At 38.1% G+C, this 132477-nt stretch overlaps 4 protein-coding genes across 6 annotated transcripts in view; 1 reads left to right on the top strand and 3 right to left on the bottom strand.

Annotated features, from left to right (window-relative positions):
• Positions 1-4555: 4555 nt before the first annotated feature.
• LOC145479766 (transmembrane protease serine 9-like) lies at positions 4556-33752 on the bottom strand. The gene is made up of 23 exons (XM_081458212.1): positions 33677-33752; positions 32790-32878; positions 32211-32305; positions 31753-31994; positions 31185-31292; positions 30141-30383; positions 29923-29979; positions 27942-28073; positions 27037-27278; positions 26482-26590; positions 21130-21204; positions 20008-20142; positions 18519-18760; positions 16658-16745; positions 16256-16300; positions 14186-14260; positions 13065-13199; positions 11628-11869; positions 10624-10711; positions 10172-10216; positions 9160-9352; positions 7856-8005; positions 4556-5757 (listed from the first exon to the last, which is right to left on the bottom strand). Exons 1-23 carry the CDS (start codon positions 33717-33719, stop codon positions 5364-5366), a joined length of 3267 nt encoding a protein of 1088 aa, XP_081314338.1. The 5' UTR covers positions 33720-33752; the 3' UTR covers positions 4556-5363.
• Positions 33753-35555: 1803 nt separating this feature from the next.
• Positions 35556-67197, bottom strand: LOC145479752 (uncharacterized). 3 transcript variants are annotated; one of them, XM_081458196.1, is made up of 15 exons: positions 64263-64604; positions 64109-64144; positions 61353-61478; positions 60722-60751; positions 54198-54323; positions 53629-53658; positions 50341-50466; positions 50022-50048; positions 49259-49384; positions 46261-46380; positions 44945-44977; positions 39537-39641; positions 39199-39219; positions 38557-38676; positions 35556-36014 (listed from the first exon to the last, which is right to left on the bottom strand). In XM_081458196.1, exons 1-15 carry the CDS (start codon positions 64351-64353, stop codon positions 35998-36000), a joined length of 1134 nt encoding a protein of 377 aa, XP_081314322.1. In that variant the 5' UTR covers positions 64354-64604; the 3' UTR covers positions 35556-35997. The 3 variants fall into 3 exon arrangements, with proteins under 3 accessions (XP_081314322.1, XP_081314323.1, XP_081314321.1); XM_081458197.1 differs by lacking the exons at positions 44945-44977; positions 64263-64604 and adding exons at positions 45561-45593; positions 67093-67197 and having other exon boundaries at positions 35557-36014; XM_081458195.1 differs by lacking the exon at positions 44945-44977 and adding an exon at positions 45561-45593 and having other exon boundaries at positions 35557-36014.
• Positions 67198-69365: 2168 nt separating this feature from the next.
• LOC145474020 (collagen alpha-6(VI) chain-like) lies at positions 69366-81856 on the bottom strand. Its single transcript, XM_081455101.1, has 10 exons — positions 81428-81856; positions 80338-80500; positions 77733-77780; positions 77399-77431; positions 76095-76130; positions 75762-75794; positions 74855-74887; positions 73587-74150; positions 72526-72555; positions 69366-71699 (listed from the first exon to the last, which is right to left on the bottom strand). The coding sequence occupies exons 1-10, from the start codon at positions 81854-81856 to the stop codon at positions 71563-71565; spliced, it is 1506 nt and encodes a 501-aa protein (XP_081311227.1). The 3' UTR covers positions 69366-71562.
• Positions 81857-122795: 40939 nt separating this feature from the next.
• Positions 122796-132477, top strand: part of LOC145474035 (uncharacterized) — a 10652-nt gene continuing 970 nt past the window's right edge. The window contains exons 1-3 of the mRNA XM_081455103.1: positions 122796-123746; positions 124241-124273; positions 125209-125316. Coding sequence (XP_081311229.1) covers positions 123296-123746; positions 124241-124273; positions 125209-125316 — 592 coding nt within the window. The 5' untranslated portion in view covers positions 122796-123295. The remainder of the gene's footprint in view (positions 123747-124240; positions 124274-125208; positions 125317-132477) is intronic.

Raw genomic sequence — 132477 nt, forward strand, 5'->3', positions numbered from 1 at the left:
AAACTTTAGGTAAGAAACAAATTTGAGATTCTACTCTTAAATAGACAGTGTTTGCTGGTAAAAAATAATACAAGTGAATATATGAAAGATCATTATTTGAAATGCGGGGAAAGATATGAAGAAATGATTGATCATCACAGTTATGTGCACAACCTTAGCAGCTGTGAGACTCAAGTCATGTCTTCATATCTTTCTCCGCAACTATATTAACTTTCATACATTCAACTGACCTCTGTTATTCGAAAGGTGGATAATGCTATCCACCGGATAAATCACTATCCAGCGGATAGCGTGGTTTGTTTTGTTCACACTTATCCACTGGATAGCGATTTATCAGGTGGATAGCGTTATCCAGACTTCGAACAACTGGGGCCTGAATCTTATCCATGTATGGGTATATTACGAACTTTCACGTTACCAGTTCCCGGTTGGCTTGATAGCTTAGTTGGTAGAGCACTGCAGTGGTATCTAAGAGGTCATGGGTTCGAAACCCGTTCAAGCCTAAATTTGTCCAGGCTTTAGTTTCACAGCAGAGCTGATTAAGCTGTGTATATAACTGCGACGATCAATCATAAAGGGAATTGAAGCCATAAACTTCATTTTTTCAGCCGGAAAAAAAACCTGATTTTCCCATGGCAACCGTGTTATGACAGCCATGTTTTTTAACGGATTAGGAATTTCATTTTTCCCAATGAAAAAAATATATTTCTGAGGTAACTGTCACTTAGCTTTCGTTATCAGGTTTGATTATTTTTGGACCAGTTTTGGTGGTTTTCGGATGTGTTGATAGATTTATAATGGTAATAGGACTGAGTGGAGTCCAGTTCGGTCTGTAATCATACGAGTGATTAAAGAGTTTAAGCATAAGGTTTACGGCGGACGGCAAACGGCAAAGATTACCTCTGATTTTTTATTCTACTCTTGTAATCCTTAAATTAATCACACAAAAATATAAAAAAATGTCTTCTACTATTCACCGCAAATACAAAGATTCTCACTCTACTGTACAGATAGCTGAAGACAGACGGCAAAAGTTTCATTTTTGCCATTTGCCGTTTGACGCGTTACGTCATGGTCTGAATAAGGTTCCCATATGGAAAGGACGTGGGTGCTCCTCGGACATTTTTAAAAGAACCCCTAAGATGTACCAAGATCCTGTTTTGTGGGCGCTGTGGAGCTCTTGAGGCTGAACACCCTGAGATGTACCAAAACCGATTTTTAATTCCTAAAAGGTACGACGACCACCTCCGTCCTTTTCATATGGGAGTTTCCCCCCCCCCCACCCCCCCACTCGGCGAATAAGGTTTACGCGGCAGACATTAAAGGATGACATTCAGTGCCCCATAAATAGAACTCAGTTTGTAATCTAGTTAGACTGTGAGCAGTCCCTTTCTTTTCCTAGCCTGAGAGAAGGGCATAATATCAACTGACTTCCGCGCGCGGAGGATTTAAGAGGCTGTCTCTGTAAAAACCGACCACTGATTTTAATTCGAAAATTCGATTTGTTCAGTTCCCAATCTTCCCGTGAGTATCACATCGTTGATTCCCGTTATACTCACGGGAAGATTGAAAACTAAAACGCCTGTGGTAAACACAAAAATGGCCGTGGCATTTATCAATCCTTCCTTGGCTCCCCGGATCACCGTTTACTGTTCATACATGTATGTGTGCCGAGGGTTGTCTAAAAGAGTCCTTCTACAAACCTTTCAAGAGGACTCTACATGATTAAACCGGCTTCGAGGAAAACAATGGTCAGTAATACAAAAATCGAACTATGTGATCGTCACGCTCCACACAGATGAAGAACGTATAAACGTACTTTATATACAAGCCTACAGCTGGAAGGAAGAGCTGGCAGTTTTAATGCTACCTACAGGTTTCAAGGATCGCTACAAACGACCAAAACTTTAATCTTGAAGCCAGGTAAGAGATTTACCTGAATTTATCGGAGCACTTTACGAAGGCGAGTGTGTTAGTTACTCGCTGGAATATTTTCAAAATTTCCTGAACTTTAAGCGGTCGTTAGTTTTGAAAACCTAGTGGGCAGACACAATTTTATTATTATTTTAAATCAAGCTGGGACATTTATACTTTCTATTCATGTAGTTCAGCAGTTTCAAACAGGTGCCACATTTTTAAAACGTGTCTTCAAAGTAGAGCTATTTTTGCGTTTGGTTCAAAACTCGATTTAACGGGTAGAAAATCTTCTTTTGACCGTTGAAGGAACAACATTGAATTATAATTGCAACATGGCTAAACAGACTGCTATGATATATCTATAGTTGAAAACAAAGAATTGGGACTTTTGAGCGAATATCAATTTTTTTAGAGCGCCGGCAATATGTGCTATTTTTCCAGTTTCGGCCGGCATGCAACTTGTGTCGAGAAGACCGAACTTCAATCAATCCTAGAAAACTTCAATTAGAACTTTTAATCAAATAAAACTCATTTTAATGATTGACTAGGTCAGGGCTTCGAAATCCCAGCTTATGAGAAAAATCGAATTTTCGAAGTAAAATCAGTGGTCGGTTTTCACAGAGACAGCCTCTTAAGGAGCAAAAACCGACTACGCGTAGTCTATAATCGAGTCAATGAGTTTTGCAAGGAGGAAAGGTTTTCTTATTTGCATGATGGCAGTGCGACTGTTGTAGTCGTCGGAAATGACAGGGTAAGCCTGTTGTAACAAGGGAAAATTTAGGACAAAAGAACTCGAAAAGGGGCGTAACTTAAGCTGCGTTCATACTTGGTGTTTGAGCGCTAGTTCCCGGTCACCGGCAGAAAATAGTGTTGCATTCAGATACTGGAACTCCAAGTACCCAAGTACCATACAGTGCCTGAGTACAAGGTCGAGACCGTGTACTCAGGCAGGGACACAGTGCCCTAATACTGGTGTAAGTGTAAAAGCTGGAGAAAAGGTGTGTTGACAATAGTGTCCAGCGAGAATTGTACTAGAGTAACGTGCTCGGGCACTAAGTGGCATCTTAACCTTAGAAATAATGGTCTTGAAGCTAAAGGAGTGCTAGGTGATAGGCTAATGGTAAAATTGTTGTGTTTCTCAATTTTTTGTTACCTTATAATAGGCTGTTTCTCTTACTTCAATTAGTTCTGCTTAAAATGTAACAATCAAACATCCACGTGATATATAACAATGACGAATTTTAGCATAAGACCGTATTTCTGTAAATTGTTTAATTCGTGTTTAATTGTTTATTCGTTCTTGATAGAAAAAGCAGATTTTCCGTTAGTCCCAAGCTGGTTTCTCTAATTTATTTACAAAATTCAAAATCTCGCTTAAACATAAATGCTAATTCAAAACTTCAAATTTGCATGCGCAGAGACTCAAATGTTTTACTTACTGGGAGGTGACAGGAAAAAATGCAACGATCAGCGTAAAAATTTTCAAAAAAGTGAAATATTTGTTTACAGATAGAATTTTTATGTCCTTACCCGAGAAGAATTGTTCATCAATTAATTAATTTGACTTCAATCAATTCAGGACAGGGTGAGTGGTCGGGGGCAATTCTTTGTACCCCTATAGAACGCATTGCTGATCACGTGGGGACGCGGAGTTATGTGTCATTCTTCAGTGTAAAAGAACGTGGAAAATTTTACGCACCTCCGCCCCTCGCCTTGTCCTCATGTTCTTCTATTTGGCCTTTTTTGTGCCCTCACCCTTACTGGGTTGAGTATTTTTATGTAGCCAATGTGGTTAAAGTATTTTTTATAAACTTATTTTGTATACTATTTAATATGTGATTCTGTTTATTACAATAAATGCGGCTATGGGCTCTTCCCATAGCCATTTTGACCCACATGGTATCTGCGTTTCATAACCCAGTAAACGGAGCTCAGCCAATACAGTACCCCAGGTTTTTAGTAATATAAACGAGGGAAAGACAAAGATGAATACCTTAAAAAAGCGCTTGGTTACCACTACATTTTATGTTATAAAATGGAAGTGGCAAGCCTACTAGTATTCAACACGTGATTAGTTTCTGGTTGTGAGGAAAAGCTATTTAGACTGTATTTTAGCTGAGCCAGAAGAAGGCTTTCAGAGACGCTAAAAGCGCTGTTGCGACGATTTTGTCATTAAAAACATTCCAAAAATTACTTTTATGTTACCTTTTACCAGGTAGCTTTAAGATGTTTAGGATTTGTTTGCATTTCCTTACGTAAAGCCGAATTCTAAGGAAATTTGTAAAGAAATATCCTTTCCTTCCTTTTTCAGAAAAAAACGCTTATGTCTGCATTTTTGTTGAGATTCAAGGCTAATTATCTCGAAAAAATGCTTGCTACCCCTATTTGTCTTTGTGGAGTCCAGTAGCCCTTACAAAGATCTACTTTTCTGGATGGTCCTAATCTGGCACAAAAACCTTTGTATTTAGTAGGTCAACTGTTACATGATGATTTCAAGTGACTTTGAATTTATTATTTACTTCAGTGTATTATTAAAACTCGCATTTTTGATATTATTTGGCCTTGTATATTGATAAAAATGATAATCAAATGACTTTTTCAGGGAATATTATTTATTTGCGCCCTGGCAGTGTCATTTGCTCGGGCCGCAAAAGACACTACATGAGCTCAAATAAACAATAGTCCCTCAAAAAGTAATTTATTCCTTTATTAACTGGAAATACATCCCCGATTTCGCAAGAAGAATTAAGAATTAAAACTACTACACTGGTTGGTCTGGCGCCGTGTTCTGAGTAGCCAGTTGAAAGGTGAACGATTAAGGTTGTGAAAGAACCAAAAGAACAACCACCATAATAGAACTTCATCACAAAACACTTGTCAATGATGCCGGTTGTACGGGACGTCAATTCTTGAACCACTGTTTGGTCAAATTGCTTAGTTAACCTTGCAAATATAGTAACCCGACTAACTTTGCCTGCCATAAGACCGATGCAGGTGGGCACGTACATTTACGAAAAATGCCAGTGGCAATTTAAATTTTGAGGGAACTTTCTCTTTTTTTTTAACCAACTTAATAAATGTAGAAATATCAGCACCACCACCAACCACCAACACTTACTTTGACGTGACTAGTTTAGAAGTGTAACGTAAACTATCCGAAGATTCGATTCTCCTTTTATCTCAAGGACATTTCTCTCCTTTCTATACTGTTCTCAATTCTGAAGTAAGGCTAATTCTCTAAACGGACTTTTTCAGTATTAAGCAAAATATGTTAGTGACCACAGCTACGAGGAGAATGAAAAACCACAATTGTCACATAATTATCTTTTCAATGCCTTTATTAATTATCCCCACAAATTTCCACTATTTTCTTCAACATCTTCAAGAAGAAAAAATTAAGATTTAACTCGATTATCACTAAAAAAACCATGGCCGGTAGGGTTTGGTTAGTTCTTAGACATTTCGCCAACGATCCAGCTCAACAGGTATTTTACTTTGGCGTAGACACCAAACTTCCCAGGAGAAGCACATCCATAGCCCCAGCTGGTGGCGCCATGAAGATAATACCTCCCACCAGTCTCACACACCATCGGTCCTCCACTATCCCCCTGACAGGAGTCAATTCCACCCTGGTCCAGGCCCGCGCAGATCATGGAGTCATGGATCTTTTTCGGGTAGGCTTTATCACATCGGGCGCGACTGACCACTGGAACTTGAACCTGTTGAAGAATGTTTGGAGTGGCTCCACCGGAAGCAAGTCTGCCCCAACCCGTGATCCAGCACTTGGTACCGTCTGTTGGTGCGGGGACGGAATGAGGAAGACATACCAGATTTACGTACCTGAGAACAAACGAAAAAAGACAAACCAGATTGAGGCGTCTAACAAACGGGAAAGAAAACGTAGCAGAGTCGCAGAGACAGGTGGCACTTCTTGTCTAAGCTGAAAGGAAAACTGAGGAAATAATGACGGCTTTATTTACTACAAACTCCAGGAAATAATATTTGTCATAAATTTAATGTTAAAAAGCTTGGAAAATTCACTAGAGTAGAATCCCTTCAGTAAAGTAGAGCAAGTCTAATCTACATGTAAGGAAAACCTAAATTAAGTTCTGTTCTTCTTATAACAGCGTCGCCCCGGTGAACATTGATTCTGCCGTCACACCTGTGTTAAACTAAAGTAACTCGATCGTTACTATTAACCCATGAATGCTCGTGTGTGTGCGTGACTAATTTATGTCTGCCATCGCTAAAAACGTGAAGATAAAATAGACGTACATGACGGAAGACGTTAATAATAATGATAATAATATACAGGCTCTTAATAAAAAAAAGCATTATCTTTATATATATATATTTTGCTTTTGTTGTTTTCTATTTGTTTTGGTTTTGTTTTTTGCTGTTATTGCTGCTATTTCTATTCTTTGTTTCTAGTGTATTTCAAAAATTTAAATTCATCTGTTGACGTGCTTTTTAAGGTGTAATTCTATAATGTAATTATACATAAAAATTCAAATGTTCAATCGCCGAACATTTGCAACTGGAGATGACATAGAAATGTTCAGACACGTTTTGTAAATTGAGAAATGTTGTCTCATTTTCTAAACTTGCATCTTGGAATTATATCACGCACTCTGTAAAGAGCCCCTTAAACCTGGTACCAGTTTTCTCGCGCGGGTAGTAGATCATCGTAGTGCGTCACGCGTGAGTAACACGCACGATAGAGGTGCGAGATTTAAAACCCGAAAGACCAAAACAAATATGGCGGCGCGCGGCTTTTTTCGCGCAAGGTTACTTTTGTGCTGTTGGAGACGAAATTCGCATATAAAGGAGGCTTTACCTGCTAGAACAACTTAAGTCAACTCTGTGTTTTTAAGAAAAATTGTTTCGGGAATTCAATGTTTCCCAAATTTCAAAGGCAACTCGATCGATCGTGACAGCCACCGGGAGCGTATAAAGGACTCGCAAAACATAGCAAATCTACCCAGAATTTGTGTAAAAATCCTACAAAGAAAGCCCAGGAGGTTGTCTTAAACGACAACTACAACTGTAAATGATGTTTTAGCAGCAAACAAAACAGAACGCCCGTTCGGAGCCCGCTCGCCCGCGCGGGCACACGAAGCAGTCAGCGGTAGTCAAAACGGCTCATGAGCAACTGCTGATCTTATAAAGTCTGGATTTTTGAATGCGTGTCTACGCGCGTGGGAATAACGGAACTCGCGAAGGCTTTTACATGAAAACAAGCCCGGTGACCCCTTCTTTTTATTGTTTTAATATAATATTATCATTGAGAAGAAACGTCAGAAAAAACTAAAATATCCTACGGAAGGAAATTTGTACTTTGTGCAAATTGCCGTTTTACCAAGTTTACAAGAAATCGGCTCCGTAAAATTATTTTAAAATTGTTGTGCATTTTCATTTTCAGATGCCAAAAGTTATTGACTGAAAAAAACTCGGGGTCACTGGGTTACTTTTTGAGTTATTAGTGACATAAGCGAAAAATCAGGTCTGGAAAATCCTTTTGGAATGTTGCCATGGTAACTGCTGACGACAAAATAACAACTCTTTTAGTTCAAGTATAAATTATGTAATCCAAACCTACAAAAATATTACAGTGGCCCTGGTCTGTCTTTTTGCTCTATTCTCACAAAGTTATGAGCCGTCAAAAACCTGAAAACTGGTGCGAGCCACCTTAAACGTAAAGGTGTTGTAGCTCAACTAGAATTATTGGTTTTATAATAAGCAATTACTTTTAATGCGTATTTTTACTCTTGAGCATTAGGAGTCAGGTGCAATGAAAGCTCTGCCCCTTTCTCCGCCTACTTTTTTGTTCCATTATTTTGTATAAGTAAACATTAGTAAGAGGCAGTCAAATAAACGTAAAGTTACATATAAATAAGCAAATATCGTAACAACGAGAAGTTCAAAGTGAAATACTAACCTGTTTAATTGAGCTTTTTTTTCCAGTTTGAGTACTGCAATATCGTGACTGTACGTTGTCGGTTTGTGATACGATGGATGAGTTATAACTTTGCTTACTTTGATGTCCTGCACATTTCCATCAGTGTTAGTACGATAGTGGGCGCCAAGTCTTAAAGTTAACGATCAGTTGCTTAATTAAATTAGTGGTCGATCCATAGATTGACTGACTGACTTAATTAATCAATCAATCAATCAATAAATGATGGATGATTGATTCATTTAAAATTCATTCATTTACACACCCAATAATTCATATTTTTTATTCATTCATTTGTTGGTGCTTAAATTACCTTATATACGAATTAGTCTCACACTAGTTCTAATCACATCAGGCAATTTATTGCGGTAACACTGGCCAATTAGAAGGAAAGTAGTATATTTCATCAGCATCTTACATTATACTATCTTGCCAGTCGTGAACTATGCACGCTAAATTTGCTTCTGTTCCAAAAGGGAAACTACAATTTAAGACGGATGCCGCCCAAATTTCGAGCAATAAGTGCAAAAATTATTTACTAACAATCTGCTTACAGCATGGTAACTTTTTGAATACTATTTAAAACATCCCACCTTGATTCATTTCTCTAGGTGACCCCGCGATTAAATCCCAAAGCATTCTCGAGAAAGCTAATGTCAAACGTCGTAAAAATGTTTAATGCGTGCGTTATTGTGTTTTTAACTAACGGGAAACGTCCATTTTAATGGAAATATGGATAACTTCAAGTTCAATTTTCTCTCGCGGGGTAAGCTTGAAAGTCTTCTTACCTTTATTCAAAATATTACCATGCTATGTGTTTTGTTTTTTTTTCGTAACTTTATTTTCGCCATTATTGCTCGAATGTTCTGCGGAAATCATCTTAAATATCTGCAGTAAGATGCCTAGTTTCCATAGAAACAGCAGAGTGAGACCATGTTACGACTGACGACTCATAGAAAGGAAACCTACAGTAAATCACGGCTTTGATATGATATCGAAAAAAAATATTAGTTGTTTTTGGACTTTATGAAACTTCCAGAATACAGCCCTCTCATTTTTTCGTATAGGTTATTTTGAATCCAAAAAGCAGTACCAATTTAATTCGTCTATGCCAACTATATTTCTTGGTTCTATATAACTACTCTCGTAATTCTCACCCACAACGGAAAAAGTTGGGTTGTATGATAAATAACTTGCCATACATTTTGCTCGACAGAAGTATCTCCTACTTCCGTTTGTAAGATATTATTAATTCCAGTGTTTCTTTTTGGCATGTAGTAGTTTACCTTATGATTATAGAGCTGGGTTGTTTTCCTCTGACACAGTGAGTGGCTGTGACCACCCACTGATTTGACACCAAGGAACCTCCGCAGTAAGGAAAACCGGAAGTGGTACGTAACTGAACTTGCCACGGCCAGTCACCACGCTTAGCGTCGACACCACCGACAATCCTGGTAGGTGGGCGGATGCCGCAAGAACCTTCAAGAAAAAGTAGACGATAGCATTTTGTTTAAATTACGGTACGAAAATCTTAAAGAGCATTGGTTTGCAATCTAGACGATTCACCTTCGGATGTGGATTGTTTGCATTGCAATCTAAAGTTGGTTTGGCCACAAATGAAACGGGGAATCTTATTTCCGATCAGAAATATCTTGGTTAAAAGAAACGCTGACTTTAATTTAAAAACGGTTGTGTAATTATTGGAAGCATAATGCATGGTTCAACTGGTGGCTGCCTTTTGATACAACAGCCAATCGCGAACTCCTATCCATGAATCCTCAGCAATGCCGCTAACGAGAAAATGCTAAATTGTAAAGGCAATAAAAATTTCATTCTGTCCCTCAGTTAACATTTAAACTTAATTAGCTATGCTCCGCTCTTTCAAATATCCTGGACTTGGAGTGATTTCTTTCGAATAAATGAGAACTTCATTCAGCAAGTTTCCGCCGTGTTTACTTGCCGAGATGGCATAGATGGCTAGCTTAGTAACCATGCTCTAGCGGGGTGAATGTCACACGTCATATGATGAGCTTATCGACCAATCAGAATGTCCAATTCTTATATTCACCTCTGAAAATTATACTAATGTTTATTGTTTATAATTTAAAGAGGGGCAGGATAAACATTTTAACAAAATGAATCGCAAACAAATAACAGGTCAGAAGGAATACTTTCTCAAGTAATTCTGTGAAGTGCCAATGAGCATATTTATTCATAGCAGTTAATGCCTATTCCCTGAAGCGGACTTACATCAGTTCTTACGAAAGATATGATGACTGTGCTAAAAGAAATTCCTACCTGGTGGGGGTGGGGAACCGGGTGTTGTTGGAGGTGGCGGAGTTACTGCAAAATAACAAGAGGCAGAAGCAACTTAGAGGATTGGAAAAAGCTGTTTATTTATTTATTCTTTATTTATTTATTTATCTATTTATCTATTTATTTATTCTTTCTTTATTTCTTTATTTATTCTTTATTTGTTTTATTTATTTATTTATTTATTTATCTATGTATTTATTCTTTATTTATTTGTTTCATTTATTTACTTATTTATTCTCTGTTACCCGTTTATGTTCTGATTGCAGTTCCTAGGCCTTCTTTGTGTCGTTTTTTTTCTGTTTGTTGGCATGCTGTTGCTAATTTTGAGGTTACATGTGCGCTAGCTTGTTAACAATTATCAATTGGAAAACGATAAGAACCTGAATAATTTCGTGAGATACGAAACATAGAAATTTAACTTGTTACAGACTTACTTGATAAACATCTTCCTGGGGTTAACAGGAAATCGTCTATTGCTATGTCACCCTTCCAACTTGTTCCCGTTATTCCCTCAAATGTAACCTACAATGACGATTAAAAAAAATAACATATTAATCAACGTATGAAAATGATCGACTTACGAACAGACTTAATCATATGAAAATACAGCATATCAATGTAATCAGTCTTCACGATAAGTATCATAAAATAGTCTTCCTCCATAAAAAAAAAATATATATATATTTAAAAGTCAGCCGATAAAAGCATTTGCCAAAGCCGAAGGCTGAGGAAAACAATTGATCTGCGGGACACTGACAAATCACGACATTTGACTCTATTTTGTGATAATCGAGTTCAATAATTGTTTTATCATTCGATCACCAAGTTTGTTTTTATATTTACATCACTCTCTGAAAGCTCAAGGAAGCAATCTGCCATTTTTCATACAATTACATGCAAGCATGAGCAGAATACTATTTGCAGCAAAACGCATTCAGACGGTATCACGCATGAACAGATCATTATAGGCAGGAAGCTATTTACAGGTCACGCGATGGGCTCCCAGCCAATAAAAACTGAAGGAAGAAATAAATAATACTTCACATTAGCATTTGTTACATTAATGGATCTAAATCAGCCGAATGAAGGTTAACCTGCAGCCACACGTTCAACTCTACACGGAAACCAGGTTTATTTCGTCACGATCGCGCGTTGATCCATATCCTTACTCAAAAAGCAGTCTAACAGAAACCTATTTGCGACTGCAGTTGTATTTCCCTAAGTCAGGAAGACTTTCAACAATTGGTGAAAGAGGTTTACTTAAGACTCTTTGAAAGCGCTTGTTTTCTTATTATAATACGTTGAACTTACTCGTGTCAATGTTTTGGAGAGTTACAAATCCAGTAACTGTGAAGTCATCTACTGGGACTCTCTACATACTATATTACAACAATTTTATACGAGGCAACTTTAAAGTGGCCCCGAAAACTTCTCTTACCGTGAACATTCCCGATAAATTTACATCTTTTTTCGCTTCATGCCAAATTTTGCCTTGGTCTCCGCTTTTACTGAACACGTTTACTCCATTTACTTCCACGTTTAATGTCCCCATGGTTGAACCATACATGTGATAAAAGAACTGAAGACACATGTTCCCGCTGAATTGCAGCTTGGGGCTATTTAGTTTTGCATTGTCACCTTGCTGTCGAGGACTCGATGTTTCCGTGTACATGAAGTATCCTGTAATGATAGAGAGATAACAAAAAAAAAATGTCTCCGTGACTTCTGTTAAAACTACTCCACGTTTTTGGCTTTTGGCATTTATTCATGTTATCGTTAATTCTGGTTTTTGTCCTTTGCAACCAAGTGAAAGGAGGAGGTACCCTTTGTACCTTACTTTCAACATAATATGGCACTGATGACTTAATTGAAAAAAATTTCCTAGATTTTTGAAAGGGCACTAACCTTGGCGTCCGCAAACCAACTGAGAGTGACTTCATACCTTCTGAAAACTCAACGTTTTGGATACGCCATTGAGGGCGTTCTAATATTTTACATGTATAGTATAACAGCAGTAGATTCGTAAATAAATTAAAGAGTAAGTCTACTGGAACGAGTTCCAAACATTTTATCCAAACAGGAAATTACACCAGAAATCCGAAATTTGGACGAATGAATAACCATGAACTAAACTTTGTTAAACCGAAAAGTTCCTAAAATTAGTACACAATGTCTAAGTAGAGATAAATGTTCAAAGTAAACAGTATTACTCAAGGCCCTAGTCTGAGAGTATCTCTTTTCTTTGGCTGGTTGGGCTGGTTAGGTCTTTTCGTGTTCTACAGCTTGGAAAAACACCTTTTTGGTTGGTTCACTTGAAAAGTTTCATTTTTAATGCTCTTAATGATTGTATCTATTCGGCCGATCTCAGAAGAAACTACTTTGACTGCATCATGCGTAAATTCACGCCTGATAGCTTTAAAATTGACAGAATATTTTAATTTCCTTTTATAACTTAGTAGCTTAGTATCCTATGTTGTAACGTTTGAACTTCCTGTAATTAATGAGGATGTAATTTAGTTTCATGTATAGGGCCACGTGGGAAACTACAGTCTTGGCTGTAATTATGCACCCTATTGAAATAGTGTCATCAACGGTTCAAACGAAAACAAACCAATTGTTTAAACGGTTAATCGGCTTGGATATTCCCAATGAGACACGTTTTGAACCAAACCATCTGAAAACAGTTTATCCCAACAGAATTGGGCCAAAAATTAATGTAACCATTAACGGAAATGGTCAAGAAAATGTTCTCTTAGAACACTTCAGCCAAATAAACCAAAACCGGCCGACTCTGAAGCGGTTGATGGCAAATGAAACAAGTGGTACGTTATGGAAGTAGACGAAAGAGACGCAATAAAAGACAAATTTTGCATACCAGTTCCGGTGGTGTGGTCAGCGGATGGTCCCGTATCATAAGACGGAGTGCCTCCTTTATTTCGAGTCCAATCAAACTTGTCATTTTTGTCCTGAAGAAATCCGCACATGGATTTATCAAAGTTGCAACCAAAGGCTAAGCAATTACAAGAAAAATTGAAAAAAAAAAATAATTAGAATAAATCAATAAAAGCGCAAAGCCGCCAATTGACGGGTCGTGAAAGTTTCATTGAACGACGAAAAATTGAAAATAATGATAATTACAACATAATTACACGCATTTTTTCTTCGCAACACAATTATTGGTACTTACACGGTTATATTACATTAAAATGTATAATGTCACTGTATAAGCCCATGTGTAAAATTGCTTTTTCATACACATTGGCTAAAATATATCATAATATGTTTTTAGAGGGCATTTTTAACGTTATGTGTTAATTCATGGCTAACGTAAAACAGATTTCTCAAAATTAAATTATTTAAGGTCAGTTCGAGTTAAATAACCCATGACATGTGCTGTGTTAAAAAACAGACAGACAGTCAAAAACAAAAGAAATAAATAAATAACCTATGTCACGTGCCATGTTTCCGGCCTGTCGGGTCGCCGCGAGATCAAGACATGTACAAGTTTATCTGATTCACCAGTGCCGACATGTACCTGTCCCGTGTAAATACTTTGTTTCCTCTAGCATATCTCCTCAGATTTCTAAGTTAAATACTTCTGCTAACGGCCAATTTAATGCAAATTCCCCATTATATAACGATTCAAAGATCGTGAAATATTAATGCGCGAAACAGCCTATATATTACGCCCTATTTCACTGTAGTTACAGTCGATCCATTTATTTTAACGTTACAGTGCTAGCCTACTCATTCGAATGATATTTTTCCACTAGATCTCCGAAGACTCTCTAAGTGAAATACGCCAGTTGAAAGCTAGCTGAATGCAGAATACGCAGTAAGCAGCGATTTAGAGGCCACGATGCACTAAATAGCCCAAAAAAACCATGCCGTATTTCATGATACGCAACTCAGGATAGCGTCCTTTAATATTAATATTCCAGAAATTTACCCGTTAAATTCTTGACTAAGTAGTTAACCAATCAGGTGTTTCCTTACCTACTGGTGGAGCTGTAGTCGTTGGTGCTGGTGGTGTAGGTGCGGCTGTCGTGGCAGGTGGAGCAACAGTTGAACCTAAAGTGGTTGTGAATATTAATTAGAAAACACCCTGTAAGAAGGAACACACTGCAAGTTGTAATTCCATAACTTGATTAAAACGCAGAACCAGCACGAGCTGTTGACGTAATGATTATGCGAGCAAAGAGAATTTACAATAGTTTTCTTTTGTCGACGCGGAATTTTCTAAAAGAAATAAAAAACATGTTCTCCGTGTCTGTACTGAGTTATAGAAACACTCGTGAAAATTTGGGAGAACTCGAAGAAAAAGCTGCACTTACAAACACTCGCCTGTCGGCTCGCGTTCCCACAGCACTTCTCGTTCTCCCAAAATTCCACTTAGCTCGTGTCTCTATAACTCGACGGAAACACGAAACATGTTTCAATGTAATTTCTAGGTCAGAGGATTTCCAATGAGAAACTCTTTTTTCAATTTTTCGTCATTTTTATGTGGTGGTTAGTGGCTTTAGCCAGGTACCATTATGTCATCGGGAGCGTTAGTAAGATAGTCTGTAACTTTTCGGAAGCTTAACAATCTCACGAAGTGAGACCGAAAACACCTTGAGATTTAATAATCGATTTTCGCTTTTAAAACTCGCGTTTAAATGAAAATAACTGCTTTTTACAGCTTAGAATTGTTATCCCTTCATTGAATATCACATTTGGAGTAAACTAATTTCGAGTTTACCGTCGAGTGTAACAGAAACATGGCACTACGAATCTCTACGATCTCTCACCGGTGACCGCTACGAAATGAAAACGTATGACACTCGCTTTCCCACGCGCTTCGACATGACGTGAGATTGTCGTTAGGAAATGCTAGTAAGTGGCCGCAATGTTTTCTCAGTTTTCTATCTATCAGTTTTTCTTATATAACTCGGTAACTCTTTAGTGTAGTTATTGACTGTCCAGTACTGAACCACATGACCTCTCAGAGGGCTTTTGTTATCTAATGATTTGTAAGTTATCTGCAGATTGGAAAGTAACTGATATGTTTTATGCATTTCTTATTGCATAGGTTTATTTTCATAGTTTATTTTTTTCCTAAGGTCACCCTTCTGCATATGTTCAGGAAACTTACGTCATTATTAGCGATGACTTAAATTTCCTCGATAAAAAAAGTGTTATTAATTAGCTCTTATAACCGAGCAGGAGGTCTGTATCGGAGAATCTTGACCGAGGTCGTGAGTACAGACTGAACGCAGTGAGGTCTGTACACACGACCGAGGTGCACTCCTATATCCATGATCCGTGAATCCTATCCATGAATCCTCAGCAATGCCACTAACGAGAAAATGCCAAATTGTCAAGGCAATAAAATTTCATTCTAACCCTCAGTTAATATTTAAACTAAACTCGCTATGCTGGCTAGCATCTAATTTATGATATCTATTTTTTTCCCTAACAGTTCATGCTTGTAACTCGTTTCAATTTTTTAAACTCTTTTTATATAACTATTTCAACTACTAGACATTAGTTTTTTTTTAACTCTATTTTTATAACTATTTTAAACTATTAGACATTTTATATTTTTAGAAATTGTATTTAGCAGGGCCCCTCTGGATACCAGCCACTGTGCTGAATGGGCCACCCTGCATAAATACAGTTTTACCTACCTACCTAGAGTATTCCAATAGCGGATACAACATATTGGAAGATCTTCGAAACCTCTAAGCGGTCTATCCATTCCATGTGGTTTAGGACTCGACCGCAAAGAGGTCTCGTATCCTACTTTGAGTTTGCTGATTCCTTGTTAGATTCCCTTCACAGCAAACAGAGCAATCCCAAAGAATATTGTTTGTTAATATGCTATATAATTTAAAGAGGGGCAGGATAAACATTTTAACAAAATGAATCGCAAACAAATAACAGGTCAGAAGGAATACTCCCTCAAGTAATTCTGTGAAGTGCAAATGAGCATATTTATTCATAGCAGTTAATGCCTATTCCCTGAAGCGGACTTACATCAGTTCTTACGAAAGATATGATGACTGTGCTAAAAGAAATACCTACTTGGTGGGGGTGGGGAACCGGGTGTGGTTGGAGGTGGCGGACTTACTGCAAAATAACAAGAAGCAGAAGCAACTTAGAGGACACGGAAAAAGCTCTTTATTCATTTATTTATTTATTTATTCATCCATCCATCCATCCATCCATCCATTCATTTATTCATTTATTTATTCATTCTTTATTTATTTGTTTCTTTTATTTATTTATTTTCTGTTATCCGTTTATGTTGTGATTGCAGTTCTTAGGTCTTCCTTGTGTCGTTTTTTCCTGTATGCTGGCATGCTGTTGCTAATTTTGAGGTTATATGTGCGCTAGCTTGTTAACAATTATCAATTGGAATACTATAAGAACTCGAATAATGTCGTGAGATAAGAAACATAGAAATTTAACTTGTTATGGACTTACTTGATGAACATCTTCCTGGGGTTAACAGGAAATCGTCTATTGCTATGTCACCCTGCCAACTTGTTCCCCTTATCCCTTCAAATGTGACCTACAATGACGATAAAAAAATTATAACATATTAATCAACGTACGAAAATGATCGACTTACGTACAGACTTAATCATATGAAAATACGGCATATCAATGTAATCAGTCTTCACGATAAGTATCATAAAATAGTCTTCCCTCATAAACAAACAAAAAAACTATTTTAAAGTCAGCTGGTAAAGGCATTTGCCAAAGCTGAAGGCTGAGGGAAACAATTGCTGGTTTTCAGTGTCACGCAATTCAAAATAGATCAAACTAAAAATCAAAACCGATCAATAGATAAAGTCTAGAATCTGGAAATTGAAAGAAGGTAAATATGCAAAGACTCTCGCCAAAATTCTGGTCAGAGCAATTTTTCTTATGCGAGATATGCGGAGAAATTTTTTACCCAAATTTATAGAGATTTGTATGGAGACGCCATGCTGGTGCCCATCCGTATGGGCACCAACATGGCGGCCGGAAACCAACAGAAACATCTGTCACTGAGTTTTGCTACAAAAGCGTCAATTTATCCCTCGAGGAACTCTAAAACATTAAAATAATACTTTTTCTAAGACATGAACTGTTCAGACAGCCAAGTTCCCAGAAATAAGTCACTTTTTTAACCATCATGACAGCTATCTAGGCCGTCATGTAAATGCCGCGTGACGCAAAAGCTTAGAAATTCAAGCGTAGTGTATCACAAAACCAAGAACCCATTCGGAGCGAAAATTTGTATGAATATTAGTTTTCAGCTGCTCTTATATATCATTTAAGTAAAATCTCAGGAAGATCAATGGTTTTGTAGTTCGAATTTTAATGACGTCATGTGAAAACCAGCTATTGATCTGCGGGACACTGACAATCACGATATTTTGACTCTATTTTGCGATAATCGGGTTCAATAATTGTTTTATCATTCGATCACCAAGTTTGCTTTTATATTTACATCACTCTCTGAAAGCTCAAGGAAGCAATCTGTCATTTTTCATACAATTACATGCAAGTATCACGCATGAGCAGATCATTATAGGTAGGAAGTTATTTGCAGGTCACGCGATGGGCTCTCAGCCAATGAAAAGGAAGAAATAAATAATACTTCACATTAGCATCTGTTACATTAATGGATCTAAATCAGCCGAATGAAGGTTAACCTGCAGCCATACATTCAACTCTACACGGCAACCAGGTTTATTTCGTCACGATCGCGCGTTGATCCATGTCATGTCAAATTATCATATAATCGTAACAAGTAAAGCTTTTTGAAGCGATCGGGTCTGTTGACTGCTTGTGCAGTTGATGGACGGTTCAGTCCCACTGGGTATTCGCAACTGCAAGAAATTATGGTTAAATTTGCATTTGTAAGTTCATAGAGAATCCACATGGGATCTCTAGTGTGACAAAATTAATTTATGCCAGTAAGTAAGTATATGCCTTAAAACAAAAGCCATTCTTGGGCACTCTGAAGTCATCTACTGTGACCTGCTACATACTCTATTACAACAATTTTATACGAAGCAACTTTGAAGGAGCTCAGTCACGGTGTTTTGTCCTTTTTTTTTGGCCACGTACAAACTCTCCTTTAAATTGAAGGAAACCTGAAAATAATAGTTTACTACGATAGAAAAACATCAAAGAGATAATAATAATAAACCATAAAGGAACAAGGATGGTCAAAGATGGCGAAGATTGACACGGATTGTAAACGACGAATTTGAAAAATTTAGGCTAAACTTTTCAAAATATGCAAACCGTGACTGAACTCCTTTAAAGTGGCCCGGAAAAAGTCTCTTACCGTGTACATTCCCGATAAATTTACATCTTTTTTCACTTCATGCCAAATGTTGCCTTGGTCTCCACTTTTACTGAACACGTTTACTCCATTTACTTCCACATTAAATGTCCCCACGGCTGAACCATACATGTGATAAAAGAACTGAAGACACATGCTCCCGCTGAATTGCAGCTTGGGGCTATTTAGTTTTGCATTGTCACCTTGCCGTCGAGGACTTGATGTTTCCGTGTACATGTAGTATCCTGTAAAGATTGGAAGATAACAAAAAAAATGTTTTCGTGACTTCTGTTAAAACTGCTCTATGTTTTTGGCTTTTGGCATTTATTCATGTTATCGTTAATTCTGGTTTTTGTCGTCTGCGACCAAGTGAAAGGACGAGGTACTCTTTGTTCCTTACTTTCAACATAATATGGCACTCTGTGCTTAATTGAATAAAATTTTCTTGTTTTTTGAAAAAGCACTAACTTTGGCGTCACGCAACCGAGTGTGAGTTCGTACATTCTGAAAACTTAACGTTTTGGATATCCTATTGAGGACGCTCTAATTTTTTACCTGTAAATTTAACAGTGGTAGATTCGCAAATAAATTAAAGAGTAAGTCTACTGCAACGAGTTCCAAACATTTTATCGAAGCAGAAAATTACACCAGGAATCCGAAATTTGGACGAATGAATAACCATGAACTAAACTTTGTCAAACCGAAAAGTTCCTAAAATTAGTACACAGTGTCTAAGCATAGATAAATATTCAAAGTAAACAGTATTACTCAAGGCCCTATAGTCTGAGAGGATCTCTTTTCTTTGGTTGGTTGGGCTGGTTAGCTTTTTTCGTGTCCTACAGCTTGGAAAAACACCTTTTTGGTTGGTTTACTTGAAAAGTTTATTTTTTAATGCTCTTAATGATTGTATCTATTCGGCCGATCTCAGAAGAAACTACTTTAACTACATCATGCGTAAATTCACTCCTGATAGCTTTAAAATTGACAGAATATTTCAATTTCCTAATGGACTGTGGTTTCATTTTTATAACTTAGCATCCTGAGAAACTTAGTTCCTATTATTGTAACATTCTAGTAGCTTAGTATCCTATGTTGTAATGTTTAAACTTCCTGTAATTAGTCAGGATGTAATTAGGTTCATGTATAGGGCCATAAGAGAAACTACAGTCTTGGCTGTAATTATGCACCCTATTGAAATAATGTCATCAACGTTTCAAACGAAAACAAACCAGATGTTTAAACGGTTAATCGGCTTGGATATTCCCGATGAGACACGTTTTGAACCAACCATCTGAAAACAGTTTATCCCAACAGAATTAGGACAAAACGTTATGTAACCATTAGCGGAAATGGTCAAGAAAATGTTCTCTTAGGACTCTTCAGCCAAATAAACCAAAACCGGCCGCCTCTGAAACGGTTGATCACAAATGAAACAAGTGGAACGTTATGGAAGGAGACGAGGGAAACGCAATAAAGGACAAATTTTGCATACCATTTCCGTTGGTGTGGTCAGTGGATGGTCCCGTACCAGTAGACGGAGTGCCTCCTTTATTTCGAGTCCAATCAAACTTGTCATTTTTGTCCTGAAGAAATCCGCACATGGATGTATCAAAGTTGCAACCAAAGGCTAAGCAATTACGAGAAAAATTTTAAAAAAATAATAATTAGAATAAATCAATAAAAGCGCAAAGCCGCAAATTGATGGGTCGTGAAAGTTTTACTGAACGACGAAAAATTAAAAAGAATGATAATTATAACACAATGACACGCATTTTTTCTTCACAACACAATTATTGGTACTTACACGGTTATATTACATTAAAATATATAATGTCACTGTATAAACCCATGTGTAAAATTGCTTTTTCATACACATTGGCTAAAATATATCATAATATCATAATATGTCTTTAGAGGGGATTTTTAACGTTATGTGTTAATTCATGGCTAACGTAAAACAGATTCCTCAAAATTAAATTATTTGAGGTCAGTTCGAGTTAAATAACCTATGACATGTGCTGTGTTAAAAAACAGATAGACAGTCAAAAACAAAAGAAGGAAAGAAATAACCCATGTCACGTGCTATGTTTCCGGCCTGTCGGGTCGCCGCGAGATCAAGACATGTACAAGTTTATCTGATTCACCAGTGACGACATGTACTTGTCTCGTGTAAATACTTTTTTTTCCTCTAGCATATCTCCTCAGATTTCTAAGTTAAATACTTCTACTAACGGCCAATTTAATGCAAATTCCCCATTATATAACGATTCAAAGATCGTGAAGCGGGAAATAGCCTATATATTACGCCCTATTTCACTGTAGTTACAGTCGATCCATTTATTTTAACGTTACAGTGTTAGCCTACTCATTCGAATGATATTTTTCCACTAGATCTCCGAAGACTCTCTAAGTGAAATACGCCAGTTGAAAGCTAGCTGAATGCAGAATACGCAGTAAGCAGCGATTTAGAGGCCACGATGCACTAAATAGCCCAAAAAAACCATGCCGTATTTCATGATACGCAACTCAGGATAGCGTCCTTTAATACTAATATTCCAGAAATTTACCCGTTAAATTCTTGACTAAGTAGTTAACCAATCAGGTGTTTCCTTACCTACTGGTGGTGCTGTAGTCGTTGGTGCTGGTGGTGTAGGTGCGGCTGTCGTGGCAGGTGGAGCAACAGTTGAACCTAAAATTGTTGTGAATATTAATTAGAAAACACCTTGTAAGAAGGAACACACTGCAAGTTGTAATTCCATAACTCGATTAAAACGCAGAACCAGCACGAGCTGTTCACGAAATGATTACGCGAGCAAAGAGAATTTAAAATAATTTTCTTTTTTCGACGCGGAATTTTCTAAAAGAAATAAAAAAGATATTCTCCGTGTTTCCCATGAGTCACAGAAACACTCGTGAAAGTTTGGGAGGACTCGAAGAAAAAGCTGCATTTGCAAACACTCGCCTGTCGGCTCGTGGTCTCACAGCACTTCTCGCTCTCCCAAAATTCCACTCAGCTCGTGTCTCTATAACTCGACGGGAACACGAAACATGTTTCAATGTAATTTCTAGGTCAGAGGATTTCCAATGAGAAACTCGTTTTCTCAATTTTTCGTCATTTTTATGTTGTGGTTAGTTGCTTTTGCCAGTCACCATTATGTCATCGGTAAGATAGTCTGTAACTTTTCGGAAGATTACCAATCTCACGAAGTGAGACCGAAAACACCTTGAGATTTAATAATCGATTTTCGCTTTTAAAACTCGCGTTTAAATAAAAATAACTGCTTTTTACAGCTTAGAATTGTTATCCCTTCATTGAATATCGCATTTCGAGTAAAATAACTACGAGTTCACCGTCGAGTTTAACAGAAACATGGCGAATCTCTACGATATCTCACCGCTTACCGCTACGAAATCAAAACTTATGACACTCCTTTTCTCACGCGCTTCGACATGACTTGAGATCGTTAGGATATGTTAGGAAGTGGCGCAATGTTTTCTCAGTTTTCTCTCTTTTTTTACCATATAACTCGGCAACTCTTTAGAGTAGTTATTGACTGTCCAGTACTGAGCCACATGACCTCTCAGAGGGCTTTTGTTATCTAATGATTTGTAAGTTATCTGGAGATTGGAAAGTAACCGATATGTTTTATGCATTTGTTATTGCATAGGTTTATTTTCATAGTTTATTCTTTTTCTATGGTTACCCTTCTACATATATTAAGGAGACTTACGTCATTATTAGCGATGACTTAGATCTCCTCGATAAAAACAAGTATTATTATGTATAAATATTTATATATAATAACACTTGTTTTTATCGAGGAAATCTAAGTCACCGCGAACAATGACGTAAGTATCATTATTCTATTTATATATATACATACATACATACATACATACATACATACATACATACATATATATATATATATATATATATATATATATATATATATAAAACGGTTATTTGAATATTTGATACTCCGCTCTCATCCGCCTTCGAATCGTCCGTCCTGGTTGATCCAAAGATGCTACGTCTTAATTCCATAGTCAGCATAGCTGCTTTTGTTTGGAACAAGCTCTCCAGATATCAGCACCATTGTACTTTCCTTAAACGTTGTTTGGATCGTAACGTTATTCCTGTTGGCTTTAATTTTCGCTTTCATTTGGCTTTGAACATTGATGATGTTAGTCTTAACACGTTTTGTAAACACTCACTTCAACGCACATCGAGGGACATTTGCAAGGCGGTTTTACGTGCTTCCCACGAGAAGGTTAACCTCCTTCAACAGGAGCTCAGACTTCACAGAGAACAGTTGTTTTCGAAAGTTAACCATGGCACAGCCCTTTTCCTATGGAACGGTCTCAAGAGTGAAAACGCCTCTCTACTTCACACCCTGAAAGAACGAGAAAAGCGCAAGTGGCTCAAGACTATTCCTCTTGATCCTGGATTGGATTCACCCATCGCCACTGACAATCCATCTACAGTCAGACGCATTCGACGGTACAATAAAGGTGCTAGGATTTCTAGGAAGCGCCAGCGTTTTCGTCAAAGGCGCAGATTGCCAAACCACGTCAATACAGAGCATCTACACCAGCTAGACCCCGTTAACCTTTCTAGTCTGCCTATTGGAGCAGATCAGGTTAACTTGCTCCGGAAGGGACCTTCCTTTTGCCCCACGCCCAAAGATATCAACTGGCAGAGCGTGTATGACGATTTGGAGATCTTTGAAGCCCGATTACGGACGGCAGCTTTCTTTATGGATACCAATCCTGATGACGACCTTCCAACCCCTAGCCATCTACCTCGTGTTCCGAAAGAAAAGAAATGGAGACCTCCTACGTCCAGGTACCCTGAACTTGAACTTTTTTTAGCTAATGTAAGGCGTGATCTTATCAATCCTGAGAACATTAAGCAACCTAGAGATAATCTTTCACGAAAAGAACGTGTTGCCCTTAAGGAACTTAGAAACTCTAATGTAGTGATTCGGATACAGGACAAAGGTTCCCGTTTTGTTTTAATTGATGATAAAGAGTACCAAGAAAAAATGCTTGGTCAGCTCAACAATCAGCTGCACTACAAATCTTTGCAATCAGATCCTACCTCGAAGCATTTAGCGTTAGTAAGTAGTTGGTGTTCCAAATGGCTTGGAAAGGGTGAGATTTCCCCCGAAATAGCTAAGTGGGTTTTAAATAAGGAAGCGAAACCAGGAGTTGCCTTTGGGAACATTAAAACGCACAAAACGGGCAACCCGTTAAGACTCATTACCTCTTGTTGTGGTACGGCAATTGAGAACTTGTCGGCCTTTACCGAATTCTATTTGCAACCACTTGCTCGTAAATTACCATCATTTATTAAGGACACCACGGATTTGCTTAACAAAATAGGAGATCTTAACACGAGTGGCCCTTTTCCAACTGGCACCTTACTGGTTTCGTGGGATGTGGTTTCAATGTTCCCCAACATCGATAACAAACTTGGTCTTACTGCAGTTAGGAAAGCTTTGAATGCTAGGGAAAACAAAATTCCGTCTACATCTTGCATATTAGAAGCCGTAAAAATCTATTTGAAAAGCAACCATTCTGTTTTTAAGGAGAATTTCTTTCTTCAGATTCATGGCACGGCCATGGGTCCAAAAAATGCATGTAGTTATGCCGATCTAACCATGGGTGAAATTGATCTTAAAGCTACGTTTTCCGGTCCGATAAAGCCGTCCTTGTGGTGGCGTTATCGTGACGATGTCTTTGATCTTTGGCAGCAAGGCCTTCCTGCCTTACATCAATTTACTGATTACATTAATTCTCTATACCCTACTATTAAATTCGAGTTAGTTTTTTCTGAACGTGAGCTTCACGTACTTGATCTTACTTTACATCTTGTGGATGGGTTTATTAGAACTGATGTTTATTCTAAACCTACAGATAGTCATTTATATCTTCCACCTTCTAGCTGCCATCCCAAGCATGTCTTCAAGGCTATTCCTTTTGGAGTAGCGACTAGATTGAAGAGAAATTGCTCTGAAGAAACTTTCCTTGCCGAGAGAACAGTTGAGTACAAGGGTTATCTTGTTAATCAGGGTTATCCCTCCAAATTAGTTGACGATCAATTCTCCAAAGCCTCCACCATTTCTAGGAATGATTTACTACGGCAACGCGGAAAACAATCGAAGAAATTATTTCCATTTGTTCTCACATTTAATCCTAATTTGCCTAATGTGAGTAGCATAATTAGAAAGCATTTGTTGATTTTGCAATCCAACCCCAAATTGAAAGAACTTTTCCCTCAAGGCTCTATCATACCATCTTTTCGTAGAACAAAAAACCTGAAAGAATTATTAGCACCATCTCGTTTTAAAACCGCCGATGAGGGACAAACAATTCAGCCAAACAATGGCTGCTTTAAATGTGAAAGAAATAGATGCGATCTCTGTCGAAATTTCTTTGTTGAATCTAAATCATTTCTAAGTTTTAAAACGGGCAGAAAATACACCATTCATTCAAGGCTTTCTTGTGATTCTAAAAACGTGATCTATTTAGTTTCCTGCAAGAAATGTCGTTTACAGTACATAGGATCAACTACCACCGATTTTCGGGTTAGGTTTCGTAACCGCAAGTCTGCTATGCTCACAAACAAAACCACTTGTGAGGTAGCAGTACATTTCAATAAAATTCCACACTCCTTGGATGATTTTGAATTCCAATGCATTGATCAGGTGCAGGCCCCTAATGACTCAGACGAGATCGATAGGTTTTTAATTACGAAAGAGGCTTATTGGAGTGCTCAACTGTTCTCTTTGGCTCCCCATGGCTTAAATAAAAGAAAAGAATTTCACTCCAAAAACAGAATTTGTTATAATTAACTTTCTCTTGTGTAAATCTGCGTTCGCGCCATAAGGCAGTTCAAAGGCCCTTCCTTGGATTTTGTCAGCTTTTTGGGTGTTAGGTATGCTCAAAGGCCCTGCCTGGGATCTTATTACAGCTTATTGTTTAAGGGCCCCTCCAGGGATTTTGTTGTTTGTCAACCCTTTAATGCTCCAAAGGCCTCGATTTGGGATTTTGTTATTAACCCTGTCCAGCGTAAACGTAGGTTTCTTTTTTTTTTCAAATGCTTATCTTTGCAAACTATTTTTCCCGTTATATTTACCGCATTGCAAGAGTCCGTTTTATCTATTTTAACTCTTTTAGTTTTTAGGTTGAATTTAACCTAGTTCTGCAATTATCACGCTCTATAATGTAATTTATGCACAGTATTGTATTCTTTTCGTTTGGTCTATTAATTATCACCCTGTATGACGCAATTTATAGTACAGCATTGTATTTCTCGTTTTGCATTTTCTTCCTGTATTGTATTAATCACGATGTATTAATAGCACAATATTGTATTTTTCATTTCGTTACGTAATCTCCCACACTGTAACCGTATTTAAACTTAGTTTTCGTCCTTTTTCTCTTGTAACTGATGAAGGTCTAAGACCGAAACGTTTTTCTATTAAATTTTTAACTTTTTAACTTTTTTTACCGTCAGAAGTTGTCCGTCCTTGCTTTATCAAACGTTTATATATATATATATATATATATATATATATATATATATTTATTTATTTATTTATTTATTTATATACATATATAAATATATATATATATATTTTTTTTTTTTTGAGGGGGGCATATTTTAATGAGTTAACGAGCTATATTAAACACCATGAGAATAATAATAATGAGTTTATTGGCCGTGATTGGACGTGTAAAACCAAACTAAAATAGCACAGAATGAATAGAATATCAGAATGTTTTTCCACCTTTAAATTTCTGTCAGTTGATGGACTATAACAGCTAATCTCTTTCCAGACTCGATACTGGCTAGTTTATAATACTTTGTCAACTTCAAGTTGACAACTAGGTTTATTGTAATGTTCGGTTCATTTTGTCACTTATGTAATGGATAATGGAAGTTTCAAAAACTTACCACATCCTCCTCCTCCTCCGCCTCCACCGCCGCCACATTCCTTCAGCACCACATTGTCTATAGCAGCATCGCCAGTGTAACTGCTTCCTCTTATTCCTTCGAATTTCAACTGAAAAACAAACAAACAAACAAACAAACAAAAATAAAACACAATAAATATGAGACTATGGAGCTCACAGTAAAAATATATCCTTAAGGAGCTCCACAAAGACTGTCAATTAATCAATAAGCACTAAGTTCTTATAATAATCACACTGTATTATGTTACGGTGTGAAAACACTAACTTTCAAAATAAAATTTTCAATGTCCATTTGTCGAGCTCTACTTGGTAATCTTATGATAAGAGAACTTGTCCTCTGCATGTTATGTAATGCAAATAAGAAAATGATCTCTCTCTCTCTCTCTCTCTTCTCTCTCTCTCTCTCTCTCTCTCTCTCTCTCTCTCTCTCTCTCTCTCTCTCCCTCTCTCTCTCTCTATTTGATGTTTTTAACTCTTTAGAAAAAGCTATAACTGTCATTGATAATGCTCAACCACATTTCAGTTGTTTCATTACCTCACTGGCTCCAGGTTCGGTTATTTCAACCTTTGCTTGTTTCCACTGATTTCCTTGGTTACCTGTCTTCGTAAATATCTGCTTTTGCCCAACGTACACGTTAAGTGTCCCCATCGTTGCACCGTACATATGATAGTAGAAAGACAAACACTTTTTAGAGCTGAATGACAAACCACCTTTAACAAGCAATGCATTGTCTCCTTTTGCCCTCGGAGAAGAAGTTTCGATGTACGCGTATTTTCCTGTCAGAAATAATGGTTATCGCATTTTCAGAAATAAACGTATTGTAGTTAGAATTTTTCAGATTGGGAACTCGTCAATCGAACTTTTAATTGACATGTATGTAGCTTTACAGAACTCATATTAATATTAGTCGAGCTTTCGTCATAAGTTGACTAAATTTAAACCCTGAATTTTGTTGAGGCTTCCTCCATAGCAACTGTTTAAATTTCAGACGCAAGTGCGTTGGCCTAATTTTAATTTTCCACTATATTCAAAAATTAAATGATTTTATTCACCCGTTCGAGGCATAAGAATTGTTATTTAAGCTAAACGAAACGCAATAAAGCTCAATTTTCTCCATTCTGCAGAAAAAGTTGAAATTTTTAAGAAGTATAGAGCAATTTGAAAAAGGTTTGTTTTCCCGTTAAAGCACAGGTTTTCTGACTGAAAACAAGTTAATTCTATTGTGTTAGGATGTGCTTAAATGTACATCCTGAGCATGTAGTTTTGGGGCCTTGGCTCATGGACTAAAGGACATTAATTTGCTAACACTCTGGCTGCCTAAGTTTAAGCCGACTTTCAATCTCAGGAGCTAGAAATTAATGATTTTAAAATAGTCTTAATATATTTTTATTTTTTTCTTAGCATAGCACTACGTGAGCCCTATATATACCTATATATACCTGATCCAGAGACATCCTTTGTTGGTCCAGTTTGAAAAGATGGTGTCGATCCTGATTTAAAAGTCCAGTCAAACTTGTCGTTCAATGATTGAACGAATCCGCACTGATCGCTATCGAAGTCGCATCCAAATACTGTTAGAAAGAAAGGTCAAGATAGTGACAATTAAATTAAATATGCTTTACTTTATAGAATGAAAACTAGCGAAATTAATAACGAGCAACGTTTCACCGTCGTAATGACAACATTATCAATTCAAAATGTCAAGTGCTATTTTATTTGTGAATAAGAAGATAAAATAATACAACTTGAAAAATCCGGTAAAGTATTTATGAATGTAATTGCGTTGATGGAGGTCTCGGCGCATCTAGCTGACATAACCCGCACCACGCAGGTCAAATATAGCTATAAACAACGCATTGCTGGGTCACAATTGGTGGTTTTGGCTCGATCGTGCAGTTTAACTTCATGTTGGATTTTAATTGCATTCATGGATACTTAACGCATTTTTCAAGTTATATTTATATAACCTTATCCACAAATATCATCGTGCTGTCACGAGGACGGCGTAACGTTGTTCGACATTAATTTCGCAACTTTTCATTCTAAAATGTTTGTTTTAGCAGGAATGATCGGGGAGATATTGCTAGACCAGAAAAACACTCATGCATAAGCACAATGTAATCGACCTATTTTGGTACTATTAGACTGTTAGAGACAATGACTAATTCAGTTTCTAACCCGACTCAAGCAAAGTAACTGTGCTAGCATTTGATTAGTTCCTTAAATGAGTTATTAGTGAACACACGTGCGTAATTGATAAATGAGATGTTACTGTCACGCCAGTAAAATATAGTCAATGGAGTGCTACGTACGTTATCAATGAGCCGTCCATGACGGCATCACTTTCTATAGAGCTATTGAGCAGTTGTGTTCCAAAGGTCAGCAAACTCTAAGCTTTATTGTAGCTAAACCTAAAACATTGTAGCTTTGTTACCTTCAGAGCGTTATAAGTAACGAACCATGGCATTGGAGCAAAGTATTAAAGCACTATTCATGTTTAGGATTTTACACGTGCTAGGGTAAGCTTTTCGGTAGTACAGTCTTTTCTACTGGCTTACCAGCAGACGAACGTCTCCATATAAAAACTCGGACAACTGTTCAGAGTCCATTTTGAATTCGTCTCAGCAACGTAGCTATATATCACTTCTTGTAATTGCTTGTATTTGATTAATAGCTCTGGTTCAATTGCAAGTCGCCACAGTTTACTTACATTCACTAGGAACAACGACATTAATTAATCACTTCAATCCTCATCCACTGATGCATTAACAGTCTTGAGATGGCTGAATCTCGAAGAACGTAGGAAATGTCATCGATGTATATATGCATACAAGTGTACTAATGGCCAACTTAATCAATCCTTGGACATTGTAAGAAAGAGTGATATGCACTCCTACAATACTCGCAATAAAGATACTATAAAGCTCCCCAAAATCCAATACAATTGGGGAAAACAACGTTCACGGTACCACTGTTTCAAAGACTTTAATGAGTTAGAGAGAACTGTAAGAAACTCAGCAAGTTTGCCAATTTTTAAGAAGTGTCTTTTTTCTGCTTTTTATAATTAATTATTTTTTTGATTTTTTATTATTATTTTTTTATTTTATTTTTTTTTAATCTCTGTAGTGTATATGTTGTAAATATTTATTTATTTCGGTTTTAGCTCTAATTTATAGGTTTTAACTGTATCATTATATAGTATATATCTAGTATTAGGACCTCTATGTAAACCACTTTTAGTGATGGAGCTTCCTAATAAAAGATTGTTTCTACTACTAATACAAGATCAATTTGGAAACATTTTTGGAGGTTATTTACACTGTTGCAACTGGTTAACAATTCACCAGGCCAGTGACGGGCCAATTAGCAGTTAATACTGTTAAGTTTGATCGTATTTAAGATTGTATTTATTTCCCCTACCAATCTTCCCAGGAGTGGTAGGCACGGGAGGGGTCGCGGGTGGCGGCGGCGAACCTCCTGTAAAGAAGAACGATAAAGTCAGTTTTGTTCTTTCTTCTTTTTCAACTAAACGACAAATATGCAAGCATGAATCATGGCTTTCAACCCATAAAAATGGAACTGAAATGCCAAAACAGAATAGTGATAAAACATGTAATTAATTGAAACCGGTTGCAAACCTGTTGCTCCTACTCCTGTGTGCAGTTTGATCCAAGCCCGAAACCTCGTCACTCGCGCAAACACGGAAAACAGCTGTTTAGCATTGCAAGACCTAGAGCCCCAACTGACGGCACCGTGCAGGGTGTATGTCTTCCCGTCTGAATTCAGGCACACATACGGACCTCCACTGTCACCATGGCAACCACTTAAAATGGTATTCTCAACGCCGGCGCACAACATTTTTGAGGTCAGACTGATTGAAACTAAGAGAAAATGACAATATAATTCTAGATATATGCAGCATAATGTTTTAGCAGCTGAACTGAGGTAACTTAAGCACCTATCGGATGGCTTATCATGTAATTCGTGTGGAATCGCAAAGTATTTTTCCGAGCGATGATTACAATAGACTAATTTTGATATATTTAAATTCAGCCTATCACAATAGACCTCAGCACAAGGCTGTGGGGAATAATCCCCACAAACTCTGTAGTTATTCTTCGGAGCCTCGTACTGAGGTCTATTGTTTTAGGCTAAATTTTAATACAGTGTATATCGAGATTGGTCGATCTATTTCGTGCGCACTATTTGTTGACCACCGAATAAGATACTTATTATTCAACTGCTATGTCATTTCCTAGTATTTCGTCTTATAGTTTGGAAAAACGTCCTTCATCATCCGAAAATCGAATCGATCTTATGAGGCGCAAGCGAGTGACGAAAACAAAATAAACTTAAATAATAATAAATATCTTAATTGACCACTCCCCCAATAGGGCTCGTCAGGGCCAATGAAACCAAATGATGTTACAAATAATGCAAATGAACATAACATAACATTGTTAAATATCCCAGCTGGCGGGAGGCAGACTAGTTGGCTATTTACAGAAGTGACCGAGGTGTTGACCTAGGGTCTACCGAGAAACAACTGCAGCTTAGTGGTCAGAGCGAGACACGCTCAGCCACGTTGCCTCCTCATTAACTTCAATAACATCAACTCCTACGATGATAAAGCATTCTAAACTATCACTTGTAAAACGTGCACGAAGTCTTTGTGGCTTTACCTCCAGATGCTTGTATTTTCTGTTTGCACTTTGAGTTGTCTATGGGAGGCATCATGGCCTGCTGTAAAATGTGATATGAACTTCCCGGATGTTTAATCTTTCCCCAACCTAATGAAAAAAAGAACAAAACAAAAAAAACAAAAAACAAAAAAAAAACAGTATTTGGTCATTCTGAGAGTTAAAGAATTCAAGGGAAAATATTTATTTTATTTTATATTTTTCATGCATCAATAAAGTGTTACTGTACTATGGTATCTAATTACACATTGTAATGAAATCGTATTTACGTTTTAACTAAACTTAGGTAAGAAAGATAAATACCCTTATAGAAAATTCATTTTTCGCGAGCTAATTTTAAGTGGAACAAAAAAGCAAGTCTTAGCCGGATAGGGCTGTTTTGGCAACGACTTCAGCAGCAGCAACGGTCGTGCGAAACACTTTGAAAAGCATTCTAATGAAGAAATAAAAGAAAAAGGTGGTTTTTGTGGTTATTGTCGGCGAATAACATTAATTAATTTATCTGCTATGGTGATTGTAAATTAAAGACCTTCGTCGATCCACGCCCTACCTGTGATGTAACATTTCGATCCTGTAGGAATATCGGTGTCATGAGAAGGTACGCAGACTGGATTCACTCGCTGAGAGAGTTTCACTGGTTGAGCGAGCTCAATCAGGGCGATGTCATTGTTGAGTCGGGGATTATTGTATTGGTCGTGAGAAATGATTTTTTTGGCTCCCACTTCTTCTTCTGTTCCCTCATTTGTGCTACGATTGTGATCGCCAACGACAATTTTATAGTTAGCAGGATTTCTGGAAAGGGAAATAGAAAGTTAGATGGTACGGCAAATGGTACTGAAAATGTCTTTTAGTTGTCCTGAATTCATGTGATTATCTATTTTAACACGTCTCAAATAACCCCTAGCCCTCCCCAAACCACTGAATGCACCCAACTCTAGCCTTCGTAGTCCTACAAGACATGTATTTCTAGTGCATATATTTTACCACGTATTTCACTCAAAGACTTACGAGCTATCTGAGACACAGTGGGCTGCGGTTACTACCCAGTTAGCACTAATCAACGATCCTCCACAAATAAAATGTCCATAGCGTTTCAGTGCTATCTGTTTAAAAAAAAAGAAGAAATATACAAATATACACAGCGTGCCAAATTCGAAATTGTTTACTACATTTACATAAAAAATACTTATCAATAACCTGTATGTGATGCCTATAGATATGAAGCAATCGTGCACGGGCGTGAGACATATTGGCTTACAGTGGCATATCAGTTTCCATCAAGACTATAGCCTCCTCCGCAGCCCTTATTAGGGTCGTCACGCAACGCTTCTCCCCCACTAACAGGGAGATGATCGGTGACCTTTAAATCTCAAATTTCATTTGTGAAGTAAGGAGGGCAAGATACGATAGGGCAATGTGTACGCTGTGGAATAATTCTTTAACAGCGCTGCCTGAAGGAAAGAGGAGCGTCGAGACAAACGGACAATCTTTAGATAGGACCGAAGCAAGGCTACAGTCAAAGCGCGAGACGACGCGCGAGAGAACGCGTGTAATAAGCTGTTGCGCCAGCTGCACTGTTATTCGTACCTGCCATGGCCAAGCCCCTGGTTTAGCATCCTGACCTCCAATGACACGTGACTGCGTGATGGGCGTACTGCCACAAGGCAGTTGTTGCCCTGTGGTGAAATAAAAAAAAAATTCAATAAAATTGAAAAAGGTTCGAGTTATCGGGACTTGAGAACAAATGACCGGAAATGAGGAAAAAACGGTGTTTTTTTTTTCTTTTTTTTTTTGTTTTCATGCAGTGTACATTTTAATCAAATTTAATTACAGAATAGAGAAGTCGAGTGAAAATAAAACAAAGCATCTCTAAATTACTGTATAAATCGGAACGTAACGTATTGTGAAAATATATGACAAAGGAAAGCAGCAGGGATAAGTCCAGGAACTATGTTGGGCTTCTGGTACAAAGCTACCAGTACCAGTACCACTGGTACAAAGCTCATGCTCATGGTTCGAGTTACCGAGAATAAAATTATACAGAAAATGACTGGAAGGGATACACTGAAAACGGCTTTGAGTTAGCGGTAGGTTTGAGTTATCGAGGGTTCAAGTTACCAAGGATAAAATTACAGTAAACGTATGACGGAAACCCAGGGGAAACCGATTTTGGTTCGAGTGAGCGCGAGGTTCGAGTTAGCGAGGGTTCGAGTTATCGGGAGTCTACTGTATCTGAAGATGATAAAATCTTAAGAAAAAGAAAATGTTATACCTTTTAGTTTTTGCTTGGGATAAGAACAAGTGAAAGAAAATATCGATTGTCCATCTGTTAATCAAGGAGTCGGTTTTCATGGCAAAAAAACCTTTTTGTAAAGTTCTTATGAACGTCGCGCAATTTCACATTCACTTAATCACGATAGACAACCAACAGCATTAGAGACATGAAAGGCTAGTAAAATTTGACTTCTTCTTACCTGTTACAGCACTTGCTAGTAGCAGCAACACCAATACTATCATCTTGAGACGACCAAAGATGAATGCAACAATCAACTGCGCTAGGGCTATATTTATACTTAAAACGTAAAGTAACACTTGGCCTACGAAGACATTAAACTGTCTTCTCTGAAATTAACAAATTGAACCTTGCTGAAACAATTGTGCAAATATTTTTCTTTGTAATGGATGTTCAAAAACGAAAGCTACCGACAGGTTCTCTAAAATCAACAAGTGCGTTAAACTTCCCATTTGGCTTAAAAATCATTTTTATAAGGTAACTAAATTATTATCTAAACAGCCGTTGGTTGGGTCACGCAGAACAGGAGCCGTCCATTGTGCTATGATTTCATTCAATGATGAGCAATTAATACTATTAAAGTGGAGTCTTTTATATTTCCTTAGCTGTAGCTAGATTTAATGAACACACAAAAAAGGCGTTTCAAAGCAAATAGCGATGATACTCAGAAATCTTTGTCTGTACCCACCCTCAGAATTTTTTTTTAGTAACGGCAAAAGTGTTTCTGATCTTGAAATAAGGCATTAGTGAAAATACTGTGGTCGCTATTTTTCTTAAACTTCGATGGGTAAATCATTTTGGTATACGCAATACAAAAACAAAATTTATATATTGTGAATGGAAAATAGGTAAAGAGGATTGACTGAGCTGAAATGCAAGAAGAGTACCATCACTCTAAAGCAACAATAGCGATCGTCTTTGTTCTAATTTCTTTCATCCAATTTAATGAACTCTAGGAGAAGTTTTAAAACGCTGCCCAACGTTAAGATTACCCAACTGGACAATCTTTACTTAGTCTTGAAACGTATTAATGGAGGCTGTTAATCTGACAAATTAATCATTAAAAGCTTTTCTTCCTATGTATTCTAGATAACAATTGATTGCCTTAAACGCATTAGAAATTGTTTATACAGCTTACACCACAAAAACACAAATCACTGTGTTTTAGTTTGCTTATTCATAGCTAAGACCTCGCTTCCACAATTCTAGTTGACGTTATATTTGACTAAAATACAGTAGCATCTTCACCTAATTTCTATTCCTGACCATTATTTATAACTCTTTACTGCTTTATACAGTTACGCTTTCATCTACTCAGCAACTGGCAAAAATAATAGACTTTCGCATTATGTTTTTATCGCAGATTTTTTGTTGTTATAAAGTGCTATCACAAATAATTGAGACGTAACGTTTCCAAATTGCCTGCTTTACACTATAGCTTTTTAATTCTTTAATCCTTTTCTTCTCATATTTATCGTATTTATTTAGTTGAACAGAACTTTCCACTGACAGTCAGCCAGGACACGTTCTCTTGAAATCTTTAGGTAATTCTCCTATAAGTAGCGAGAGACAAGAGACAAGAACAGTAGAAAAAGCGATGGATTCGAATTCTGAAGGGACATCATGGACTTTTAATTTACTTTCTTGAAAAATGTATCCAGAAAGGACTGAATGGAGAAATACCGGTTGAAAGTACAAATTTGGTGATATTTTGCACCAATGTGTGCCATGTGAAATACGTAATTTGGAAAAATGGTGACTTTGGAAATTCTAAAATAAATTTGGCTGTAAAACCAAAAAAACCTTTAGTTTGACCATCTGTCTGAAAACACCTTCACAAATTAAAACGTTGATAGTTAAAAAAACAAATATTGCTGAAAAAGGTGTAACTCTATCGTTTTACATCATTTAATCGTAAAATGTAAATATATGGATGTGCAAACGGAACTGACAAGTATCACATCCTCGGGGTTCATTTTGATCCACTGTTTCCAGATCGAATTTAATTCTGAATAAAACGCATGGCGGTACAGTTCAACCCTTATTAAACGGTCACCCTCAGGGAAATGGGTAGTGGCCGCTTAATAGAGGTAAGAACAATAGAAAAGCCCTCATCGGGACTTTGTTTACTGACCGCATGATAGGGTTGGCCGTTGAAAAAGTGGCCGCTCAATGGGGGTTAGACTGTAGTCTGAAATAAAATCTAGTCGATAATTTACAATAAATTAAACTCAAACACCGCGTTTTACCTTTAGCACTTTATTGAATCTAAAGCAGTTACACTGCAAAGAGCCATCTCTTACATTTACTGACTACAGCTGTAGCTGGAAGTGCACGCTACATTAAACTCCGTTTATCGTTTTATTTACGGTTGTTTTTTAACCTAATACAGATCACATCGGTAACCTATAACAGCTAACATATAAGCAATTAAGTAGTGTTCCATCTTCAGCTTAATATTGTGACACGAACGATGGTTTTAGAGAGCCTTTGTACTGGCCTTCATGGTAATTCAGGAACTACATTAGGAGAGAGAAAAAAGGAAAAATGACAATGAAACGTGCAACACAGGTCAGGTGTTAAAGTATCAGTATACCCCAAATGATCATCATTGGTTGGCGCCGCTTGACGGTCAGCCATTTGACGCAAACCCCAGCAAAGTATATATTTTCTGAAAGCTTAAGAATTGTAGATTACGAAGGTGTATTTATTAAAATAAAAAGGATTAAGGTTTTCCGAATAAAGTGCCCTATTTCGCAAAGTACAGAGGTTCACTAATCCAGTTCGTTTCCGGTCGGATTTGAGCGGGAGGACGCGATCAACATCGCTATGTCTTCTTGGCACCTTTCTCTAAAAACAGTGTCGGGAAATTTTGAGTACTTGTCTGATTTGTTTTTGACACGCAGTTGAGAGTTGATGACATGCATTCTCTTCACTAAAATGGTCATAACTTTTGAAAGAAGCAAATACTGGAAATTCCCCGAGACCCCTTTTTTTGCCTGATTATCGGGCAACATTCTCTCGAAAAACGAAACGTTATAAACTCGCCGGAAACGAACTCAAAACGTGTGCGAGCGCTGAAATTTCTGTTTCGAGATACGAAGGAAAATATACTTTGGAGCGTTCTTCCGGTGTAATGAGATAATTACACAAAACGTGTGAAAATAATGACGCGTTGATCGAAGTGTAGGCTCATTTATGTTACAATATAGTTCGCATTAATTACAGCTCATTACGAAGCGGGCTCAAATGTTGCCTTCGGCGGAAAATCTGAATTCCACCGCTCGTGATCCCAGGTTAGTATGAAAATAATTTTAGCTTCTGTTTCTTCTTTGGCCATCCCCTTTTTTTTCTCTGTTTAGCGTCGTCCGACCGACCCAGACTTTCGCGTTTTCAAAAAAAAAAAAAAAAAAAGTTAGACGGAAGGCAATGAAGGCAATGACACATTATTTCAAACAATTGTCACTTTAATCTGAAACATAAGCAATTTTTTGCCTAACAGATTTTTAGTTTTTCCCCGTTCTCGTTTGATTTTAACAACGACGTCGACTTTTTCCTTCCTTCATTGCTGATGCTGAGGTACCGGGCCTCGTAGCTCCAGACTCCTTTTCCAATTTCATTTTTGTTTTGTTTTTGTTTTTTTTTCCTTTTCCGATCGACCGATCCAAAATCAGAAAACGCATTCGACAATAAACTAAAAAAAAGGGGGATGGCCTCTTCGATTTTTAAAACCGTGCCTTAGCTTAAAAGATACCGTAGGGAACGAAAGAGCGCACTCGTAAACAACGGTAAAGGAAAGCCACGAGGTACCGATTGATTTGAGATGTTACTGTTACTGTTACTACTTCGAACTTCAAAAGCGCCAAGGAAGTAATGCTTAGAGAATGTCAAATGTCTTCCTTGTCCAGTGCAAGCAACTTCTCCTGCTCGAAGCAGGAACCTTTGTCGCTAGCCAGCTGACGCATCAGCACAATTCTGATCGAATGTTTTTGAAACCTTTCCTTTCCGACTTTATCCTCTGTAATGTTTTCTTCGCACTTGCAAATGAACACGAACCTTTGCGTTTCTTCGACGACATATTTAAGCTCAAATCAACAATTCACAAACGGAGAACACTCAGAACAGCTCGTCGACTTTCAAACGTTTGACAATTGCGCTACGCGGCAATCTGTCACGCAACTTTTAATGCAGAGAAACGTTTTTCGTTTATAACCTTGCTTAGAGTCAATCTTTTCTCATATAATTTTTTTTAAATGAGAGTTCGCAATAAGATCTATCTGAAAAAGCGAAAAACATTTTTTGGTTTTGAAAAAATGATCAATTTTGGGGTATACTGATACCTTATTTATTATTAATTTAACTTCAAATATTCTATCTTTTGAACGTAATTTTTCGAGAAAGGGACGCATGATTGAAGTGGACAGCGATGAATGAATGCTAAAATGAAGATGGGAGAGTTGTAATTTGTACGTTAAGTTTCGTGTAATATCCGACCACGAAAAAAGAGTGGCAAAGACGCCTGTAAATGAAGGGTATCCATAACACTTAAGGAACCGAATTTCTTGCATGTAGTCCCTCACAGAGGTCGTGAGAATTTCTCAATCGATAATCGTAGGGAAACTGTATCGCAAGTTCAAGTTATTGTCTTAACTAGAGAATCTGAATGTTGATTACTAGGCTTGAGGGTTGATGCCCGTACATCAATTATTCTAGTGTATTGTATTTGAAAGGATGACCGGGAGAGACAGGTTAGAAGAGAGTGGAGGCCATTTGTTCTAGAGAGGTGTAAGGCTCACTTAAAAGTGGGGCTTGAGAATGGATGAGACAAGAGGTTTAACAATGATCAGAATTCCACGTCAACACCAATTCGTTGAGAAGTAAGTGTGTTCGTGTCAGCTATCGTAGTGCAACATTTGAAAGTTTTAGAAGTAGGTTAGAGATATCATTTACCCTACAATACCATTGAACTAACAAGTTTCTGCGGGGACACTTTTAGCATGTTTTATAGATCGAACTCTTTAATTCGTTGTGGAGGAGTTTTCTACTTTATTATGTGCTCACCGCAAAACTCGCATGTTTCAAGGCAATTGGTTTTCACTTCGTGCTCAACAGTGGGAACTGTTGAGTTACAAAATCCAGCTTTCTTCATGTCCTCGCAATTTTCTGCCTTGTCGAAGCATTCTGTTACCGAAATGAAAATAAACATTTGTCGTGTACATGTCTTCTTTTACTGGGTTCTTTATTTTTAATTGTTAACAGAGCCCGTAAAATAAGAAAGAGGCCAAATTATCAGTTTGTATTTTTAAAGTCATCTAAATTCTTTTCTTTTTCCTAAAAACTTTCGAATGGGATAAAATTATTTATAACTTTTGTTAAAAATTACCATTTCGGCATATCGATAAACATGTTTAAGACACCACAAACTGTACGTTAAACTGGCTACTTAAGACAATTTAGATCTCTATCCTCGTAATAAATAAAGTACTTAACACTTAAACTCCTAAATGCCAAATTTAAGCGAGCATATCCAGTGAGGGAACTAAATACTAATCTTGACTCTTTGAGGTCTAACTCGAGAGAAGGGTATGCCCTCGGTGGGAATATTTGACTCGAAATTCCTGTAATTTCTGACAAGCCCTAAAAAGTGTAAGAAATGTGCAATGGCTGGTTTTTTGGAGTAATGCATACGTTCGCTTTACTTACTGTCTGGAGTAGGCTCCTTACCTAAAAACATAAATAATACGAAAACACCGTAAGAAAGATTTCCTTAATTCACCACGGAAGATAATTAATTACTTTTAAAAATTTTAAGTTGAATAATCAACTAAGTAAGCAAATTCCGTTTGATTTTACGTATTTGAAGTTCTTGAATCGTTTGTTTCATTTCTCACCCCTCAACGATCTCAACGAAAATGGCTTAAAGTGACCAAACTACAGTCAGTGATTTTTTGAACTTATTACTTATTGGGTATGCTGTCTTTACAGTCTAACATTAACGTGTTCAGTACTGACGGCGCACCTATAACACTTTTAGAACTTACAAATGTCACAAGTGAGTCCACAGTAAATGGTCATCTGAGGATTGCGGTCACACAATCCTAATGACTTCCACCTCCCACAGTTTACGTCTCGGTCGCGACAGAATGCTGACAGAAAGATTCAAAGAAAGAGACAACAGAAAAAAAAAACATCATCTCTTTCGATGTAATGCAGTACCTTGAAATTTCAATAACTATTTATTTGATACCCGAGTTACTCCCAGCATCACTCATTCAAATAAAAAAATATATTGTACTTCGAAGGGATAGTTGGGATAGATTTGTTTCGTTTATCTAAGCAAACCATTTAGTTGATGACTATTGTTAACAAATAAACAGTGATACTGTTCACCTAATTCGAACGATAGTAACAAATTAAAAAAAGTATCAAGATCTCGAGGTTTGGTTCCAAATTTCACGTTTTTCCGTAATGAACCAGCGTAAATGGCTTGTTAAATGTGAAGTGGCAAGAACAATATCTGAAGCAACCTAACCTGACAGCGGGTCGGCTACATCGCGCCGGTTTCCTTCAAGGATTTGAACTACCTTTGTTCCTTCTTTAGAAAATCTTGCTCTACGAGAAATTTCTTGTGGTCAAAACCGACATTTTATCATTATTTTGTCGAAGATGCCGTTCGATGCATGGATGAAAGCTTTGATGAACGAGGGATCGTATTCTTCACCATTTTTCTTTCGCACAGCAAAACCGATTTTTTTGTTTGTTTGTTTGTTTTACATTTCTACGGGCGTATTATCCTCATTTTCCTTTTCTCGCCATTAGTGTCGAGAAATTTCCTGAAAAGCTTCAAATGATATACGCTTTCTTTTTAGTGTTGTTGATCTTGTTTTTTTATTTCTTTTGTTTTTGTTTGTTTGTTTTTTTTTTCTGCTGAAAACTGATTCACTTTACTTGTCGCCTAATGCAACAAATCTGCTCGCCACCGTCATAATTCTAAACAACAAGCGACGCAAGAAACCAAATTTATGCAACAAAGCTGGAAATGGTGGGAATCGTGAGGTCATCAAACGATACGGGACACACAATATTTCGTATACGGAAAATAGACCACTCGTATCCCGGATAAAGGGGTGTATGGCATCTAGGAGTGGTTAAGATACCAGTAACCAGTGGAGGATCCAGACCTTGAGCTAAGGAAGGGGGGGTGGGGGGGGGGCGGTTTTGTTTTGCTTGCCCTGCCGGCTTTTCTTCCTTCTGTGATTTCTTCTTATTTTGCCCAAAATAAGGACGGGGTGGGCGGGCTATTTTACTCTCCACTGTGAAATAATGTTAATGTGTTGCGCTTCTCTCCGTCAAGCCTTAACACGAATTAAAAGCTAACCCACGTTTAGAAAAATATAGCAAATTAGGCTTCCAGAATTGTTCACCGCTGTCAATCATAATTCTGATAAGAAGCTGAGTAAACTTGAATTGAACTTCACTTGGTATTATTACCATCAATTATTACATAACAAGTCATCAACAGGTCGGCTATTTCACGAAGTACCTGGAGGTGAAGGTGGCTTTGTCTGTCTGTCATATACAGACAGACAGTTATATGTTGTAAAATAGAAATGTAAATAATAGTCCTATGCATCGTGTGTGTTGGATTCCTGACCTACAGTAACTGAAAAATAAGTTGCCACTAACATGGTTTGACTTAACTTTGAATGAAGAACAAGCAGGATTATAATTATTTGTTATTCTTATTTCAGAACCACCTCCGATTCCTGGTACAAAGCCACCTTCACCTCCAGGTACTCCGTGAAATAGCCGACCTGTTGATGACTCGTTATGTAATAATTGATGGTAATAACACCAAGTGAAGTTCATTTCAAGTTTACTCAGCTTCTTATCAGAATTATGATTGACAGCGGTGAACAATTCTGGAAGCCTGATTTGCTATATTTTTCTAAACGTGGGTTAGCTTTTAATTCGTGTCAAGACTTGACGGAGAGAAGCATTTCACAGTGGAAAGTAAAATAGCCCCCTCCCCCCCACCCCGTCCTTATTTTGGGCAAAATAAGAAGAAATCACAGTAGGAAGAAAAGCCGGCAGGGCAAGCAAAACTAAACCGCCCCCCCTCCTCTCCCACCCTTAGCTCAAGGTCGATAAAAGTGCCGGTTTTTTGTCACTGACTTGTATATTTTTGCAAGACGTTTCGGATAACTCTTAAGCTTCCATCAGTTGAAAAACCGCTTGATGTCACGCCCGATTTGAAAACTTTTTTCAAATTGAAACGTTGCGCATGCTGTATGCGTGTGACTCGAGAGAATTTTAAGTGCGTGCTAAGCACCTGTAGACTTCTGGGATGACCATGTGATCATTTCCAGCGTTCATCACATGGATTTTGAAAACGTTGAAGCCGTCAGACATGAGGCACATTACCATCAGCGGCTTTTTCTAGAATCTTAGATGTCTGTAAAAGATCCGAACGCTGGAAATGATCACGTAGTCGCCCCAGAAGTCTACAAGTGCTTGGCAGGCACTTAAGGTCATTCCACTGAAATAGAACCTGCACTGAGTTTTTTGTCAAACTTTGCCTATTGACTGTTTATGTTGTAGGAACTTAAATTGGAAATAAAAATGAGGGGTCCCCATGTTCGTTTAAGAGCAACAGTACCTTGTTTATACCATATAAATCCTTACAATAGCACTATGATTATAGTCACGATTGCTTGCTAAATTCACGTTTCCGACGATTGTTTCTTGCTCAACACTGAGAATTGGCCCATATTTATTTTACATAGAGAAATTTATTACTCAATTCAACACAACAGAAAACAATGATGGGTCACCGTTCTCGTTTTCGAGAAAATGAAGATTTACCTCTATGGCGAGGTCCAGCCGCGAAGAAAAACCCGCCATTTCTTAATGCGCGCGCGCTAATCACTGGGGAATGACCTTAAAATTATCTCAAGTCACGCTCATAGAGCACGCGCAACGTCTCAACTTGAATTTTTTTTTTTTTATTAAATCCATTTTGAAATCACTGGTTATCCTTGCAATCTGATTGGCTCTCAGTGATGCGATTTATTCACGAATCGCACTATTTTTTGCTCTAAATCGCATCTTTTTCTCAACCAATGAGAATGGGACAGTAAAACAAAACAACCAATCAGATTTCAAGATTGGTTTAAAGTAATCAATAAAATTTCAGGAAAATGAAAGGCAAAAAGCCATTGTGTGGAGAATTTTGCAACTACTATTGCCAAAACTTTGTTGTTATTGTAGCTTTTTTCCAAAAAAATTGACGAATTTAATTAATTACAGTTTCTGAATGACGATTATGAGCTCCTTCAGGCTGAAGACCTACTTTAATGGAAACTTCCAACTTTCAGTGTCCATTTTGACGAATATTTTGGCGATTTTTCTTGAACATCTGCTCAAGATCCGTATGATACCGAGTCCAGTAAAACATAAACAAACGAAAACCACACAACAACAAATTGAGAGCCATCTCGAGAAGGTAGATGTTTCCAGGTTTCCGGTAGTTTCAAACGAAGCAACAAAAGAGCTCAACTCTGTCGCTGTGAATAAACATAGTCAAAATACGCCACACTGCACAAAATAGTGAATGAACGAACGTCTTACGAAGCTCATGCCAGTCCCGCCATCTTGGAAATATCTTAAAACAATGGCGCCGCAAGAACTTGACAAGGTCCTGAGTACTGAGTCCTACGCCGAGGTCACAAAAAGAAACGGAGATGATAACGAGCTGGACTTCCTTTAAATCATGCCATTGAACGGTATTTAAAAGGAAAAAAAAAAACGTACTATCCACTGGGCATCCTACACTCGAGGGAGTTTCACAACTCAAAAGAAATCGATCGCAGAATTACACAGGATATGCACCTTCAAATTCCTTCTCCAAAGACAATGAAAAGTCTCAGCCTCAACCACAGAAGAAAGGAAGGCCTTCCATAATTGATTCAGATAACGAGAATTGAACTTTTATACCTGAAGTAGACTATTGTCGTTCTGACTTCAGAGCTGCTTGTTTCTTTGTCATGCTCGAATGAGTTTTCGTCACATGACATCGTTTTGCATACTAAATGAGACGTAAAGGCGTTTCCGGTTCCGCTTTTTTTAACAAACCGGCTACTAGAACAATACGCCAAAAATCTAAAAAAAACATTGTGCGATTTCAAAATGGATCTAATAAAGTGGCAATTGAACTTCGGGTCGTGCAATTTTGGTCTGAAATCATACTTGTGATTTCAAATCGAACTTGCGCGCAGCGCGAGTTCGATTTTCAAATTACGCGTATGATTTCAGACCAAATTGCACTCCACTCAGTTCAATTACCATTATAAATCGCGCGTAACATCAAGCGGTTTTTTAACTGATGAAGGCTGAAGAGTTAGCCGAAACGTCTTGCAAAAATATACAAGTCAGTGACAAAAAAACGGCACTTTTATCGACTATACAATCAACGTGAAGGTTAGGCCATTAAGTAGTCATAGTCCTCGATTATCCAACTAATGTTACTCTTAAGTATAACTTCCAGAGGTTAATATAAGAATTGAACATTCTGATTGGTCGAAAAGCTCATCACATGACGCTACACTCGCCCCGCTAGAGCTTGGTAACTAAGGTCGCCATCTTTGCCATCTCGGCAAGTAAACATGGCGGACAGTTGCTGAATGAAGTTTTCCTTCATTCGAAAGACATCACTCCAAGCCCTTGGATCAAAAATCTTTCCAAGAACTCGTATTGAAGGCTTTTAAGAATCGTAAACGCAGTGGTTGTGTCGATCGCCAGTAGGTCAGATCGATAGAAATTTATTTTTCTTCAAACCAAAGCTATTCATTCTTAGGCGATGATGAAAACTGTGAATAAAGTCAACAACGATAAAACAAAGGTACCGGTTGAATTTATTTCTCGCAGTGTTTCGCTTGTTTGTTTTGCTGAGACCTCGATGAGTAAATTGATTGATAATCGATGTACATGTAAGCTTATTATGAAAACTTCGGCTGCATACGTGTATGCACACGAACAATTGCGCTTGTGTTTTTATCTTTTAGTCTGTTATTTTGTAATCCTTGATATTCACCTCTGAAAATTATACTAAAACAATTATTCGCCTCAGGCTCAGTGCGGCATTGGTGAATATTCACCTCGACTTCTTCTCGGTGAATATTCAACAATGTTAATCTCGCCTTTTGTGTATAATTGTTAAATGTCATTTTTATTTTATTATATTCCATTTTACTTTATTATATTTGACTCATCTTATCACTTTTTATGTGTTTTGTATGTGTGGGTGCACTACTTTATTTCAACTTGTTTCAAGTGTATATCTCCTTATTTTATTTCATTATACCTTGTTCTTATTTTGGTTTTGTTTTATTCTTGTCCTTAAAGAAGAATTGCAAAGCCTAAAAAACTATAATTATATTGCTATACATACTTCCTTGAATGGGGGCCTTCTTTGTCGGCAATTCTGCAAATCAATGTAACATACAAAAAGCTTTTAGTAAGTGCAAGTACTTATGGTATAATTTTTGCTCAAAAATTCTTGAAAGTGTCTTTGAGATCAATCGCATATGACATTTCTTATTTAATTAGATATCCACTGTTTAGTTAGGTTGAATCGGCGTATGATGCATTTACTTAGGTTCATTGGACTTTCTCTCCAATTAAGCTTCAGCTACCCTCTGTCAATTTTCTCCCTCGATATCGATGGATCGAGAGGATGATATAAATAAGACAATTATTCCAATGCGCTTTTTACATAATTAATCATCTTTTGTTTATACATACTATAATCCTACGCCCTATACACCAGCCAAGTACTCTTGCAATAATCACCTCTCTAATGTTTTCGTGGTGCTATATAACAAATCACTTATTGACTGGTTCCTCGGGAGACCAGTTAATTTTGTTCCCCTCGAATCTCATGAAATTCCCGGGAAACAAAGTTATTGTTTTTCCAGTGACCAGATGTCATTTTGGTTTTGTTTTATTCTTGTCCTTAAAGAAGAATTGCAAAGCCTAAAAAACTATAATTATATTGCTATACATACTTCCTTGAATGGGGGCCTTCTTTGTCGGCAATTCTGCAAATCAATGTAACATACAAAAAGCTTTTAGTAAGTGCAAGTACTTATGGTATAATTTTTGCTCAAAAATTCTTGAAAGTGTCTTTGAGATCAATCGCATATGACATTTCTTATTTAATTAGATATCCACTGTTTAGTTAGGTTGAATCGGCGTATGATGCATTTACTTAGGTTCATTGGACTTTCTCTCCAATTAAGCTTCAGCTACCCTCTGTCAATTTTCTCCCTCGATATCGATGGATCGAGAGGATGATATAAATAAGACAATTATTCCAATGCGCTTTTTACATAATTAATCATCTTTTGTTTATACATACTATAATCCTACGCCCTATACACCAGCCAAGTACTCTTGCAATAATCACCTCTCTAATGTTTTCGTGGTGCTATATAACAAATCACTTATTGACTGGTTCCTCGGGAGACCAGTTAATTTTGTTCCCCTCGAATCTCATGAAATTCCCGGGAAACAAAGTTATTGTTTTTCCAGTGACCAGATGTCATTGATTGTTAAATATAAGTATCTCACCCGTGTGTATGCCGCACTGGCTGATAATTTAATACAGGTTAATTGTGTCGGTAAAAGACTCGCACTACCTATATACAATACTGTACTGTCTTAAAAGTATTTTTTTTTTAATGTATATGTGTCCTTTCTACTCACCACACCATTTACACGACAATGCACAATGTTCCTGTGTGAACTTTTTTTGCTCCTCACAAAGGCCTGTGGTCGCGGCAATGTCTTTACAGCTTTCCTCATACTCTGGATCATCTTTACATTCTGTCAGTTGAAATCCAAATAATTAATATGATTTTCAGATAACAAATACCGTGAAATGGTTATAAAAACGCGAGTGGAGTTGTGGGAGAATTCCCAACATTTCACAACTGGTTTTTTAAACCGTTAGGAACAGACAGAGAATGTTTCCTATTTCTTTTTTCCTCTTCTTTCGATCATTATTTTTATCACAATTGCTGCTAATCTCGCAATCTGATTGGCTAATTTGCCGTTGTCGATAAGAGTCCATACCAGGGCGCTTATATGTAGGGCGGTGAAACGAGTGGGTCCGAATAAAAATGTGTGACGCAGTAGACTGCGGTCTACTAAAACGAGCAAATTCCGCTTACTTACAGTGGAACTTAAATTTCTAAAGAAATTCCACGAAACTCCCTTCTATATGAAGAGGGGGGTTTGGTGTACTTTTGTTCTGAAGCAATGGGAAAAAGAGAGTTTTTCAGGTCGAAAACAGGACTTCATATTACGCGCTGTAAGATCTGCTCGCGCTAGTACAGTTGTACCACAGGCAGCCCAAGCTCTCTCTATCAACCACACAAGCAACACAACACGGCATCGAATTATAAGGGTTTATATGGGATTTTCTACAAGATACCCATGGAGGTAGTTAAAAGTGAAAATTCTCAATAAAAATGGCTTACCTTATTCCAGACGTGTGTTGTTTGCTCCTGGTGCGGTTATTTTACCGATTGAACTTGATTTAAGTGACTTTTTTGAATTCCGATTTTCCCTCTATAAAGAGAGGACAAGGCGAAACACCTCAGTCGGAACAGCCTGCCGAACGAAGTCAAAAATCCCAGGCTAAAATGTACCCACGGCCATAAATCTACCGCAGAATTCAAGGGCAAAGGTTGATCTTTCATTTCAATCCTCTAGCCACACAATTGCAGCCCTGCGAGCGACGCCAGGCGGCTCTTCGTGTCTCCAGTGAAACGCTAGAACTATGGAAGAGCTCCGTGTCGTTTGATCCGCGACCCAACGACCGTTGAAATCGGCTTGGTAACCTCGTCATGTTGGCAAACCAAGACTCGCGGGGTACTAGACCGCAATTTGTCAACTAAACTTCTTGTAATCCCCTCAGGTCGAATTTACAATGCAAAATAAAAATCGTACAGAACGCTTTTGCAAAATGGCTTCAAAACCAAAGAAACTTAAGATCAACGGCGAAAGCTCCGTAGAAACTGAGGAGATACAATCATTTTTGAAGTGGAAGTCGTGGTAAGTTTTCTCGTTTATGCACCTTTGATTTGTTTGTATAAAATATTCCCGAGCTGATAAACTAAATTTGCTTCTCTTAGGGTATTGTGGAATTACGAATATTGTGAGGAAACTGTAATGGAAGCCAGCAAAATTTTGTCTAGAGCATACGAAGAGAAAGAAATTGCCGTAAGCAAATTGAACTCTCTTTTGCTCGGGAGAATTCTTAACGAATTATGGGGAGATGAAGTTAAATTGGTGAGGCGAGGACCAAGTAACTCAAAGGTACGTAAACGTGAAAACTTACCATGACCTCCACTTCAAAAATGATCTCCTCAGTTTCTACGGAGCTTTCGCCGTTGATCTTACGTTTGACAAATTTGACAAATTGCGGTCTAGTACCCCCGCGAGTCTTGGTTTGCTATCATGACGAGGTTACCAAGCCGATTTCAACGGTCGTTATGTCGCGGATCAAACGACACGGAGCTCTTCCATGGTTTTATCGTTTCACTGGAGACGCGAAGAGCCGCCTGGTGTCGCTCGCAGGGCTGCAATTGTGTGGCTAGAGGATTGAAATGAAAGATCAACCTTTGCCCTTGAATTCTGCGGTGAATTTGCGGCCGTGGGCACATTTTAGTCTGGGATTTTTGACTTCGTTCGGCAGGCTGTTCCGACTGAGGTGTTTCGCCTTGTCCTCTCTTTATAGAGGGAAAATCGGAATTCAAAAAAGTCGCTTAAATCAAGTTCAATCGGTAAAATAACCACACCAGGAGCAAAAAACACACGTCTGGAATAAGGTAAGCCATTTTTATTGAGAATTTTCACTTTTAACTACCTCCATGGATATCTTGTAGAAAATCCCATATGTGGTTCATAGAGAGAGCTTGGGCTGCCTGTGGTTGTACGCGTAATCTTTTGCATTTCGTTTTTTACTCTGGTGTCGCCGGTTAATTTGTGCGTTCCTCAAAACAATGCAGAATCATAACCAAAATCTGTTTTCGATCAGTTTGTTATTGTTTCTGCTTGTTTGGTGACCAAGAAAGTCTGAACCGTACAAGTAGCAAATTTGCATAATCTTGATAAAGTATTTTTTCGCCATCTTTTGTGCTGAGATAAATGCGACAGTTTTTGCCAACGCTAAGAGGCTACTAATATTGTGTGCTTCTTCGACATAGTGAAATTTTATATTGCGAAAATAAAATAGACAAGGAGTTTTGAGAACTCAAACAACAAAATGAAATTGTTATTCGGGTTGATTAAAGAAAGCGCCACGGTAATTTTGCTGAGGATTGAATTGAAAGTCGTGCTGGACTGGTACGAGTTCCTTTGTTTTGGAAATCCCACTGCGTAACTTCCGTCCCAGCATAATTTATTCCGTACCATGTGACGGGATCCTGCAAAAGGCCTATTGATTTCTCCCAGCGAAAATATTTCTCATCATAGACTCTATACAAATTGGTCCAAAAGCCCCTATTTGGCTTTATTGGTTTGATCGCTTGATCAAATTTGCAAATAAAAACTTTATATAATAATGTTTCCAGGCAACCCTCCCCTCCCAACTTGACCAAAGATCCGCAGTCAATGAGACAGATGTCTTCTTCAAAAACACAAAATAGTTTCTCTGATATTTCATGACTAAATATATTGAAAGCATTAAGCTAATCACCGTTAAAACAGAATCCACAAGACTTCGGGCAGTTCTTCCTCATAAACTTCTCTTGGTCCTGACAGTAATTCTTAATTTCAGCTTTCTCTGGACAAGCATCAGCATAGTTCGGGTCATCTTCGCAAACTGTCAATTTTCAAAAATCAATGGACCTTTTCACCGATGCCACGCTTTTCCGAATTTTTCATACAAACAAATACGGCATGGAAAATATATCTATGGATGTTTTTTTGTTGTTGTTTATATGAGAGATACGAAACATTGTTGATATTGCGTGACATCGGTAAATAGGTCCATTAAATTGAGTTAATTTACAAGCGCAAAAATTTCAGACTACACATGACATGGAGATGCTACGCTACATTTCTAAAACTGCAAAGTTGAGTGCAATTATAAGTTCTCTATTTATCTAACAGATAAACAAGCCATAGCCCTTATAGCCGAGTGTTACACAACATCTCATAAATTACGGCAAGCATTTAAGAACACGAGATAATTTAAATAAACCGGCAGCCACCTCAAGTACTTTCTATAGTCCTAATAACAAAATCAAGTTTTACTTTATATACTTATTTACTTGATATTTCCTAATAACATCTTAAAAGACATTTAAAACTAGAAGTAGCCATAACTATAATTTGTTTTGATGATTTGTTGTCTCTCTGTTTGTGACACTTTACATCCGTACGAAATGACAATATGCATTCCCTTAAAATGTTATTTTAACACTACCATTATGATTAAATGAAATAAAAAATGTTACCAGCTGGCGCAGGAGGCTTTACAGGCTCTGAAATAAGCAAATTATATGCACCAATCAATCATTTCGTAAAAGAATATTCAATTAGTAATAAGAAATATCTTTTTAAAAATGCAGATAAAAAATGAAGAATTTTTTATTTGTGGTAGTTTTAGGGGTTTACAATTCCTCAACAGCAAATTTTAGTTAATTGCATCTAAAAACATTTCACTTAGCTCATTTTGTAACTTACCAGTTGAGAATTCAACATAGCGGACAAAGGAAAAGAAAAGGGAATAGTTTGGGGAAATGTGAGGAAGTGTTACAACATTTAGCCAATCACCGTTAATACAGAATCCACAAGACTTCGGGCAGTTCTTCCTCATAAAATTCTCTTGGTCCTGACAGTAATCCTTAACTGCAGCTTTCTCTGGACAAGCATCTGCATAGCTCGGGTTATCTTCACAAACTGTAAATTTGAAAAGTCAATAAAATTCAAAGTTAGTTTATAAGCATAATTTTTTAGAATACTCCTGGTATCGAAATGGCAGAAAGCATTCCCAAGACTACGTAACTGAGCAAAGTTATAAGTTCTCGCTCTCTCTAATAGATAAAGAAACCATACCCAGGTGTTACACTGCATCTCAGAAAATACGACAAGCATCTAAGAATACGAGAAAAAATCTATTAACAGGCAACCACAGTCGACTGCTTTCTATATTTTCAGTCTTCTCCGATTTTGCTTTAAAAGCATAGCTATACATGGCTATCCTTTCTTTGTTTGCTTTATGATATCGTTTTAACGAACGCACTGAAAACATCGAAGCACGCTTTTCAAAGCTTGATGCTATGGCAAAAAAAAGAAGAAGAACTCAACCAAACCAATCAGCAAGATTTACGTATGATTTCTAAACATTGTCAAAGGTAAATTAATGGCATCTTGTACTTTCTACTATCCTGAGATCTGTCAGAAATCGTAGCCTTTTTACTTACGCGAATGCCAATACATCCTTTCTCGCCGGGAGCAATAGTTGTGTACCTTGTACAATAGTTTAAATTTTGAAACACCTTTCCCTTGCATGATAATAAATGAATTATTAAAACAGAACCAAACATTTTTTGTTAATTGAATATTTTATGCGGGTGGATAACAAAATGAAGTTTTATTTCGTTTACTGTTTTTTTGGCTTCCGGCGTTTTTCAGTTAACGTGGCTCCCTAGAGTTATTACGAACACCCTCCCTATAGAGCGCGAGTAAGAAAAGGAACCTTAGTTAATTTCTCTTAAAGTTTTCCATGTAGATATTTACCAGTATGGGTGCTGTTAAAATAAGGCTTATGTTTTGGTTGTCAATTTTTGGATTAAGGCCATTACCATGGCAACATCCCATCTAATGACAGGCAGATATATTCCTCATTTTGACCTTTGAAAGTCCTTAATATTTATACTTTCCTTCGGTGAAATTTTTTCATACTTCGCCACATCATGGAAATGATATGCCTGACAGTTTGAATTAGTAAAAAGTCAAGGTTGTTCAGACGGTTTTTCCAATATTCTGTAATTTGTCATTATTCTAAATATATTAGATTAACTCTGACAGATTTTAACAAAAATAGGGTATTTTATAGGAATTGTATGTGGTTAGAACTGAGCTAAATTAAAAACAAATTCACCGAAAAGAACGCGAGAAAATTAGCATTTACTTGGTCACGCTGACGTCACAAAAATCAGAAAAACGCGCGTGGTGTCACGCGTGTTTATTCATTTAGGCGCGCGCTCATGTGACGCCATGTATCGCGTGCGAGAAAGAAAGAGTAAATTAGAGCTCCTTCACCGGCTATTTATAGAGCTTTTTTGTCATATTTTTTTGGCCCAAGGCTTAAACACATGTTTGAACGGAGTTTAAACTATTGCTACTCATACCGAAGTGATTTCACGCCTTTCAAGTGCTTGAAGTGATTTCGTTTCTTCATAGGGTTGCTAACGTCATTTTTGAACGCGCGATTAATACTGACGTTTGGCAGGCGATGGTAGCGCGCTATTGAGTCTCAGAAAAATTGTAGTAAGCCACCTTAAGGGCTCATTAACCGATCTTTTCGAGCCGTTGCTAAGGAAAATTAATCTCATATAACCTCATCATTTTTAGTTAGTTCAGAGTTATTTCATGTGTTTTAACCTTTTCATGATCAGTAACACTAGTGATGAGGCATCAGGCCACGCCCATGGTCATGTGACTAATACAGAAAAAATGCAAAGGCTCCCAGACAAATTACTTTCTCGGGATTTTTTTCATTGATTTAATATTTTAATTTAAATCCTCATTACGCTATGCATCGATTTTGTTTCATTTCCAAAAGGTCAGATTTTGAAAGCATTTCAAAACATTGAAAAATTCGTACTTTTCTGAAAAAAGCATAATTTCGTAAAAGAAATGCATAGTTATGTTGCCAACGTTGGCTTTAATCGAAATTCGTCGAAAAAGGCTGAATTTAATGAAAAACCGCGTTTCCTTTAGCATTTAAAGAAACCGGAAGTGCGCCCGATATATATTGGAAGTTACCCTATGAGCGCGTGCGCAATTTACACTACCAGCGCACTTCGGTAAGATCAAACAAAGCCACACGGAGTTAGTTTTTCTCTTTCTACTGCTATTGTTTTTCTGTCTGCTTGTACTTTTTTTACTTTGCATTTTGCGAAACAAAAACAAAAACATCTAAAATGTAAGCGAATTTGCAAGTTTTTGAGTTGTTTATATTTTTCGTGCTCAGGCTCACGTAAGTGACCGGAAGTGAAATTTCCCTCCTTAGCAACGCGCAGGAGCGCGCGCATGAATCGGTTAATGGGCCCTTAAGGTGTTCCATAATATTGCATTGCGCATCCCCACTGCGCACGATTTTCGCGTCATTAGCGCGCGCACATGAGCGCGTGCGCGTACAAAACGTAAGAAATTTCCTCAAACTAAGCTCCATAGCGAAATAAATGTTCCTTTTCTCTAAAACGAGCACGGTAACCCCCACTTTTTATTTTATAATTTCAATGAGATTAATATCCTCAATAACTGAGAAAAATATTAGCAGAAATCTACGGCTACTTTTTTTGGCAAATAAAATTAATACTACAGAGGGAGACATAACGGGCCCAACAGTGCATGTCCAAATATGTTTCCTTTAAAGGATGAAAAAATGCAGGGTATTTGATAACATTTTTTCAGGGACGTAGATAAATAAACAATCAAAGAAAGTCAAACTGTGATATAACACGCTGCATTGAAAAATAATCGAGCTTATTTGTTGCGCACGGAGATTACCAAAAGTTACTGAAATAACCATATTTGTAAGCATTCTGGCGTGAAAACAAACACGGTGACCCCCTCTTTTTACTACGTTTTTAATATTTCCTTGTCCTGTAACAACAGCATACCAAGTTTCATCGGAAATCTACGGCGGGGTCTTTTACTAGGGAATCACCTTAAGTAAAAGAGTGGATGTAACCATTGCTTTAATCCGGTTTAATAATTTGGCATATGGGTTTTCACCTCCGCACGACCTGACAATATATACTTCCTTTAAAATATTATTTAAAATTTTAACATAACATTTTTTTTAAAAAAAATAAATAAATAGCAAATTACCAGCTGCTGGGGCGGGGGGCTTTACCGACTCTGAAATAAAGGTATGATAAGAAGCAATCAGTTATATCAGAAAAGAATATATAATCACTGCTAAGAAATATATTTACTTTAAAATTGAGTTTTCTAGTTGTAGTGGTTAGAATCTTGCTGAATGACGCAACAGGACAGGACATTTGTGACATTGACTGAGAAGAAATATTAGAACGGGTCTTTGTGAATTTTGGTGGGATATGGTTACCTCGACATATAATCATGATCACAAGGTTTTCATCTGATGAGCAAATTCAAGAGATAGTCACCAGTACGGGCTATTGAGTCGACTTGAATAGAACAAATCTAAAGATGTTTTCCGGTGACATTTTGTACTTGAAATAGGAATGGAATAAACCTAACTTGAATTGAATTGGTCAGAAAAGTCAGAAACGTCTGTTTAAGTGTCCAGACCGCCATACAGACCTTTTTCAAAGCTGCCAAATCTTAAATTATGTAATGCTCTACCAACAGAAACTGATATTCTATGAGCTCAAATATTTCCTGGTTGCATATATTGAATCAATTTAGTCAGTTACCTCCTGGGCAAAATCCACAAGACTTCGGGCAGTTCTTCTTCATAAAATCCTTTTGGTCTTTACAGTAATTCTCTATTGCAGCTTTCTCTGGGCAAGCATCTGCGTAGTTCGGGTCATCTTCACAAACTGTAAATTTGAAAAAATCAACTCATTATTTTTTTCCCAAATGATAGTCTTTTTCAATATTCTTTAATGTGGGTATTTATTTTGGAACGAAAGCTATCTATCTAGCCTGGATAACCTTAGCCTTAATAAACTATTAATTCAAAAAGCATTCCCGTAAAACATATGTTTGTAGAAAGAGTTTGCTTTCTTTTTAACTTGAAAAATCATATTTTCCAAGACATAGATATGGGTGGCGAAATTTCACTCCTTCACTCCTTCACTCCGTAACTCTTTTGTGAATCCTTTGACCAATGTAAAAGCCTTTTACAGTCGTACTGAAGTTCAAGTTATTCGAAATGGAGGTGAAACAATTTTTTTCAAATGAGTGATTGTTTTTAATCTTTATTGGCAATGTTTCTTCATTTGTTTTTGTATTTCTGACGCAGGTATTCAATATCGTACTGCAGAAATAGTCTACATTGAGAAGATTTTCGCACGAACGTCTCTAAAAGTATTAATATAGAGGCTATTAAATTATAATAGGACATTTTCCGAAGGTGTCCGCTAAATATGCGGGTTTGACTGTACTCGAATGCGGAAACGGAAGGCATGGAAAAAATCACACAATTGGTGAACCGCGTGAACTTTTGAATGAGTAAAAGCCTCGATTAGAGTTTTTAGACGGGAAAACAAAAGAACAGGAAGAATTGATCAGGAGAATTCGAGCGCTTAAAAGCCATTGAGTCCGCTCCGAACGCCAACTGCATTTGTTTCACGGTAGCCCCGTGTTGAAATCATCGGCCACATTTTTAAATAGCCTAGTGGTTTAGGAATACCAAATATATTTTATCGAAAAGTGCAAGCGTCTCGTGGACTTTTAATTGTTATATTAAAACCTTGACTGGGGCTTCCTGTGGCTACCGTTTGTCACATCCGGGTTTGTAGTGTCACGTGACATTTCCCCAGGGTATCGCACGTGGGACGTTTTGGAAGGCAGCGAGTTTAGTTTTGGTTTTTGCAGTTTGGACCGTATTACCAAAACAGTTCTTCAACGTGCCTTACACGATTCTTTGGAATTGTACGTTTTATTGTACCCCCTTTGGTACGTTGATATTAAAGACCAGCTTACGGAAGCTACAGTTGAAGAACTATTTGGTTCTCAGGAGGCAATTATTTGGTTCTCGGGGAGAAAATTGCTTCGTGTTTGCATTGGATTTCGTCTGGTTAGTATATATTGACAACTATTTGGTTCTCAGGGAGAACATTGCTTCGTATTTGCATTGGATTTCGTCTGGTTATTATCGACAACTATTTGGTTCTCAGGGAGAACATTGCTGCGTGTTTGCATTGGATTTCGTCTGGTTATTATTGGTAACTATTTGGTTCTCAGGGAGAACATTGCTTCGTGTTTGCGTTGAATTTCGTGTGGTTATTATTGACAACCATTTGGTTCTCGAGGAGAACATTGCTTCGTGTTTGCGTTGGATATCGTCTGATTATTATTCACAATTATTTATTTTTCCCAGGAAGAACTGTAACTGCTTTGAGCTTAAATAAGATGATTTCGCCGCTACTTCGTGTTTGGATTGGATTGTTTTTGTTTGATCGATAGCTGTTTGTTCTCAGGGACAACATTGCTTCGTGTTTGGTTGGGATTTCACCTGTTTAACTAACAATTATTTCGTTCTCCGGGTAAACATTGTTTGTGTTTGACATTATTTGTACATTGCTGTTGAAACAGAAATGTCTGTTCGATCACTGCCTGTTGGTAGCAAATTTGAACAAAGTGCCCGGGAGGCCTCGTCGGAAGCTGACATTGGAACTCATTTGAGAAGAAGTTCCCGCATTAAAGTACCTTCTAACATTAATTTCGAAAGCAGAATGGCAGAAAAGGGAAACACACTAAGAAATTCCCGTTCAGGTTACATCGCAACCCTTACCAGACTTAGAGGAAACATTAAAGAAATAATGGACAACTGTGGAAATTTGGAGGATCTGAAATTAAATCAGGATTCATATGAAGATGTTTGGCGGAAGTTTGTTAAAGCCCATGAAGGGTACATTGAATGCCTTGATGTTCTTAGTCGTTGTGAAGAACTCGACAGGGCCAATGATAGCTACAAGGAGCAGATGGCGCAGATGGCAGCATTTGAAATTGCAATTGAGTCTTGGAAGTCAAAGGCTATGTCTACTAAAGGGCGACATGATGACATAAAATCCTTTACAAGGAAGTTAAGCAAGAGCTCGAAAGGTGGGTCCTCTGGCTCAAGTTCAGCTTCTATGATATTAGCAAAGAGGAAAGAACAACTTGCCCTCGCTCAGTTGAAAACCAAACAGCTTCTGTGTGAACAACAGTTGCAGCGTAAGATGAATGAAATTCATTATGAAAGGGACTTAATGGAGGCCGAGATGGAGGAGGAGCGGGTTATGGCAAGTGTTAATGTTTATAAAGAGCTTGAAGACCAGTGCAGGGATAGTCAGTACAAGGAACGTTTAGCAGAGTTGATACCTGAGGAGCCTTTACACCCCATTGAGCAGCTGACAAAGGAGGCAGCTCAATCTCAGTTAATGCAGCCATATGAGCAATCAGTGCAGCATTTGGAGCCTTTACACCCCATTGAGCAGCAGACAAAGGAGGCAGCTCAATCTCAGTTAATGCAGCCACATGAGCAATGAGTGCAGCATTTGGAGCCTTTACACCCCACTCAGCATCAGACAAGGGCGGCAACTCAGCCTCAGTTAAACCCACTTGAGCAACCAGTGCGAAGGTCTGAACCTTTGGATGAAGTTCCTAAATTTAGAGGCAATGACAGAATTAGGATCTCAGGTGCTAAGGCCTACGAAACAGTCAGTGCTCCAGCGTTTTTGGCAACTGGATGTACGCTTTATGTTGATGAGGCTGGTACATGTGAATATGCGGACCAACCGTTCAATTTAAGGGACACTAAGACATTGAGAACACCACCTGTCAATCCATCAGTGTTAAGGAATGAATTGCAACAAGTGTAGGTGCCATTAATGCCACAGTTTAAACCTGAAGAGATAGCACGGCGGCCAACCCAGGTACCATGGTCCCAGACCCCATGTGCATATCCAGGTGAATTTCAAATGCAAGAACCAGCATCATTGACATCTGATCGCAGATTAGAGATGGTACAAGCACTGCGTCAAGTTGTCTCCACTCCGAAAGTTGAGTACATGCGTTTCGATGGAGACCCGATGAAGTACGTCTCGTTTATGCAAAACTTTGAGACTTGCCTAGAGAAAGATAATCCTGACAACTCCAGAAGGTTGCAGCTGTTAATTAAGCACTGCTATGGAAAAGCAAGAGATGCAATCGAAAGCTGTGTGAACTTACCCGTAGATGAGGGTTATCATGTTGCCAAGAGTACTTTACGTGAGAACTTTGGACTCCCTAACGTCATAGCCAAAGCACACATCAGAAAATTGGAGAGCCTACCCCCTCTGAAGCAAGCAGATGGAGCAAGTTTACTTGCATTTGCCCGCCATTTAGATGTAGCCATTAGGACACTGTCAAGCATGGGGCCTGAATATGTCAGTGATTTGAATCACACAAGCACATTGAGGGAACGGAATAAGAAGCTCCCATTGTTCATGGAAGTAAAGTGGACGGAATGCGCAGGAAGAATTATTTCACATGGATCAAGACCAAAGTTTGCAGACTTCTTGCAACACTTAAAGGACAGGGCTGCACTTGTTAACAATGAGTTTGGAGAAGATTTAACTGCCAGTCCTTCGAAAGAAAGGGACAGTGCAAAACGGAAGGATCCACAAGGTCGAGGCGCTCAGAAATGGACTACACTATTTGGAGGTGTCCAAGGTCAGAAAAGGGGTGGCAAACAGAACCAGAAATTGCCGGCTTGCAGTGTATGTCGCGGTCAACACAGGCTGCCGAAGTGTGACAAATTTGAAAATCAGCCTCATCAAGACAAATGGAAGGTGGTGCGGGACCAAAACCTTTGTATCAAGTGTCTACAGAGTGGACACTTTGCAAGAGACTGCCCCAAAACTCAGTTCAAATGCCAAGTGGATGGATGCAACCGGGATCACAACACACTACTGCATCCCCCTGCAGAAAATCGAAGCCCGCCAAGCGGTAATGATGGCCAGTCGAGGGAAAGAGTGACAGGAACTAATACCAGCAGTGACACCAGTGGAGTGACTAGTGAGAGAAGTGCTGTTACTGCTGCAACTGGGGCCGGCGAGCGAGTCTGTCTTAGTGTTGTTCCAGTTAAAGTTCTGGCTAAAGGTGGTAATTCAATACCCGTTGAAACATATGCCTTGTTGGACAGTGGCTCAGAAATAACTCTTTGCCATGAAAGTTTGAAAGAGAGCCTAGGTGTAAGCGGCACCAAGTTGGACTTCACTTTGTCTGGGATAACAGGCTCAACCAGGGTAGAGAGTCAACAAGTAGACCTGACAGTGACGTCAATGGGCGAATCAGTTATAGTGGAGCTCCCGAAGGTCAGGACAGTTAAACATATGCCAATTACTGAAAGCTGTATAGCCAAGAAGGAAGACCTTGAACATTGGCCACATTTGCATGATGTTGAGTTACGACAATTGGACATTGGAAGTGTCATGCTAGTTGTTGGGCTCAAGGACAATCCAAGTTTGTTCTTGCCATTGGAGTGCCGTGCTGGTAGAGAAGGTGAACCAGTAGCAGTAAGGTACAGTCTGGGGTGGACTGTGATAGGTCCTGTTGGAGGAGAAAGCTACAATTCTGAACGCTTAGTCAACTTCTTGCGTGTGGGAGACAGCTCTGTTGTCTGCATCAGGGTATTGGAATCTGAAGATTCTGTTCTCTGCGATGGTTCCAAAGACAGTGTTGTATTTTCTGAAATGTTAGACAATGGAGATGCTGTCAAGGTGCATGTTGCAGACGCAGGAAGTGGCCTAGAACTAGGACCTGATTCCAGTGAAAACAAGAACCAGTTACAAACAGATGAAACTGAACGTCAAGCTTGAAATGAGGAGCTGAACCAACAGTTGGAGAGACTTTAGAAAACAGACTTTGAAAGCTCTGAAGTTGAGACACGAGTGTGTGCATCATTGGGAGACGAGAGGACCTTACAAATTATGGAGAGAACACTTAAGATGGTCAATGGACACTTTCAGGTTGCCCTGCCTTGGCGACATGATCCACCCTTCTTACCTAACAACAGGATAGTAGCAGAAAGAAGAGGAATCCTTCTGAAGAAACGACTTCTGAGAGATGAAGCTTTGTTTGAAAAGTACAAGACAAGAATGACTGATTACATTGAGAACGGCCACGCCGAAAAGGTCCCCAAAGAAGAGTTGGAAGTAAAGGACAGACCAGTGTGGTACCTACCCCATCATCCTGTTACACATCCTTTAAAGCCCGACAAAGGGAGAGTGGTTTATGATGGTGCAGCAAAGTTCGGACAGACATCTTTAAATCATCAGCTGCTGCAGGGCCCGGATCAAAAGAATGAACTTGTGGGTGTCTTAAGTCGGTTTAGACAAGAAACTGTTGGAATGGTCGCTGATATAGAATCAATGTTTCATCAGGTTTGGTGGACCCAAAGGATTGTGACACTCTAAGATTTTTATGGTGGCCAAATAAAGACCTGACAAAAGAGATGGAAGAGTATCGAATGGTGAAACATTTGTTTGGAGAAACGTCTTCACCGAGTGTTGCTAATTTCTGCTTGAGGAAGACAGCCCAGTTGTATCAGGAGGAGTTCGATGCAGAAGTGGTGGAGACAGTGAAGCGCAACATGCACCACAGAGAAGGCTGTCGGTTTAGCCAGTCCGTTGCGCAAATTGCTAGAGAAAGGTGGATTCCGTTTGACAAAGTGGTACAGTAATGACAGAGAGTTGCTCGCGACGATTCCAGAGTCTGAAAGCAAATGAAATTAATACCACAGAGGGAGACATAACGGGCCCAACAGTACTTGTCCAAATATGTTTCCTTTAAAGGATGAAAAAATGCAGGGTATTTGATAACATTTTTTCAGGAACGTAGATGAATAAACAATTAAAGAAAGTCACACTGTGATATAACATGCTGCATTGAAAAATAATCGAGCTTATTTGTTGCGCACGGAGATTACCAAAAGTTACTGAAATAACCATATTTGTAAGCATTCTGGCGTGAAAACAAACACGGTGACCTCCTCTTTTTACTACGTTTTCAATATCTCCTTGTCCTGTAACAATAGCATACCAAGTTTCATCGGAAATCTACGGCGGGGTCTTTTACTAGGGAATCACCTTAAGTAAAAGAGTGGATGTAACCATTGCTTTAATCCGGTTTAATAATTTGGCATATGGGTTTTCACCTCCGCACGACCTGGCAATATATACTTCCTTTAAAATATTATTTAAAATTTTAACATAACATTTTTAAAAGAAATAAATAAATAGCAAATTACCAGCTGCTGGGGCGGGGGGCTTTACCGACTCTGAAATAAAGATATGATAAGAAGCAATCAGTTATATCAGAAAAGAATATATAATCACTGCTAAGAAATATATTTACTTTAACATTGAGTTTTCTAGTTATAGTGGTTAGAATCTTGCTGAATGACGCAACAGGACAGGACATTTGTGACATTGACTAAGAAGAAATACTAGAACGGGTCTTTGTGAATTTTGGTGGGATATGGTTACCTCGACATATAATCGTGGTCACAAGGTTTTTATCTGATGAGCAAATTCAAGAGATCCACCAGTACGGGCTATTGAGTCGACTTGAATAGAACAAATCTAAAGATGTTTTCCGGTGACATTTTGTACTTGAAATAGGAATGGAATAAACCTAACTTGAATTGAATTGGTCAGAAAAGTCTGTTTAAGTGTCCAGACCGCCATACAGACCTTTTTCAAAGCTGGTAAAACCTTGATACTGACAATCAGTTGTCTTTTACAGCGACAAGTCAACCCACTGTTTCAACTGTTAAGCTGCCAAATCTTAAATTATGTAATGCTCTACCAACAGAAACTGATATTCTATGAGCTCAAATATTTCCTGGTTGCATATATTGAATCAATTTAGTCAGTTACCTCCTGGGCAAAATCCACAAGACTTCGGGCAGTTCTTCTTCATAAAATCCTTTTGGTCTTTACAGTAATTCTCTATTGCAGCTTTCTCTGGGCAAGCATCTGCGTAGTTCGGGTCATCTTCACAAACTGTAAATTTGAAAAAATCAACTCATTATTTTTTTCCCAAATGATAGTCTTTTTCAATATTCTTTAATGTGGGTATTTATTTTGGAACGAAAGCTATCTATCTAGCCTGGATAACCTTAGCCTTAATAAACTATTAATTCAAAAAGCATTCCCGTAAAACATATGTTTGTAGAAAGAGTTTGCTTTCTTTTTAACTTGAAAAATCATATTTTCCAAGACATAGATATGGGTGGCGAAATTTCACTCCTTCACTCCTTCACTCCGTAACTCTTTTGTGAATCCTTTGACCAATGTAAAAGCCTTTTACAGTCGTACTGAAGTTCAAGTTATTCGAAATGGAGGTGAAACAATTTTTTTCAAATGAGTGATTGTTTTTAATCTTTATTGGCAATGTTTCTTCATTTGTTTTTGTATTTCTGACGCAGGTATTCAATATCGTACTGCAGAAATAGTCTACATTGAGAAGATTTTCGCACGAACGTCTCTAAAAGTATTAATATAGAGGCTATTAAATTATAATAGGACATTTTCCGAAGGTGTCCGCTAAATATGCGGGTTTGACTGTACTCGAATGCGGAAACGGAAGGCATGGAAAACATCACACAATTGGTGAACCGTGTGAACTTTTGAATGAGTAAAAGCCTCGATTAGAGTTTTTAGACGGGAAAACAAAAGAACAGGAAGAATTGATCAGGAGAATTCGAACGCTTAAATTTTTCCTATAATTACAGTGCTGTAAATGACTAAGCGCATTGAGTCCGCTCCGAACGCCAACTGCATTTGTTTCACGGTAGCCCCGTGTTGAAATCATCGGCCACATTTTTAAATAGCTTAGTGGTTTACCTTCGGGCACTGAGTTGGGATTCTTAACAATGTTATGCTCAAATTGAATTATTTATTTCAGTTGTTTGCTCGGCCCCACTAGTCTACACTGCCGAGGGTAAATAAAGGTTATTTATTTATTTATTTATTTATTTATTTATTTATTTACCTATTTATTTATTTACTTATTTATGTATTTATTTATTTTTTTTTTTCATTTAGGTTTTATTTTTTATTTTGATTTACATGGCAAAAACATCTAAACAAACTGCGGAGAAAAGAAGGCATATAAAATCACATAATTTGTGAATCAAATTCCAAGATGGGGGTCTCAAAATGACGGACCCAAGATGGTTGCTTGAGATATAAGGTCGTCATCCCATAGTGATTACCTCATAGGATACCCTTTTTGGAAGCACTGTATACCTTCTAACTTTTATTATCATTGTTTATATTATACTTGAATTTACGGAAGGGGTTATTCCGCTTCCTCCCCACTCTTGGTGGTCCAAGATCAAGAAGGGACCCGGTCTGACCAGTTTTTTCTTTTTACTTTTTTTTTTTTTCAACTTTGCAAAAGTGGTTAGGAATACGAAATATATTTTATCGAAAAGTACAAGCGTCTCGTGGACTTTTAATTGTTAGATTAAAACCTTGACTGGGGCTTCCAGGCCTAGGTTGGAAAAATGACTTACATGCGTGATTCGCCAAGAATCAAGGGAATAAAGATCATGCAGATTTGAAGTAAACAATAAAATGTAAATATAAATTGGCTCACTCAACTGTGAAGGCATCAAACAATTTCTACCTCATATCGGTGTTTAATCAAATACTCACACGAAACGTCCTTTTCAATATCCGTATGGGTCATCAGATAAAGTTGTTGAAATAGCATGCATTTTTCTTTGTATGTTTGTTTCGGAGTTGCATCATTCGATGTCAGACTAAAGATAAATTTGTCCGCGCGGGAAAATTTTAATGATGATAATTTATGCAGGATTTTTAATGCTCTTCGTATTACCAACGTTATTTAAAAAATCGAAAACATCAGCTACACATTTCGCAAAGTCTGCCAATCAGAAATATTAAAAATATAATTTCCCACATTTATCATTTCAAAAGCACAACAAATTTATCATTGTGTTAACTAAGCCATGAGGGAATATAATATACAGTAAGAGTGAGACAATAACAGGAAAGAAATCTGAAAGAAATCAGTATTGCTTATCACAAAATAACATTCAATTTCTTACATTTAATTCAAAAGCTAGCAAATTTACAGGCGCCAGGGAATTTCGAACAACTACAGCTTGGACAAAAAATGCGATAATTATGAGATAATATAATCGAGATTGTCGGTTGGTAACGTAACTCACTCAAGCTTGAAATGGCAGAGACAAAATTTTACTAAATTCGTCTCCTGGCTCGTTTGTCAATTAAACGAGACTAAGGCTACAATTTATATACCGAGAATGAAAGCAGTGGGTTAAAGGGCTGCAAGTTTAGAAATATTAAAAGATCTAAACACGGTTAAAAAGTTGCTCGATGAACAAAATATCATAAGCCATCATGCATTTCAAAAATTGGCGGGAAAAACGGTAAAGTTGCTAAACCCTACTTCATCCACCAAATGAAGAACAAGTTAGTATTAACACCTTTACATGACTTTGAAAACTGTAACTGAAACCTTTAGACAACTTCGAAAATTGTGCCACCAATAATAACGTCGCGCGCGCTCTGAAAAATTCCTTTATTTTGAATAAATATACACATTGTAGGTAAGCTATTAATGAATCAGTATTACTAACCTTCATCCAACAATGCGAAGTCTCTCATTGGTATACCTGCAATAAAAAAATCGATACTAGTAAACATGAAATAAGAATAGAATACACATGCAGTATTTAATTAAAATTTGGAAAGCAAAATAGGCAAATTTCGAAGTGAACCGTCGCCGCTTACCAGGTTTGTATTCAAAAACCCGTCGGTTGAAATATCTCCCAAAACAAATTTGAACACATATAGATAAGATGAACACCAAAGATGCCCTCATTTTCTCCGGTAATGTACGAAACTCTTTCAAGTACAACTGTTATAAATGTTTCCAGGTGCACAAGAAACACAACGCAAACTAGTAGCAAGCTAAGTGAACTATACTAGCATAAATTTCTGGACTTTTTTAGTAACTGCATATCATAGCGTATCAAAACAAACCATGCGTGTCTTATAGTTGAACAACTGATCACTTTGAAAGTCCATTGTCAATATGATATTGCTTGACTACTTGTCATGATTACCATAATCAACGGCTGTCGTCTACAAACTGTGTGGTTGCTGCGTTGCGCAAAGTGGATATATAGCGTCAATAAAATCTTGTTTATGTCTCACCCGTGAACTACAGTTTCCTTAACATAAGATAGCTGAAAACGAGTTAGCGGTAAGTATATATAACGCTGATAATGTAGCCGCCTTATGCCAAGATTTTTTCAAGGCAACAAAACATCAAACTTTTTCGCAGGGCACATGTTAAGCTTCAGTTACTCGCAGGCTTTAGTGGATCAAAAAATTCAGATAACTGAAAAGTTTGAGAGAGTAAGCTCTCGCTTATATGAAACACAGCTGAGTGTAGATCAAATAGGAATAAAAGCAAATGGCTATCACTGAACTCTGCGAAATTAACACATATATTTGTTTTAATTGCTGAGCATATATTTCTTTGGCACCCACACAGAAATTAAAGTGTGATGGGTCGTAATGGATGTCCAAACCGTCAATGAGCGAGTGAATGATAATTAATCTGAGATACCTTCATGGTCCACCGGCGAAGACAATTGAACGGCCCAAGTATGAATTTAAAACAGCCAATTGAAGTGTAAGACATTCTTTTCGGTCAAATTTGACTTTAACCACAAATGTCAAGGCCAACCACCAATCAAGACCCTCAATATCACTCGTCATGGTTAACACCTCTAATTGTAGTTCTATAGAGTTAACAAATGAAAGTAAAGTATCCATGTAAGAGTGAATGTGGCAAATATCTTCATAGTAACTTGGGTCAACTTACCGGTTCAATTTTGGTTTATTTTCGTACCTAAAGTCTGCCATGACATAATGAAACATATTTTACATAGGCCTAGAAATAATTTGTTCTGAAAAGTGAGATTCTTAGAATAATCGCCCTCGCCAAGATAAGACGCCAAACATACTTATTCCTTTGAAGCAAGATATCAGACTCGAGTGGAATTCTGGGCATTTGATGATTTAAATCAATTAGTTATCTAGCCACAATGTTAGCTTTAAATTAATGTGAGTCTTTTCAGAGGTTCAATATTTGACTTCAGTCCGATTTTAGCAGTTCAGAGATAGAGACCTTTCTTGACTGAGATACTGAGATCCTGACTGATAGTTCTCAATGCCTGAATTGACTGAGCGGTCTCAATGTGACTGAGAAACAGTTATAGTACTTAAATAACAGAAAGGACAAGCACTGCAAATGGTCAACGAAGACTATGCACTCAGGCACGATGTTGTGCTGTCTGTGTTCAATATATATTTCGATTTTTATTCCAGTATCCAGCCAGTTGATAATTATTATTTGTCCAAAATATTATGTTTATTAATATAGGTTATTGTATGCAATTTTTCCTACCATGTATATCCTAAACATTTTAGTTATGGAACTACTTATAAAACCCCGTTCATTTACTTCAACGTAACTTGCAAATGCAGCCCTGGGGCATAAATGTCAGTCTCTAACTTGCAATGTATACCACGGTAATTAATAAAGTATTTGATTTTGTATGTGGCTAAGAAGCACGAGGAAAAACTATTCTTCTACAAGAAGAAACACAAAGAGACGGCTGACGCATACACAGCCCAGTTGTTCGCACGGCACGTAAGGCTGTTTTTCAGTAGCCCATCTCTTGGCATAAGATGATATCGAAGTAAGGTGCTGGTAGGTAGCACCTCCTGTTAGGAAATTTTTATGCTTGTATGGCCATTGCTAAGCATGCGAGTCAGTCACATTCGTAAGCTAACATTTTAGTGCAAATTCCATTAAGCCGGTTTTTAGATTTCTTCCTCCTTGTTAAAAACCTGATAAATGGGGCTGTTAACTTTAAACCCCAACTAATGAGCCTTTGTGGCCGTGATATAACTATAGCTCCTTCATTGCTCGATTGGCTCACATTTATCCATCTGGGGCTGCCACTCTATTTGATGATCCATGATGATATTGGGACATTTTCTTATTTTTCGTGCAAGGGATGGGGATGTTTGTTCAAAAGAAACAAGACTACAAGGATGTAATAAATGGCAAAGTAAACATCACGTATCACTTACATGCGGTGTAATAAATTTAAAAGAGTCTTGAGATCGGTACTTAGCATCGCGGAAAAACTTGTTAAGTTGGAATGTTAGCAGCATATTAGAATAGGAAATATTACCAAATCGATTGATACCTTAACGTATATTTTAACAGTATTAACCAAATCAAGATGGAGTGATCTGGAAGCTGAAAAAGGTTAAAAGCTAGGCGACGCTTCGACGTTTTCACAGCATCATTTTCAAGTCAAAAAATTCAGAAATTACAAATCTTAAAATACTAATAAGACCAATGGTTGCTATTTTATCGCAGTTTTTAATAACTAAAACAGATTTAATTTAAAGTTAGGCCGTTTGAAACCTGAAAAGGGAAAGGGAGGGGTCCCTATCTTTGATATGAATGTGCCTCGATATTTAATTCGATAATTTAAACGTACAAATAAACGCTACAATTTTCAACAAGCCTCACCATAACTTTCGCATATTAACAGCCCAACGACAACCAGAAAGAAGCCAGCAGTTGTTCCCATGTCGGTTACAACTTCTACAGCTTGCGTCCAAATGCAGTTCTGAAAAAAAAATCGACCTCCCAACAGCTTTTAACGACAGGATTACTTATTTGACTATATAAACATAATGCAATTATCTCTATAACATCCCAGGAAAAACCTCACGAAATTTTAATTACACGGCGTGAAGTAAATGAAGGCTGACATTACGCGACGACGAAAAAGATAAATATGCGCTCTGATAATACCATACCTAACAACAGCGTGTTTATTTTATGACAATTTTTCGAAGAGAAATCTTGATGTATTTGCTGAAGAGATTCGAGCAACTTTGCTAATGAAAATGTATATTGATCTGCATTGACAGTTGCCAGTTTTCAATGTCAATGTGTCTGATCAGCAAAAAAAAAACGTTTTCTTTTCTTTTCCTGGTAGTATTGTGTATGACTTCTTATATGTACATACATCTTACATGTTCAATATGTTGCTAAAAAGTGTTGGATGCACCGTGACGAAGGAAAATAAACACGCTGCTGAAATAGTAGAAACAACCAAAATGACCGTATCCCCGGACGACCTACCGAAAACTTTATTTTAGTATTTGAGAGGGAAACATCAGTCAGTTAACCCTCTGGGCCCTTTGCCTTCACACAAGAGACCGACTTCAATTTATATTATTTAGAGAGAAAGCCACATCAGTCTTATATCGTTTTCATGCGGATCCTCTATCCTGGTCGAATTGGAATTTGGAGATGTTGGTGTCGTGTAGGGAGGGTAACCTGAGAACCCGAAGAAAAACCCTCTGAGCAAGGCGAGAACCAACAACAAACTCAACCCACATATGGCACCGAGCCGGAATCGAACCCAGGCCACATTGGAAGGAGGCGAGCGCCACTGCACCACCCCTCCTTCCCACTCGTTAAGGTTTCTCCAGAATACTTAGAGAACCTCTTTCTCCTTAGGTCCAGAAGCTTGCTATGATATGACCAGCCCGAAATGAAATAGAGACAAATTACCATAATGTTTTATATAACCGTATCATTATTGAACAAGGCTGGGTCCGCTGCACTGTTTAATTTAGTTTCACCTTGTGGTATAAACGTTCAAATCGTTTGAGTAACTAGTGCTTTGAGGTCGAATAAATTATGTATCCCAGTGGTAATCCCGATTGAAAGGCACCGAAATGCTCGTGAACTCGCTAAAGAATTTACATTAAAGCTTTTGGTGTCCCTTACGGTGTTAATGTTCAGCACAGAGCTTCATTGTTTTTACGCATCAATCTATCATGATCATCTGGGGATGCATTTCAAGAGGGGAGCACGTCCCTTTGACAATGGTGTTACAGTCTAGCTTACAAGTTATAAACTCAGTTGCTCTGTTACATTCCGTCGGGAAAACACCATTAAAAATTGTCATTAAGTGTCTTTTGGTTCTCATTGCTTACAATTACGCGCAAGGGTTTACATGAAAAGATAAATCAACATAGCCATTGCGCTGAACAATCCACGAAGAACAAATAGCGTTTGTCGTAAAATTCGGTGAATTTCAAAGGAAATTATTTCGAAAACTGAATATCATTATAGTGACATTACAGTCAGCATACTAAATATATTATTTAATCGATCAGAGAGTTCAATGTCCTTATAATGTACGTACTGCGTGATCTTTTTTTGTTGTTATTTACCTAAGAACTTGATTGATTTTAAAGGAGATAGTTGAGGATTCAAGCCAATCTAGGGAGTTCAATGAAGAGTCACAGGACCTAGTGCGATCCAACTAATCTGAGATATGCAAGTGAATATATGAAAGATCATAGATTTGAACTGCGGAGAAAGATATGAAGACATGATTGATAATCGCAGTTATACACACAAAAAAAGCAGTTGTGAAATTATCGGTATCGCAGAGGTCATGGGTTCCTAACCTGTTCAGGCCTAAATGTTTTTTTCAGGCTTTAATTTCACAACTGCTTAAGTTTTATATAACTACGATGATCAATCATATCTTCTAAACTGGGTTATTTTTAGCTGATATCGATAGATCTTTCCATAAAGACTGTAATATAAAGCAATGTTGAGCAATGTTGACCATCCTAAATGATGATTGTAATTGATTGCATACATTTTACAGAAATTAAAAGAAAAACTGTTGAATTTTTTTGCCAGGTACTCTATTTCCTGTTTCTCGTAACTGCTTCAGTTATATTCCTTAGTACTCTACATATAAAAAAATCCACTCATGTATAAAAGAAACCGTGGAGCATTGCGCGAGAAGGAGGACCGGGGAATAATTAACTTTATTTGCTTTTAGAAACCCTCTTTAAAATTAGGCCCCATCCACACGTATCCGGATATTTTTGAATCCGCAACTTTTTCTTTCCGGATTCAAAAATTTCCCCGTCCACATGTAGCGTATTCAAATCGAATTCGCCTGCCCACACGCATCCGATGGTATTCGGATTCACTCTAGAGAATCTAAGCCTACACTTTGTACCGCTATATTGGTTTATATTGTTTGGTAAGAGACTGAGCACGACTTTGCTACGTCATCTGATTCGAAAATATCCGGATTCGCCGTCCACACGTTACCGGATTTGTTGCGGGGTTTTTTTTTTGTTTTTTTGTTTTTTTTTTTTCCACTCTGGAGAGCGGATTCAAAAATATCCGGATTCGCTGCCGAATTTTACCACAATTGCTGCTAATCTCGTAATCTGATTGGGTAATTTGCCCTTGTCGATACGAGTCCATACCACGCTGCTCGCGTCAATGTGTCGCGCAATGCCTTTTTCAGCTAGCGCTCTGAAAAAAACATTTTCTTTGACGTTGATATTGTTGTAAAAAGCAAATCGGAATGTGGTTTAGCGTGGCCTGCACTCAGCGATAACGAGTACACGTCATTACTCTTTTCCCGAGCATTTTTTTCTTATTGTTTCTGCATGTTGAGCGAGTTTGCAAAAGTTTTTGAAAGGAAAGTCTGACGCGTACAAGTGCCTCATTTGCATAGTGCAGCGCGTACACTTTCAAGTCCGAGTCGGCGTTTTCAGTTGTCAACTAATCTTGACAAAGATTTCTTTCGTTATCTTTGATATTGTGGTAAAAAACAAATCGAATATGGTTTAGCGTGGTCTGTACTCTTATCGCAAACGAGTACGCGTCATCACAGTGGTCAAAATTTGTGGTGGACTCAATCGGCTGCGCCTCGTGAGTCCACAACATTTTGACCACTGTGATGACGCGAACTCGTTGTCGATAAGAGTACAGACCACGTTAAACCACATTCGATTTGTTAATTCGCCGGATGTGTGTGAACGGAAGCCGTATCCGGAAAGAAAAAGTTGCGAATTCAAAACTATCCGGATACGTGTGGACGGGGTCTTAGTCTAGATCAATATGATTTAAAACTAGATTGATTTGAATTTTCCTTTGTTTCAGATTTATTTCCATAATCTTTCTTTGTCTCAGGTTTATGGTAATAAATCTGGAACAAGTCAAGCTTGTTTGAAATTATTTTGAACTAGACATTTTAAATAAGATTTTAAACTACAACATAAAGTTACGTAGATAAACGTCTTGGAAACGACATGTTACTGCGCTTCCTGTTTTTTTGGTAGCACCAAGGGGCAAACGCTGTTTTCAGTTTGGTCTCAAAATTTATTTTTGAATTCTAGCAACTTCGTTCAAGAATACAGTATATGAACTTTATTTAATTAATTGTTTCATCGTCAAATCACGTTTTTTTTACTCAAGTAGTACAACCCTTACAGTAATACCCCACATTTCTTATTATTGACCAACAAAGCTCGCTAAACAATAAATTAATAATGTGTTCACACGTTGGTCTATTTTACTTGAAGTCTTGCTACAGGTTACTTGATTTCTGTCCATTTTTCAACATTGCATCTTTTCTTTTTTCATGGCTGCCACTAAGACGCTACAAGAATATACGAAAGACATCAATAAGCACATGTTCCGATCAACTTATTAGCCTGCTAAGAAAAAACACAGGAGGAAAGAGGAACTTACATTGAAGATGAGGGAAAGTTGTGTAAAGGCCCCAATTTTATAAGATTTTTATAAGATCGCCAATTGAACGTTTCAGCCACTGTAGGTCATCGTGGTCTCTTGAGTAGGCCAAATTAGTACTTTTAGAGCCAAACAGGGGAACTATTTGCCGCCCCCTTCCCTCCCCACCCCTCTACCCTTAACCGCCGCGATCTTCAAGAATAGGGCAGGAAGGGTTCAAGTACCTCTAGCTTTCTTTATTAATTCAAGGCCAACGGTGCAGGGGAGAAGTAGGTGTGGACGATCAATCCCTAACCGATTGCGGCGGAACATTGTTCAGCGAGGTTTTTCCTTCCCATGTCTTCTTTGAATCATTATGGAGGAAAGAGCGAATAACCTCAGTACAATTACTAGTTATTTTACTCACCCTCAAGACAAAGGGCAAAGCTCACAAGACTTCCGGCAATGTATGAAAGAAAAGTCTTGATGGTCCCAACAAAACCTTTTGTTTTTGGTTTTGGTTTTCTTTCTACATCCGCGTTGGTAATTAGGCTCATCCTCGCATTCTGAAAATTAGCAACATAAATTAGTAACATAATTAGTAACATAAATTAGTAACATAAATCAGTTCATAAGAGCAATAGTTAATTTCAGATGTTTTGTTCAGAATAACACGACTTTTATTGTACCTGGCGACATTTAACGAGAGAGTTGCTAGGCGCTGGCGACCCAGTTTCGGCGCCAATTTAAAGTTTTGTGGCACAAAATGTTCTTGGCTTTTTCAAATATGTTGGGTTTCCAGCATTTCCAGCATTCTTGAATTCAAAGCAGTCCCCAGTGAGGAAAGTGGAATGAAATGACTGTTCTTTTTGAAAACAAACATATCAGGTCAGAAAGGTACAGTTTTCCCCGCCTGCTAAATGACAACTGGGTAATTCAGAGGCATCATGTACCGGCGGTGTGCAGGGTATAAATCAAACGTCTTTATATAGCAGAAACAAAACCATATGATCGACTCTCTTTTCAACGCCAAATGTTGTCGCCAACTAAGGCAAACCCAGTGCATAATGGAACTGATTTGTCGTTTTATGTATAAAATGGCGAAAAACAATAACACCCGAGCACCCTCACATTAGCTGTGGCACGGTCAGACACATTGAATTTCTAGACCCTTTAACATATAGTTTTATTTCCTTAGCCCTACACTCACTCTCGGGGATGGTACACAAGCTCTTAGCTGCCCCCCGATCCCTCTGGTTCTAGCAGGTAATTTAATCTTAACAGCTAGTCAGGTTTCCGGACCTTAATGAAATTCAACCCATTCCTACCAATAAAAAAAAGATGGTAACTTTGCAGTACAACATTAATAGATAAAACATAAAAAATACCTACTTTGCTGAGTAGGGGGCTTCGGTGGTAGATCTATGAATACAAACAAGGAAAACTGTTACACAAAAGAATTATAAGGTACAAAATACATTATTAAGCCATAAATGTTTTTTTTTTTTTTATGTAGTTGTCCTTTAATTTCGTAATGAGTTGTTAAGCATCTTCAATTTTTACTTCTTTCCTATGACTATTGTCTGACTATTTATTGACTATTAGTTTATGTAAATACCGTCTTTTGAACATAGAATTTCCTTGGACAACTATCAAACTATAGGCCCTCAACAGAATTACTATATTCTATTCTTATATTCTTCTAATGTACTATTGCAATGTTTTAATCTGATCAGCTGAGCTATCGTGCACGATCATCCTGATTAGTGTGCAATCACTGGAGATCAAAGGCGACGTTTTCTTGTTTCTCCAATCTTTCAAAGAAAGATTTAGAAACTTAAGTTATTGTTCAAAATAATGTGAGCGTTTTTGGATTCTAGTTAAAAAAAAGTAGTTTATGGTGAGATCCGAGAACGGGGAGAAACAGCAAATGGACCTGGTGACTCAAGGTTCTGCTCCTAGTCGCACGTTTTTAGTATTTAGTTTTTAGGCCCCTTACGACAGCCCCTATAACAGAAAATGATTCTAATTTGCTGCTATGATTTTCAGGTCAAATAAGAGCCTATGTGTCAGCTTTTTCTTCTTTTTGAATTTCCCCTCTCTCTTCTTCTCACACCCCCTACCCCAAAAAATAAACCAAGCCCGATACCCAGGTTACATGAACACTGTAAATTTCTACTTACCCACCGAGGCAACAAAGTGTGGTAAATGCACCAATAAATTCCATAATTTTTAGTGTTTTTCACATTTGAATAATCTTGTTAACTGAAGGTCATAATTGTCTCAAAGGATATAACATTTCAGCTTAGTTTCCAAAATAAAACCCAGTCGTTTTCTTTGTTTATAGCAAACTGGCAAAACTGCACTCCATGAAGAAAGCAGCAAGAAACGACCTTCAAGGTCATAAACCCACATCAGGTATTTACTGAAATAAAGCATTTACAGATACTTACTGCAGCCATTTTGCCTTAGGTCATCAAGTACCTTCTGCAAGTGTCCTTGGATGCTCTTTGTATCCACGACATCTTCATCACGATCTGTCATTAGTCGTAGTCTACGCTCCCGCTTACCAACGCCAATACCCACCGCAATCACACGAACGCCTGCGTCCCGCAAGGGCTTCGAGGATCGTCTTAGGCCTTGGGCTCCAGTAGACTGGACCCCATCGGTTAGTATTATCGCAATCTTATACACGCCCTGTCTGGCTTCTGGGAAGATCTGATTTTCTGCAACGTTCAGGGCTCTGTCGATTCGTGTTCTTTCGCCCATTTTGGGTAGTTTCTCCAAAACTTCCTGGAATCTGTAAGCTGTCTCATATTGTCCAAGTCGAGCTTCCAGAGTGAGCGAGGTACCGAAAAGAACCAGCGCAGCTCGATTTTTATCCGATGCTATGTCCAAATCCATCACTATCTTCTTGACGATCTCCTTCTCATCGTTAAAATCTTCATCTTTAATGCTGTTCGAAGAGTCTAAGATAAATGCGACTTCCGTTGGACACAAAATAGGATCAGTTTTCCCTGAAAGTCAAGTGATCTGTAATCAGTTTAATGTTCTTCTGTTTTAAATTTGGTGGTTAGATAATAACTTTTAATGCCAGCTCCCAACCGTTAAGCTACACTGTTTCTTCAACGAATTTTTCTACATCGCCGGACCTTGCAATTCGCCGCGCTGAGAGAACTTGTTTTCCACACCTCTGATGAAGAGTGCTTTCCTGACAAACCTTTTGGCGTGCAGCAATATAACTAGATCTCGTTGAGCGATAACATTAACTTTTTCTCCAAGTGTTGATGTCACCGCACAACGGTGGTCTAATTATTCTGCGTATTTATTTGCCCTCGAAGCTTCGCTTCTTGGGCAAATATTTGTTTTAAGAGCAACAAACTTTCTCGAGGCCACTATCAGGCGATAGTTCCTGGACACGGAAACAGTCTATTGCTTAAATAGTGCCATTACGAGGTCATATCTCGCGATCAGTAGGTATTGCCCAATGACGAAAAAGGATAGTTAACTTGTATACTATAACGGCTGATACTGTACGATGGTTCAGCCAGTCAGATTGCAGAGTTTGCATTGCCAGTATGTCAGCAGTACTCTACTAACAGGCTGGCTATCAGATCTTAAGGCGAGGAGATGTTCTAGACAGTAATGAAGCTCAAGCCGTTCCAACAAATAATAGGATAGAGCACAACCTTAACACATGAAACATGACAAATATACATACTTGCTTGAGTTGGGGCCTTTGTTGATTGTCGAACTATAATGACAAAAGAGGAATACATTACACAATAATACTAACTGAGTTCGAGGGCCCTACTGTAAGTTACGGACCGAGTTTTTCCCCCATCGATTTATGGTCCAAGCGCGCAAAAGTAAAGAGTCAGCTTGAAATCGTTGTCAAGCGACTCATTCCACTGAAATAGAACCTGCACTGAGATTTTTGTGAAACTTTGCCTATAAATTGTTAATATTGTAGGAACTTAAATTTTGAAATAAAAATGAGGGGTCTCCATGCTCGTTTAGGAGCAACAGCACCTTGTTTGTACCCAATAAATCCTTATAATAGCACCACGATTGTAGTCACGATTGCTTGCTAAATTCACGATTAATATTCCGACGATTGTTTTTTGTTCTACACTGAGAATTGGTCCATATTTATTTTACCCAGAGAAATTTATTACTCAATTCAAAACAACAGAAAAAAAATGATAGGTCACCATACTCGTTTGCGAGAAAATGACGATTTACCTCTATGGCGAGGTCCACCCGTAAATAAAAAGCCGCCATTTTTTCATGCGCGCGCGCTAGTCACGCGTGAAATTATGCGCAGTAGGGATGCGCAATTTAATACTGGGGAATGACCTTAAGTCGTCGGCAGGTTTTAATACACAGTTTCAAAAAAAAAGGAATTATTAAACTTTTACTTGCTAAGATTAAGAAAGTGAAGAACACTTGGCGATAAATCACGAAATATTCTGGCAACAAAAACAGCTTCAAATTTTAGCGGGCCGCACAGTAGCATACGGCCTGCTAAATTGACCAATCACAGCGCGCTACTAAATGAGAGATAAAATATATAGCTAAACGATAAAGCACAACATCAGAAGATAAAACATGAAAAATGTACATACTTGTTTGAGTTGGGGCCTTTGTTGATTGTCGAACTATAATGACAAACAAGGAAAATATATTACACAATAAGATAAAGGTATACAAATACAATAAGCCCATACTGTAAAATGTTTTTGAATTTGTTTTGCGTAGATTTTAATTTTTTCGTCCTTTTTGTTTTGATCTTTTTACTCTCTTTCCCTTTCAGCCTCTTCCCTGTAACTAGCATCAGACTAAACATTACTATTGGTAGATGCGAATGTCGTAATTTAACAGGTTAAGCAACTTGTATTTTCTCGGGCAAATCGTCAGTTCATGCAGCTGTATAACATAAGAAACATACGTCTACATACTTGGTGGAGGAGCTGGAGGCTTTGTTGCTGGTGGATCTAACGGTCGATTTACAAAGAAACAGTTGAAAAACATTAAGGTATTAGAAGAAGTCATTCAATAATTAGTACTATTTTATTTATGATAATAATAGTAATAGAAATATTTATCCAGGAAGCCCACTCGCCTTGGTGGTTTTCAGTGGGGTCCTGCAATAATTAAAATTTACCCACGAGTTTATTTTGGTTAAGACCCTATTTGACTTGTGACTAGTAAATATTGACTGTTAGTAGATGTCAAAGTTCGGGGCTTATATGTTGTTTCCTTTTTATGACAAAACGTTTCCAAGGGCAACGATCGGCCCATGCTTCGGCCAGAGATAAACACTCTATCTTGTCTATATTATTCTTGCACCACTTGATTTTCCTGTAGCGGTTGGCCTAAAAATCATAATTTTATTCATTGAAATTTCCAAACGCAATGGAACGCTTGGAGATTCTTTTAAGTTAACTCAATCATCAACTGATCAATACGACTTTGCAGTGGCACATTTCAACCCTTCGTCCGCTGTTTCCAGATTGAATTGAAATTTAGAGTTGTTTGGTCTTGTGGAAGGAGGAATATCGCAGAACCCGGAGAAAAACCTTCGGAGCAAGGCGAGAACCAGCAACAAACTCAACCCACTTGTGACAACGGGTCCAGGATTCGAACCCGGGCTGGATTGGTAGGAGGCGAGCGCTCTCACCACTGCACTATCCCAAAAGAGGAAAACGTATTACACAACAATACTAACCTAGTTCGAGGGCCGTACTGCAAGTTACGGACCGAGTTTTTTCCCCATCGATTTATGGCCCAAGCGCGCAGCGCGCGGGCCATAAAATCGAGGGAAAAAAACGAGGATCCGTAACTTACAGTACGGATCGAGGAAACAGGGTTAGTAAGATATTTATTGTATCTCTACTGTGTGTCTGACGGGCTCGGAAACGATTTATATTCACGCGGAACGGCTTCAAATTTCTGACGCACTCTAAAGTAACGAGTCAACTTGAAATCGTCGTTAAGTGACTCTTGAGTCCTTAGCAGGTTTTAATACGCAATTTCAGAAGTACAACAAAGTATTAAACTTTTACTTGCTTAAAAAGTTGAGAACACTTGGCGATAATAAACGAAACATTTTGGCAACAAAAGCAACTTTAAATTTTAGCGGGCCGCGCAGTAGAATACGGCTCACTAAATTGACCAATCACAGCGCGCGTACTAACTGAGAGATATAAAGCGAAGCGATAAAGCACAACATCAGAAGATAAAACATCAAAAATATACATACTTGCTTGAGTTGGGGCCTTTGTTGACTGTCGAACTATAACGACGAACAAGGGAAATATATTACACAAGAAGATAAAGATATACAAATACAACAAGCCCCTATTGTAAAATGTTTTTGAATTTGTTTTTTATAGATTTCAATTTTTTTCGTTCTTTTTGTTGTGATCTTTTTACCCTCTTTCCCTTTCAGTTTCTTCCCTGTAACTAGCATCCTACTAAACATTACTATTGGTAGATGCGAATGTCGCAATTTAACAGGCTAAACAACTCGTATTCTCTCAGGCAAATCGTCAGTGCAGGCAGCTGTATAATATAAGAAACATTCGTCTACATACTTGCTGCAGGAGCTGGAGGCTTTGTTGCTGGTGGATCTGACGGTCGATCTACAAAGAAACAATTTTTGAGCCTTAAAATTTCTTCTTCTCCATCGCCGCACCTTACAATCGCTCCACTGAGAGAATTTGTTTTCCACACCTCTGATGAAGAGTGCTTTCCTGACAAACCTTTTGGCGTGTAGCAATATAACTAGATCTCGTTGAGCGATAACATTAACTTTTTCTTCAAGTATTCAGATGTCTCTGCTCAACGTGGTCTAGATATTCTAGATATTTTTCCAGCTCAAATACATATGAAACTACAATTCAAATAATCAAAAGAATCGAAGGAGCATAGCACTTGAGTCAGTTTATAAAGTTTATCACTGTGAGATATTTCTTCACATATAAAAGGAACGAACGCTCCAGTGCTAAATGAAATAAGTAATAAATAAATTACATTAGTATAATTTCCAGAGGTGAATATAAGAATTGGACATTCTGATTGGTCGAAAAGCTCCTCATATGACGTTATATTCACCCCGCTGGAGCTTGGTTACTAAGCTCGCCATCTTTGCCATCTCGGCAAGTAAACATGGCGGACACTTGCTGAATGAAGTTTTCATTTATTCGAAAGAAATCACTCCAGGTCCAGGATATTAGAAAGGATGGAGAATTGCCAAAGTGACTGCTGTCGCCCTTGGACCAAAAATCTTTTCAAGAACTCGTATTCAAGGCATTTAAGAATCGTAAACGCAGTGGTTACGTTGATCGATCGATTGACTGAAATTTTTTTCCTTCAAACTAAAGCTACTCATTTTTAGACGATGATGGGAGCTGTGAATGAAGTCAACAACGATAAAACAAAGGTGCTGGATGAATTTATTTTTCGTAGTGTTTCGCTCGTTTGTTTTAGTGCCGAACTCGCGAGTAAATTGATTCACAATCGATATGCATGTAAGCTTATTATTAAAACTACGGCGGCATACGTGTACTTTGTCTGTGTTTTATGTTTTAGTCCGTTATTTTGTAGTCCTTGATATTCACCTCTGAAAATTATACTAAAACAATTATTCCCCTCAGGCTCAGTGAACATTGGTGAATATTCACCTCGCCTTGGGCGAATAATTGTTAAATATTTATTTAAAAAGGAGGCCGTTTCAGCCCTAGTTGATTTTAAATCTGGTCCTCTATCCAAGTCGAATTGGAATTTGGAAATGTTAGTTTTTCAGGAAAGAGAGAGAAACAAGGCAGGAACCAACAACAAATTCAACCTACGCATCTCCAGGTTGGCATCGAATCTCAGCGACATTAATATTGTTGAGAGAAGCGACCGCTCTCACTACTTCGCCATCGTTTCTCCGCGAACGGTTTGGATGGACTGTGGCTATAAGCAACACCCTATATAGTACAAGTTCGGCGCGGTCCTAGACATTATGCAACCCAGGAAATTAAAATCGAGCTCTACCAATGATGTAGCCCGGATTTAAGGGTGGAACACACTTCCTAATAAGCTATATGTGATTAGCGACTACTTTGTCACTTTTCAAACAGCAATGAATTTCAAGTTTAATCGTAACAATTACAATTTCCTCAAATGTGATTGGTGCATAAACTGCTGCATTTTGCTCCAATTAATCTTCAAAGTTGTAATCGGACAGTGTAATCGGACGGTTGGCTGTAATCGGACACCTGTAATCGGACAGTTACATGAACCAATCATTTTATCCACCAATCACAGCGTTGATTACAATCACTATAGCAACCAATTCAAGAGACTGACTTTGTAAAAACTGGTGACTGTTTAGAAATAAACTTAACCGCCATTTTGCAAGCCGCCGCATTCTTCATATTTTTAATTATGATATTTAAAAATGACTATTAAAAGCGCTTTTTCAAATGAAACTTTTACTTTTGTGGGAAATTGTAATGGTTATGATTAATTGGTAACAGGACATCGTGTCGTCCAATTCAGTCTGTAATCATACTCGTGATTAACAAATCGGACTCCCGCTTCGCGGTCGTCCGATTTTGTTAATCATTCGTATGATTACAGACCGAATTGGACTCCACTCAGTCCTATTACCATTATTAATCAAAACTATAACAAAATTCTCGAACGTGATCGGCTATCAGCAGCCCGATTTGAGCTTTAATTGGACAGTGTACGCGTCATGCTTGTAATTGGGCAGTACGCTTCATTTTCCGCCCGCTGTTGCGGTGCACTTTGTTGAGTAAACTGCTGTGTTTTCAGCACTCATAACGACGTTTAATCGTTCAACGCTCAGTCGATGGTTTGCTCGTTTCTCGAATTTTGTCATAGTTTTGATTAATTGGTAACAGGGCTTCGCGTCGTCCAATTCATACTCGTGATTAACAAATCGGACTCCCACTTCGCGGTCGTCCGATTTTGTTAATCGTATGATTACAGACCGAATTGGACTCCACTCAGTTCCATTACCATTATTTTTTTTTTTTTGAAAAATCGCAAGTGATTTTACTGCTTACTATTATTTTTCTTATTGAAAAGTTCCACCCTTAACTATATTTGCTTTGAAAGCTATGTAACATACTACATTTATAGTGTAAAGCAAGGGTTGTTCTTTTCTTAATAAACCAAACTTACCACACAATTTGCTTTTAAATTCGGTTACGATCCTTTTGGTGAGTTCTTTAAAGCTGTCAAAAAGGATCACTTGGCGTTTATTGCCAGCCAACTCTTCCATTTCGTCCTTGAAGTTTTTTGCGGCTGGACCAACTCCAATGATAATGATACTGACATTTCTTTTCTAGTTAAAGAAAAAGTGGCGGTATGTAAGATCATGCATGCAGATGAGCAAACTTATGCGATATTTTCAGATTTAAATGGTACATGGAACACGAGTAGTTAAGGAAGGCTGTACCTGATGCAAGAGACAATCAGTGCTCACGGAGATATTCAGTTCCTATTGCAATCTCTTCAGAAGCCAGAACCTGTAATTTCATTCTTTTCCTCATTACTTTAAGGGCTAGGTTCATTGTTCGGTTGTTTGTGACCAGATTATATAAATTAGTTTTCAGCAGTTTCTATTTTATCCCTCCACTTTTTAGCCTCTATCTTGACTTGTATTTTAAAATATAATGAGCCAAAACGGTTCAAAAATCAACCCCTACGGCGCCGCCCATACATGTATAACGGATATTTTGAATGGGCAATTTAAACGTGTTTCCACGATATAGACCGCTTACGAGGGCAGTTGCAAGCAGAGCTTCAATTATATTTGATTGCAGTGAAAGAATATGCTTTATTTTGTTCATTGACACTAAAAAAACTCGGAATGATCGAACGCGAAATTTTGGAATTTCCCGATAGAGTTTTTTCATTGGCAATATGTAATCAACCGCATTTCACATTTCATGATCACGGGACAGAACCACTTCCCTGTGAGTCATATCCCTTAAAAGATGCCTCTAAATCGGTCCAAAAATATTTGTGAAAACAGCATGGGAAGTCTCATTTCCTTGGTAAACTTTCCACACTTCATTTCTCCCTCCACGGTTTCTTGATTTTAATAGGAGATTCATTGAAATATCATCGATAAGAAAATTAATACTTATGATAAATTTCTGAAATAGTTTTGGCTTCTGCAAGTATACGGAGCCATTTTCGCCAGGTTTATGTTCAAGGAAATAGGTAACTGAAATTACAAATTGAAAGTAACATTAAATATAATTACCTCCAATAGTTTGGTTATTCTCGAAGTTGGAATTTGGGGTCTCTTGTCCCATGCTTCGTTAACAAACACCGGTCTTCCATCAGTAAGGAGAAGTAGAACACTCCTGGCATTGGCTCTGTGTCCTCCATCTCTGATAAACAGCTCGTTCTCGGTCAGCTGCATTGCCAAATCTGTACGAGTCGAATCTCTATCTGGTGTGAACTTTACTTCTTTCTCCATTTTACTCTTCAAGTTGTTAGCATTGTAGTAAAACGGGTTTGAGAAGTTGCTGTGGAGTATTGCGTTAACAGCAAAAGTGACAAAACCAAAGTGATTGCCTGTTTCAGACACTCCAAGCTCGTCCACCAACGTATTGACGGCCTTTATCAAATCCAGGCGATTATCGCTCGACATACTTCGTGATCTATCAGCCAGTATCGCGATATCCATTATCTGCTTACATCCATCTATTTGACCAAAAAAAAAGACTTTGTATTGTTAATGTTTTCTGCCACTCAGGATTCAAAGTGGAATAACTTTGGCTTGGCTCATGTCTACAGGGTTACGATCGAGCACAACACTACTAGCAAATGGCAAATTAGGTTGGCACATATAATAACATAGATTTGTGGCGGCTACTAGAACGAGAGACGTACAGTACAGGAATCTTGAAATATAGTGAAACGTACTTACCAGCTTGATTCGAAAACTGTACCTTCCTTGAAAGAGGAACTAGTAAAAAGAAGTAGAAAGAAAGAAAGAAAGAAAGAAAGAAAGAAAGAAAGAAAGAAAGGAAGGAAGGAAGGAAGAAGGAAGGAAGGAAGGAAGGAAAGAAAGAAAGAAAGAAAGTAAAAAGAAGTAAAGTAAGTAAATAAGCAAATTTATTATATGGCTAGCTCCGTGAGCGGGCAAGAAGAAAGAAAGAAAGTAAGTAAGTAAGTAAGTAAGTAAGTAAGTAAGTAAAAAGAAGTAAAGTAAGTAAATAAGCAAATTTACTATATGGCTAGCTCCGTGAGCGGGCAAGATGGAGCTATCTTGTCCGCTCGGGACTACCTGTCGTGTCCCGCAAGAAAACATTTCCCCAAAAGCCATATGATAAATCCTTTATTGACCAGGCTTGTTCGGTAAAGATGGCTGGATATTGGCCTCGTTCTTTTTTTGCGAGTTTAAAAAGAACTTGGCCAATATCCAGCCATCTTGACCTCACACTTGGTCAATAACCCATACATATATATTACAATTTCTTTACAAACGTAAGACGCGGAACCGTACACTGAAGTAACACTAACTGCGGCTTATGGAACAGGACACTTTTCCCTTTCTCGTTTCGTTACTCACAAATGCGCTAAACGAAAGTTGAGAATAAAAAAAAGATGAAAAATCACACTTTGGGTTCATGTAACAGCCGAATAGTACGGAGCAAACACAACTATAGGTCAACTATAGGTTTTATTTTCGTTGGAATCTACATGATGAGCTATTGGGATTGTATCAAATGGAGCCCAGAAGCTGAGGTTAAACGACAAACACGATGAATAGAAAAGAAATAACATTTCAGAGTAAATAAGTCAATCCCTTTGATAAAATTTTGGAAAAATTCGGATATAAGTCCGTGGCTCCTTTACCAATTGTTTTCAAGTGTTTGAAATCGTTTGATGATCTTCAAAATGTTCCAGAAACATTGAAATATCGCCCATGCGAGTATTTTGAAAATCTATGAAATCGTGCACACTTTTGGAACACTGTATTTTAATCTCTCCGGAACATATAAACAATTTATCATTCTTATCATTCCAACTTCACTTATTTCAACCAGTTGCTTTTAAAAACGGTAAAATAGTGAACATTTCGTAGATTCACTCTTTCAAGAGTGCACAGATAAAGACTTTTGTTGCCTTGATAAAAATGATGTTTGACTACTTAGACCCTTTGTCTAAAAACTGCCTTAGATTAGATTAGATTAAAGTAATAGTACAAATCTCTTACCACAATTCATTTCGACGAGAAAACAAAACAACACGATGAACGCACCAAGATTTCCCATCAGGATCGATGTGTTGTTAAGCTGCTTTCAAGAAAAGTAGCAACTGAAATGACCTGAAATAAATTTCCCAAAACAGTAAGTTTAAAAACGAATTACTTGCTTAAATGACTTATTTGCCCATCGTGTCACAGTGGCATATAAGACAGCGCAGCCATGTCAAGGCTGATCAGTCTATCAACTAGAATTTTCTTTGGACAAGGAGTGTACCGAAACGTAAACAATGTTATGCCAAAGCTGACTTGTGCGATTGTAGCGCCACGAGTTTGATCTTTCGGCACGAGGTCTTTCCGTTTTGGAATAAAAGAAGTCGACTTTGGCGGAGCATTTTTTACATTGTTTGTCAGCTTTGGCTGAAACTGGTTGTTTACGTTTTGGTTATGATCACTGGAGATCAATGGGAGATAAATATTTGCAAGATTCCTCTCAATCGTGAGGACAAATGGGGATGCATTTTTCTAGCGCATGGGTATTTGAACTAAGCTTTAAAAAGACTCAACTAGAGACTAACTTGCATTTTTCTTAATTTGTAACGTGCTCTGTGTAATTTTTCTTAACCTGTTCTTCCCCTGATGATCGTGAAGGCGGAAGTTTTAGCCGAAATGTCGGGAAAACATGAAATATTCCTATGTATTGTTAACCAGAACCGAGCGTTTGGTTTTATTTGGTATTTAGGTTGTTTGATTTATTTACTATTAGCTTGTTCAATACTTTTGTCAAGCCGTTTATTCTGGACATTTTACAATTTGTTTCTGGCCTGATGTGTTGCATCATGTTTTTGTTTTACTAGCCATAGCATGACTTGTGTCTGCTTGTCCCGCATCGCATAGTTGTTGTCATATCAGTTGAGTGCGGAGGGATTTAAGAAAATATCCCTTTGTTAGTTGAGTAAAACGAAGGTATTCGTTTATTAATAGACCTACCAAACAAAATTTTAGGTTTTTGTCAAGTAGATAAGTTTATCCCTAAAGTTTGTCAATTCCCAGTTCCTCAAATTTCATGTGGTTTTTGTCAGCCTACGGTTCAGCCGGGCGTGTCACAAAAATCATTTTGGTGGTGTAAACTGTCTGTGACGCAAGATACTTATTCTTAATTTTTTCTTAACTTTTAACCAGAGACAGCCGCACGAACAAGGAAGTCGCAAATATTTTTGTTTTGTATGTCTTGTTTTTCTAAGGGAGGTAATTAAAAACGTTTACATTCTATCATAATAATAATAAAAATAATAATAATTTTTTTATAATAATAATAATGTTTAATAGTGGCTTATAAAAAATTACAACTGTAAAAATTCTTAGGACAATATATATGTCAGGGAAATACTAACTTACAAACGAATTACAAATTACACTCATTCTTCACAACCCTTATAAATTTGTCTATTATCATTTGTCGAAAAAATTTAAATAAGAATAGTAAAAAATACTCTACACATTTAAATGGCAAAAACTCTACTTTAAAAATACACTGTAGCTATATGCAGGTCCACTTCTTGGCTCAGTGTTCGTGGGTTCGGCTAGAGTTCTCCAGAAATAGCATTCTCAATTGCCTTAACGAATATTTGCATGTCCTTTTTCGATATATAAATCAATGTCCGACAGTTCTAAGTGGACTCTCCTAGGAGCTCGCGAGCCTCTTAAACAAAGTAATGCTGATCTCAGCAGCGCAAAAGATACTCTATAATAATAATAATAATAATAATAATAATAATAATAATAATAATAACTTTATTTGTGTCGATTGTATTTAGCACTGTTGTGCTAATTGGGGACACTGTAACTAAATAACCAAATATTGCAAATAGAACATAAACTGTTAAGAATCCCAACTGATTCCAACTATCTTTCTTTGTCATTATTAATAGCTTTGATTTATAATAATAATAATAATAATAATAATAATAAAAGCTTTAATTAAAACTGAAAGACGGATCAGCGAAGTGCGGGAGGAAGACGTTGGTATAAACCCATGATCAGTATCTATAAATTACATGGTAAAAAACAATAATCAATCAAACAATACTAAAAAAAATCAGTCTTGTCTAAATCACTAAAAAATTTAAAAAGTTTATTTTTAAAAATTTTCAGACTACTGCAGTTTCTATGGTCGTTTGGGAGGTCATTCCATTCCTTGGCAGCAGCGTACATGAATGTGGACTGGCCCATAGCAATTTTAGTTCTACGGAGATGAAGTTCTCTGTTATCTCTCAAGACCTTACCACGGAGGTCGGATCGTAATACAAAATAGCCTTGTAGTGGCCTGGGGCAGTTATAATCGTTCACGATTCTATAAACTAACTGTAGACGGATGTAACGCCGCCTATTGAATAAGGTTCTAATATAACGCCGCCTGTTTATCTAATTAGTCTTCAACGTAGTCCATAAGGTTAGAAAATATAATAAATGTCGATATTTAGAGAGGAAACCACAACAGCCGTAGCAGGGTTTCATGCGGGTCCTTTCTCCTGGTCGAATTGAAATTTAGAGATGTTGGTTTTTGCGGAGGGAAGAAAACCGGAGAACCCAGAGAAAAACACTCGGACGAAGGCGAGAACCAACAACAGACTCAACCCACATATGACACCGGCCACTGCGCCATCCCTGCTCCCAATCTGCTCCCCATATCATGAACGCCAGCTTTTAAAGTATTGAAGCTGCTTGCCCCAAATCCTGAACGGAACTCAATAGTTTTGTTTTGGTTCGTTATAAAGTTTCTAAAAAGTGCATATAATCGATTAGACTAAGACTCGTTAATCTTTTGTCTCGCTTTCCTTTTTTTTTCGACCGGCTAGATTTACGCTCTGATTGTCAAATAGTCGCTTTTTTATTTCTTTAGTTGTCTGTAAGATCGTTTCTTTTTTTTCCAGCTTTACATTACATATTATGTTGCACATTTGCAATTTTAGCTAAAGACACCCGCAAAAGTCTATGATAACCTTAATAGAGTAGTTTAGATGGACTGTTTTGATTTATCTCCCGATTTGAAATGACATTTTTGATTGGTAACATAAGTACAAAGAGCATTAGTCTCGCAGATATTTTGATACCAGATTAAGTGTCGATTCGACGGAAGAAATTTCTAGCTTCGTTTGAAATTAAGACCTTTTCCTTTCAAATGTTTTGAATATTTCTTTCTTTCTTTGAAATTAAAATGATAAAAACTCATGCGTTTGTAGCATTTTTTATCAGGAGAGTTGGAGGAAAAAATTACCAGCAAGCAGGGCATGGTAGCGTCTGTTCAAGTTGTTAACTTACGTCTCACATCGATACAGTGAAAGCGTTTTGATTCTCCGAGCGGCCCTAACACCAAGCTGTAGACACAGAAGGGTCGCTATTATTTATTTACACAAGACTCCCTTGGATGATGCTCAGGTGATTTATGAGGTACACCACGTCGCTGTCGAACATTTGTAAACACGAGATTCTCCTTAGTTTACTTATATCTCTCTTTGTCTCTCATACCTTCCAGGCAAATCTTGACATTTGTGGTCAATTCACGATGTTATCCTGGTTGTCTGAACCTAGCTGCGGCCCTTGTACCTTGCCTCGTATTCAACATAAAGTTGTTACCGTTAGGACGAAACATTCCAATATCTAGATTGAAGTTGATTGCTTTTCTGGAACCAAAAATGTATCAAATAGAAAGTGAAATCTCTCCTACTTTTCCAGAGGGTACACTGTTCACGGAATTCGTATTATCTTAACACGATGTACTTATGAGTGAAAATTAGACGTATTGAGTAAACTGATCATACACCCATCACTCTCATTCGCTTTCTGTTAAGAAGCGTTTCAGATCCCATGATAATACAGAATCTTATAGTGTAAAATTCTATAGCTATTGGACTCGACAAGCCTTGAAATAGTAGACTTGTACTTAGAGACGGACAGTAGAGTATGCAGGCTGTTCACCAAATAATACTTCGTCCTAACTATCACCAATAACAACAGGAATAATGGAAATTGAAATTCTGTCAGCATGACGCGGTCAAGAAACAAACGATTTGAAAGCACATGAAAAAAAAGGCTGAGACGCATAATCTCCCTTGGATTCTGCACGCATCCTTCAACTAGTGACAGCTTTTTCTATGTGGCTCAGCTTCCCAGAGAAACTGAAGACCGTTTTCTTATCCTATTTTACTCACCACATTTCAAGTCCTCCTGCGCCTCTTATTCAAAATAATTTACAATCTTTTAAAACATAATTACCTGTAAAGAAGTTCTGTGACTTCGAGAGCACGCCACGTAGAAAACAAGTCGTGTTGCTACCGTTAGAAGAAGTGCACTTCTATCTGTGTCTCTGCAATGCATCTTTTATAATATTTCCAGTAATATTTATTATCTTTGTAAATGTTTTCGTAACCCAGTAGACGTTAAGTGCTCTGTTTAAATAAAGACGTCTCTTATAGTTAACTTTTCAAGTGTCGACCAAAGGAATATGCCTTCTACGAGTTATTTGGGCCACGGTTCATAGTAGGCCTGGATGGGAAGGCTGTCATCTCAATTAACAATAAAATTTCAATCCAATGTCGCAGTTCTCGGATCACAGGCATCAGTCGTTTCTCGGCTAACAGTTTTTTTTTTTTTTTTTTTTTTGACTAAATCTAAGCCATCAGCTTAATCCCATCCAGAGCTCCCAAAGAGCAGTCCAGAATGTTTTGATTCACATACTAAATACCAAAATAATGCATTGTCCAATCATCGCGCGAAATTTGGAGGGCTTAAAAAAACAAAGACCACTCGATCAAATCAATACAAGAAATGAGCTGACGATCGAGGCCTGTGCATTAGACTCACAACAATTATTCTTGAATAAATGGCTTCGTGAGATGCCAATCAAAGCTCTGTCGAAATTTAACCTAGAAAGTACGACACCCGTGGAAGGAAGAAAGCAAGATCTTCAAGCACAATATGAGAAAATGCATGACATTATTCATTAGAAATTTCAGGTCCTCTCTTCCGATACAGAACATAAATTAAGAGATCTATAGACATTTCTTGTAAACGAAATCAGCCACAATAAACCTTCCTGCATAAAGCAAATTACAATTTGGCAGCAATTTATAAGCCAGGCACCCGGGAACGGTCTAAAATTGACAAAGTATCCCTTGGCAGTCCAAAATTCAATTTCAGAGATTTCGGACGGAAATAGTCATTCAAACTTAAACTTCTACAGACTGAGAGTATTCTATTTTTCTTTGGAATTGCAACGCGATTCCAATCATCATTTTGGTTTTCTAGTGACGAATTTCCAGAGGTTGAGCTCAGCAGAGTCCTCTCGAACTCCACTTTGTTTACAAGGTGTTTTAAAACCAGCTGAGTATGATCATGAGGCCGTTTGTCAAGCTGAAAAGTGCATAGGAAACTTAGTGTAACAGGTCAGTTCTAAGTAGCATTTATTCTGAAGGTCTTCACATGTCTCTGTTCTGCTACACTCTTTCTTTTTTATAAGAATACGTTTTATATCAAGGCTCATGATCAAATTTACTTAAATTGAGATTTTTGCTCGAGGCTTAGATTTTGAAAAAAATATAATTTTGTGTGTTGAAAATGTGTTAATGAGGTACAATGACATGTTTTTTTTTTTCTGAATTGCTGGTTTTCAGTGTCACGCAATTCAAAATAGATCAAAATAAAAATCAAAACCAGAATCTGGGAAATGAAAGAAGGTAAATATGCAAAGACTCTCGTCAAAATTCTGGTCACACCAATTTTTCTTATGCGAGATATGTGGAGAAATTTTTTACCCAAATTTATAGAGATTTGTATGGAGACGCCATGCTGGTGCCCATCGGTATGGGCACCAACATGGCGGCCGGAAACCAACAGAAACATCTGTCACTGAGTTTTGCTACAAAAGCGTGAATTTATCCCTCGAGGAACTCTAAAACATTAAAATAATACTTTTTCTAAGACATGAACTGTTCAGATAGCCAAGTTCCCCGAAGTAAGTCACTTTTTTAACCATCATGACAGCTCTCTTGGCCGTCATTTAAGTGCCGCGTCACGCAAAAGCTTAGAAATTCAAGCGTAGTGTATCACAAAACCAAGAACGCATTCGGAGCGAAAATTTGTATGAATGGTAGTTTTCAGCTGCTCTTATACATCATTTAAGAAAAAAATCTCAGGAAGATCAATAGTTTTGTAGTTCGAATTTTGGTGACGTCAGGTGAAAACCAGCTATACAACAAAAACATGCATGCCCGGGCGCAACATTGTTGCACGAACCTGGCCAAACGACTACAACATCATGCAACATCCAAAAATGTTGTATTTGACCATTTTCAAATTTGAGCCAACAACACCCAACATGTTGCAACATGTCGCAACACGTCGCAACAGGGTGGCCAAACGCGTGCAACATGTCGCGCCCAACAATGTTGCGATATGTTGCGTTGAAATGTTGCTACCGTTTGGACCGGTTTTAACCTAAATATTCTTGTGAATATTTAGGTTGAAATATTTACAAGAATATTTCAACCTACACTCCGCAAAAAAATAAAAATATTCAGCCCCGACTGGAGAAACAATATTCTTATAAAACAGAGTGTATTTTTATCACTTCCTTAGACCTCAATTGACTTCTTGGGCCATTCATGTTTGCAGCCTTCCGTGAGGTAAAAGGAATCTAGACACAAACGTATTTTGCGCAGTTTTAACGATCAAAATATGATTAGATTTACCTTCATACTATACGATGACTGTCAATGTAAGGGCTGAACCCACGACAGGAAGTTGTTTTAAGCGATGACAACTGAAACAACGCGGTATGTCTGCCAAAAAACCGCGTGTTTACGATTAAAATTCAATGTCTTCTTGTTTATAGTTAAGCTTAAACAAAAGGATACTTTGATTAGTGCCTCTATCCTATTTGCAGTATTTGAGGCTTTGCTGCTCTCAGTTGTCCATAAAAAGTTTAGGTTGTTGATAAGTAGATAAATTTTGCTCTGAAGTTTGCCAGGTTGCTCCGATTACGTCGCTCAGCCGTACGTGTCACAATTTCTATCGGCGTTGCATACTGTCTTTCTTTTGGTTGATTTATTTATACATTTAATAATGTTATTAGGACACTACAGCTGCTCACCACCGTTCAATATATCAGTGTGTTTTTGTTTGCCTCTAGCGGTTTATTAAAGTGCTACCTGTGAATTTTCAGGCTAAATTGTATTTCACTGCTTCCTGTTTTTAATGTCTTTTTCTCCTAGTTTGTTTTTTCCTGTTCCATTTTTACCATGGAGCGCTAAGAATAGCTAAGTCGTTCAGGCATAGATTATAAACAGCTTCCCCTTTTTTGTAATCCATCGAGTGTGACGTTCAAGACCTCCGCTGGGAGAGGTAAAATGGCCACGGCGTGAAACGAGCGCTTTTTCTCCCTCTCGCCACCATTTTTCCGCGCGGACGATCTTTCGCGTGAGTAAAAGGAGGGGCTACTTAGAGTCTAAATTCACACAACATCTCACATGAACTAATTGGTTGTATCCTTGGTTTGTCGATGTTGTTACTATATTTGGCGACGCTTGTAAGTTCTCCTTTAATCATAAAAATTACAATTTCCTCGATTGTGATTGGTTTAAAAAACTCCTATTTTCCACTAATTCACTTACCAAGTGTGATCCGACAGTTCAATAAGCTAATCACATGCAAAGTTGTAGTTTAAGTCAACCAATCACATTCAATGTCGTAGTTTAATTTCAGAGCGACATAAAACAATTTACGGCTCCTTTGTCAGTCGTTTCATGAAAATTTTTCCTTTCTTTCATAACTTGGCTATTCTTCTTTTCTCGGAAATTCGTGTCGTCCACTTCGCTCTGTAATCATACTAGTGATTTTGTTATCACTCGTATGATTGCAGACCGAACTGGACTCCACTCTGTCCTGTTACCATTACAAAATTAAAACTAGCCTAGCAAGAGCTCAGAGCCTCCTTTAGGGTGTTATGCTAAAGACGAGCACAAGCGGGATAGACGAACACAAGCATTAAGGCTCCATGACTCGGAGCCTTCATCTCCCATACCAAACCTTGGAGTCATCCCTTTGCCGTATCTTTCGATCTCTAGAATCTGAGCTACCGGGAGTTTTCGAGCCCCGCCTATGAAACGCAATTCTACTTTTATGGCTGAGTGCATCCCTGTTAGAATCAACTATTTGAAGAGATTGTGACTCTATGGTTGCTCAAAATTCGCATAATAAATAGATTAACCTAATTCTTTCAGAATTACTACATAATATTTACTTATTTCAAACACAAGCAAAGTTATGATTCGTACACGCCTTCGCATTTTTGCCGATCTAGCCTTCAAACGAACACGTTCGATCAAAAAGTGGGAAGTTTACTTAAGGGTGACTGTTATATCAGCCTAAAGTACAACTGCTTAACTTCAAATAACAGGATTTAAAAGTTGTGGGCACTCTTAATTTTATAGTGCAGGCAAATTCAACAATTTGTTAAAATGACGAATCCCGTACTTTGTCGGAAATGCTTTTTTAAATCTGCAACTTTCAAATCGATTCAAAGCTAGCCATCACAATCATTTGGAAAACTGTGGCTTTTAGTGATATAACCACAGCATGAGATGAGCTGTTGGATGATGTTATTTTATTAAACGAAAGAGAACCGTAAAAGCATAATCCTTAATGATTTGTTTCCAATACAGTTAAAAGTTAAAGGTTAAAGGTTTAAGGTTAAAGGCCCTTCCGTTCGGGCTAAAACGAACATCCTTAGACTACAATGAAAATCTTGGAAAAGACCCCACTGGACTGGACAGTTCTAGAATGGAAATTCGATCCAAACCCAGGATTCATGACTATATGACGGGACAATACTATGTTAAAGGAAGAGTTAAATGTGAGGCAACAAATTTTGCAAGGCTCGCTGAATTAATTGACGAATCCAAATATCAAAATAGAAACATGAAATGCTTGTTGTTCGTAAATAAAATTCTACTTCGAGGCAGGACGACAATTTGTAACAGCTACTTTGACAATGTTATGACGAAATTCATGATCAATAACAAGGACAGACGCATGCAAAACAGGCAAATAGAGAGTAAAAAGACCACAACAGAAATCATTGACGTTACACGTCGTAAGGAAAGGTATTTTGCTCCGGCTGGGGACCAAGTGGAGCACCATAACTATAGGAACAGAGCCACATGTATGCATAGAAATAGAAACCCATGCAACTCTTGTTTCATGGTCAACAGGGCTACCGGCATGGATCGCGGGCGCGTGCGCCTAACGACGACGACGACGTCGCGCAACATGGCGGCCACACTCCAACTAATACCAAGTCTTGGTTTATAGCGTATGTCTTTGATATTTGGCATCCATGTTATGGTCAATTGACACCGGTCAAAACAAGGTATCCGCTGACCAGTAAAAGTTGACCGCTGACCAGGTTTTTGTGATTGTATCGCGGGCTCATCTCAGGTTAATTTGTTGTAATCAGGGCCGGGTTGTTCGGAAATTGGGTTAACGCTAACCCAGGATTAAAATTTAACCGAAGTATAAATTTATTTTCTAAACAAGTGTTTTTCACAGCTTTAGGATCAGGGCTCCTGGTGTAGTTTGAGATTATTCAAAATCAAAACAGAAGTCCAAAATTATAAACAGAAAACTTCACCGCAAAGTTACAAAACTCAAATCAAAATTCTCCCTCATCCTGGGTTAGGTTAGTCGAGTTTTGAACATAGCAGCCCAGGAGCTCCGCTCTTAAGCTTGGCTAAACCTATATATTACTTAGTTTTGTTATTCGTTTTGTCTAGGTTCTCCAGTTTTTAACAATTGCTCCCATTTTTTTCTCACTTTTGGCAGTGATACCAAGAGAATAGGACACACCGTATCCGAATCCGGCTATCGTATAAAAGATCTGAACGAATTTCGTCCAAAAGGGCTGAAACGATAACACACATTAGAGTTTGGTGTCATTTTATACCACTCGAGAAGACAGTTGTGTGAGCAAAGAGAGACTGCACAGAAAATGTTTGTGTGCCACTTAATGAAGGTCGTCATAAAGATCTAACTGAATTCAAAACCCACGTTATATCTTTTACAGACATAAAAACGTTGCCGCACTGAAAAGGATTTGCAGGTGTAAAGCTTTGACGCAAGTATTGCCTGTATATTAGAGCATAACAAAGGTGGCGTAGACGTCTTCTCAATTTGTATACAAGTTCTCTGCAAACTTAGCCTGTGAACAGGCTTCCGATTGTGTTATAGGGGAAGCAAAAAACAGGCGGGCAGAGATAGCCGAGAGTGGTCTGGAGGGGAAAATTCCCACCCCGCCAGGCCCGCTTCGCTAGCCCTATTTCACTTACAGAGGGTTAAAACTCCCCTAGATTATCCAAGAACCTCATGGATACAGACCGAATCTCCCGTTCTCCCGTACGGGTCTCCACTTTTATTTTCGGGGGAAAATTATTGGAATAATTAAAATTATGATCAACAGTGTCAAAAGCAACGGACACGACTAGACCATTATCGATGTTGTAGTACCATTGATTGGTAGCGTCAAGTAAAGCTGTGCCGGTTGAATGTAACGATCGAAAGCCTGATTGATATTTGTTTAACAATTTGTTATCCGAAAGGTACAAACAGTGTTGGTTGTAAACAAGCCTTTAAGATGGGAATTGTACGATAATTGTTAGGATTTGTTTTACTGTTGCCCTCAAAAAAAACCGCAATTTTACTATCACTAGGAATATAACCACTGGCGATAGAACTGTTTAAAAGTAAACAAAGGGGCTCGGCAATAATATCCGCTGCGAGTAATTTGTTTGGAATCTGATCGACATCGGTAGATTTAGTGACCAAGTTTTTGAGGAGATTCAACACATCACTCGGATTAATACAGGTTAATTGGAAAACGGATGAAGCTGGGGTTATGAAAAAATTAAAAGCCTTGGTAGTGCTTGGAAATTTTGAAGCTAGATGAGGCCCGATATTCGTGAAGTGGTAATTTGGGAAATCAGCAATTTCGTCTTGATTGTTAATACAAGGTGTTTCATCGACATTAATTTCGTTGATGATGGAAACCTTCTGTGATCTACCTGTAATTAAATTAATTGTTTTCCAAACTTCTTTGGGATTACTCGATTTTTCGGAGAATTTAGCGTTGTAGAAGCGTTTTTTTTTTTTTTTTTTGAATGTTTAATCTCTCTGTTAACTTGGTTTCTAAGCAATTTGTATTCTGACCAAAGTTCAGGAATCAATAGGTTTTCGAGCGTTTAATTTAGCTCTCTCTCTCTCTCTCTCTCTCTCTCTCTCTCTCTCTCTCTCTCTCTCTCTCTCTCTCTCTCTCTCTCTCTCTCTCTCTCTCTTTCTCTCTCACGGAATTTGAGAGTATCAAATTTCGAATAATCCCTGTATGAAATGTATTTATGAGATTGGCCAGCTGTAACTGATATTTTGCGTACTTCATAAATAGGATAATGGTCACTGAAACTAGTGAGAAGAACCCCTGAGCAGACAATTTTGTTGGGGCAGTTAGCTAATATGACATAGATTAGTGATGCACTTGAATTAGATACCTGTGTCGATGTTTTGATAAGTTGAGACAATTTATATGTCTCGGTAATGAACCTAAGAGTAATGTAATTATCTGATCATTATTAGTAGTATTATTTTGATTAAGCTTGATTACTTGAAAGGTAGTTACAATTTAGAACGCCAACAAGAATTATTCCTTTGTCCTCAGAGTCTGTTCTACCTATTATCTCTTAAATTTTAACAAAGGAAGGGTCAGAATTAGGAGGCTAACATAACAAACGGCTTGCTACATGGTCTGCGAATTTCAAGACAGATACCCTCAATACCTCCTAAATCTAAATCTTGACCAGTAAGATAAATTAATCGTAGACCTAATATAAATAGCAACACCACCACCCTGACAGTTTCTATCCTTTCTTAATAAATTATACCAATCAATAGAAAATAATTAATCCTTTAAGGTGTTCACCCTTATAGCGAGCAAATCAACTAATTGGTTACTTGACTGGAGCTCTTCTAAATGCTTAGGAAGACTCACAATGTTGTGAGAAATAAATTTAAATCCTCTGTTGATGGGAAGAGAGTAGCCTGATGTCACTGTATTGGATTTGGAAGAAAACTCATTTGGGCATGCAGACTCGATCAGTCCCCAAAATATCCTAATTAGAGATATTACGGATTGCATAGGAAATTTTTTAACCAACAGAGCTGTGCCCTTTCGGTTTAAGTGAATATCATCTTGAATAGAGAGGTTAAGCATGACGTTAACGGCAGACGGCAAACAGCAAAGATAACCTCTGATTTTGAGTCCTTTTCTTCTAAACCATAAATAAAGCACACAAAAATGGAATAACGTCTCCTACTATTCATTGCAAATACAAATAATTTCACTCTACTGTACACACAGCTGAAGAGAGACGGCACAAGTTTCATTTTTGCCGTTTGCCGTTTGCCGTTTGCCGTAAACGCCATGCTTAACCTCTCTAATACCTCTCGCCGCGCTTTTTTTATTTTTTTCGCGCGCTGTTTTCCTCGCTGCGCTTCAACTAACTGAACGCCTGGAAGAGGCTAGACGACAAATATTAATGATGCTGGAAACCAAAACCTTGCGTACTTTAGCTGGGCTTTCGCTAAACTTGGAACCATATAATGCCTCATGCCTTCCTTGGAGCTACCAGGGAAGCATTTGCGGAACACATTTTTCCATTTAGATTTCAATCTTTTTGTTGTCGACATATTTAATCATCGAATCGCCCAAAATGATGGTTAATTTAGGTTCTACCCTCCGCTCGCCAACAGATAACCAAGCTGTGTTATCATCATGCTGAAGAGGTGAAGAGCAATATTTTCTTGACGTAGGCCTTCTTGACTCGGTGACGAACTGTTGGTAATTTTCATATTTCACTTCGACGAGTGAACAAGATACTGAAGTTCATTGCGTTGTTTCTTGACTTTCTGTAGATTGTTCTTAACCATAGAACAACCCTAGCATGTGGAAGGGCTTAGCAAAGTCTGGGTTACAGACTGCAGGTTCTGCGAAGAGTTGAAGGAGCAATCCACGCAGTTGACTCATTTGAGGCCGCGACCGGACATTGCTGAGTGTCACAGTTCGGTTGAAGAGTAAGCAGGTTTTACTTCGATGCAAAGAGGTTGCCTAGTTTTTCTCCCAAGATAGCGTAACCAGACCCTTGGGTTTGGACGGTATGAGTTGAAGAATACCTCTTCACTATGATATCACCCACCTTGAATAAAAACACTTTATGGGCTGGATCTTCTGAGATTTCGCCACCTTCCTTTAAACCGAGTAATGTCTTGACCAGACAAATCAAATCTTTAAAATTCCCATTTCACTTGAATTGATCCTTCGTGTCCAAGTAGTTGAGTCGACTAGCCATAGATGCAATTGATGATGAATTCTCGTTTGCAAGAGCCATTTTTAACGAATTGAAAACCGACTAAAATACAAAATAGCGAAGCGCGGTAAAATACATGTGAAATCTCTGAGAATAGACAAGGGAAAAGCCCGGGGGGGGGGGCACTGCCACATATGGACTATATAGGTATGTGCCGCTGTGAAGGGTATGGTTTTCAAGCAGTTTACTCTAGGATAGGGTATATAAATCAGAGCGTTTGGGTCTAGAATAGGGTATAATTTTTCACAAAACTGACTAGTTGGTTGAAGATTTTATCTAGACTAAGGAAACCAGGAATTGCCACTCAAAAATATAAAAAAATCAAATCGGCAAGTTTAAATTTACGCAAATCAGCCTCAACAGTGTCAATAGATGGGGGGATTCGGGGAGTTTACTCTAGTATAGGGTAGCAAAATTCAGCTGAACTAGCTCTGGTATAGGCTAAGGGTTCCAGTGTCCCAGCGGCACATCCCCACCCAGAAATGCCCAAAGTACCCCCCGGGGGGAAAACCACCTGATCTCCAAAGATTACAGAGGAAATAAGTTATAACCGTCACTAGAGTACATCCTTCGATATCCATTTTCTGTAATCTTGATTGTTCCTAAATCTAACGAATATTGCATGTTATGTGTAGCTACCGTCGCGGAGGTAGTCGGTATCAGGTGAATAGCCCGCTTGGTTCCACATGAACTGATAACAACTGATTTAACGAGAAATGGTTGCAGAACCGATTTAATGAGATGCGTTATCATTATTAGCTCATTCAAGAGACCGGTCACATACCCTGGTATTCGATAGTAAAAATGTTCAACAAAACGAACGGCTTGTCGTTGTACACCTTAGATCTGGATGTCATGAATTTCCTTGTAGGTATGCAGATCACATACCCTGGTATTCGATAATAAATTGTATACCCAGGATCTGGATGTCATGAATTTCCTTTTGGGTACGTGAATCACACACAGACGGTTGTTTCTTAAATGTGTTCGGAGCAACGGTGCAGCTTCGTTCTGATAAATTCGACAGTAAAAGTAAGTAAATTAAAATTCTATTTAGCAACCGGGTCAGCTTTCGTGATAATGCTAGTCACATATAACGAATATTAAACTTGATCAAGGTCCTTACAGAGTTCCACTCCTAAATATTTATTTTGTTTACGGTGTTTAGTTATAGTGCATTTCTCCTTTGCGCGGGACCTCCTCCGATTTTTTTCTCTTTGGACTCATTGAAGAATGCCGTCTGATTATTGACTTCATTAAGAGCCTAGGAAGCTTAGGCCCGGTCGTCCACACTACACCGGAGCAATTTAAAAACGCAACAATCACCGGTCGTTTTATATTTTTGTTTGAGGAAATCTCGGCTGGGAAAAGCACTTGGTTCTCCTGATCCTATCGTCTTCGATAAGGTCCGTTTTAAAATGTTTTCCGCCCACACGAAAACTCAAAGCCGGCGTTTTCAAATTCCTCCGGTTTGAAGAGCGTTTTCGAAAAGCTCCATTTTCGTGACGAATTTCTCTGGACCGTAGGCCTAACCGTAGAAATAAAGCTGTGTGCGTTTTTATATTCCTCCGGCGTAGTGTGGACGGAGTCTGGAGCAAACCACGACGTAAATGAGCACCACCAAACAAAAGGTTTAATGATCAAAACAAAGGCTGTACAAGTGTTCAGTAAACCTTGTATATTTCATAGCCGTTCTCCGCAAAACAACAACGCAAAATGGCCGCGAACGCGAACGATGAGTCCGGAAACTGTTAATTTCTCGTATTTCCATTTAGAATTGAACACTGTCATTACATACTTAGCATGAGCGAGGTTTTAGAGCCATAGGCATCCTAGACAAATTCAATTTTACAAGGCGTTGTCCTCGGCTTCGCCGTCGTCATTGTTAAGATCCCTATATTTTTGCATCTCAGATGCTAGAAGGTCGATACACTTGTTTCACGTGGAGACTGTCATCCTTAGTGGTTGCTTTGGCTTTGCTCATGTTTTATCCGAAGACCAATCGAACGCAGATGAGAGTATCGAGTGAAAACAGTAAAAAATCACATAAATTGCAGCTCTCTGCAAAGGTTCTTTTTAATTGAGCGATTAAGTTGTCGAGCGTTTTGGTAGGAAGTTTTTCCCTCCTGCTGAAACAATCTCGTTTACGTTACTTCGACGATGCAATACCTTTTCATCTTCCCCATTACTACACGTTTGCATCTTCTTCTTCAGTATAGCTTAAGGCTTTGAACACTTAAAGGCCATCGTCATCAATAACGTCCTTGAACATGGCGAGTTGAAACTCGGGGCTTTCCCGCTCCAAACCAAGTAATTATTACATTTCTCTTTCCATAGCTTCCAGTTCTCGGAGATCCCGCCACTTAATGGACCTCAAATCTAAATGTCGCGGAGACAAGGATATCTGGTGGAATAACATTGAAAATTGTGCTTTAGGAGGCGAGGCACCGGAATTTGTTTTCGCTCGTAAGCATTCGTAAACGGTAGACGTTGTCGACGAATTTGAAGAACCCTTTCGCTGCAACGTGTAGTATTAGATGGCAGTGAGAACCTTAAACGAACCTCATCAATCAAAGCTTAATCGGGCTACTGTAACTCAAGATACACAAAGTGAACGCGTATTTCAACATATAACATATGTATAGCATAAATTACAAAGCCGTTACAGAACATAAGCGTGCATATAAAGAATGTTTGGCGAATTAACATATCATAACCTTAAATGAAGGTATGTCCGCCATTTTGAATAATCAAATCCAGCCGGTGTCAGAAACTCATTTGTCCGGTTCTGGCTGTGACGTCAGTGCTTTCTCATTGGCTCACAGCCAAGCCTTTTGTTCTTTCGCTTTATAAGTGCGACACCACCCGGATGGTTGGGCGGCTAGTTAACTCCACCGCAATATACACATCTCTCTTAATCTTAATCCTGAATTTATTAATCCCCTACATATACCTACATAGCTTACATCTCATTAATCCCCCACGTATACCTACACAGCCTACATTTCATTAATCCCCTTCATACACCCAAGCACCATACATCTCATTAATCCCTTACATAAACCTACACAGCCTACAGCTCATTAATCCCCTACATATACCTACACAGTCTACATCTCATTCATCCCCCAGATATACCTACACGGTGTACCTCTCATAAATCCCCTACATATACCTACACAGCCTACATGTCATTAATCCCCTTCATACACCTACACACCATACATCTCATTAATCCCTTACATAAACCTACACAGCCTACATCTCATTAATCTCTTACATATACCTACACAGTCTACATCTCATTCATCCCCCACATATACCAACACAGTCTACCTCTCATTAATCCCCTACATATACCTACACAGCCTATATTTCATTAATCCCCTTCAATACCCACGCACCATACATCTCATTAATCCCCTACATAAACCTACACACCATACATCTCATGAATCCCCCACGTATACCTACACAGCATACATCTCATTAATCCGCTACATGTACTTCCACAGTCTACATCTCATTAATCCCCTACATATACCTACGCAGCCTACATTTCATTAATCCCCTTCATACACCTACACACCATACATCTCATTAATCCCCTACATAAACCTACACAGCCTACATTATATTTATCCCCTGCATATACCTACACAGCCCGCATCCCATTAACCCCCTACATATACCATAGCATCTGTAAACGGGCATTTGACACGAAGTTTTTCTATAAACCCTGTTAGAGACAAAAAATTAAAGTCTGCATTGAGCAGATCTTGGATGTAGATGATGCATTTTATGTACCATTCGTTAACAAAGATTGTCTTTCCCTCCAGCCGGATGTTGCGATTATTCCAGATTATTTGATCGTATACGGGTATTTTTTTGCCGTCAATGGAAAGCTTGAATTCTTGCCAATAACATAGAACCTTGCGGTAGAATTGAGGGAGTTGTTTTAAGTTGAGCGTCGTAGTCGCAATTAATCAGGAAATCAACACCACCGAACTGTCTGACTGCGTAGTTTAGGATGGTTTTCCACGACGCATCACCACCTTCTATAATGCGTTTGATCCAAACTATTTTCAAACCGCGCTCCATGATTTCGCAATCAATCATTTTCAAGCCACCGCCTTTCTTTTCTGCGATGATGGTTTTTTTCTTAATTTTGGGGGTTTTGTCTTCCCAAATAAAACTAAAAATAATTTTGTTAATACTGCCTATAAGCGGCTTCGAGATTGTCAAAAGCGAGGTGCTGTATACAATTTTGGTAAGACCTAGTGTTTTGACGATGTTTATCCTGCCAATGAGAGTGAGGTTTCTTCTTTTCCAGCTGTGTAGAGTTTGTTCTAGAGTGTACACCTTTTCTTCGAAATTTAGCTTATTAGCAAGTACAGGGTCGTACGAGAAGTGAACACCCAGGGCGTAAATTGAGTTTTGGGGCCATTTGAAACCATAGGGTTTTTCAGTGCAATTTCTCCAAGAACCTAGCCACATTGCTTCAGTTTTATGCTTGTTAATTTCTAAGCCGCTGATATTCTTAAAATTGTTTAAGAGCTTCAGTAACTGCGAAACGGAATCGAGATCACGTACCAGTACCGTGATGTCGTCTGCATACTACGTAATTTTTATTTCTTTCTGGCTCACCTGGATACCTCTAATGGTTGGATCATTTTGTAGTGCACTAGAGAGAAGCTCAATTCCAATAACGAAGAGTAGACCCGACAAAGGACAACCTTGTCTGACACCTCTTTCTAAAAGAAAAAATTCAGATGCGTCCCCATTGTGCAAAACGCACAGGCTAGAGGCATTGTTGTAAATGACGTCAAACCAATTTAGGATGTCACGACCGAAATTAAACCTTTGTAACGCAGCTTTTAAGTGGTCCCATTCAACTGTGTCAAACGCTTTTCGGAAGTCTAAGAAAATGGCAATACCGGGTTTCTCCTCTTGCTTAGTGTGAAACATAGCGTCTTGAATCAGCCGAACATTCTCGTCTGTGAAACGGCCTTTGATATAACCGGTTTGATTAGGGTTGATGATTTTTGGAAGAAGTTTTTCTAATCTTTTCACAATTGATTTTGTCAAAATTTTATAATCGGTATTAAGTAACGAGATGGGTCTGAGATTTTCAAGCAGGCTTTTATCCTTGTTTTTCTTGGGAATTAACGATATGATCCCGCGCCTTTGACTAATAGAAAGCATTCCCGTTTTGAAGGCGTAGTTGAAGCTACCGATTATATCGGTACTGATTTCTGACCAAAAAAAATTGTGAAACCCCGCAGAAAGGCCATCAATGCCAGGGGATTTACAATTTTTAAATTCCTTTAGAGCTCTTAGGCATTCATCTTCGGAGACTATGCCTTCACATGATAATTTTTCTTCTTCGTTTAAAGAGGTAATGTTTTCAGTCTCAAAAAAAGGTTGATTTGGACTGCGTGTGGGTTTCAGACTTCTGTGATTTGTAAAGTGTTTCGTAGAACTTTTTTTCCTCCCTAAGAATTTCAAATTGGTTGGACGTATACTCATTATCATTTATCTTTAACTTTGTTACAGTTTTTCTGCAATGATTCCGTTTTTCGAGGTTAAGAAAATACTTTGTATTGTGCTCGCCTTGTTCTTGCCACTTGGCTCTGCTTCTGTGGATTGCTCCTTTTGTCTTTTGACGCATTAGTGCTCGTAAGCGTAGATTGGTGGCGTAAAGTTCATTTAAAAGCTTTTTGTCCCTGGGGTTCTTTTCAGTTTGTTCCAATAGCTGATTGGCTTTATTTTGTAATATAGATTCTTCATTTCTTCGTCGTTTGGCCTTAATTTTTTGAGAACTTGATTGTAAAACCACGAATTTCCATTTTGATGAGGTCCCATTTTAGACGTCTGAATACCTGTTCTTAAAAAGTGGAATCTCTTCCCGAAGTTTGTCAGCCTAGATCTCATGAATCCCTCACATTTACCTTCACAGCTTGCGTTTCATTAAATCGTTTCTAGAGTCATTACTCGTTATATTCAGTGGTTATCCTCTCATGTAGAACCAAGGGGTCTTAAGATATCTTGGAACAAGTAAATTGACTATCGTTATTCAAATTATCCGTTCACTTGCCGTGTGTTCAGCCGTTCGAACGGATACCGAAAGGAACGTTTTCGGGTGAGAGATCACACTTTTGCCGATGCATTTTTGTGGTTGAATTGGTAGAGTTCTTTTTTCAGCGATGCTTTTAGGGTCGTGAAAGTAAAATTGGCGATGTACTTACTTCTTTTTACGTGACGCATGATTGGTGAAAAAAATTCTCCGTGATGCGTGATTTTATAGGAAAATTCAGCGTGATGCGTGATTGGTACCCCACTTTTGCCACCCTCAAACTATTGCTTTTCGCTTGGAAAAGATCTTGCCAAGCGTAATACATCCTTGTCAGTCCGGCTACGTAAAGGGTAGATTCATTGGAGAAAGTATCAGACTAATAACAGACACAATGAACTTCACTAAAATAAAAATATATATACAGGCATAGCTGTTTTCTTAGATTTCGAAAAAGCTTTTAATTCGACTGAATGGGACTTCATTCAAAAATGCGTTGAATCTTTCAACTTTGGACCAAATCTCCGGCAGTGGATCAGCATCTTCTGTAAAGATATCTCCAGACATCTCTCTCTCTACTGTCGGCGACACTGAGCTCTTTCATGTAATTATGACTACAACCTTCTTGATCTTAATGGCCATCTTCCGGAATTTTACAAACAAATTATTCATCATTGGGAAGAAATCGTGCCTACGACACCTCACCGTAAGACCGTGAGACTGTCTCAGACAGTCTGGAAAAACAAATTGACAAAAAATGGTCAGTATCTGCCTCATTGGCACCAAGCAGGAATAAAGCAAATTTCAGACCTTTTTGACGAGCATGAAAATTGCTTCCTGCCTTTCCTTTCCTTACGCAATAAATACACACTAAATTGCAACTTTTTACAATATCATGGTTTTATATCCGCGATCCCCCAAAGTTGGAAGAAGCTCCTTCACGTTAATTCTGGTGACTACCACACCCCCGCCGCCAGTCTGTGCCATAACGTGCAAAATGGTATACGACAAACTGTTAACCCTTGAAAATCTTCCTCCACCCACCTCAGAAAAATACTCTTATCATACGGTATGGCAAAAGAGAATCTGAATGAAATTTATCTTCTGCCGTTCGAAGCCACAAAAGAAGTTAAATTGGCGATATTCTAGCACAAAATTATACACAACATTTTAGCCACGAACAGTATATTATACAAATGAAAAGGTTGCCTCATGACTTTTCGGCCCCTCTGATAGTCAAAACATATGTCATGTGCTTATTAACTGCCTGCGTCTTCCTTTTGGGATAAGTTCCAAAGTTGGTATTCTTCCGTAAGTAATGCGAGTTTACTTCTCTCCGAGCCAGAGGTATTATTTGGAATTACTCGTCTCTGTTCGCCGTTTGACCCTCAACCACCTCATAATGCTAGGCAAATATTCTCTATATATCAACGCGCTAAATAATACTCTGTTTTGTTTTCAACGACTTCATCTCATTAGCGTAGGATAAAGTCGAGATAGAAAACCATATTGCTGCCACGTTGAATGGTGAAAAGGAATTTCAACAGAAGTCGAAATTCTTTCTCACCAGATAAGGCGTGTCTCTTATTAATTTGTTGCAAGTTTTTTTTTTTTTTTTTCTTTCTGTAAGTAAGTAATTACAGGGTATTGTAAGTCCTTAAGTAATGTAATGTGTAAGTAGGTTATGCCATAATAAGTAATTATTGCGTATTGTGAGTAAGCAGTATGTAGGTTTTATTTATTTATTTATTTTTTTTTTTTTTATTTTTTTTTTTTTTTTATTTGTTCATTTATTTATTTTAAAGTAACACATCTTTAACAATTTAAAAGAATCACAAATTACAAATTACAATAACAAAGTGCTCTGGCAAGGCTACTCCAATACTACAATGTACATTACTTATTTACACCAGGTGTTACTTACTTACATTAGGAAAATGTAAGTATGTAGGTTTTTTCATGTATTGTAAGCGATGTTTGTAAGTTAGTAAAAGCATGAAAGAAAAGGTTCATCGGTCTCAGATTGTCACTAATGATCTGTTAATTTAACAACAGGTCATTAACACACAGAGCATGACTTTCTTATAAGGACAATTTTTAAAATGTCTAGGAAACTCATGCTCCGTGTACTCAAGCTATCTCCGATGTGAACAGGTCATTAGTACACAGAGCATGACTTTCTTTCTAAAAAATTTTTAAGCGATGCGTCATAAAGACGTTATCATCGCTTAATGCTATCAGACGACATTCCTTTGGATAAATGATGTATCCTGAAAAGAACTGAGGAGATTGCAACCCGCCATCTTGATTTCGTGAACGAGTGAAACCATTTTTCGGCGGCTTGTAGCATCGACAAAGCAGTGGCGGATCCAGACCTTGAGCTAGGGGGGGGGGGGGGTTGTTTTACTTGTCCTGTCGGCTTTTCTTCCTTCAGTCATTTCTTCTTTTTTCACCCAAAACAAGGAGGGCCCTCCCCTAGATCCGCCACTGCAAAGTGTCGGCTAGATTCCCAGCTGTTAAACGAAGTTATCGGGACAGGAGTGATTGCAGTATTTTATCCAATGTCTGAGAAATTTGAACTCACAAACGCATCGAAAAACATTATACAGGACGCGATAGGTACTGATCTTTCTTTGATCTTTAATCTTTAATCATTATTTATACTCGGTAAAAATTCATCAGGCACAACGAATTCCAATAAAATGTCTAAGATCCTAAACCTAAAATTCTAATCCTAATGTTATATTACAACAATATTCCACTTATAAACCTGATTTCCATGAATGCTGTGTGTTTAAAAATTATGATAGAGTAAGCGTTTGAATTGATTTAATGAATCAAACTCTCTAATGTTACAGGGTAAGCTGTTCTAAAGGGCTGGTTGCTCCGCTGTAAAGTGAAGATGCTTGGTGTCGTAACTGATGAGATCGCACAAGAAGGCAACTGACTGCAATTTCTTAAAAGGATTGAAAAGGTGAGCTGTCTGAAAACTTTGATTTAATGCTCGAACGCACATTGCATTCATTGATGCCGTAAGGAAAAGTTCTATTCTGTGTATTGTTTACGTTTTACTGGGAAGCGATAGATCTTCCAACATTCAGTTTCAAAGGCATTTGCTATGAATGCCTTCATAGCAAATGACTTGTTTTTACACACCGCTTCAGTAATTGGCTCGCCAATGATATGGAAACAAATCCTGGGCCTTTGTGCTTCTAAATTACAAAGGTCATTCCCATTCATGAGATACCCATGGTTATCATACTGAAAATTGATCAGGTATACTCTTGAAACTTTTGTAAAAAAAAGCGAGGAAATGATGCTTTATCGTCAAAACTTTAAGAAGTTGTAATGAGTGATTTAATGATTCATTGATATAAGGATTGAAAATAATTATATTTATTAAATGACTTGTTAATCTGATTATTAATTCATACCACTGAGATCACTGAGATGGTTATAATGTATTTGCCTTACTTGACATAGTTATCAGTGTATTTGCAAGGACTGGCGACACTCAACAATAGGCGGCAACAACCATGCATGCAATATGCAGTATGTGTTTCATTAATCAAGGAGGGGGACGTCAGGGTTTGCGGTGATGCGGTTTTGCGTTATTTTTGGTGCGGTTTGGCGGAAATCTTTATTTTAACCTGCGGTGTTGCGGTTTAATAAGACTAAGCGGTTTGCGGTTTTCATAAATTTTCGATCGCGGTAATCGGTAAAAAGAGTCTGCATTCGAGTGGTTTCCAGTGCTGAAGTCGTAAACATCGATATTTTTCAGTTGGGTAACTCAGCGGTATTCGTGCGTGCGCGAGCGCACTTATATTAGTTCCACAACAGCATAACGAAGTCAGTCCCACGCACGTGTGTCAATTATTACAGTATTATTTCATGACTGCGATGATCATACGTTGATTAACATTAACGTGCACTTTTATCAAACTAAATAAGGTCGTTTTTCTAATGGAATAGCGAACTAGAAGTAATGATGACGGCACCGTAGCACATTTGTAACTACGGTTTCGGTATTTTGGTAAACTTCCATGCGGTATTGCGGTTTTTTACGTCTTTTTACGCGGTTTTGCGGTTTTCGGACCCCCCTTACGGCCCCCTCATCAAGACAGTGATGACCAAGCCTGTTGGAATCCTTCCAGATTTATGTTACAGTACAACCCCACATGTAATTATAAGAACCTGGTGCTTTAAGAACCGGCCGGCAGAAATTTGTCATTTTAATACCCAAAAACGTAAGAACCTGTTGAGCCAAGCAACATCAAGTATTGTGCGGTTACAGTTAAAATGGTGATAAACATTTCAACCTAGGAGTTTGACTTTGAGGTTGCAAATTTGCATTACAAGAAAATACGTAGTCCCCTTGGCTTTGGGATGAATTAACCGTGAGAATAGCCATATCTCATTGGCCATATTTTGATTACATTTGTCGACTTAAATATATATTTCCAGTGGCCACAAATAGTTCACTGAGTCTGTGTCCAGCGAAAGTCAAAACTGAATCGATGAAAGAGTACTCTGAAGCCAAGATCTATAAGAGTAAGCTCAGAGTAAGTCAGAACTAAGGAACGGCAATGAATGCTGACTATTCTTAATCATCAGCGGAATTAAATACTAAAAGCAGTTGCCTGTTGTACGGCGTTTGTTTACGATAAACCTCGGATATACTGAAAGCGTCATGCTAGTGCAAATGCTTGCGCTTCCAGCTTAGAATAAATATACTAGATGTAACACAAGTATACTTTTAAAAATTAGCCTTTATGCTCAAGCATTACCTGTAAAAGTGAAAATGAGATATTTAGCAAATGAGATATTAGGCAAATGTCCTATTAAACTTGTGAGTTTACCATTGTAGCCGTCACGCAATGTGTCACAAAGCAAGGAAATCAAATAATCCATTGGAAAATAGTAGACTTTGTCATGATGTTATATCTGTCTGTAAAACTTCAGCTGTTCGCATTAAGATAATGATTTCAGCAACAGACAGCTATTTAATAAGTTATATCACGGGCGTAGAACGCACTCATAATCTTTTATTACTACTAGTATAGCTGTGAATAAATACTGTATATTCAAGTACCAAACGGTTTGAAACCCAAGTTTATTTATTTTTGTGGTAATCAACTCGCATATTTCCTTCATAGAAATTAAGAACCTAATTAAGAACCTACTTAGCCTAAATGTCAATCACTACCCCCAAAATAAAAGAACCTATTTTGCCAGACCTCAAAAAAATGTAGGTTCTTACACGCAGGTTTGCACTGTATTTTGTGTTATGTTGCATTGAATTACAACCGATTCCTACTGGAACAACAGAAAGGATTTTTCGCTCTCCCGCCACTCCAATGTGCATTATGGTTTTCATCCTGTCATTCTCCTCCATTCAGCTCACTCCACACACAGGTTTTGGCCTTCAGTCACTTGTATTTACGTTGAAGCATCCGTTTGTTTGTTTATTTTCCAATTCTCTAGCCAGAATACTAGGATTTGTGGTTAAAGGTCATCGCTTCTGCGTGCATTGCGTGCCGTTTACTAAAATGTCTACATGTAGGAAACTCATGCTCCGTGCACTCAAGCTGCTTATGTCGTTTCAAATCGAGTGATATTTTAAACTGACAGGTCAGCCTAACTGCTTCACTCATTTTCTGTGTACTCAAGTTACTTATGTCGCTTCAAATCGGGCGATAATTTAAACTGATATGTCAGCCTACTGCTTTACTCATGCTCCGTGTACTCAAGCTACTCATGTCGTTTCAAATCGGGTGATAATTTAAACAGCGGGTCTTCTCGGATGTCCTTTACTACCCGGCGGGGGGGTACAATGAATACAATGGTAAGAGAATTTTCAGTTCGCTGTTTCAAAGTCAACCACCACAAAATACACATCAACACAGAGGTTATGAAAAGTTTTATGCTGTAAGAATTGTTCTTCTCTAAAGTAGTCTAATAGGAACTGACAACGGCCGCCTAGAGTTCCAAAACGACCGATGTTGCTTTAAGTGAATTTATCGGATGTCGAATTCGGCCGCATAAACTGTGTTCTTGTAACAACGTAAACAAGGGGTCATTCTAAAATAAACTGTTTGAGGCTTCATGGACATCCTGTTTGTTGCTTCGCGATTTTTCTCTCAAATTACGTTATAAAAAGATCAAATAGACGACTCGATTGAGGCCTTGAGCTACTGTATTTCTTCTTATTTTAAGATTTCACCTCATTTCAATCGTCTGTTGATCACCCAACATGCTACAGTCAAACCTGTATTAAGCGGACCCCAAATTAAGCGGACACCTTCAATTCAGCGGACAGCAGCACAAATCCCCTTTTTCTTCCCCCCCCCCCCCCCCCCCCAGATTTACTGTAAAAACTACCTGTATTCAACGGACACCTCTATTAAGGGGACGCAGACACCTTATAACTTAACTTTGATGGTCATTTCCATTGTTAAAAACCTGTATTAAACGGAGATTAATATGCATGTTCGTCCACGTTTTAATAGATTGGTCATTTAAATTTGCCGACAGAAGAGCCGTCACATCTAAAAAAACAGGAAGTGCTATCTCAGTTTTGGCAAAAAAATGATAAAATTAGTAATACGTGACCTTACCGACAAACCATTTGTCTGGAAAACAGGAAATTCGAATTTGTACCTAGACATGTCTGTAAGACTATTCATCACAAAATAAATCCTTCCTTCCTCAACTGATCACATAGGGTTGCTCGTCATTGCTCATGGAAATACGGTATTCCATAGTTATAGTACGTTTACGGGAATGGTATTTGACTCTTTCAAGGCCTTTTTTTTAATGAGGAACATCTATATGAGCCTTGAAACGAATACTTAGGGAACCTGTTTTTAGCGGACACTCCGTATTAGCGGACACCAGCAAGGGTCCCGAGGGTGTCCGCTCATTTTGAAGCACAACTTCAACCTTTTACTAAGTTATAAAAATCTACCGATATGTCTGACGTCGAGTCCACAACGAGAGATCTTTTGCGAAAAAAGGAATTCTCTCTTACGGTTTTTTTTTTTTTCTGTTTTTTTCCTTTTTGTCAAGTTGTTTAAGTAATCTTTGGATGAAAATTTCGTGCCAAATTCGCATACCCAATAGCAGTCCCTTTTTTTCCTTTTCAAAGGTTTATCAACAAATAACGAGACGAGGAACTCTGTGATAGACACATTCCAATTGAAGTCAAACACTTGCATTTTTGCACTTTTGTTTGTGTGGCAAATTAAAAAAAAAGAAAAGAAATATTAAAATAGCAGACTGTTGAATTGAATTTAACTGATATGTTTTTGTGCATAACTGGTGTACCTTTCAATTTTTTGAATTCTATTTTTGTGTGTTTTTTTTGAGAATGTACATTAAATAGCACTTACAAAGGAATACACTACAGGCGTGTGAGAGGCGGCATGTTATTTAACTGTGGAGGATATTTGAAAGGGTAACCTTTTCTGTCAAAAATGGTCTAGAAAGGGTTAAGGGCCAACTAGCACATGGGGCGGGCCCAACTAGTATGAAATTACTTTGTCAAGTAATCCCCGGGAATTTACTTGGCAGTTTACCAGCACAATGGCCACATGCTAACTGCACTAACATCATCACATTAAGAAGAATGCGGTTATATTATGTGTCCCAGCAGATTCCAGCATAGCTATATAAGTTGTACCCATAGGAGCTTCCATCAGTGAATCGCCCAGTTGCTGGCTTAATTAACCGTGATAAGGACTGTCAGAAAACTGACCACGCTGACTGCGGTTCTGACTTGTAAGTAGGCTAAGGCATACCATAACAACGATTGTTACGTTGATTTTCTTGTGTTGTTAAATCAAAATCTTGCGGGCTTATCCATGGTTAATTTAATTTGTACAAACCTTACAGTGATCTCCATAACTGCAAAAAAAAAAATTAAAATTGTTTTGTACATGGCAGTTGAAGTTCTAGGCCAGAAAATTAAAAAATTCACTTCACAGCTCTGAACGAGTGTGCAGCCTATCAGTGTAACCTTTTAAGAAGGACTTTCAACAGTCGTGACTGGCAAAAATAAATTTCTACATTACGCACATTATTAACTGAACTACGTCTTTTTCTCGACGCGATATGTGATATAATAACTTCCAGAGGTCCACATTAGACGATTACCATTACATGCTTATTTCTGCGGTTTTATTTGTTCGTTACATGTGATGGCCATGGCACTGACACACCACCGTTACTAATTCTGAATATTTTCAACTAAGTGACTGCATGCTTAATTATACCTGGATCACCACTGAAAAGCTGGCTTGAGACTGGAGTAGTTTGAGAGGTCTCGTTGCCGCCCTATTTGCCATTAGTAAGTTGCTAGTTTTAAAACTTTTTTGTGGAATTCATTTCAGATCATTTCAGTTGCTACTTTTCTTCAAGCAGCATATCCACAACTCGATCCTGATGGGAAATCTTGGTGCGTTCATCGTGTTATTCTGTTTGCTCGTGGAAACAAATTGTGGTAAGTGATTTGTGCTGTTAATTTTCTCTAATCTAAATCGTCAGAAATCATTTTCATCGCGGCAAGAGTCATTATAAAAGTGAATATATGAAAGATTATATATTTGAATTGCGGAGAAAGATATGACGGAAGAAATGATTAATCATGTCTTCATGACAGTCATTATCTTTGTACTCACTACTAAAATGTTCGGTTTTTTACTTTTTTTCGTCATTACAACGAGGTTTTATTTTAACGAAACACCCTGTTTTCATTTTGCTGATGGTAGATCTAAACGTTTTCGCGTAAGCAGCTTTCCGAGACGTAAAAGATATTACGTTGGGATAATATAAAAGATTCTTGTGGCAATAAAATCATCTCAAGATTGAAGGTTCATTATTCCAGCTGAGAGTTTTAAAAAGTCCGCTGGGCAAATGAAAATATAAAAAAAAATTAACGCCGTACATCGACGTCGCCTAAATTTATTAAATTTTTAAAACAGTGCGAAGCATTGCAATGGGAACTCAAAGTCGATAAAACAACTAACTATGCCAACATTGCGGAATAAAAACAACTGGCTGAAGCTGTGCTCTGAAGTTGGGATAACAAGAATGAAAAATTGTTTATCCACGAGAAGATACTGAAAGCAAAGTTTCCTCAAAATTTGCAAGATCTTAAAACTAAGGGACCGTTCATTTTTTATGAGGGAGGGGGGGCTGGTGGGATTTGGGAAGCACCGTTTAAAAATCGCATGACCCCCCCTCAGCTTACCAATTTTTTCACATGGCCCCTCCTTATAGCGGTCATTTTTTGGGATGACCCCCCCCCCGAAAAAAATTGAACAAACAATATTCAGATTTCAACTTTTTTAATATTTCTCTATTATCCCCCTACTTCACGCTATTGTGCTCACTATGAAGACAATATTTACAATCTCTATACGACAGAGAGCTGTTGTTTAAAAAACAAATCAAAAGAAAGAGAAATCAATTTCGGATCTCCTAGTTGTGGCTCGCCCTGAGCGTGTGGCATTTGGCCTCTCATTGGCATCTTCCTCATCTGAATTGATGAATGCAAGAATGACGTCACTTGAGTCATCTTCTCCCCCAGAGTCAATGGCATCACTGTCATACTCATCATTGTCACTTTCATCCCTTTCACTGCTGTCAGCACTTGCCCTGTTGTCATTTTGTGTCAATGTCCTGGCATTTCTCAGTGTTGGTTGGCCAGCTCTGAGAGGACTCTTCTGCTGCAAGCATGAATGTCTTACAATTGCCTTTACTTTCTCACTCTTGCTGCTTTTCAAATGCTGCTTCAGCCCGTGGTGGTTTGAGTACTTGCTTAGTTCTGGAACACGTAGCTTTTTAAGCTTGGTTAGATCTTCGCACAACTCAGTCCAAGGATAATCCTCCTCCCTACTTAACTTTGCCTTTTCTTCTGCTCTCTTTTTCCTTTTAAATTCCAGCACTTCAAGATGCTGAAGATAATCCACCACATACTTCGATTTGACAATAAACTTATCTGCAAATAGAGCAACGCTCTCTGGGTCAGATAAAACCAGCCTGCCACTTCCATGCTCTTTCTTCTTTATATTGTTAATCCAATCGGGGAACGAGCGCATTACTACATGAGCATCATGAAAGAGGCTCATTCCAAAATGCGCAATAATGGTGAAAGCGACGAGTCGTTTAAGAAAAGGTTTACAGCTGAACGATCCAGGCAGTTTGACATCTTACAAGCAAAAGAAGCAATCTTTCTAAGTGCGGATGGCTGTTCAGAAAGGGCGAGTGAGTTTTCCATGCAAGGGTACCAGTTGAAGTCCAGTGATGGAAGAAAACTGAACTTCTCCTTCAAAGAGCACAGAGCAATGGTGGAAAAGTTGAATGTCATATTGAAAGATGTAAAGGAACACGATTCCACACTCTTTCAGTCCAATGGGCTTGCTTTAAAGCAGGGCGAAGAATTTGCCCACAGTTTTAATGTAAAACAGATCAAATGCACAGAAGCTAAGTTGACGAAGGTCACGTAGGACATGGAAGCACTAGAAAATAAGAAGAGCAATTATAACAGCATATTCAAAGGCATACTCAAACAGCACATCAACAAAAGGAGAAGGAAAAAAGAAAACCGCAGAAAGTCAAATGAAAGAAAGAGGAAGCGGACTGAAAACAACGTCCAACGGGTTTATGGAATCTGTGTTGGAAACCCGTTAGGAAATGATCTTCCACAATGCCTTGTGTACCCTCCTGGAACGGCCGTCCCGGAAGAGTGTCTTAAAGTTGAGGATGTTGCGACGTCGACATTTAGAAGAGATGGGCCATACATCGCACAGCTCTTGGAAGGGAATTATTTCACCAATGCTACAAGAAGCAGAATCACCACCAACCTTGAGCGGGAAGTCAGAGATTATGTTTACACCTTCATGTACCCTGAAGAGTACACTCTGACGGAAAGCATTGCTGCTTCTTGCAGCATTGGTGAAAGAGACTCCCATAGCAGCACAAGCGGCGCCGAAGAACTCGACGACAGCGGAGATGAAGATGAGTGCCACTGAAAGTTGCATTCAAAAATAACAGTGTTAAATACTTCTTTTCAGTAGCTACAAATGCTTTTCGTCGCCAAACGTTTTTTTAAAGCAGAAGGAAAGTTTGTAATAAATTTGTATCGTGCCTTCTATGTTTATTCTATAGCAATTTTTTTGATATTCAAACATTACGCCTTTTTAAAGTTTTACTAAAATATTTCACGTGACCCCCCCTTTTCCCCTTATTTTTTTGGGATGGCCCCCCCTCGAAAGCCATTTTTTTCGCATGGCCCCCCCCCCCAAATCCCACCAGCCCCCCCTACCTCATAAAAAATGAACGGTCCCTAACTACTAGCATAGGTGATGTTTCAATGTTTTTTACTCGGGCTTCCGTGGGAAAATGAAGGCCGTTTTGTCTTGGTCGCCAATCGGGGAGAGGGAGCATAGTGCCGGACGTTCTTAGCAGAGAGCGCGGAAACTAGTGACAAGAATTGTGAAAGCCTACCAATCGTGTGCTCGTTCTACGTGATCAACATCATTTGAGAATGTTGTGCTTTATAAAGACATCGTTGGAAAGACTAATGCCTTGTACGTTCATCTCACATGCAAAGATATCGAGTGTTTCTAGAACGGGTTGGTCCACGAACTCTATAGGTTGAAAGCAAGCCGTTCGTATTAGTTCTCACGAGATAACAAATAAGCCATATATGAGTTCAAACAACGCAAACACAGACGAAACTATATAAGCCGGAGTACTGACTTAACAAGATGCTTTGAAGATGAAGCAAACAACATGCAATTGGACGAAGTAGACACTCGACGAAGCTGAATTATAAATATTATGTACTTATTGACTGAGTGGGAGGGCCGGACGAGAAAATATTTGGCTCGAGGTCAGGACGTACGGCCCGACCTTACTCAGTCAATAAGCATTTTATCATATGACCACTTGTGTTGAAAATTTTGAAAATTCTGTTTGAACCTAAATAGGACGCGATTACATAACATCAGACGGCCGCGCACGGAACAACTACAATAAAAACTTGTCAGTTATTTCTTCGCGTCGAACAAGAAACTCACAATTCATCGAAAAACACGACTCATTTTCTCATGTAAAGTCCACAATTACAATTCACGCTAAAAAGCCATCAGAAAGTTGACATAAAGCTGTCAACAATATGTCAAAACCATCAAAAACTTAGCGAGGGACAAAAGCTCGCTTCACGCTTCACTGAAATTGTTCACAAATCTTCGTCATCTTGGATTCTCTTGAACAAGGGAGAACCAGCAACTGAATATTAATGACACCGATGTTGGGTCTCGCAAACAGTGCCTGGCTTTACTGACTTTGCCGGCTTTGCTGTGTAGTGGAAATTACACCATTAAACACAAGCGAGTTTTATAATCTGGATGAACTGTACGGTAATGAACTTGTGTTCGTACTCAGTTTTGTCTCTTCAAACAACACTGATGTAGAAACTGCAGAGCAATTTATCCTTCCGTACACAAGGTATGTTTGTCATTTCTCTGGTTTAACCAACTTCTCCCAGAAACTCTGGAAACTCGAAGAAAACATTTAACTGATTTAAGCTTATATCGTACTTTGTTTTCTTCGCGTTGCTGGTTTTCTTGCTTTTGACGCACGATGAATTCTTTGATGCTCTCCACTGAAAGAAGTTTCGCCTCAAGACTGTTTGCTTATTCCAAAGCTTAATTGTCGGACAGTTCATCCAGAAAAGTTGTTTTCTTGAACGCCTACAGGTTTGCTTGTTGTTGGCTTCTGAGAAAGTTGTGAACTTCTTCGTTTGTGAGGAGTGTTGACTTTCTTTCAAAGCTTTCGGAGTAGGTCTGCATCGCAGAGTTCGCCTGGATAGTAGAATTACCTCTCAGAATGTTCACTTTCGTCACTAATCTTGAAGAGAACAAACTTTTGCAGCAAAAACAAAATGTTTTTGTCATTAACTCCCATCGATTTTGCTGTACGCGTTTCTAGTAGGGCCGTACGGGTTTTTCCGGCCTTATCACTTCGACGCGTACGTCCCCCATACGGGACCTTTTTTTCTTATGGTTTTCCAAGGAAATTGCGCGCGGGGCCGTACGGGTCATATGATAACTAAGCTTAACTTTTGAGTTAAACATCCTAATTCTTTTATTTGTTTTTATTGTTTTCAGTAATTGTAGAGTACGATTTGGTATTGCGACTGGAAGCCAGAGTAAACGCTCTTGGAGCGTCTAGTTGTAACATTTCTGAAAATCATCAAACGATTCCTAAAACTTGCAAACAATTCACAAAGGGGCTACGGATTTATATATCCGAATTTTTTTAAAAATTTATTAAAGGATTGTTTATCTTTCGTTTAGTTTCTGGGCTCCATTGGATACAACTAATAACTGAGGGGGCCAGGCCGGTTAAATAATTATATTATTATTATTATTATTATTATTATTATTATTATTATCATCATCATCATTATTATTTTGTAGTTGACATTATTTATGCTTAATACGATATTTAGACTACCTACAAAGGAAGTTTTTTATTAGGCTAATTTTTTTTGTCACATTTTCTGCAAGCTGAGCCATTATTTTGTTTTTCATCTTATGTCATTTATAACAAAGGATTAATACAGTCTTCTTATTATAGCTCGTAACTTAATAATTTTTTTCAATATCTTATTGTTTTGTAACTATTCGATGGTTTGTAAATAAAATTTTATTATTTATTATTATTATTATTACTATTATTATTATTATTATTATTATTATGTCTTTCAATTCGTCAAATATTTCCAAAGTAGATAATTTAGTGATATGTTCTTTGAACGTCAGGGGACTATCGAGCGAGGTTAAGAGAAGAGAAACTTTTAACTGGTTAAGGAACGAAAAATACTCTGTTTTACCGGGCTTTAAAACCGATCACTCTCTTATTACTTTATCTCTTGGCACTAAAACAAACCCCAGAGGACCAGGTTTCTGGAAGTTGAACAGCCACTTTCTAAAGGATCTTGAATATATTAACCTTATCAAAGAAACCATAAATGTAGTGTTAAATGATTACAAAGAGGACGAGTCAGTAGACGCGATACTTTTATGGGATGTGATGAAAATGCAAATAAGGGCAGTTTCGATTAAATATGCAAAACAACTAAAGGCAAAACAAAAACGAACTGAGAAGACCCTGGAGACCGAGATTTTAATGCTTGAACGCAAACTTGAAAATAACCTTCCCGAAATTGAGAAGCGTGAAATTCGCACGAAACTAGAGATTAAGAAACAAAGCCTAGAGCAATGGATCGACTACAAAACCCAAGGTTAGATTGTCAGGTCCAGAACACGTTGGTACAATGAAAGGGAGAAAAATACAAAGTATTTTTTTGAGTTGGAGAAAAGGCATTTTAATAGTAAAACAATAAGAAATCTGAAAATCGATGACAACGTCATTCTAAACACAGATGAAGAAATCCAAATGAAGCGAAACGCTTTTATTAAGCACTGTGCGCGTCAAACAATAGCTCTTTTCAAAACGTTTCTGGTGAAGACCTTTTTTTCAAAAAGAGAACCACTGTACAATAAGTGATGACGAAAGAAAACTTTGTGAAGGTCCACTAACGGCTGCAGAATGTCTGGAAAGTTTAAAAACTATGGAATCAAACAAGACACCTGGAACGGACGGAATTCCAGTTGAATTTTATAAAGTCTTTTGGAGTGACATTAAGCCCTTTTTTCTCGCCGCTATTAACGTTTCCCACGATAAAGGCCTTCTCTCCATATCACAGAGGAGAGGATTATTAACGTTGATTCTAAAGAAAGATAAATCTCTATGTTACATAAAAAACTGGAGACCCATCTCGCTTTTGAATTGTGATTATAAAATCGCTGCAAATTAAATCAATCGCTAACAGAATAAAAAGAACCTTGCCTTCGGTGATTGACAGTGATCAAACAGGCTTCCAAAAAAACAGGTTTATTGGCGAAAGTATAACGCTGTTAAATAATATCTTCAGTTATAAAGATATCGAAAATATTCCAGGACTTCTCCTTTTCATCGATTTTGAAAAAGCCTTTGACACTCTTGAATGGTCTTTTATTGAAAGAACTCTAAAATATTAATTATAACTTTGGAGATTCTCTTGTACTCTGGATAAAGCTCTTTTATACCGACATTAGCAGCAGTATACAAAACAATGGCCGGTCTTCAGATTTCTTTAATCTAGGTAGAGGTGTGCGTCAAGGCTCTCCCCTGTCTCTTGCCTTTTTATTTTATGCGCTGAAATCCTGAGGACAGCAGTAAGACGAGATAAATTAATTCGTGGTATTTAAATTTCGGACAATGAATGCAAAATAAGCCAGTATGCTGATGATACCACGCTTATGTTGGACGGCACAAAGTCCTCAATCCTTTTTGCTACTGTAAAATATCTTCGACAAATTGTCAGGCCTAAAAGTCAACTTATTATTATTATTATTATTATTATTATTATTATTATTATTATTATTATTATTGTTGTTGTTGTTGTTGTTGTTATTATTATTATTATTAATGGTAATAGGACTGAGTGGAGTCCAATTCGGTCTGTAATCATACGAGTGATTAACAAAATCGGACAACCGCGAAGCGGGAGTCCGTTTTGTTAATCACGAGTATGATTATAGACTGAATTGGACGACGCGAAGCCCTGTTACCAATTAATCAAAACTATGACAAAATTCGAGAAACGAACAAACCATCGATTGAGCGCTGAACGATTTAACGTCGTCATCAATTCTGAAAAGCACAGCAGTTTACTCAACAAAGTGCACCACAACAGCGTGCGCAAAATGACGCGTACTGTTCAATTACAAGCATGACGGGTACACTGTCCAATTAATGCTCAAATCGGGCTGTTAATAGCCAATCACGTTCGAGAATTTTGTTATAATTTTGATTATTAGTATAGTTATTATCATTATTATTATTATTATTATTATTCTCCAGTTACGTAGTGTGACTTTCCATCTTTTTCAGTTCTCAACTTTCGTTAAACTCAGTTGCGAATAACGAAAAAATGAAAACAATGTCATGTTCCAAAATTGCAGTTACTAAAGGTTACTTTAGAGTGGTTTTCACTTGATTGTTGAAAAATTGCTGAAATACACGGTTGGCTTTAAAAAAAAATTGTGCGCCTTTTTCTTCCAGTCAGAAATATAAAGCCAAATCCAATCGTCACGAGCTCGAAAACGTTTTCCCGCGCTTCGGGTGAGCTTCATGTAATTATTTCAAGTTTTCATTGGTTCATTCGGATTGTCTTAGTCCTTTGAGATTGGCAAGACACTCGATTGAAAACCGCGGTGCGGCAACCACTATTTTAACAATGTCGTGTTTTTTCCTTCATAAATAGGTCGTTTTTCTTACATTAATGTAGATACAGAGCGGTTTTCAATTGAGTGTCTTGGAAAAATCAATTACTTACCAGTAAGACTATTCAACCAATCTCAAACCGAGTAAAACCAAAGCCAAAACCAACACTCGATTGAAAACCGCTATATTTGTTTGTTTATTCACTTCCATCTTTTTCTCTTTCTTTTTTTCTCTGTTTCTTTCTGTCTGTCTCTCTGCCTCTCTGTCTCTTTCGTTTTACAGTTCCTCTTTCAGAGAAGGCACAGTCTCCGACTAAAGCTGGTAAGTACGTTTCACTACTTCAAGATTGCACCACTGTACGTCTCTTGTTCCAGTAAGCCACCACAAGGATATAAATAGCGTATGCGCGTGCGCATGGTTGAAAATGCATGTGAAATATTTCTGTGCAAGGCTGATTTGCTGTTCTGAGCCGTAGTACTCATGAGGTGCAAAGGTACGATGCTCTAAATTTTGTAGACATGAGCCAATTCAAATTTAAACCAACGTGAATCCTTAGATGGCGGAAAAACTTCATTTTCCCGTTCAGAATACTAAGTCTTTTTTTGTTGTTGTTTAAATAGTTGGATGTAGGCCTTTCATGGATATCGCGATACTTGCTGATATATCAAGAAGTATGGGTGAGGATGATCGCAGAGACCTTATACAGGTCGTTCATACGTTGGTGGACAAACTTGGAGTGTCTGAAACAAGCAATCACTTTGGTTTTGTCACTTTTGCCGTCAACGCAACACTCCACAGCAACTTTTCAAACCCGTTTTACTACAATGCTGACAACTTGAAGAGTAAAGTGGAGAAAGAAGTAAATTTCGAACCAGAGAGAGATTCAACTCGTACAGATTTGGCAATGAAGCTGACGTTGACCGAGCTGTTTAGCAAAGATGGAGGAGACAGACTCAATGTCAGAAATGTCTTGCTTGTCTTCACTGATGGAAACCCAGTGTATATTAACGACACATGGGATGACAGACAAAGGATTTCATCATTGTCTTTTCCGGAAGCATTGAAGGTAATTCAATTTAATGTTAACTCGTGAGCTTCATTGAGTAAGAACGTAAAAAGTTAAACGTCCTACCAGGGTGGGGAAGGTCCTGCAGGGTTTGAGTCCTTTGCACGAATCGAAAATTTCCAACATTTCTGAATTATTATACAGAAAGAGTTTGACAGCAACCGAACCACATTTTAAAAAATAATAATAGAAATCATTTTCGGTGTTTCTATCGAGTTTTAGTAGAACTCTACCTGTATACTAATGCAAATGCTGCAATTTGATTAGCGGAGCTATTGTCCATTATTTTCAGTTTAATACAATTAGATTATGATCTCGAGATGGCTATGAGGTGACAGTTGATGAGGCCGTAGGCGGATATCCCTGTTGTATCACGCTGTCGAAACATGGTCTTAGGTAGCGTCAACCTACCTCGGGTCTCTCATCTCCCTGCCCACTGGAGCGTGTGATTGTTTTGAAGACAAATCTTTCCGTTCTACCCTGGTCTCGGTTTAAACAAATTTCGTACTAAGGCGCCCCTCCCTCGCACTATTTGTTTGTCATCTCCAAGATTCTGGGAAACACATGACCAGCCTGTGCCGGGGTCTCTCCTCTCTCGCGACCCTGGGAACGAGGTTGACGTAGCGTGACGGCAGTAAAAACGAGACAAATCTGTCTACGTTCGATCGAGCTAATTTGTGTACTTTCTGCTAATTGTATTGCATTCTCTAATGAACTTAAGTTTTAAAGAGATTACAATCAGAACAAAATCTCTTAGAGGGCAATGAGTAAAACAAGATCTTTCACTGCAGTTAACATTTCATGTCCGCATTTGAATTTTGAAATATCGATATCGTTCACATGTGTTCTAATATGGCGGTACTTTTTCTTTACATAGAAAAAAAATGTAAGTATCTGGGTTATTGGAGTTGGCGATGGGGCAAAGTCGCACAAGAAAGACATGGAAGAGATTGCTGGTGATGAAAGCAACGTGATCGTTTATGATAACTTTAAAGAACTCAGCGAAAAGTTCCTAGACGACTTCATTAAAACATCCTGTGGTAAGTTACGGTTGTTAAGAAAAGAAAAATTCTGGAATCATGTTGCGGTATTTATGATCGAGTAATTAAATAATTATGAAAGCAAGCATGGTAAAGAGTAGTAATTTTCAACCAGAACAATAGTAAACAGTAAAATGGTTTGCGACGAAAAAATTTACCTTGCCGAATTCATTGTTGTTTAAAAACTGACTAAATAGTAGCTGGCGTGGAGAACATGTATGGCTTAGTAATTATGAAACATGTTCCACTCATGTCAACGGTTAAATCCTGGCTACACTATGGGCGCAGTGTGATTGCCATTTATGGCTGGGACCGCGCGGAACTGGCACTAGGGTGCTGTCAATAGTCATAGTCCAACGGCTTCAGGAAACAAGGATGGAGTAGTGGTGAGAGCCTTAGGGCCTGTTTCTCAAAGGTCCCGAAAAGTTTTCGCACCCAAAAAGCCGTAGCAAAATCTCAAACCTTATGATTACAGAGCTGTTTTATTCAGATATCAGGGGCACCCGACGACCGTTTTCTCTCGAATGCCTTTGAACGCTTGAGTAAAAATAGAAAACACACTGTGGTCACAAACATAGCAAAACAACGCATGTTGTAAAAACCTTGATTTAAGAACTTAACGTTTCGCATGCTTTTAAACGCTGTTTTAGGCTATCTGGAGTACTTTTAAAGCTCTGTAGGTTAATTTTAGATTGCGCTAAAAAATGTTAGCTGTTCGGTTATTCTAGGGCGACTTGAGTATTCTCGAATTTATTAGGGCTTTTTTGTACATTTCCCGAAAACTTTAGGTCTTATCGCCTTTCTGAAAATGATAGCTGACCTTTTTTCGGTGCTCAAAACGATATTTTTAACAATCCGAAAACAACAGACATTAAATTTCTCGAATCACGAAAGTTCGAGGCGACAATGCTTTTAAGAAAATCAAAGGGGATTAAAGGCCTTGCGAACAGATAATTTACCTAAACGATCCGTTGGGTGCCCCTGAGATATTCTTATGGACATAGCTTTTCTTCATACTAAAAGTTCCAGGCGCCAACACGTCACTGTTTTTAAATACAGCATTAACTAAAAATGGCTTTGCGGGTCCCAAAAGGTTTCCGGGGCTTTCGAGAAACGGTCCTCAGGCCTCCCACCATTGTAGTCCTGGTTCGATTTCAGCCTGGCTTCAAATGTGGGTGGATCTTGTTGTTGGTTCTCTCCTTGCTCCGGCCTAGAGTTTTTCTCCGGGTACTCCGGTTTTCCTCCCTCCTGAAAACCATTAAGTCTTTGTTTCCATTTTAATGATTATTGGGTAACTTAAGTGTGTTCCAAAATTCTAGCAGAAGTAAGCTCTGGCCGATATATTAAAAACACCAGGCTAGACATAACATAAATCCTTTTAAATAACTCCTTGGAAGCCTCTTCACAAGTTTGTTTCTTTAGGTTTCTTTTGGAGATGGTAGAATGGGTTTGCACACCACTTCGATGTTGATACAGATAAAATATTTTGCAGTTTTTGTGTAGAAAAGCGTACGGTAGAATATGACAACTAGCGGTAACATGAACACTTGGAAAAGTGTTTATGTTAACGTTCAACGAGGTCTAGTATCGCGCCGTTCGTTCAAAGGTTTTTCAGGACTCTGGTCATTATAACCACCAGCGATCTCACATGGAGAGTTAGCAATGTTAAAATAGGAGAATTCGTTCACTTATAACATCTATGGCTCAATGACTGGCAAACATGAACAAGTATTATCTAACCACTAGTCTTGTGCCCGAACTGGAATATCTAACCACCAAATTTTAAACAAGGGAACATTAAACTGACTTCAGATTACTTGCATTTCAGTTTCTTCTTGTCCAACGGATGTGGCATTTATCTTAGACTCTTCCGGCAGCGTTAAAGCGGAAGATTTTAACGAAGAGAAGGAGATAGTCAAGAAGCTAGTGATGGATTTGGACATAGCACCGTATAAAGATCGAGTTGCGCTGGTTCTGTTCGGCACAAAGTCCAAACTGAAAGCTGGATTCGGACAATACGAGACGGCTTTGAAGTTCCAGGATGCTTTGCAAAAACTACCCAAAATGGACGACAGAACAAGAATCGACCGGGCCCTAAACATGACAGAAGATCAGATCTTCCCAGAAGCCAGACAGGGCGTGTATAAGATTGCGATAATACTAACCGATGGGGTCCAGTCTACTGGAGCCCAAGGCCTAAGACGATCCTCGAAGCCCTTGCGGGACGCAGGCGTTCGTGTGATTGCGGTGGGTATTGGAGTTGGAAAGCGGGAACGTAGACTACGACTGATGACAGATCGTGATGAAGATGTCGTGGATGCAGAGAACATCCAAGGTTACTTGCAGGAGATATTAAATGACCTAGTCCAAAATGGCTGCAGTAAGTATCAGTCAATGCCAGCTGTGGTTCTGGGACCTTGAATAACCTGTGTCGGGCGTTCTTTTGGAGAGAGGCCCAAAATAAGAACGCCTGGTCGCAGGTTAGACCTTGAAGGTCGTTTCTAACCTCGAACCGAGATTTCTCACGGCCAAGCGTCAAACAGAGTGAGATCTGGGCACGAGATTATGTGGTTTCTAGTTTCATTCTTCATGGAGTGCTGTTTTACCAGTTTACAACACAGAAAGACAATAGCTACGTTTTATTTTGAAAACAATTATAACTAAAACATTATGTCAACCTTTGAGCCAAGTATGACCTTCAGTTTACAAGATAATTTAAACATGACTTTCATACTGAATGCCTGGAAGAGGCTAGCGATAGGCTGACTAGATCATTACGAAACCAAGCAAAAATTTCGTTACACATTTTATGGATTTACTGTGTTTTATACCTTAATTTATTGTGTAATGTTTATGCCTCGTTCGTATTTATAGATCCACAACCAGCTCAAGCCCGTAATCAAGCAGGTATGTATGGTTTTCATGTTCTAGCTATTGGTGTTGTGCCTTATCGCAATTTAACATAGATACCATCTTTTTTTGGTTGAAATCTCCTCAGTATCATAACGGTCCCGACACTTCTGCTAGCCTCTTAGATCAATTTACTTCCAACCTGCTAGTACCAGAGGGATCGGAAGGGGCAGCTTAGAGTTTGTACACTCTCTCAGAGGGTGGAAGTAAATAATGGGTGTGGATTATAGTTAGGACAAAAACGATACGTTACACAAATAAGGAGATTCAGACAGTGCTATAGCTAACGCGAAAGTGCTCAAGTGAAACCTTTCGGTCCCTGCTTCTTCCTAAATGTTCAAAATGCTATATTAGTCTTATCGTTTTCTATTGCAACGAGTTGGTCACAGTTGCTGTTAAAACGTGGCGTGGTGAGGTGAATTGCTGTGTTTTTGTTCCGCCAAGTTTAGACGTCTTCTGTGATTTATACCTTACGAGACAGGCCCGAAGTAAAATGGAATCTATTTGGTTTATACACTGCGGTTTTCTCTTTTCTTTTTCCTTTCTTTTTTCTTTTAAAGAGCAAGGATGTAGTACAAGGAGGGATTTTAACAAACTTAAACGAGAATAAAACTTTAAAGTCCTGTGAAGGACATAATATTGCGTCATCCCATTGCCTGTGCTCTGTAGACAATGGCGCATGAGCAGAAGCACGATACGCAAGCTCAGTTTGATGGGGAAGTTGATAATCACCGCCATTTGTTTGGAAAATCTTTTAACAAAAAGAGTTACTCAACCGTGCCTTACTATCCACGTATGGTGCTTATCCAAAAGCTATTGTACAATGGGACAAGGTTTTCAAGGTGAAGAAAGGTTTTCGATGCTGTTGACGAAGCAAACGTTAAAGGCCGTGTAAAACTCGCAAATATTTTGTTTTCTTTGCTAATTTTCAGAATGCAAAGATGAGCCTGACTACGAACGTGAATGTAGAAAGAAAACTAAAGACAAAAGATTTTGTAGGGACAATCCAGACTTTTCTTATATAAATTGCCAGAAGTCTTGTGAGCTATGCCCTTTATCTTGAAGGTGAGTAAAATAACTAGTAATTGTACTGAGGTTATTCGCTCTTTCCTCCATAATGATTCAAAAAGGAGAAAAATCCACTGAGCAAAGTGAATGCAGTTGCAATTGTTGATCGTCAGTAAGCACATCTTCCTTTTCCAGGCCCTGTTGTCCTTGAAAATAAACGGGCGTTGACTAGGGAGGGGTGGAGAGGGAAGGGAACAGGAAGTGTTTCTTCTATTTTTCTTTAAAAGTACTAATTTGGCCTAGTATATAACTGAACGAGTAGAGTCCACCCGGGAACAGTTGACAACTGCAACGTTTTTGCGCCAAACTATTTTCTCGTCCATTTCCAAAATTATTGGAACATACTAATTGGTTTTAAAGGGAGGGTTTTATGGTTCAGCGCATGACTCTAAATCAGAATACTTTTGTTCGCTCTTATCAACGTTATCGCTTTTAAAACCAAACTCAAATGTAGTTCAGTAATCACATGCTATAGTTAGTCGTGGCAGATTGACGGATGACCAAAATTCTCAGAATTTTTCAGTGGATTTTACAAACGCTGTCGACAGTTGGATTTGGTTTCGACCCTTGCAGTTTATTCTACGGTTGAGGATTTTACGGCTATTTGCATGCAAAATTAGGTAACTTACGATTAGCTTACGATTAGCTTACGATTAGCTTACGATTAGCTTACGATTAGCTTACGATTGGTTCATAAACAATGAAAAACTGGGCCCGTGCGAATAAGCGTGCACAGGCGAATGAATAATACAGACATGCGCCGAACCCTGAAACCTTCTCTTAATGTCTTTTATATCTTTTTGCAGCATTCTAGTGACGCAAAGATGGATATAAAACATCAATCAAGTAACCGATAGCAAAGCTGACGTGAAATAAACCGAAGTGTAAACACACTTCATAATTTAGCCATTGTAAACCCAAGCATAATATTTGCATTTCAATGACATTTTGAAAAAAGGCACAAGATGATTTACACTTAATTACATGAATAACATGAAATCATTAAAAATGAGATTTAAAGGTAATTAGCGCTATGAAAGCTTCTAGAAACTTCTATTATTATCAACAATGTCAAACCGTTTCCATGAAAATGAATCATTGCTAATTGAATATATATCTTAAGTGATACTTGGAATAAAAACAATATTTCTGTATGTACTCGACAGCGCCTATCTGCGTACATCAGTCGAACCTCAGGTGGTCTGTTTCGAGAATGTAGACCATATTGGGTCAAAATTTCGCCTCATTAGCACATGGTAACTGAAGAGGCTTACCCTATGGTTAGATGTTTCATTCATGTGAAAAGTCAATTTCGAGAAAAAAATCCGGTACTTCCTATAGAGAAATTTCCGTCTCTTACACTACTCAGGAGTGCGATGATGTTGCAACACCGTATTATCAAATTTTCTCTCTATTATCTGTCAAGTGGTCTCTTACTGGAGGTTAAAAACAAAAGAAATTTTAAAACTTTTAGCTCTAAAAGTGGTCGCGGTCGCTTACGAGAGGCGGTCGCTCACGAGAGGTGGTCGCTTACAAGTGGTTCCGAATATAGTGGTTTGACTTGGAAACTTTTGGTATTTTGGAATACTCGTCGCTGAGGAGAGGTGGTCGCTTACGAGAAGCGGCCGCAACCGTAGGTTCGACTGTATTTTGCTTGTTTCTAGTTACTTTAGATGAGCTTTAGGTCTAGGGGAGAGGTCTTTATCAAGTTCCGTGATTTTCTATGTGATCTGCATTTACTGATAACGGAACTAACGTATTTTGGGACACCGAGGCTCTACGTTGACATTTATAGCTATGAATATACGCTTTTAGTTAATGTTCCAAATCCCACAAAATGCATTACCTGAGGAACTCAAGGAAATCAAGTTCTTATATATATTAATCCATTTTCAGTTCAGGATTGTTATGTCAACTTTTTTTTTTTTTATTTGCAATAACACAAACCAATGCTTACTTACAACACTAACTCTATTTACATTATATTGCTCTAATTATTTACACTATTTAAATTACAATAGCTAAACGACTTACATTACTAACAAATACAGTTACACGACTTACACAATTAAGAAATACAGTGACCACAAAGGGCAAAGAAACAAAAAACTGAGAAGAAAAATAGCTAGTTATCATTACAGATTGAGGTTGTAGTACAGAAACATAAAAAACAGACCAAAGGCATGTGGTACATTAAAAGTAAAATGAGTTATGCATCTGACAGGAGATTAGAAATAGATTAATGGGTAGGAGATAGATAATCCTACAGAAAATATAGTCTAAAATATTAATTAAATCCTCATATATCCTGTAAGAGGTTTCCATTTCTTCGTGTCTCCACTTTTTGTTTCTATCTCATATTGTGATTTTAGTGTGCATATGAAAAGCGTAAGATTTGGATGATCATCTTTTGTTTTAGCGAGCCATATGTGATATCGTGCTAAGAGAAAGCAGTAATTTATAAGAAGCGCAAATTGAGAGATATCTGGCCTCAGACCCAAAGCAGTAATATTTGTCAAAGCATAATCTCTAGGAAGTAAATTTAAGTTTTTCAGCCATTCAGTGAGTTTATTCCAAAAGTGAGATGTTTGGCGGCATGACCAAAAAAGATGAATTATTGACTCAGAGGAGGTGTGACAAAAACTGCACTTTTCATCGCCCTGTAGACCTATTCCAAATAAAAAGTTATTGGTTGGTACACGTCTATGTAAGAATTTAAACTGAAACTCTATCAGCTTAGTGCTCTTTGTGCATTTTTTAGCTAAAAGATAGGCAGCATTCCAATTTATGTTGTCATTTATTGGTAGGCCACAATCCTCTAGCCACTTCTTTTGACTTGACTCTGGGGTTAAACTCTTGTTACTAATCAGTTTTTCATATATTATTGTAGTTGCTTTTTGACCTGCAAAATTCTTGTTGTAAGTGGCTCATATTCGTGGTCGGTGTTCTGTAAATCTTGAAAATTAGAATCAGTCCGAAGAGACTTTACAGCCAATATTAATCCGTAGAAGCTGAGAGGGCGAGGGTCTATTTCATACTTACAGCGGAAATCATTTAACGAGAGAAAGTTGTTGTCCGGTCCTAAAAGATGTTTCACCCGAGTTATTCCCTTAGTGAACCAATTTTTTAAAAAAACTGTTTTGTTGGCTATCTTTATTAGGGAGTTATGCCAAAGTTGTTGATCCAGAAAGTGATCTTTCGATGTTATTTCAGGTTCAAATTTAACTTCCGCCCAGATTCCTAACAGTTCTTTCAAAAAGGCATCCGAAGTTGTTATTGTCGATAAGGTGTCTCTAACGTTGAGGTTGTAGGAAAAAAAGTTTTGACAGCCGTATTTTTTTAGGGTTATATCAAAAAAGATTTTCCATTTTCCCTTATTGTTGTTATCTAAATATTTTTTAATCCATGTGGTTTTGAGGGATTTATTGAAGGAACTAATATCGATCATTTTTAGGCCACCACCACCGAAGTCATTGATCATTACTTTCCGTTTTATCTTGTCGCCTTTACCATTCCATAGAAAAGTGTAGAGGAAGCGAAGAGGCGAGAGTAGATAAACCAATTGGGAGACCACTAGTGATTTGATAACAATGATTTTCCCTAACAATGTGAGTCGGCGGTATTTCCAGCATCTTAGCATTTCTTTCACTTTTTCAAGTTTCTCATTGTAGTTTAAAGAGACAGATAGTTCGGGATCTGTTGAAATCCATAGACCTAGGGATTTTACTTTGTCTTTTGGCCATTTAAGCTCTTTTCCTGATAACAGAATTTTATCATTTCCAATACTTGCGCCAATCCATAGAGCTTCCGTTTTCTTATCATTGAGTCTGAGGCCAGAGACTTTGCTGAAATCGTCAAGCATTGTAAGGGATGCAAGGAGAGATTCACGTGACCCGTCTAATATAAGTGTTGTGTCATCGGCATACTGACTTAACTTAATTTCCACATTATTTACAGAGATTCCCTTTATATTAGTATTTTTCCTAATTGCCGTGGCCAGCACCTCTGCCGATAGGATAAATAAATAAGGTGAGAGCTGGCAGCCTTGCCTAACACCTCTTTGAATTTCAAAAAAATTACTTGCCCATCCATTATTCAGAATACAGCTTTCAGTATGACTATACAGGGTTTTCACCCAGTTGATTAGCGAAGCACCAAAACCGTAGGATCTTAATGTGCCATGTATGAAGGACCATTCGAGAGAATCAAATGCCTTTTCAAAGTCAATAAAAAGTAACAGGCCCGGGATATTCTTTTCTGTGGCATATTGGATAATAGAGTCAATGAGTCTGATATTTTCGCCTATAAATCTGCCCTTCAAAAATCCTGTTTGATCATGATTGATAAGGTTTGGAAGTACTAATTTAATTCGGTTTGCAATAGATTTTGCTGCGATTTTGTAATCAGTGTTCAAAGGGGTAATAGGCCTCCAATTTTTGATGAAGTATAGTTCCGCATCTTTTTTTGGAATTAGTTTTATAACCCCTCGTCTTTGTGTTACTGAGAGGCAGCCAGAGTCAAAAGCATAGTTGGGGGCCGAGATTAAAAAAAAAAGAAATGTCTTTCCAAAAAACTTTGTAGAATTCGGCGGGAAGTCCATCCGTGCCTGGCGTTTTGTCAGATTCCATCTTCTTCAGGGCTTCGAAACATTCCTTTTGAGTTAAGGAGCCTTCACACAAAGTTTGTTCTTCATTGGTCAAAGAAGTGGAGTTCACTTCAGAGAGCAATGTTGACTGGATGCTGTCGGGGCTTTTTGACGTATAAAGATTTTTATAAAAAGCCGTACATTCAGATAAGATATCTCTGTCTGTGGTGACAAAGTCGGTGTCATTAATTTTTAATTGACTAATTGTTCCTTGTTTACAGTGCCTTTTTTCGAGATTTAGAAAATATCCGGAGTTCTTGTTTTTGTATGCAGCATAAGATATTGATTTTTCTCGCACCTTTAATTTAATCATCTCCCAAAGCAGAGCTGGGTTCACTGAGGTGTCGTCTTTGTATTGGTTCACAGTGCTTTCAATTGTTGTTTTAATTTCTTGGACATATTTCATTTCGGATGAAAGGGACGTGTTCAACTTCCAAAAACCTTTGCCTCTAGGGTTCGAGTGTAAAGCTAGATTCAGAGTAATCATCGAATGATCCGTTTTGAAACCAGGAAAAATATCTGCATGGGTCACATCACATAAAGATGATTCACTTACTAGAAAAAAATCGAGTCGGCAATGTATGACTGGTTGGTTTTGGCGCCAAGTATATCTCCTGGCTTCTGGGTTGAAAAGTCTCCAAATATCAGTCAAACCAAGATTTTCAGAGAAATCTCGAATCACTTTTAAGGCATTTTTGTGTGTTCTGGCAAGGCCACCCCTCTTGTCTTTTTCAACGTCAAGAACTAAGTTAAAGTCCCCACCAATTATAATTTCACCACATTTAAAGTTTGATAAATGATCGAAAAAAACCTGAAAGAAGTTTGGATCGTCTTCATTCGGAGGGGAGAGGAACGGTTTAGGGAGGAGGGAGAAACGGCCAAAAAAAAATAGGAAGGAGGGAGAAAGGAAGCAAAAAAATAGGGAGAAGGGAGAATGTTCTCCAAAAAATGTGACATGAATGTTCAAGGCCTTACCGACCCACAGATGAGGGCAGCTTTGGCCACGAACTGCAAGTTAAAGTGTATTTAAGAGTTCTCGCTTGTAGTCTCAACAATTTCAAGCCTTCGACCTCCCCTTGGGTCCCTGGGGTCCCCTTGTGAGTCTTGTGAGGTCATTATTTATACACCATACCCAGTCTTGGCCGAGCGGAGACGACAGCACTGATCTGCCTGATTTCCGGTCTTTTGTGACTTCTTTTGTCTGGCGTCGGTTTTAGCGGTCTCAACGAATTTGAAGTTTTCGGAGTTTTTTTGAGTATCAAGTCTATCAAGGTGAGTGAATGTTATTTTAATGTGAATGTTTTCGGTGTTACGGAAGATTGTTTTGAAATTGAATCACGAAAGTCTCCTTCCTTCTTTTTTTATTATCATTATTTTAAGACTATAACGCTGCATGGTTTATGACCTGCCGCTGAAAGTCATGAAACACCAGAAGAATTAACACCCAGCAATGTGAAATAAACTCTACAAGTTCAGTGAATTACACCTGATGCATAGATTGATTTCAGGCCATTTAAACTTTCAGTTCAAATGAAATCGCTATTGTTGAGGTCTCGAGGATCAAGGTCAAGGCGATAGTGAGTAGGAAATGTCTTGCATGTGGACCATGTGTGTGTTTAGGTCTGTTTGGGCATCACCAAAGAAACAAGTAATGCTTTCCAATTCGGTGTTTTCATTAGGTTCCCATCAAATAAATGTATAGTGATCATGAGCAACGTGATCTTTTTTATAGCCCTTGAAATCGCGCTTTCGGCATTCGATCCATTCATGTCATCGACAACAGATACACAACGGTGCCATGTTGTGATCTAACATTTTGACCCATTATGGCTGTCAATCAAACATCGTCACGTTTTGGGCTTTCTCTATAATGACTGTCACGCAAAACTCCGAAGTTTTTATTACTCCTTTTTGTGCGGAAGAAAATGCTCCCGCAGATCGCGCAAGAATAATTTGCGGAAAGGAAAGTCAGAAAACTATTAAACTAAACTGAATTAACAATGTAATCGAATTTTAGAAATATTTCGTTTTAAAATCTTTATGGTCTTTATGGACTTCGCAAAGGTTGATGTTGCGTTACCGTGACGGAATTAACGTATTAGTGTGTACAATTGCAAACATTTCCATGCTCATCAACAACCATTTCCGTTTAGCCACACAGCGATATTGCTTTGCTAGAAAGAGAGAAAGCATGCATTAAGTAATGCTCTGATTCGGTTGTCCGTGTGTTAATTTGCTGGCCGTAAACTGTCCAGTCTGTTAACGGACAGGAAATTATAAGTTATATGGAGTTTGTAAGTGTGCACGCTTCCGATGCGAAAGGCTACAACTTTAATTTTCCACTTTTAAGTCCACAGTATGTGCGCTAGTGTTGCATCGCTTACCTAGGTATGCTTCGATTTGGTCACTAAATAAATACCATTCTTTTGCAAGACACCAATTGTTAGGGTTTTTTTCTTTTAGTTTAATGGAAATTAAATATTACAAA

The sequence above is a fragment of the Orbicella franksi genome, chromosome 2 (assembly GCF_964199315.1).
Source record: "Orbicella franksi chromosome 2, jaOrbFran1.1, whole genome shotgun sequence".
Classification (NCBI taxonomy): domain Eukaryota; kingdom Metazoa; phylum Cnidaria; class Anthozoa; order Scleractinia; family Merulinidae; genus Orbicella; species Orbicella franksi.

Bases quoted from the DNA above. Each gene is read 5' to 3' on its own strand.
- LOC145479766 (XM_081458212.1), bottom strand. From the start codon at position 33,719: ATGATAGTATTGGTGTTGCTGCTACTAGCAAGTGCTGTAACAG. The intron at 31,293-31,752 runs GTAGGGCGTGGA...TTTTTTCATTAG, and splicing joins ATCGAAATGTTACATCACAG to GTTGGGGAAAGATTAAACAT. The intron at 10,712-11,627 runs GTAAGAGAAGTT...TCGTCATTGTAG, and splicing joins ATTTATCGGGAATGTTCACG to GTTACATTTGAGGGAATAAC.
- LOC145479752 (XM_081458196.1), bottom strand. From the start codon at position 64,353: ATGAGGGCATCTTTGGTGTTCATCTTATCTATATGTGTTCAAATTTGT. The intron at 50,467-53,628 runs GTAATTTGCTAT...TCAAATTTACAG, and splicing joins GCCCCCCGCCCCAGCAGCTG to TTTGTGAAGATAACCCGAGC. The intron at 39,642-44,944 runs GTATGTATAGCA...TCTTTCTGTCAG, and splicing joins GAAGGCCCCCATTCAAGGAA to CATTCTGTCGCGACCGAGAC.
- LOC145474020 (XM_081455101.1), bottom strand. From the start codon at position 81,856: ATGGATATCGCGATACTGGCTGATAGATCACGAAGTATGTCGAGCGAT. The intron at 77,432-77,732 runs GTATGTAGACGA...TCGTCGTTATAG, and splicing joins GCCTCCAGCTCCTGCAGCAA to TTCGACAGTCAACAAAGGCC. The intron at 72,556-73,586 runs GTAAGTATCTGT...TTGTATTCATAG, and splicing joins CCTAAGGCAAAATGGCTGCA to ATCTACCACCGAAGCCCCCT.